Source organism: Sturnus vulgaris, chromosome 25, assembly GCF_052056855.1.
Source record: "Sturnus vulgaris isolate bStuVul1 chromosome 25, bStuVul1.hap1, whole genome shotgun sequence".
Classification (NCBI taxonomy): Eukaryota; Metazoa; Chordata; class Aves; order Passeriformes; family Sturnidae; genus Sturnus; species Sturnus vulgaris.
Genome location: NC_142267.1, coordinates 7,722,881 through 7,863,161, shown reverse-complemented (window position 1 = coordinate 7,863,161; position 140,281 = coordinate 7,722,881). Strand labels below are relative to the sequence as shown.

Sequence of the window (140,281 nt, the reverse complement as noted above, 5' to 3'; positions counted from 1 at the left end):
GCAGCCCTGAAAGGGCGCATAACACACGGCGTCTCTCTGCCCTCCGTTCTACATACTCGCGGCTCCCTTTGGCGACTCGCAAAAGTTGCTACCAGAGCAGAGGCGGCCAGATTGAAGAGGCAGTGCTTAGGTTCACCTTCTCCTTACTGCACGTAAGCCACGTCCAGCTCCTCGCTGCACTCTGGATTTCCCTTCTCCGCGGCACTTAACGTGGTGCTGTGTGTGTGCAACTCGGCGCCTAGAAGTGACCGCCAATGCTTTCAGAGCGGGCTGCAAGGGAACCAAGGAGCAGCACAAGCAGCAGTGCTTCAGCTTGCTCCTTCCGACTGCTAAGGGCACTTGGGAAGGCAAGCGAGAGTCAACCACCTTCCTCTCCTAGTAGCCTCTAACGTGGTGCACACAAGCACGGCGCTTTTGCCGCTTAGTACACCGCCCTCGCCCACGCCCACGCCTTGCTCCGCTTTCACTTGCCGGCGGCCAGAAGCCGCTGCAGGGGCGCCACATACCCAGCAGTGTGCGGGCAGCCAAGAGCTCGAGAACGCTTCTTCTGCCCAAGCCAGCCTAGGGCGTGCACCTTTGTTCTCAGAGCTCCGTGTAACAGTCTGCCTCTCTCGCAGTTCGAATGGAAAACGAAAGCTTTTCGCCTACGCCCTTCACGGAGATCCGTTGTTACGAAGAGAATGTCTTGTAGCCGGAGCTCGCCCCCGCCGCGACGAAGCTGCTCTTAGCACCGCGTTGCAGGGACACGTCTCGCTTCTTGACTTCGTGCTTAGCGCTCTCCGAATTCGCTGCTAGCTCCGCGGTCCTTCTCAGCTGCAAGTAGCAGCGCTCGCAGTACATAGAGCTTCGCAAGGACCGAAGACCCGGAGGGACATATCGCACACGACAATGTGCCAGGACAGAGACGTGTTCTACATTGTCCCTTCTCGTCATCCAGTTTGTGCCTCTGCTGCTTCTGCTGTTAGGAATCGCTCCTTGAAAGACGAGCGAGAGCGTCTTTCTGGGTGCATTGCACTGAGTGAGTGCTCGCTAGGGACTTTGCACTCGGAGCCAAGGCAACAGGGCGTGCTTGTCCGCAGAACTGAGAGCACGCTGTTGGGCAGAGCTGAAACTGACCGCTGCAGTTCAGCTCTCTCCGGACGGCAGACGCCGAAGAACGCAGCCGCTTGCGAGCGGCGCAGTGCAGCGAAGAGCACACGAGCAGCCAAAGAGCTCCTTCACAATCGCTTTCACTTCTCAGTGCTCTTGCTGCTTGGAAAAGCAGCACACAGCCGTTGCACGCCAGGACAAAAGCTTGGGCAGTGCCCGTCTTCACTCCTTCGCTGTGCTGTACTCCATGCAGCTAGAGCGAAGCGAGAAGGACGCGAGGACGAAGAAGGCGTTCTTAAAGTAGCCCCCTGTCAGCAGCCCTGAAAGGGCGCATAACACACGGCGTCTCTCTGCCCTCCGTTCTACATACTCGCGGCTCCCTTTGCCGACTCGCAAAAGTTGCTACCAGAGCAGAGGCGGCCAGATTGAAGAGGCAGTGCCTAGGTTCACCTTCTACTTCATGCACGTAAGCCGCGTCCAGCTCCTCGCTGCACTCTGGATTTCCCTTCTCCGCGGCACTTAACGTGGTGCTGTGTGTGTGCAACTCGGCGCCTAGAAGTGACTGCCAATGCTTTCAGAGCGGGCTGCAAGGGAACCAAGGAGCAGCACAAGCAGCAGTGCTTCAGCTTGCTCCTTCCGACTGTTAAGGGCACTTGGGAAGGCAAGCGAGAGTCAACCACCTTCCTCTCCTAGTAGCCTCTAACGTGGTGCACACAAGCACGGCGCTTTTGTCGCTTCGTTCACCGCCCTCGCCCTCGCCCACGCCTTGCTCCGCTTTTACTTGCCGGCGGCCAGAAGCCGCTGCAGGGGCGCCACATACCCAGCAGTGTGCGGGCAGCCAAGAGCTCGAGAACGCTTCTTCTGCCCAAGCCAGCCTAGGGCGTGCACCTTTGTTCTCAGAGCTCCGTGTAACAGTCTGCCTCTCTCGCAGTTCGAATGGAAAACGAAAGCTTTTCGCCTACGACCTTCATAGAGATCCGTTGCCAGGACGAGAATGTCTTGTGGCCAGAGCTCGCCCCCGCCGCGAGGAAGCTGCTCTTAGCACCGCGTTGCAGGGACACGTCTCGCTTCTTGACTTCGTGCTTAGCGCTCTCCGAATTCGCTGCTAGCTCCGCGGTCCTTCTCAGCTGCAAGTAGCAGCGCTCGCAGTACATAGAGCTTCGCAAGGACCGAAGACCCGGAGGGACATATCGCACACGACAATGTGCCAGGACAGAGACGTGTTCTACATTGTCCCTTCTCGTCATCCAGTTTGTGCCTCTGCTGCTTCTGCTGTTAGGAATCGCTCCTTGAAAGACGAGCGAGAGCGTCTTTCTGGGTGCATTGCACTGAGTGAGTGCTCGCTAGGGACTTTGCACTCGGAGCCAAGGCAACAGGGCGTGCTTGTCCGCAGAACTGAGAGCACGCTGTTGGGCAGAGCTGAAACTGACCGCTGCAGTTCAGCTCTCTCCGGACGGCAGACGCCGAAGAACGCAGCCGCTTGCGAGCGGCGCAGTGCAGCGAAGAGCACACGAGCAGCCAAAGAGCTCCTTCACAATCGCTTTCACTTCTCAGTGCTCTTGCTGCTTGGAAAAGCAGCACACAGCCGTTGCACGCCAGGGCAAAAGCTGGGGCAGTGCCCGTCTTCACTCCTTCGCTGTGCTGTACTCCATGCAGCTAGAGCGAAGCGAGAAGGACGCGAGGACGAAGAAGTCCTTCTTAAAGTAGCCCCCGTCAGCAGCCCTGAAAGGGCGCATAACACACGGCGTCTCGCTGCCCTCCGTTCTACATACTCGCGGCTCCCTTTGGCGACTTGCAAAAGTTGCTACCAGAGCAGAGGCGGCCAGATTGAAGAGGCAGTGCCTAGGTTCACCTTCTACTTCATGCACGTAAGCCGCGTCCAGCTCCTCGCTGCACTCTGGATTTCCCTTCTCCGCGGCACTTAACGTGGTGCTGTGTGTGTGCAACTCGGCGCCTAGAAGTGACCGCCAATGCTTTCAGAGCGGGCTGCAAGGGAACCAAGGAGCAGCACAAGCAGCAGTGCTTCAGCTTGCTCCTTCCGACTGCTAAGGGCACTTGGGAAGGCAAGCGAGAGTCAACCACCTTCCTCTCCTAGTAGCCTCTAACGTGGTGCACACAAGCACGGCGCTTTTGTCGCTTCGTTCACCGCCCTCGCCCTCGCCCACGCCTTGCTCCGCTTTTACTTGCCGGCGGCCAGAAGCCGCTGCAGGGGCGCCACATACCCAGCAGTGTGCGGGCAGCCAAGAGCTCGAGAACGCTTCTTCTGCCCAAGCCAGCCTAGGGCGTGCACCTTTGTTCTCAGAGCTCCGTGTAACAGTCTGCCTCTCTCGCAGTTCGAATGGAAAACGAAAGCTTTTCGCCTACGACCTTCATAGAGATCCGTTGCCAGGACGAGAATGTCTTGTGGCCAGAGCTCGCCCCCGCCGCGAGGAAGCTGCTCTTAGCACCGCGTTGCAGGGACACGTCTCGCTTCTTGACTTCGTGCTTAGCGCTCTCCGAATTCGCTGCTAGCTCCGCGGTCCTTCTCAGCTGCAAGTAGCAGCGCTCGCAGTACATAGAGCTTCGCAAGGACCGAAGACCCGGAGGGACATATCGCACACGACAATGTGCCAGGACAGAGACGTGTTCTACATTGTCCCTTCTCGTCATCCAGTTTGTGCCTCTGCTGCTTCTGCTGTTAGGAATCGCTCCTTGAAAGACGAGCGAGAGCGTCTTTCTGGGTGCATTGCACTGAGTGAGTGCTCGCTAGGGACTTTGCACTCGGAGCCAAGGCAACAGGGCGTGCTTGTCCGCAGAACTGAGAGCACGCTGTTGGGCAGAGCTGAAACTGACCGCTGCAGTTCAGCTCTCTCCGGACGGCAGACGCCGAAGAACGCAGCCGCTTGCGAGCGGCGCAGTGCAGCGAAGAGCACACGAGCAGCCAAAGAGCTCCTTCACAATCGCTTTCACTTCTCAGTGCTCTTGCTGCTTGGAAAAGCAGCACACAGCCGTTGCACGCCAGGGCAAAAGCTGGGGCAGTGCCCGTCTTCACTCCTTCGCTGTGCTGTACTCCATGCAGCTAGAGCGAAGCGAGAAGGACGCGAGGACGAAGAAGTCCTTCTTAAAGTAGCCCCCGTCAGCAGCCCTGAAAGGGCGCATAACACACGGCGTCTCGCTGCCCTCCGTTCTACATACTCGCGGCTCCCTTTGGCGACTTGCAAAAGTTGCTACCAGAGCAGAGGCGGCCAGATTGAAGAGGCAGTGCCTAGGTTCACCTTCTACTTCATGCACGTAAGCCGCGTCCAGCTCCTCGCTGCACTCTGGATTTCCCTTCTCCGCGGCACTTAACGTGGTGCTGTGTGTGTGCAACTCGGCGCCTAGAAGTGACCGCCAATGCTTTCAGAGCGGGCTGCAAGGGAACCAAGGAGCAGCACAAGCAGCAGTGCTTCAGCTTGCTCCTTCCGACTGCTAAGGGCACTTGGGAAGGCAAGCGAGAGTCAACCACCTTCCTCTCCTAGTAGCCTCTAACGTGGTGCACACAAGCACGGCGCTTTTGCCGCTTAGTACACCGCCCTCGCCCACGCCCACGCCTTGCTCCGCTTTCACTTGCCGGCGGCCAGAAGCCGCTGCAGGGGCGCCACATACCCAGCAGTGTGCGGGCAGCCAAGAGCTCGAGAACGCTTCTTCTGCCCAAGCCAGCCTAGGGCGTGCACCTTTGTTCTCAGAGCTCCGTGTAACAGTCTGCCTCTCTCGCAGTTCGAATGGAAAACGAAAGCTTTTCGCCTACGCCCTTCACGGAGATCCGTTGTTACGAAGAGAATGTCTTGTAGCCGGAGCTCGCCCCCGCCGCGACGAAGCTGCTCTTAGCACCGCGTTGCAGGGACACGTCTCGCTTCTTGACTTCGTGCTTAGCGCTCTCCGAATTCGCTGCTAGCTCCGCGGTCCTTCTCAGCTGCAAGTAGCAGCGCTCGCAGTACATAGAGCTTCGCAAGGACCGAAGACCCGGAGGGACATATCGCACACGACAATGTGCCAGGACAGAGACGTGTTCTACATTGTCTCTTCTCGTCATGCAGTTTGTGCCTCTGCTGCTTCTGCTGTTAGGAATCGCTCCTTGAAAGACGAGCGAGAGCGTCTTTCTGGGTGCATTGCACTGAGTGAGTGCTCGCTAGGGACTTTGCACTCGGAGCCAAGGCAACAGGGCGTGCTTGTCCGCAGAACTGAGAGCACGCTGTTGGGCAGAGCTGAAACTGACCGCTGCAGTTCAGCTCTCTCCGGACGGCAGACGCCGAAGAACGCAGCCGCTTGCGAGCGGCGCAGTGCAGCGAAGAGCACACGAGCAGCCAAAGAGCTCCTTCACAATCGCTTTCACTTCTCAGTGCTCTTGCTGCTTGGAAAAGCAGCACACAGCCGTTGCACGCCAGGACAAAAGCTTGGGCAGTGCCCGTCTTCACTCCTTCGCTGTGCTGTACTCCATGCAGCTAGAGCGAAGCGAGAAGGACGCGAGGACGAAGAAGGCGTTCTTAAAGTAGCCCCCTGTCAGCAGCCCTGAAAGGGCGCATAACACACGGCGTCTCTCTGCCCTCCGTTCTACATACTCGCGGCTCCCTTTGCCGACTCGCAAAAGTTGCTACCAGAGCAGAGGCGGCCAGATTGAAGAGGCAGTGCCTAGGTTCACCTTCTACTTCATGCACGTAAGCCGCGTCCAGCTCCTCGCTGCACTCTGGATTTCCCTTCTCCGCGGCACTTAACGTGGTGCTGTGTGTGTGCAACTCGGCGCCTAGAAGTGACTGCCAATGCTTTCAGAGCGGGCTGCAAGGGAACCAAGGAGCAGCACAAGCAGCAGTGCTTCAGCTTGCTCCTTCCGACTGCTAAGGGCACTTGGGAAGGCAAGCGAGAGTCAACCACCTTCCTCTCCTAGTAGCCTCTAACGTGGTGCACACAAGCACGGCGCTTTTGTCGCTTCGTTCACCGCCCTCGCCCTCGCCCACGCCTTGCTCCGCTTTTACTTGCCGGCGGCCAGAAGCCGCTGCAGGGGCGCCACATACCCAGCAGTGTGCGGGCAGCCAAGAGCTCGAGAACGCTTCTTCTGCCCAAGCCAGCCTAGGGCGTGCACCTTTGTTCTCAGAGCTCCGTGTAACAGTCTGCCTCTCTCGCAGTTCGAATGGAAAACGAAAGCTTTTCGCCTACGACCTTCATAGAGATCCGTTGCCAGGACGAGAATGTCTTGTGGCCAGAGCTCGCCCCCGCCGCGACGAAGCTGCTCTTAGCACCGCGTTGCAGGGACACGTCTCGCTTCTTGACTTCGTGCTTAGCGCTCTCCGAATTCGCTGCTAGCTCCGCGGTCCTTCTCAGCTGCAAGTAGCAGCGCTCGCAGTACATAGAGCTTCGCAAGGACCGAAGACCCGGAGGGACATATCGCACACGACAATGTGCCAGGACAGAGACGTGTTCTACATTGTCCCTTCTCGTCATCCAGTTTGTGCCTCTGCTGCTTCTGCTGTTAGGAATCGCTCCTTGAAAGACGAGCGAGAGCGTCTTTCTGGGTGCATTGCACTGAGTGAGTGCTCGCTAGGGACTTTGCACTCGGAGCCAAGGCAACAGGGCGTGCTTGTCCGCAGAACTGAGAGCACGCTGTTGGGCAGAGCTGAAACTGACCGCTGCAGTTCAGCTCTCTCCGGACGGCAGACGCCGAAGAACGCAGCCGCTTGCGAGCGGCGCAGTGCAGCGAAGAGCACACGAGCAGCCAAAGAGCTCCTTCACAATCGCTTTCACTTCTCAGTGCTCTTGCTGCTTGGAAAAGCAGCACACAGCCGTTGCACGCCAGGGCAAAAGCTGGGGCAGTGCCCGTCTTCACTCCTTCGCTGTGCTGTACTCCATGCAGCTAGAGCGAAGCGAGAAGGACGCGAGGACGAAGAAGTCCTTCTTAAAGTAGCCCCCGTCAGCAGCCCTGAAAGGGCGCATAACACACGGCGTCTCGCTGCCCTCCGTTCTACATACTCGCGGCTCCCTTTGGCGACTTGCAAAAGTTGCTACCAGAGCAGAGGCGGCCAGATTGAAGAGGCAGTGCCTAGGTTCACCTTCTACTTCATGCACGTAAGCCGCGTCCAGCTCCTCGCTGCACTCTGGATTTCCCTTCTCCGCGGCACTTAACGTGGTGCTGTGTGTGTGCAACTCGGCGCCTAGAAGTGACCGCCAATGCTTTCAGAGCGGGCTGCAAGGGAACCAAGGAGCAGCACAAGCAGCAGTGCTTCAGCTTGCTCCTTCCGACTGCTAAGGGCACTTGGGAAGGCAAGCGAGAGTCAACCACCTTCCTCTCCTAGTAGCCTCTAACGTGGTGCACACAAGCACGGCGCTTTTGTCGCTTCGTTCACCGCCCTCGCCCTCGCCCACGCCTTGCTCCGCTTTTACTTGCCGGCGGCCAGAAGCCGCTGCAGGGGCGCCACATACCCAGCAGTGTGCGGGCAGCCAAGAGCTCGAGAACGCTTCTTCTGCCCAAGCCAGCCTAGGGCGTGCACCTTTGTTCTCAGAGCTCCGTGTAACAGTCTGCCTCTCTCGCAGTTCGAATGGAAAACGAAAGCTTTTCGCCTACGACCTTCATAGAGATCCGTTGCCAGGACGAGAATGTCTTGTGGCCAGAGCTCGCCCCCGCCGCGACGAAGCTGCTCTTAGCACCGCGTTGCAGGGACACGTCTCGCTTCTTGACTTCGTGCTTAGCGCTCTCCGAATTCGCTGCTAGCTCCGCGGTCCTTCTCAGCTGCAAGTAGCAGCGCTCGCAGTACATAGAGCTTCGCAAGGACCGAAGACCCGGAGGGACATATCGCACACGACAATGTGCCAGGACAGAGACGTGTTCTACATTGTCTCTTCTCGTCATCCAGTTTGTGCCTCTGCTGCTTCTGCTGTTAGGAATCGCTCCTTGAAAGACGAGCGAGAGCGTCTTTCTGGGTGCATTGCACTGAGTGAGTGCTCGCTAGGGACTTTGCACTCGGAGCCAAGGCAACAGGGCGTGCTTGTCCGCAGAACTGAGAGCACGCTGTTGGGCAGAGCTGAAACTGACCGCTGCAGTTCAGCTCTCTCCGGACGGCAGACGCCGAAGAACGCAGCCGCTTGCGAGCGGCGCAGTGCAGCGAAGAGCACACGAGCAGCCAAAGAGCTCCTTCACAATCGCTTTCACTTCTCAGTGCTCTTGCTGCTTGGAAAAGCAGCACACAGCCGTTGCACGCCAGGACAAAAGCTTGGGCAGTGCCCGTCTTCACTCCTTCGCTGTGCTGTACTCCATGCAGCTAGAGCGAAGCGAGAAGGACGCGAGGACGAAGAAGGCGTTCTTAAAGTAGCCCCCTGTCAGCAGCCCTGAAAGGGCGCATAACACACGGCGTCTCTCTGCCCTCCGTTCTACATACTCGCGGCTCCCTTTGGCGACTCGCAAAAGTTGCTACCAGAGCAGAGGCGGCCAGATTGAAGAGGCAGTGCTTAGGTTCACCTTCTCCTTACTGCACGTAAGCCACGTCCAGCTCCTCGCTGCACTCTGGATTTCCCTTCTCCGCGGCACTTAACGTGGTGCTGTGTGTGTGCAACTCGGCGCCTAGAAGTGACCGCCAATGCTTTCAGAGCGGGCTGCAAGGGAACCAAGGAGCAGCACAAGCAGCAGTGCTTCAGCTTGCTCCTTCCGACTGCTAAGGGCACTTGGGAAGGCAAGCGAGAGTCAACCACCTTCCTCTCCTAGTAGCCTCTAACGTGGTGCACACAAGCACGGCGCTTTTGCCGCTTAGTACACCGCCCTCGCCCACGCCCACGCCTTGCTCCGCTTTCACTTGCCGGCGGCCAGAAGCCGCTGCAGGGGCGCCACATACCCAGCAGTGTGCGGGCAGCCAAGAGCTCGAGAACGCTTCTTCTGCCCAAGCCAGCCTAGGGCGTGCACCTTTGTTCTCAGAGCTCCGTGTAACAGTCTGCCTCTCTCGCAGTTCGAATGGAAAACGAAAGCTTTTCGCCTACGCCCTTCACGGAGATCCGTTGTTACGAAGAGAATGTCTTGTAGCCGGAGCTCGCCCCCGCCGCGACGAAGCTGCTCTTAGCACCGCGTTGCAGGGACACGTCTCGCTTCTTGACTTCGTGCTTAGCGCTCTCCGAATTCGCTGCTAGCTCCGCGGTCCTTCTCAGCTGCAAGTAGCAGCGCTCGCAGTACATAGAGCTTCGCAAGGACCGAAGACCCGGAGGGACATATCGCACACGACAATGTGCCAGGACAGAGACGTGTTCTACATTGTCTCTTCTCGTCATCCAGTTTGTGCCTCTGCTGCTTCTGCTGTTAGGAATCGCTCCTTTGAAAGACGAGCGAGAGCGTCTTTCTGGGTGCATTGCACTGAGTGAGTGCTCGCTAGGGACTTTGCACTCGGAGCCAAGGCAACAGGGCGTGCTTGTCCGCAGAACTGAGAGCACGCTGTTGGGCAGAGCTGAAACTGACCGCTGCAGTTCAGCTCTCTCCGGACGGCAGACGCCGAAGAACGCAGCCGCTTGCGAGCGGCGCAGTGCAGCGAAGAGCACACGAGCAGCCAAAGAGCTCCTTCACAATCGCTTTCACTTCTCAGTGCTCTTGCTGCTTGGAAAAGCAGCACACAGCCGTTGCACGCCAGGACAAAAGCTTGGGCAGTGCCCGTCTTCACTCCTTCGCTGTGCTGTACTCCATGCAGCTAGAGCGAAGCGAGAAGGACGCGAGGACGAAGAAGGCGTTCTTAAAGTAGCCCCCTGTCAGCAGCCCTGAAAGGGCGCATAACACACGGCGTCTCTCTGCCCTCCGTTCTACATACTCGCGGCTCCCTTTGGCGACTCGCAAAAGTTGCTACCAGAGCAGAGGCGGCCAGATTGAAGAGGCAGTGCTTAGGTTCACCTTCTCCTTACTGCACGTAAGCCACGTCCAGCTCCTCGCTGCACTCTGGATTTCCCTTCTCCGCGGCACTTAACGTGGTGCTGTGTGTGTGCAACTCGGCGCCTAGAAGTGACCGCCAATGCTTTCAGAGCGGGCTGCAAGGGAACCAAGGAGCAGCACAAGCAGCAGTGCTTCAGCTTGCTCCTTCCGACTGCTAAGGGCACTTGGGAAGGCAAGCGAGAGTCAACCACCTTCCTCTCCTAGTAGCCTCTAACGTGGTGCACACAAGCACGGCGCTTTTGCCGCTTAGTACACCGCCCTCGCCCACGCCCACGCCTTGCTCCGCTTTCACTTGCCGGCGGCCAGAAGCCGCTGCAGGGGCGCCACATACCCAGCAGTGTGCGGGCAGCCAAGAGCTCGAGAACGCTTCTTCTGCCCAAGCCAGCCTAGGGCGTGCACCTTTGTTCTCAGAGCTCCGTGTAACAGTCTGCCTCTCTCGCAGTTCGAATGGAAAACGAAAGCTTTTCGCCTACGCCCTTCACGGAGATCCGTTGTTACGAAGAGAATGTCTTGTAGCCGGAGCTCGCCCCCGCCGCGACGAAGCTGCTCTTAGCACCGCGTTGCAGGGACACGTCTCGCTTCTTGACTTCGTGCTTAGCGCTCTCCGAATTCGCTGCTAGCTCCGCGGTCCTTCTCAGCTGCAAGTAGCAGCGCTCGCAGTACATAGAGCTTCGCAAGGACCGAAGACCCGGAGGGACATATCGCACACGACAATGTGCCAGGACAGAGACGTGTTCTACATTGTCTCTTCTCGTCATCCAGTTTGTGCCTCTGCTGCTTCTGCTGTTAGGAATCGCTCCTTTGAAAGACGAGCGAGAGCGTCTTTCTGGGTGCATTGCACTGAGTGAGTGCTCGCTAGGGACTTTGCACTCGGAGCCAAGGCAACAGGGCGTGCTTGTCCGCAGAACTGAGAGCACGCTGTTGGGCAGAGCTGAAACTGACCGCTGCAGTTCAGCTCTCTCCGGACGGCAGACGCCGAAGAACGCAGCCGCTTGCGAGCGGCGCAGTGCAGCGAAGAGCACACGAGCAGCCAAAGAGCTCCTTCACAATCGCTTTCACTTCTCAGTGCTCTTGCTGCTTGGAAAAGCAGCACACAGCCGTTGCACGCCAGGACAAAAGCTTGGGCAGTGCCCGTCTTCACTCCTTCGCTGTGCTGTACTCCATGCAGCTAGAGCGAAGCGAGAAGGACGCGAGGACGAAGAAGGCGTTCTTAAAGTAGCCCCCTGTCAGCAGCCCTGAAAGGGCGCATAACACACGGCGTCTCTCTGCCCTCCGTTCTACATACTCGCGGCTCCCTTTGCCGACTCGCAAAAGTTGCTACCAGAGCAGAGGCGGCCAGATTGAAGAGGCAGTGCCTAGGTTCACCTTCTACTTCATGCACGTAAGCCGCGTCCAGCTCCTCGCTGCACTCTGGATTTCCCTTCTCCGCGGCACTTAACGTGGTGCTGTGTGTGTGCAACTCGGCGCCTAGAAGTGACTGCCAATGCTTTCAGAGCGGGCTGCAAGGGAACCAAGGAGCAGCACAAGCAGCAGTGCTTCAGCTTGCTCCTTCCGACTGCTAAGGGCACTTGGGAAGGCAAGCGAGAGTCAACCACCTTCCTCTCCTAGTAGCCTCTAACGTGGTGCACACAAGCACGGCACATAGCCGCTTCGTTCACCGCCCTCGCCCTCGCCCACGCCTTGCTCCGCTTTTACTTGCCGGCGGCCAGAAGCCGCTGCAGGGGCGCCACATACCCAGCAGTGTGCGGGCAGCCAAGAGCTCGAGAACGCTTCTTCTGCCCAAGCCAGCCTAGGGCGTGCACCTTTGTTCTCAGAGCTCCGTGTAACAGTCTGCCTCTCTCGCAGTTCGAATGGAAAACGAAAGCTTTTCGCCTACGACCTTCATAGAGATCCGTTGCCAGGACGAGAATGTCTTGTGGCCAGAGCTCGCCCCCGCCGCGAGGAAGCTGCTCTTAGCACCGCGTTGCAGGGACACGTCTCGCTTCTTGACTTCGTGCTTAGCGCTCTCCGAATTCGCTGCTAGCTCCGCGGTCCTTCTCAGCTGCAAGTAGCAGCGCTCGCAGTACATAGAGCTTCGCAAGGACCGAAGACCCGGAGGGACATATCGCACACGACAATGTGCCAGGACAGAGACGTGTTCTACATTGTCCCTTCTCGTCATCCAGTTTGTGCCTCTGCTGCTTCTGCTGTTAGGAATCGCTCCTTGAAAGACGAGCGAGAGCGTCTTTCTGGGTGCATTGCACTGAGTGAGTGCTCGCTAGGGACTTTGCACTCGGAGCCAAGGCAACAGGGCGTGCTTGTCCGCAGAACTGAGAGCACGCTGTTGGGCAGAGCTGAAACTGACCGCTGCAGTTCAGCTCTCTCCGGACGGCAGACGCCGAAGAACGCAGCCGCTTGCGAGCGGCGCAGTGCAGCGAAGAGCACACGAGCAGCCAAAGAGCTCCTTCACAATCGCTTTCACTTCTCAGTGCTCTTGCTGCTTGGAAAAGCAGCACACAGCCGTTGCACGCCAGGGCAAAAGCTGGGGCAGTGCCCGTCTTCACTCCTTCGCTGTGCTGTACTCCATGCAGCTAGAGCGAAGCGAGAAGGACGCGAGGACGAAGAAGTCCTTCTTAAAGTAGCCCCCGTCAGCAGCCCTGAAAGGGCGCATAACACACGGCGTCTCGCTGCCCTCCGTTCTACATACTCGCGGCTCCCTTTGGCGACTTGCAAAAGTTGCTACCAGAGCAGAGGCGGCCAGATTGAAGAGGCAGTGCCTAGGTTCACCTTCTACTTCATGCACGTAAGCCGCGTCCAGCTCCTCGCTGCACTCTGGATTTCCCTTCTCCGCGGCACTTAACGTGGTGCTGTGTGTGTGCAACTCGGCGCCTAGAAGTGACCGCCAATGCTTTCAGAGCGGGCTGCAAGGGAACCAAGGAGCAGCACAAGCAGCAGTGCTTCAGCTTGCTCCTTCCGACTGCTAAGGGCACTTGGGAAGGCAAGCGAGAGTCAACCACCTTCCTCTCCTAGTAGCCTCTAACGTGGTGCACACAAGCACGGCGCTTTTGCCGCTTAGTACACCGCCCTCGCCCACGCCCACGCCTTGCTCCGCTTTCACTTGCCGGCGGCCAGAAGCCGCTGCAGGGGCGCCACATACCCAGCAGTGTGCGGGCAGCCAAGAGCTCGAGAACGCTTCTTCTGCCCAAGCCAGCCTAGGGCGTGCACCTTTGTTCTCAGAGCTCCGTGTAACAGTCTGCCTCTCTCGCAGTTCGAATGGAAAACGAAAGCTTTTCGCCTACGCCCTTCACGGAGATCCGTTGTTACGAAGAGAATGTCTTGTAGCCGGAGCTCGCCCCCGCCGCGACGAAGCTGCTCTTAGCACCGCGTTGCAGGGACACGTCTCGCTTCTTGACTTCGTGCTTAGCGCTCTCCGAATTCGCTGCTAGCTCCGCGGTCCTTCTCAGCTGCAAGTAGCAGCGCTCGCAGTACATAGAGCTTCGCAAGGACCGAAGACCCGGAGGGACATATCGCACACGACAATGTGCCAGGACAGAGACGTGTTCTACATTGTCTCTTCTCGTCATCCAGTTTGTGCCTCTGCTGCTTCTGCTGTTAGGAATCGCTCCTTGAAAGACGAGCGAGAGCGTCTTTCTGGGTGCATTGCACTGAGTGAGTGCTCGCTAGGGACTTTGCACTCGGAGCCAAGGCAACAGGGCGTGCTTGTCCGCAGAACTGAGAGCACGCTGTTGGGCAGAGCTGAAACTGACCGCTGCAGTTCAGCTCTCTCCGGACGGCAGACGCCGAAGAACGCAGCCGCTTGCGAGCGGCGCAGTGCAGCGAAGAGCACACGAGCAGCCAAAGAGCTCCTTCACAATCGCTTTCACTTCTCAGTGCTCTTGCTGCTTGGAAAAGCAGCACACAGCCGTTGCACGCCAGGGCAAAAGCTGGGGCAGTGCCCGTCTTCACTCCTTCGCTGTGCTGTACTCCATGCAGCTAGAGCGAAGCGAGAAGGACGCGAGGACGAAGAAGGCCTTCTTAAAGTAGCCCCCTGTCAGCAGCCCTGAAAGGGCGCATAACACACATGGCGTCTCGCTGCCCTCCGTTCTACATACTCGCGGCTCCCTTTGCCTACTTGCAAAAGTTGCTACCAGAGCAGAGGCGGCCAGATTGAAGAGGCAGTGCTTAGGTTCACCTTTTCCTTACTGCACGTAAGCCACGTCCAGCTCCTCGCTGCACTCTGGATTTCCCTTCTCCGCGGCACTTAACGTGGTGCTGTGTGTGTGCAACTCGGCGCCTAGAAGTGACCGCCAATGCTTTCAGAGCGGGCTGCAAGGGAACCAAGGAGCAGCACAAGCAGCAGTGCTTCAGCTTGCTCCTTCCGACTGCTAAGGGCACTTGGGAAGGCAAGCGAGAGTCAACCACCTTCCTCTCCTAGTAGCCTCTAACGTGGTGCACACAAGCACGGCGCTTTTGTCGCTTCGTTCACCGCCCTCGCCCTCGCCCACGCCTTGCTCCGCTTTCACTTGCCGGCGGCCAGAAGCCGCTGCAGGGGCGCCACATACCCAGCAGTGTGCGGGCAGCCAAGAGCTCGAGAACGCTTCTTCTGCCCAAGCCCTCCTAGGGCGTGCGCCTTTGTTCTCAGAGCTCCGTGTAACAGTCTGCCTCTCTCGCAGTTCGAATGGAAATCGAAAGCTTTTCGCCTACGCCCTTCACGGAGATCCGTTGTTACGAAGAGAATGTCTTGTAGCCGGAGCTCGCCCCCGCCGCGACGAAGCTGCTCTTAGCACCGCGTTGCAGGGACACGTCTCGCTTCTTGACTTCGTGCTTAGCGCTCTCCGAATTCGCTGCTAGCTCCGCGGTCCTTCTCAGCTGCAAGTAGCAGCGCTCGCAGTACATAGAGCTTCGCAAGGACCGAAGACCCGGAGGGACATATCGCACACGACAATGTGCCAGGACAGAGACGTGTTCTACATTGTCTCTTCTCGTCATCCAGTTTGTGCCTCTGCTGCTTCTGCTGTTAGGAATCGCTCCTTGAAAGACGAGCGAGAGCGTCTTTCTGGGTGCATTGCACTGAGTGAGTGCTCGCTAGGGACTTTGCACTCGGAGCCAAGGCAACAGGGCGTGCTTGTCCGCAGAACTGAGAGCACGCTGTTGGGCAGAGCTGAAACTGACCGCTGCAGTTCAGCTCTCTCCGGACGGCAGACGCCGAAGAACGCAGCCGCTTGCGAGCGGCGCAGTGCAGCGAAGAGCACACGAGCAGCCAAAGAGCTCCTTCACAATCGCTTTCACTTCTCAGTGCTCTTGCTGCTTGGAAAAGCAGCACACAGCCGTTGCACGCCAGGACAAAAGCTTGGGCAGTGCCCGTCTTCACTCCTTCGCTGTGCTGTACTCCATGCAGCTAGAGCGAAGCGAGAAGGACGCGAGGACGAAGAAGGCGTTCTTAAAGTAGCCCCCTGTCAGCAGCCCTGAAAGGGCGCATAACACACGGCGTCTCTCTGCCCTCCGTTCTACATACTCGCGGCTCCCTTTGCCGACTCGCAAAAGTTGCTACCAGAGCAGAGGCGGCCAGATTGAAGAGGCAGTGCCTAGGTTCACCTTCTACTTCATGCACGTAAGCCGCGTCCAGCTCCTCGCTGCACTCTGGATTTCCCTTCTCCGCGGCACTTAACGTGGTGCTGTGTGTGTGCAACTCGGCGCCTAGAAGTGACTGCCAATGCTTTCAGAGCGGGCTGCAAGGGAACCAAGGAGCAGCACAAGCAGCAGTGCTTCAGCTTGCTCCTTCCGACTGCTAAGGGCACTTGGGAAGGCAAGCGAGAGTCAACCACCTTCCTCTCCTAGTAGCCTCTAACGTGGTGCACACAAGCACGGCACATAGCCGCTTCGTTCACCGCCCTCGCCCTCGCCCACGCCTTGCTCCGCTTTTACTTGCCGGCGGCCAGAAGCCGCTGCAGGGGCGCCACATACCCAGCAGTGTGCGGGCAGCCAAGAGCTCGAGAACGCTTCTTCTGCCCAAGCCAGCCTAGGGCGTGCACCTTTGTTCTCAGAGCTCCGTGTAACAGTCTGCCTCTCTCGCAGTTCGAATGGAAAACGAAAGCTTTTCGCCTACGACCTTCATAGAGATCCGTTGCCAGGACGAGAATGTCTTGTGGCCAGAGCTCGCCCCCGCCGCGAGGAAGCTGCTCTTAGCACCGCGTTGCAGGGACACGTCTCGCTTCTTGACTTCGTGCTTAGCGCTCTCCGAATTCGCTGCTAGCTCCGCGGTCCTTCTCAGCTGCAAGTAGCAGCGCTCGCAGTACATAGAGCTTCGCAAGGACCGAAGACCCGGAGGGACATATCGCACACGACAATGTGCCAGGACAGAGACGTGTTCTACATTGTCCCTTCTCGTCATCCAGTTTGTGCCTCTGCTGCTTCTGCTGTTAGGAATCGCTCCTTGAAAGACGAGCGAGAGCGTCTTTCTGGGTGCATTGCACTGAGTGAGTGCTCGCTAGGGACTTTGCACTCGGAGCCAAGGCAACAGGGCGTGCTTGTCCGCAGAACTGAGAGCACGCTGTTGGGCAGAGCTGAAACTGACCGCTGCAGTTCAGCTCTCTCCGGACGGCAGACGCCGAAGAACGCAGCCGCTTGCGAGCGGCGCAGTGCAGCGAAGAGCACACGAGCAGCCAAAGAGCTCCTTCACAATCGCTTTCACTTCTCAGTGCTCTTGCTGCTTGGAAAAGCAGCACACAGCCGTTGCACGCCAGGGCAAAAGCTGGGGCAGTGCCCGTCTTCACTCCTTCGCTGTGCTGTACTCCATGCAGCTAGAGCGAAGCGAGAAGGACGCGAGGACGAAGAAGTCCTTCTTAAAGTAGCCCCCGTCAGCAGCCCTGAAAGGGCGCATAACACACGGCGTCTCGCTGCCCTCCGTTCTACATACTCGCGGCTCCCTTTGGCGACTTGCAAAAGTTGCTACCAGAGCAGAGGCGGCCAGATTGAAGAGGCAGTGCCTAGGTTCACCTTCTACTTCATGCACGTAAGCCGCGTCCAGCTCCTCGCTGCACTCTGGATTTCCCTTCTCCGCGGCACTTAACGTGGTGCTGTGTGTGTGCAACTCGGCGCCTAGAAGTGACCGCCAATGCTTTCAGAGCGGGCTGCAAGGGAACCAAGGAGCAGCACAAGCAGCAGTGCTTCAGCTTGCTCCTTCCGACTGCTAAGGGCACTTGGGAAGGCAAGCGAGAGTCAACCACCTTCCTCTCCTAGTAGCCTCTAACGTGGTGCACACAAGCACGGCGCTTTTGTCGCTTCGTTCACCGCCCTCGCCCTCGCCCACGCCTTGCTCCGCTTTTACTTGCCGGCGGCCAGAAGCCGCTGCAGGGGCGCCACATACCCAGCAGTGTGCGGGCAGCCAAGAGCTCGAGAACGCTTCTTCTGCCCAAGCCAGCCTAGGGCGTGCACCTTTGTTCTCAGAGCTCCGTGTAACAGTCTGCCTCTCTCGCAGTTCGAATGGAAAACGAAAGCTTTTCGCCTACGACCTTCATAGAGATCCGTTGCCAGGACGAGAATGTCTTGTGGCCAGAGCTCGCCCCCGCCGCGAGGAAGCTGCTCTTAGCACCGCGTTGCAGGGACACGTCTCGCTTCTTGACTTCGTGCTTAGCGCTCTCCGAATTCGCTGCTAGCTCCGCGGTCCTTCTCAGCTGCAAGTAGCAGCGCTCGCAGTACATAGAGCTTCGCAAGGACCGAAGACCCGGAGGGACATATCGCACACGACAATGTGCCAGGACAGAGACGTGTTCTACATTGTCCCTTCTCGTCATCCAGTTTGTGCCTCTGCTGCTTCTGCTGTTAGGAATCGCTCCTTGAAAGACGAGCGAGAGCGTCTTTCTGGGTGCATTGCACTGAGTGAGTGCTCGCTAGGGACTTTGCACTCGGAGCCAAGGCAACAGGGCGTGCTTGTCCGCAGAACTGAGAGCACGCTGTTGGGCAGAGCTGAAACTGACCGCTGCAGTTCAGCTCTCTCCGGACGGCAGACGCCGAAGAACGCAGCCGCTTGCGAGCGGCGCAGTGCAGCGAAGAGCACACGAGCAGCCAAAGAGCTCCTTCACAATCGCTTTCACTTCTCAGTGCTCTTGCTGCTTGGAAAAGCAGCACACAGCCGTTGCACGCCAGGGCAAAAGCTGGGGCAGTGCCCGTCTTCACTCCTTCGCTGTGCTGTACTCCATGCAGCTAGAGCGAAGCGAGAAGGACGCGAGGACGAAGAAGTCCTTCTTAAAGTAGCCCCCGTCAGCAGCCCTGAAAGGGCGCATAACACACGGCGTCTCGCTGCCCTCCGTTCTACATACTCGCGGCTCCCTTTGGCGACTTGCAAAAGTTGCTACCAGAGCAGAGGCGGCCAGATTGAAGAGGCAGTGCCTAGGTTCACCTTCTACTTCATGCACGTAAGCCGCGTCCAGCTCCTCGCTGCACTCTGGATTTCCCTTCTCCGCGGCACTTAACGTGGTGCTGTGTGTGTGCAACTCGGCGCCTAGAAGTGACCGCCAATGCTTTCAGAGCGGGCTGCAAGGGAACCAAGGAGCAGCACAAGCAGCAGTGCTTCAGCTTGCTCCTTCCGACTGCTAAGGGCACTTGGGAAGGCAAGCGAGAGTCAACCACCTTCCTCTCCTAGTAGCCTCTAACGTGGTGCACACAAGCACGGCGCTTTTGCCGCTTAGTACACCGCCCTCGCCCACGCCCACGCCTTGCTCCGCTTTCACTTGCCGGCGGCCAGAAGCCGCTGCAGGGGCGCCACATACCCAGCAGTGTGCGGGCAGCCAAGAGCTCGAGAACGCTTCTTCTGCCCAAGCCAGCCTAGGGCGTGCACCTTTGTTCTCAGAGCTCCGTGTAACAGTCTGCCTCTCTCGCAGTTCGAATGGAAAACGAAAGCTTTTCGCCTACGCCCTTCACGGAGATCCGTTGTTACGAAGAGAATGTCTTGTAGCCGGAGCTCGCCCCCGCCGCGACGAAGCTGCTCTTAGCACCGCGTTGCAGGGACACGTCTCGCTTCTTGACTTCGTGCTTAGCGCTCTCCGAATTCGCTGCTAGCTCCGCGGTCCTTCTCAGCTGCAAGTAGCAGCGCTCGCAGTACATAGAGCTTCGCAAGGACCGAAGACCCGGAGGGACATATCGCACACGACAATGTGCCAGGACAGAGACGTGTTCTACATTGTCTCTTCTCGTCATGCAGTTTGTGCCTCTGCTGCTTCTGCTGTTAGGAATCGCTCCTTGAAAGACGAGCGAGAGCGTCTTTCTGGGTGCATTGCACTGAGTGAGTGCTCGCTAGGGACTTTGCACTCGGAGCCAAGGCAACAGGGCGTGCTTGTCCGCAGAACTGAGAGCACGCTGTTGGGCAGAGCTGAAACTGACCGCTGCAGTTCAGCTCTCTCCGGACGGCAGACGCCGAAGAACGCAGCCGCTTGCGAGCGGCGCAGTGCAGCGAAGAGCACACGAGCAGCCAAAGAGCTCCTTCACAATCGCTTTCACTTCTCAGTGCTCTTGCTGCTTGGAAAAGCAGCACACAGCCGTTGCACGCCAGGACAAAAGCTTGGGCAGTGCCCGTCTTCACTCCTTCGCTGTGCTGTACTCCATGCAGCTAGAGCGAAGCGAGAAGGACGCGAGGACGAAGAAGGCGTTCTTAAAGTAGCCCCCTGTCAGCAGCCCTGAAAGGGCGCATAACACACGGCGTCTCTCTGCCCTCCGTTCTACATACTCGCGGCTCCCTTTGCCGACTCGCAAAAGTTGCTACCAGAGCAGAGGCGGCCAGATTGAAGAGGCAGTGCCTAGGTTCACCTTCTACTTCATGCACGTAAGCCGCGTCCAGCTCCTCGCTGCACTCTGGATTTCCCTTCTCCGCGGCACTTAACGTGGTGCTGTGTGTGTGCAACTCGGCGCCTAGAAGTGACTGCCAATGCTTTCAGAGCGGGCTGCAAGGGAACCAAGGAGCAGCACAAGCAGCAGTGCTTCAGCTTGCTCCTTCCGACTGCTAAGGGCACTTGGGAAGGCAAGCGAGAGTCAACCACCTTCCTCTCCTAGTAGCCTCTAACGTGGTGCACACAAGCACGGCGCTTTTGTCGCTTCGTTCACCGCCCTCGCCCTCGCCCACGCCTTGCTCCGCTTTTACTTGCCGGCGGCCAGAAGCCGCTGCAGGGGCGCCACATACCCAGCAGTGTGCGGGCAGCCAAGAGCTCGAGAACGCTTCTTCTGCCCAAGCCAGCCTAGGGCGTGCACCTTTGTTCTCAGAGCTCCGTGTAACAGTCTGCCTCTCTCGCAGTTCGAATGGAAAACGAAAGCTTTTCGCCTACGACCTTCATAGAGATCCGTTGCCAGGACGAGAATGTCTTGTGGCCAGAGCTCGCCCCCGCCGCGAGGAAGCTGCTCTTAGCACCGCGTTGCAGGGACACGTCTCGCTTCTTGACTTCGTGCTTAGCGCTCTCCGAATTCGCTGCTAGCTCCGCGGTCCTTCTCAGCTGCAAGTAGCAGCGCTCGCAGTACATAGAGCTTCGCAAGGACCGAAGACCCGGAGGGACATATCGCACACGACAATGTGCCAGGACAGAGACGTGTTCTACATTGTCCCTTCTCGTCATCCAGTTTGTGCCTCTGCTGCTTCTGCTGTTAGGAATCGCTCCTTGAAAGACGAGCGAGAGCGTCTTTCTGGGTGCATTGCACTGAGTGAGTGCTCGCTAGGGACTTTGCACTCGGAGCCAAGGCAACAGGGCGTGCTTGTCCGCAGAACTGAGAGCACGCTGTTGGGCAGAGCTGAAACTGACCGCTGCAGTTCAGCTCTCTCCGGACGGCAGACGCCGAAGAACGCAGCCGCTTGCGAGCGGCGCAGTGCAGCGAAGAGCACACGAGCAGCCAAAGAGCTCCTTCACAATCGCTTTCACTTCTCAGTGCTCTTGCTGCTTGGAAAAGCAGCACACAGCCGTTGCACGCCAGGGCAAAAGCTGGGGCAGTGCCCGTCTTCACTCCTTCGCTGTGCTGTACTCCATGCAGCTAGAGCGAAGCGAGAAGGACGCGAGGACGAAGAAGTCCTTCTTAAAGTAGCCCCCGTCAGCAGCCCTGAAAGGGCGCATAACACACGGCGTCTCGCTGCCCTCCGTTCTACATACTCGCGGCTCCCTTTGGCGACTTGCAAAAGTTGCTACCAGAGCAGAGGCGGCCAGATTGAAGAGGCAGTGCCTAGGTTCACCTTCTACTTCATGCACGTAAGCCGCGTCCAGCTCCTCGCTGCACTCTGGATTTCCCTTCTCCGCGGCACTTAACGTGGTGCTGTGTGTGTGCAACTCGGCGCCTAGAAGTGACCGCCAATGCTTTCAGAGCGGGCTGCAAGGGAACCAAGGAGCAGCACAAGCAGCAGTGCTTCAGCTTGCTCCTTCCGACTGCTAAGGGCACTTGGGAAGGCAAGCGAGAGTCAACCACCTTCCTCTCCTAGTAGCCTCTAACGTGGTGCACACAAGCACGGCGCTTTTGTCGCTTCGTTCACCGCCCTCGCCCTCGCCCACGCCTTGCTCCGCTTTTACTTGCCGGCGGCCAGAAGCCGCTGCAGGGGCGCCACATACCCAGCAGTGTGCGGGCAGCCAAGAGCTCGAGAACGCTTCTTCTGCCCAAGCCAGCCTAGGGCGTGCACCTTTGTTCTCAGAGCTCCGTGTAACAGTCTGCCTCTCTCGCAGTTCGAATGGAAAACGAAAGCTTTTCGCCTACGACCTTCATAGAGATCCGTTGCCAGGACGAGAATGTCTTGTGGCCAGAGCTCGCCCCCGCCGCGACGAAGCTGCTCTTAGCACCGCGTTGCAGGGACACGTCTCGCTTCTTGACTTCGTGCTTAGCGCTCTCCGAATTCGCTGCTAGCTCCGCGGTCCTTCTCAGCTGCAAGTAGCAGCGCTCGCAGTACATAGAGCTTCGCAAGGACCGAAGACCCGGAGGGACATATCGCACACGACAATGTGCCAGGACAGAGACGTGTTCTACATTGTCCCTTCTCGTCATCCAGTTTGTGCCTCTGCTGCTTCTGCTGTTAGGAATCGCTCCTTGAAAGACGAGCGAGAGCGTCTTTCTGGGTGCATTGCACTGAGTGAGTGCTCGCTAGGGACTTTGCACTCGGAGCCAAGGCAACAGGGCGTGCTTGTCCGCAGAACTGAGAGCACGCTGTTGGGCAGAGCTGAAACTGACCGCTGCAGTTCAGCTCTCTCCGGACGGCAGACGCCGAAGAACGCAGCCGCTTGCGAGCGGCGCAGTGCAGCGAAGAGCACACGAGCAGCCAAAGAGCTCCTTCACAATCGCTTTCACTTCTCAGTGCTCTTGCTGCTTGGAAAAGCAGCACACAGCCGTTGCACGCCAGGGCAAAAGCTGGGGCAGTGCCCGTCTTCACTCCTTCGCTGTGCTGTACTCCATGCAGCTAGAGCGAAGCGAGAAGGACGCGAGGACGAAGAAGTCCTTCTTAAAGTAGCCCCCGTCAGCAGCCCTGAAAGGGCGCATAACACACGGCGTCTCGCTGCCCTCCGTTCTACATACTCGCGGCTCCCTTTGGCGACTTGCAAAAGTTGCTACCAGAGCAGAGGCGGCCAGATTGAAGAGGCAGTGCCTAGGTTCACCTTCTACTTCATGCACGTAAGCCGCGTCCAGCTCCTCGCTGCACTCTGGATTTCCCTTCTCCGCGGCACTTAACGTGGTGCTGTGTGTGTGCAACTCGGCGCCTAGAAGTGACCGCCAATGCTTTCAGAGCGGGCTGCAAGGGAACCAAGGAGCAGCACAAGCAGCAGTGCTTCAGCTTGCTCCTTCCGACTGCTAAGGGCACTTGGGAAGGCAAGCGAGAGTCAACCACCTTCCTCTCCTAGTAGCCTCTAACGTGGTGCACACAAGCACGGCGCTTTTGTCGCTTCGTTCACCGCCCTCGCCCTCGCCCACGCCTTGCTCCGCTTTTACTTGCCGGCGGCCAGAAGCCGCTGCAGGGGCGCCACATACCCAGCAGTGTGCGGGCAGCCAAGAGCTCGAGAACGCTTCTTCTGCCCAAGCCAGCCTAGGGCGTGCACCTTTGTTCTCAGAGCTCCGTGTAACAGTCTGCCTCTCTCGCAGTTCGAATGGAAAACGAAAGCTTTTCGCCTACGACCTTCATAGAGATCCGTTGCCAGGACGAGAATGTCTTGTGGCCAGAGCTCGCCCCCGCCGCGACGAAGCTGCTCTTAGCACCGCGTTGCAGGGACACGTCTCGCTTCTTGACTTCGTGCTTAGCGCTCTCCGAATTCGCTGCTAGCTCCGCGGTCCTTCTCAGCTGCAAGTAGCAGCGCTCGCAGTACATAGAGCTTCGCAAGGACCGAAGACCCGGAGGGACATATCGCACACGACAATGTGCCAGGACAGAGACGTGTTCTACATTGTCTCTTCTCGTCATCCAGTTTGTGCCTCTGCTGCTTCTGCTGTTAGGAATCGCTCCTTGAAAGACGAGCGAGAGCGTCTTTCTGGGTGCATTGCACTGAGTGAGTGCTCGCTAGGGACTTTGCACTCGGAGCCAAGGCAACAGGGCGTGCTTGTCCGCAGAACTGAGAGCACGCTGTTGGGCAGAGCTGAAACTGACCGCTGCAGTTCAGCTCTCTCCGGACGGCAGACGCCGAAGAACGCAGCCGCTTGCGAGCGGCGCAGTGCAGCGAAGAGCACACGAGCAGCCAAAGAGCTCCTTCACAATCGCTTTCACTTCTCAGTGCTCTTGCTGCTTGGAAAAGCAGCACACAGCCGTTGCACGCCAGGACAAAAGCTTGGGCAGTGCCCGTCTTCACTCCTTCGCTGTGCTGTACTCCATGCAGCTAGAGCGAAGCGAGAAGGACGCGAGGACGAAGAAGGCGTTCTTAAAGTAGCCCCCTGTCAGCAGCCCTGAAAGGGCGCATAACACACGGCGTCTCTCTGCCCTCCGTTCTACATACTCGCGGCTCCCTTTGGCGACTCGCAAAAGTTGCTACCAGAGCAGAGGCGGCCAGATTGAAGAGGCAGTGCTTAGGTTCACCTTCTCCTTACTGCACGTAAGCCACGTCCAGCTCCTCGCTGCACTCTGGATTTCCCTTCTCCGCGGCACTTAACGTGGTGCTGTGTGTGTGCAACTCGGCGCCTAGAAGTGACCGCCAATGCTTTCAGAGCGGGCTGCAAGGGAACCAAGGAGCAGCACAAGCAGCAGTGCTTCAGCTTGCTCCTTCCGACTGCTAAGGGCACTTGGGAAGGCAAGCGAGAGTCAACCACCTTCCTCTCCTAGTAGCCTCTAACGTGGTGCACACAAGCACGGCGCTTTTGCCGCTTAGTACACCGCCCTCGCCCACGCCCACGCCTTGCTCCGCTTTCACTTGCCGGCGGCCAGAAGCCGCTGCAGGGGCGCCACATACCCAGCAGTGTGCGGGCAGCCAAGAGCTCGAGAACGCTTCTTCTGCCCAAGCCAGCCTAGGGCGTGCACCTTTGTTCTCAGAGCTCCGTGTAACAGTCTGCCTCTCTCGCAGTTCGAATGGAAAACGAAAGCTTTTCGCCTACGCCCTTCACGGAGATCCGTTGTTACGAAGAGAATGTCTTGTAGCCGGAGCTCGCCCCCGCCGCGACGAAGCTGCTCTTAGCACCGCGTTGCAGGGACACGTCTCGCTTCTTGACTTCGTGCTTAGCGCTCTCCGAATTCGCTGCTAGCTCCGCGGTCCTTCTCAGCTGCAAGTAGCAGCGCTCGCAGTACATAGAGCTTCGCAAGGACCGAAGACCCGGAGGGACATATCGCACACGACAATGTGCCAGGACAGAGACGTGTTCTACATTGTCTCTTCTCGTCATCCAGTTTGTGCCTCTGCTGCTTCTGCTGTTAGGAATCGCTCCTTTGAAAGACGAGCGAGAGCGTCTTTCTGGGTGCATTGCACTGAGTGAGTGCTCGCTAGGGACTTTGCACTCGGAGCCAAGGCAACAGGGCGTGCTTGTCCGCAGAACTGAGAGCACGCTGTTGGGCAGAGCTGAAACTGACCGCTGCAGTTCAGCTCTCTCCGGACGGCAGACGCCGAAGAACGCAGCCGCTTGCGAGCGGCGCAGTGCAGCGAAGAGCACACGAGCAGCCAAAGAGCTCCTTCACAATCGCTTTCACTTCTCAGTGCTCTTGCTGCTTGGAAAAGCAGCACACAGCCGTTGCACGCCAGGACAAAAGCTTGGGCAGTGCCCGTCTTCACTCCTTCGCTGTGCTGTACTCCATGCAGCTAGAGCGAAGCGAGAAGGACGCGAGGACGAAGAAGGCGTTCTTAAAGTAGCCCCCTGTCAGCAGCCCTGAAAGGGCGCATAACACACGGCGTCTCTCTGCCCTCCGTTCTACATACTCGCGGCTCCCTTTGCCGACTCGCAAAAGTTGCTACCAGAGCAGAGGCGGCCAGATTGAAGAGGCAGTGCCTAGGTTCACCTTCTACTTCATGCACGTAAGCCGCGTCCAGCTCCTCGCTGCACTCTGGATTTCCCTTCTCCGCGGCACTTAACGTGGTGCTGTGTGTGTGCAACTCGGCGCCTAGAAGTGACTGCCAATGCTTTCAGAGCGGGCTGCAAGGGAACCAAGGAGCAGCACAAGCAGCAGTGCTTCAGCTTGCTCCTTCCGACTGCTAAGGGCACTTGGGAAGGCAAGCGAGAGTCAACCACCTTCCTCTCCTAGTAGCCTCTAACGTGGTGCACACAAGCACGGCACATAGCCGCTTCGTTCACCGCCCTCGCCCTCGCCCACGCCTTGCTCCGCTTTTACTTGCCGGCGGCCAGAAGCCGCTGCAGGGGCGCCACATACCCAGCAGTGTGCGGGCAGCCAAGAGCTCGAGAACGCTTCTTCTGCCCAAGCCAGCCTAGGGCGTGCACCTTTGTTCTCAGAGCTCCGTGTAACAGTCTGCCTCTCTCGCAGTTCGAATGGAAAACGAAAGCTTTTCGCCTACGACCTTCATAGAGATCCGTTGCCAGGACGAGAATGTCTTGTGGCCAGAGCTCGCCCCCGCCGCGAGGAAGCTGCTCTTAGCACCGCGTTGCAGGGACACGTCTCGCTTCTTGACTTCGTGCTTAGCGCTCTCCGAATTCGCTGCTAGCTCCGCGGTCCTTCTCAGCTGCAAGTAGCAGCGCTCGCAGTACATAGAGCTTCGCAAGGACCGAAGACCCGGAGGGACATATCGCACACGACAATGTGCCAGGACAGAGACGTGTTCTACATTGTCCCTTCTCGTCATCCAGTTTGTGCCTCTGCTGCTTCTGCTGTTAGGAATCGCTCCTTGAAAGACGAGCGAGAGCGTCTTTCTGGGTGCATTGCACTGAGTGAGTGCTCGCTAGGGACTTTGCACTCGGAGCCAAGGCAACAGGGCGTGCTTGTCCGCAGAACTGAGAGCACGCTGTTGGGCAGAGCTGAAACTGACCGCTGCAGTTCAGCTCTCTCCGGACGGCAGACGCCGAAGAACGCAGCCGCTTGCGAGCGGCGCAGTGCAGCGAAGAGCACACGAGCAGCCAAAGAGCTCCTTCACAATCGCTTTCACTTCTCAGTGCTCTTGCTGCTTGGAAAAGCAGCACACAGCCGTTGCACGCCAGGGCAAAAGCTGGGGCAGTGCCCGTCTTCACTCCTTCGCTGTGCTGTACTCCATGCAGCTAGAGCGAAGCGAGAAGGACGCGAGGACGAAGAAGGCCTTCTTAAAGTAGCCCCTTGTCAGCAGCCCTGAAAGGGCGCATAACACACGGCGTCTCGCTGCCCTCCGTTCTACATACTCGCGGCTCCCTTTGGCGACTTGCAAAAGTTGCTACCAGAGCAGAGGCGGCCAGATTGAAGAGGCAGTGCCTAGGTTCACCTTCTACTTCATGCACGTAAGCCGCGTCCAGCTCCTCGCTGCACTCTGGATTTCCCTTCTCCGCGGCACTTAACGTGGTGCTGTGTGTGTGCAACTCGGCGCCTAGAAGTGACCGCCAATGCTTTCAGAGCGGGCTGCAAGGGAACCAAGGAGCAGCACAAGCAGCAGTGCTTCAGCTTGCTCCTTCCGACTGCTAAGGGCACTTGGGAAGGCAAGCGAGAGTCAACCACCTTCCTCTCCTAGTAGCCTCTAACGTGGTGCACACAAGCACGGCGCTTTTGCCGCTTAGTACACCGCCCTCGCCCACGCCCACGCCTTGCTCCGCTTTCACTTGCCGGCGGCCAGAAGCCGCTGCAGGGGCGCCACATACCCAGCAGTGTGCGGGCAGCCAAGAGCTCGAGAACGCTTCTTCTGCCCAAGCCAGCCTAGGGCGTGCACCTTTGTTCTCAGAGCTCCGTGTAACAGTCTGCCTCTCTCGCAGTTCGAATGGAAAACGAAAGCTTTTCGCCTACGCCCTTCACGGAGATCCGTTGTTACGAAGAGAATGTCTTGTAGCCGGAGCTCGCCCCCGCCGCGACGAAGCTGCTCTTAGCACCGCGTTGCAGGGACACTTCTCGCTTCTTGACTTCGTGCTTAGCGCTCTCCGAATTCGCTGCTAGCTCCGCGGTCCTTCTCAGCTGCAAGTAGCAGCGCTCGCAGTACATAGAGCTTCGCAAGGACCGAAGACCCGGAGGGACATATCGCACACGACAATGTGCCAGGACAGAGACGTGTTCTACATTGTCTCTTCTCGTCATGCAGTTTGTGCCTCTGCTGCTTCTGCTGTTAGGAATCGCTCCTTTGAAAGACGAGCGAGAGCGTCTTTCTGGGTGCATTGCACTGAGTGAGTGCTCGCTAGGGACTTTGCACTCGGAGCCAAGGCAACAGGGCGTGCTTGTCCGCAGAACTGAGAGCACGCTGTTGGGCAGAGCTGAAACTGACCGCTGCAGTTCAGCTCTCTCCGGACGGCAGACGCCGAAGAACGCAGCCGCTTGCGAGCGGCGCAGTGCAGCGAAGAGCACACGAGCAGCCAAAGAGCTCCTTCACAATCGCTTTCACTTCTCAGTGCTCTTGCTGCTTGGAAAAGCAGCACACAGCCGTTGCACGCCAGGACAAAAGCTTGGGCAGTGCCCGTCTTCACTCCTTCGCTGTGCTGTACTCCATGCAGCTAGAGCGAAGCGAGAAGGACGCGAGGACGAAGAAGGCGTTCTTAAAGTAGCCCCCTGTCAGCAGCCCTGAAAGGGCGCATAACACACGGCGTCTCTCTGCCCTCCGTTCTACATACTCGCGGCTCCCTTTGCCGACTCGCAAAAGTTGCTACCAGAGCAGAGGCGGCCAGATTGAAGAGGCAGTGCCTAGGTTCACCTTCTACTTCATGCACGTAAGCCGCGTCCAGCTCCTCGCTGCACTCTGGATTTCCCTTCTCCGCGGCACTTAACGTGGTGCTGTGTGTGTGCAACTCGGCGCCTAGAAGTGACTGCCAATGCTTTCAGAGCGGGCTGCAAGGGAACCAAGGAGCAGCACAAGCAGCAGTGCTTCAGCTTGCTCCTTCCGACTGCTAAGGGCACTTGGGAAGGCAAGCGAGAGTCAACCACCTTCCTCTCCTAGTAGCCTCTAACGTGGTGCACACAAGCACGGCGCTTTTGTCGCTTCGTTCACCGCCCTCGCCCTCGCCCACGCCTTGCTCCGCTTTTACTTGCCGGCGGCCAGAAGCCGCTGCAGGGGCGCCACATACCCAGCAGTGTGCGGGCAGCCAAGAGCTCGAGAACGCTTCTTCTGCCCAAGCCAGCCTAGGGCGTGCACCTTTGTTCTCAGAGCTCCGTGTAACAGTCTGCCTCTCTCGCAGTTCGAATGGAAAACGAAAGCTTTTCGCCTACGACCTTCATAGAGATCCGTTGCCAGGACGAGAATGTCTTGTGGCCAGAGCTCGCCCCCGCCGCGAGGAAGCTGCTCTTAGCACCGCGTTGCAGGGACACGTCTCGCTTCTTGACTTCGTGCTTAGCGCTCTCCGAATTCGCTGCTAGCTCCGCGGTCCTTCTCAGCTGCAAGTAGCAGCGCTCGCAGTACATAGAGCTTCGCAAGGACCGAAGACCCGGAGGGACATATCGCACACGACAATGTGCCAGGACAGAGACGTGTTCTACATTGTCCCTTCTCGTCATCCAGTTTGTGCCTCTGCTGCTTCTGCTGTTAGGAATCGCTCCTTGAAAGACGAGCGAGAGCGTCTTTCTGGGTGCATTGCACTGAGTGAGTGCTCGCTAGGGACTTTGCACTCGGAGCCAAGGCAACAGGGCGTGCTTGTCCGCAGAACTGAGAGCACGCTGTTGGGCAGAGCTGAAACTGACCGCTGCAGTTCAGCTCTCTCCGGACGGCAGACGCCGAAGAACGCAGCCGCTTGCGAGCGGCGCAGTGCAGCGAAGAGCACACGAGCAGCCAAAGAGCTCCTTCACAATCGCTTTCACTTCTCAGTGCTCTTGCTGCTTGGAAAAGCAGCACACAGCCGTTGCACGCCAGGGCAAAAGCTGGGGCAGTGCCCGTCTTCACTCCTTCGCTGTGCTGTACTCCATGCAGCTAGAGCGAAGCGAGAAGGACGCGAGGACGAAGAAGTCCTTCTTAAAGTAGCCCCCGTCAGCAGCCCTGAAAGGGCGCATAACACACGGCGTCTCGCTGCCCTCCGTTCTACATACTCGCGGCTCCCTTTGGCGACTTGCAAAAGTTGCTACCAGAGCAGAGGCGGCCAGATTGAAGAGGCAGTGCCTAGGTTCACCTTCTACTTCATGCACGTAAGCCGCGTCCAGCTCCTCGCTGCACTCTGGATTTCCCTTCTCCGCGGCACTTAACGTGGTGCTGTGTGTGTGCAACTCGGCGCCTAGAAGTGACCGCCAATGCTTTCAGAGCGGGCTGCAAGGGAACCAAGGAGCAGCACAAGCAGCAGTGCTTCAGCTTGCTCCTTCCGACTGCTAAGGGCACTTGGGAAGGCAAGCGAGAGTCAACCACCTTCCTCTCCTAGTAGCCTCTAACGTGGTGCACACAAGCACGGCGCTTTTGTCGCTTCGTTCACCGCCCTCGCCCTCGCCCACGCCTTGCTCCGCTTTTACTTGCCGGCGGCCAGAAGCCGCTGCAGGGGCGCCACATACCCAGCAGTGTGCGGGCAGCCAAGAGCTCGAGAACGCTTCTTCTGCCCAAGCCAGCCTAGGGCGTGCACCTTTGTTCTCAGAGCTCCGTGTAACAGTCTGCCTCTCTCGCAGTTCGAATGGAAAACGAAAGCTTTTCGCCTACGACCTTCATAGAGATCCGTTGCCAGGACGAGAATGTCTTGTGGCCAGAGCTCGCCCCCGCCGCGAGGAAGCTGCTCTTAGCACCGCGTTGCAGGGACACGTCTCGCTTCTTGACTTCGTGCTTAGCGCTCTCCGAATTCGCTGCTAGCTCCGCGGTCCTTCTCAGCTGCAAGTAGCAGCGCTCGCAGTACATAGAGCTTCGCAAGGACCGAAGACCCGGAGGGACATATCGCACACGACAATGTGCCAGGACAGAGACGTGTTCTACATTGTCCCTTCTCGTCATCCAGTTTGTGCCTCTGCTGCTTCTGCTGTTAGGAATCGCTCCTTGAAAGACGAGCGAGAGCGTCTTTCTGGGTGCATTGCACTGAGTGAGTGCTCGCTAGGGACTTTGCACTCGGAGCCAAGGCAACAGGGCGTGCTTGTCCGCAGAACTGAGAGCACGCTGTTGGGCAGAGCTGAAACTGACCGCTGCAGTTCAGCTCTCTCCGGACGGCAGACGCCGAAGAACGCAGCCGCTTGCGAGCGGCGCAGTGCAGCGAAGAGCACACGAGCAGCCAAAGAGCTCCTTCACAATCGCTTTCACTTCTCAGTGCTCTTGCTGCTTGGAAAAGCAGCACACAGCCGTTGCACGCCAGGGCAAAAGCTGGGGCAGTGCCCGTCTTCACTCCTTCGCTGTGCTGTACTCCATGCAGCTAGAGCGAAGCGAGAAGGACGCGAGGACGAAGAAGTCCTTCTTAAAGTAGCCCCCGTCAGCAGCCCTGAAAGGGCGCATAACACACGGCGTCTCGCTGCCCTCCGTTCTACATACTCGCGGCTCCCTTTGGCGACTTGCAAAAGTTGCTACCAGAGCAGAGGCGGCCAGATTGAAGAGGCAGTGCCTAGGTTCACCTTCTACTTCATGCACGTAAGCCGCGTCCAGCTCCTCGCTGCACTCTGGATTTCCCTTCTCCGCGGCACTTAACGTGGTGCTGTGTGTGTGCAACTCGGCGCCTAGAAGTGACCGCCAATGCTTTCAGAGCGGGCTGCAAGGGAACCAAGGAGCAGCACAAGCAGCAGTGCTTCAGCTTGCTCCTTCCGACTGCTAAGGGCACTTGGGAAGGCAAGCGAGAGTCAACCACCTTCCTCTCCTAGTAGCCTCTAACGTGGTGCACACAAGCACGGCGCTTTTGCCGCTTAGTACACCGCCCTCGCCCACGCCCAAGCCTTGCTCCGCTTTCACTTGCCGGCGGCCAGAAGCCGCTGCAGGGGCGCCACATACCCAGCAGTGTGCCGGCAGCCAAGAGCTCGAGAACGCTTCTTCTGCCCAAGCCAGCCTAGGGCGTGCACCTTTGTTCTCAGAGCTCCGTGTAACAGTCTGCCTCTCTCGCAGTTCGAATGGAAATCGAAAGCTTTTCGCCTACGCCCTTCACGGAGATCCGTTGTTACGAAGAGAATGTCTTGTAGCCGGAGCTCGCCCCCGCCGCGACGAAGCTGCTCTTAGCACCGCGTTGCAGGGACACGTCTCGCTTCTTGACTTCGTGCTTAGCGCTCTCCGAATTCGCTGCTAGCTCCGCGGTCCTTCTCAGCTGCAAGTAGCAGCGCTCGCAGTACATAGAGCTTCGCAAGGACCGAAGACCCGGAGGGACATATCGCACACGACAATGTGCCAGGACAGAGACGTGTTCTACATTGTCTCTTCTCGTCATCCAGTTTGTGCCTCTGCTGCTTCTGCTGTTAGGAATCGCTCCTTGAAAGACGAGCGAGAGCGTCTTTCTGGGTGCATTGCACTGAGTGAGTGCTCGCTAGGGACTTTGCACTCGGAGCCAAGGCAACAGGGCGTGCTTGTCCGCAGAACTGAGAGCACGCTGTTGGGCAGAGCTGAAACTGACCGCTGCAGTTCAGCTCTCTCCGGACGGCAGACGCCGAAGAACGCAGCCGCTTGCGAGCGGCGCAGTGCAGCGAAGAGCACACGAGCAGCCAAAGAGCTCCTTCACAATCGCTTTCACTTCTCAGTGCTCTTGCTGCTTGGAAAAGCAGCACACAGCCGTTGCACGCCAGGACAAAAGCTTGGGCAGTGCCCGTCTTCACTCCTTCGCTGTGCTGTACTCCATGCAGCTAGAGCGAAGCGAGAAGGACGCGAGGACGAAGAAGGCGTTCTTAAAGTAGCCCCCTGTCAGCAGCCCTGAAAGGGCGCATAACACACGGCGTCTCTCTGCCCTCCGTTCTACATACTCGCGGCTCCCTTTGGCGACTCGCAAAAGTTGCTACCAGAGCAGAGGCGGCCAGATTGAAGAGGCAGTGCTTAGGTTCACCTTCTCCTTACTGCACGTAAGCCACGTCCAGCTCCTCGCTGCACTCTGGATTTCCCTTCTCCGCGGCACTTAACGTGGTGCTGTGTGTGTGCAACTCGGCGCCTAGAAGTGACCGCCAATGCTTTCAGAGCGGGCTGCAAGGGAACCAAGGAGCAGCACAAGCAGCAGTGCTTCAGCTTGCTCCTTCCGACTGCTAAGGGCACTTGGGAAGGCAAGCGAGAGTCAACCACCTTCCTCTCCTAGTAGCCTCTAACGTGGTGCACACAAGCACGGCGCTTTTGCCGCTTAGTACACCGCCCTCGCCCACGCCCACGCCTTGCTCCGCTTTCACTTGCCGGCGGCCAGAAGCCGCTGCAGGGGCGCCACATACCCAGCAGTGTGCCGGCAGCCAAGAGCTCGAGAACGCTTCTTCTGCCCAAGCCAGCCTAGGGCGTGCACCTTTGTTCTCAGAGCTCCGTGTAACAGTCTGCCTCTCTCGCAGTTCGAATGGAAAACGAAAGCTTTTCGCCTACGCCCTTCAGGGAGATGCGTTGCTACGACGAGAATGTCTTGTAGCCGGAGCTCGCCCCCGCCGCGAGGAAGCTGCTCTTAGCACCGCGTTGCAGGGACACGTCTCGCTTCTTGACTTCGTGCTTAGCGCTCTCCGAATTCGCTGCTAGCTCCGCGGTCCTTCTCAGCTGCAAGTAGCAGCGCTCGCAGTACATAGAGCTTCGCAAGGACCGAAGACCCGGAGGGACATATCGCACACGACAATGTGCCAGGACAGAGACGTGTTCTACATTGTCTCTTCTCGTCATCCAGTTTGTGCCTCTGCTGCTTCTGCTGTTAGGAATCGCTCCTTGAAAGACGAGCGAGAGCGTCTTTCTGGGTGCATTGCACTGAGTGAGTGCTCGCTAGGGACTTTGCACTCGGAGCCAAGGCAACAGGGCGTGCTTGTCCGCAGAACTGAGAGCACGCTGTTGGGCAGAGCTGAAACTGACCGCTGCAGTTCAGCTCTCTCCGGACGGCAGACGCCGAAGAACGCAGCCGCTTGCGAGCGGCGCAGTGCAGCGAAGAGCACACGAGCAGCCAAAGAGCTCCTTCACAATCGCTTTCACTTCTCAGTGCTCTTGCTGCTTGGAAAAGCAGCACACAGCCGTTGCACGCCAGGACAAAAGCTTGGGCAGTGCCCGTCTTCACTCCTTCGCTGTGCTGTACTCCATGCAGCTAGAGCGAAGCGAGAAGGACGCGAGGATGAAGAAGGCGTTCTTAAAGTAGCCCCCTGTCAGCAGCCCTGAAAGGGCGCATAACACACGGCGTCTCTCTGCCCTCCGTTCTACATACTCGCGGCTCCCTTTGCCGACTCGCAAAAGTTGCTACCAGAGCAGAGGCGGCCAGATTGAAGAGGCAGTGCCTAGGTTCACCTTCTACTTCATGCACGTAAGCCGCGTCCAGCTCCTCGCTGCACTCTGGATTTCCCTTCTCCGCGGCACTTAACGTGGTGCTGTGTGTGTGCAACTCGGCGCCTAGAAGTGACTGCCAATGCTTTCAGAGCGGGCTGCAAGGGAACCAAGGAGCAGCACAAGCAGCAGTGCTTCAGCTTGCTCCTTCCGACTGCTAAGGGCACTTGGGAAGGCAAGCGAGAGTCAACCACCTTCCTCTCCTAGTAGCCTCTAACGTGGTGCACACAAGCACGGCGCTTTTGCCGCTTAGTACACCGCCCTCGCCCACGCCCACGCCTTGCTCCGCTTTCACTTGCCGGCGGCCAGAAGCCGCTGCAGGGGCGCCACATACCCAGCAGTGTGCGGGCAGCCAAGAGCTCGAGAACGCTTCTTCTGCCCAAGCCAGCCTAGGGCGTGCACCTTTGTTCTCAGAGCTCCGTGTAACAGTCTGCCTCTCTCGCAGTTCGAATGGAAAACGAAAGCTTTTCGCCTACGCCCTTCACGGAGATCCGTTGTTACGAAGAGAATGTCTTGTAGCCGGAGCTCGCCCCCGCCGCGAGGAAGCTGCTCTTAGCACCGCGTTGCAGGGACACGTCTCGCTTCTTGACTTCGTGCTTAGCGCTCTCCGAATTCGCTGCTAGCTCCGCGGTCCTTCTCAGCTGCAAGTAGCAGCGCTCGCAGTACATAGAGCTTCGCAAGGACCGAAGACCCGGAGGGACATATCGCACACGACAATGTGCCAGGACAGAGACGTGTTCTACATTGTCTCTTCTCGTCATCCAGTTTGTGCCTCTGCTGCTTCTGCTGTTAGGAATCGCTCCTTGAAAGACGAGCGAGAGCGTCTTTCTGGGTGCATTGCACTGAGTGAGTGCTCGCTAGGGACTTTGCACTCGGAGCCAAGGCAACAGGGCGTGCTTGTCCGCAGAACTGAGAGCACGCTGTTGGGCAGAGCTGAAACTGACCGCTGCAGTTCAGCTCTCTCCGGACGGCAGACGCCGAAGAACGCAGCCGCTTGCGAGCGGCGCAGTGCAGCGAAGAGCACACGAGCAGCCAAAGAGCTCCTTCACAATCGCTTTCACTTCTCAGTGCTCTTGCTGCTTGGAAAAGCAGCACACAGCCGTTGCACGCCAGGACAAAAGCTTGGGCAGTGCCCGTCTTCACTCCTTCGCTGTGCTGTACTCCATGCAGCTAGAGCGAAGCGAGAAGGACGCGAGGACGAAGAAGGCCTTCTTAAAGTAGCCCCTTGTCAGCAGCCCTGAAAGAGCGCATAACACACGGCGTCTCGCTGCCCTCCGTTCTACATACTCGCGGCTCCCTTTGCCGACTTGCAAAAGTTGCTACCAGAGCAGAGGCGGCCAGATTGAAGAGGCTGTGCTTAGGTTCACCTTCTCCTTACTGCACGTAAGCCACGTCCAGCTCCTCGCTGCACTCTGGATTTCCCTTCTCCGCGGCACTTAACGTGGTGCTGTGTGTGTGCAACTCGGCGCCTAGAAGTGACCGCCAATGCTTTCAGAGCGGGCTGCAAGGGAACCAAGGAGCAGCACAAGCAGCAGTGCTTCAGCTTGCTCCTTCCGACTGCTAAGGGCACTTGGGAAGGCAAGCGAGAGTCAACCACCTTCCTCTCCTAGTAGCCTCTAACGTGGTGCACACAAGCACGGCGCTTTTGCCGCTTCGTACACCGCCCTCGCCCAAGCCTTGCTCCGCTTTCACTTGCCGGCGGCCAGAAGCCGCTGCAGGGGCGCCACATACCCAGCAGTGTGCCGGCAGCCAAGAGCTCGAGAACGCTTCTTCTGCCCAAGCCAGCCTAGGGCGTGCACCTTTGTTCTCAGAGCTCCGTGTAACAGTCTGCCTCTCTCGCAGTTCGAATGGAAAACGAAAGCTTTTCGCCTACGCCCTTCACGGAGATCCGTTGCTACGATGAGAATGTCTTGTGGCCGGAGCTCGCCCCCGCCGCGAGGAAGCTGCTCTTAGCACCGCGTTGCAGGGACACGTCTCGCTTCTTGACTTCGTGCTTAGCGCTCTCCGAATTCGCTGCTAGCTCCGCGGTCCTTCTCAGCTGCAAGTAGCAGCACTCGCAGTACATAGAGCTTCGCAAGGACCGAAGACCCGGAGGGACATATCGCACACGACAATCTGCCGGGACAGAGACGTGTTCTACATTGTCTCTTCTCGTCATCCAGTTTGTGCCTCTGCTGCTTCTGCTGTTAGGAATCGCTCCTTGAAAGACGAGCGAGAGCGTCTTTCTGGGTGCATTGCACTGAGTGAGTGCTCGCTAGGGACTTTGCACTCGGAGCCAAGGCAACAGGGCGTGCTTGCCAGCTGAACTGAGAACACGCTGTTGGGCAGGGCCGAAACTGACCGCTGGAGTTCAGCTCCTTCGTACTGCTAAGGGCACTTGCGAAGGAAAGCGAGAGTCAACCACCTTCCTCTCCTAGTAGCCTGTAACGTGGTGTACACAAGCACGGCTCTTGTGCCGCTTCCTTCACCGCCCTCGCCCTCTCATGGCGCCGCTGTCAGATGCCGGCGGCCGGAAGCCGCTACAGGGGCACCTCCCAGCCCGCAGTGCGCCGGCAGCCAAGAGCTCGAGAACGCTGCTTCTGCCCAAGCCCACCTAGGGCGTGCACCTTTGTTCTCAGAGCTCCGTGTAACAGTCTGCCTCTCTCGCACTTCGAATGGAAAACGAAAGCTTTTCGCCTACGCCCTTCACAGAGATCCGTTGCCAGGACGAGAATGTCTTGTGGCCGGAGCTCGCCCCCGCCGCGAGGAAGCTGCTGATAGCACCCCATTGCAGGGGCACTTCTCGCTCCTTGACTACAGGGAGAATTTGGGACATTTGGGGATCCCGGATTAATTTTGGCTTGAATTTGTGGATTTTTCTGAGTTCTAGTTGAATTTTGGGGTGAATTTGTGGAATTTTGTGGGTCTCTGGTGGATTTTGGGGTGTATTCAGGTGAGTCTTTGTGAGTCCTGGGTGAATTTTTGGGGTGAATGAATATTTTTGTGTGAATTTTGTTGATTTTGGGAATATCAGATGGTTCTTGCAGTGAATTTTGTGGATTTTGGGGTGTCTGGGTGGGTTTTGAGGCAGATTTGAGGTGTTTTTTTGTGAATTTGGGAGGTTTTGGAGGGGACTGGGTTTTGTGGGAGATTTAAGGAATTTTGGGGGTTCCAGGTAGGACTTTGGGGATTTTGAGGTACCAGGTGAGGCTTTTGGGGTTCTTAGGCCACGTTTTGGCAGTCCCGGATGAGGTTCTTTTGGGGATCCCAGCTGAAGTTTGGAATGAATTTGGGAGATTTTTTCGGGGGTCAACTGTATGGACTAATATGGACTGGTATAGAACACTATAGGGTATTATGGACCATTATGGAACATTAAGGACCACTATGGAACAGTATTGACCAGTAAGAACCAGTATAAACCAGGTTGGACCAGTCTGGACCGATAGAAATCTGTCTGGATCAGTATGGAGCCATGTGAACCAGTATGGACCATTATAAACTGGTATGGACCAGCATGGAACCTTATGTAGCAGTAGAAACCAGTATGGACCAGTATGTACCATTATGGAGCAGTATAAAACAGTATGGAGCAGTTAAAGGCAGAGGGGACAAGGATGGAGCAGTATGGACCAGTATAAACAACAGTGGACCAGGATGGACGAGTATGAACCAGTATAGATCAGTAGGGATCCCTATGGACCAGAGTGGAGTGGTATGAACTATTTTGGACCAATATAAACCAATATGGGCCACTGTGGTGTATTATGGACTAGAAGAAACCACTATGGTTTATATGGACTCTTATGGACCAGTTTAAACAAGAATAGAGCAGTAAGGAACCAGTAAGTTCCAGAATAAACCACTATGCACCAGTATGGCCAAGTACGGACCAGCATAAAACAGTATGGGCCACTATAAACCACTATGCACCAGTATAAACCAGTATAAACCACTATGGACTAGCATGGACCAGTATAAAACAGCCATTCTCCACAATCCTTTCTTAATCACGTACTGAAACTTCCATCTATTATCCTCCCAACAGATAGTTGAACCTGACTCATTCACTCCCTTCTTAAATCACTTCTTCCGAGCATCAGCTCCCTTCTCAAAGACTTTTCTCGTGAGTTCTCGGGCTGGGACTTTCCCTCCCAGTCCCTCCCGGGGTATTCACTTGCTCTCCCCTTTCAGACATTCCTCACTCACACACAAGCACACAGCCGCCCTCTTTACCCAACCCCATGGTACTCACACAGCCCATTTTCGCACAGGGTTCTTGTGCACAAGACGTTTCCCTTTCTGCCGGCGTTCTCACGGGAGCCTTCTTCTTCTGGCGCGCCTCCTTATAGGTAGCTTCTTTTGCTTATGCTTTATTTTAATTTGGAACTCCTTTTCCAAGACAGCCTGGTCTAGCCTTGGGACCACCTTAACAATTGGTGGGGAGCTCCTTCCCAAAACTAGCCACTCTTCACTTGGACTGGAGTTCCCGGGTTTCGGCACCAAATTGTTATGAATGATGTTCTATTTTTTCCAATTTATCAAGCAACAAGATTAAATTTAATAGTAAGTTCTTAATAGTAACAAAATGAATACAATCAAAGTATTGGAGATGACAATTAAAGTATTGGAGATGAAACAATCAAAGTGCATATATTTAAGAATATACAAAAATTGGCAGTAAGTAATTTAGTATAATTGAGGTTCGTATAAAGCATAAGCAAAACCGACCGGGGAGGGGCCCCCCTCCGACCGGGGATACGGGGAGTGGCTCGCCATTCCTCACGTAGCAAAGCATCCAGGCTAACAATCCCACTTATATACTGTAAGTTACAGAAGTTTCTAGAAAGCTCCTCCTAGTTTCTATTCCTAAAATCTACGTAACTATACTGCACGGTGCATGCTCTACTAATGGGTTAGGGGGTCTCTCATCCTTTTGAGGGTCTTATTTCCGATGAAGGCTCATCATCTTCATCAGTGACCGAGGTGTGACCTGCAGGTAGCGCAGGCGCCCTGTGTGACTGAGCAGATGTTTTCCATAACATGACTCTAATTAAGTCCCATGCTTGGAATCATTCTATTTTTGCCCATTTCAAGGTTGAAGCTGTATTTCTAGATGCTGCTTATCAGACCTACGTCCTTCTTCTATTCTTATCTGACTTTCTTCCAACCTTCTTCTTCGACTCCCAACATCTGGAAGATGTCTTTTGTCCTGTCTCACCCATCTCCCCCCCCTCACTCTGTAACAATTGTCTTCTATTGATCTAAATACAATTTTGTTAATATAGTTACAACTTAATTAGCACGAATCACATTTATCACAACCAGTATAAACTAGTATGGAACAATATGAACCATTGTAAAGCAATATGGACCAGTACGGACCAATATGGACAAGTATGGACCAGTATAAACTGGTATAGACCACTATGGACCACTGTAAATTAGTATGGACCAGTATGAACTATTGTAAAGCAATATGGACCAGTACAGACCAGCATGGACCAATATGAACCGGTATAAACCAGTCTGGATCAGTATGGACCAGCATGGAAGTGTATAAACCAGTACGGAACAGCATGAACCAGTATAAACTAGTATGGAGCAGTATGAAACATTGTAAAGCAGCATGGACCAGTATAGACCACTGTGGACCAGTATGGACGAGCATGGAGCAGTATGAACTGCTTTGCACCAGTATGGACCAGTATAAACCACTATGGGCCAGTATGGACTGAAATAAATCAGTATGGATCTGTATGGACCAATATGGACCAGTACAGATCAGTACGGACCTGTATAATCCAGTAATGAACAGTATAGACCTGTATAAATCATTATGGAGCAGTATAAACCAGTACAGACCAGCATAAACCAGTATGGGCCAGTATGGACAAGTATGTACCAATATGGACCGGTTTAAACCAGTATGGATCAGTATGGAACATTATGGACCAGTAAGGGTCCGTGTGGACCAGTTTGGACCAGTATGGCGCTGTGTAAAGTAGTATGGACCAGTATAAATCAGTATGGGCCAGTAGGGAAGGGACGGAGTCAGCCCAGGCCACGCCCCCGGCTCCATGCAGCATCACTATTTGGCAGGGAGTTCCCTATGGGCAGAGTTCTTGGCTCACAATGTGGCGTGGCTTTTGGCTCACTATGTGGCAGGGATGCCTCTATAGCCTGAGGGTTGGCTCACTATATGGCAAGTGTTCACGAGTCACCTTGTGGCAGGGGGGTCCCTACCGGCAGAATTGATGGTTCGCTTTGTGGCAAGGAGATCCCTATGGGCTGAAGCAATGACTCAATATGTGGCACCCCCAGGAACCTTTCCCAGTATAACCCAGTATAAACCAGTAAGCACAGAATCACCCAAAATCCTTCTCGGTGGGTTTCACAGTGTCCTGAGCACCTCCTGGTAGAAACCAGTACTCCCCAACTCATTCCCAGTGGGTCCCAGAGCTTCATTAACATTCCCACAGTAGAAACCAGTAAGCCTAGCAGCCCCAGAAGTCAATCCCAATGGGTCCCAGAGCATCCTGAACACCCTCCCCGTATAAACCAGTATAGTCCATTATGTGGCAAGGAGGGTCGCTATGGGCTGAAGCAATGGCTCATTATGTGGCGGGGAGGAGTCTATAGGGGCCTCTTCTCAGAATTTGGCAGGGAGTGGTCTGTGGGGGTTCTGGATGGTTCACCATGTGGCAGGGGGTCTATGGGGTTTCAGATCAGTTTTTGACAGGGGTTTGGGTATTTGGGTTGATAGAATGGCTCACTATGTGACAGAGTGTCTATAACTCAATATGGGGAGGGACTTTGGCTCAGAATTTGGCATGGGGGTCCCTATAACGTGATTAAATATCTCACTATGTGGCAAGGCTACCCTGTTCACTTTGTGGCAGGGGGGCCCAAAGGGACAGAATACATGGCTCACTCTGTGGCATGGGTTGGTGGCTCACTATGTGGCAGGGGGGTCCCTATGGGCTGAGTAATGGCTCTCTCTGTGGCACCCCCCCTGGAACCTTTCCCAGTATAAACCAGTAAGCACAGTACCTCCCAAAATCGTTCTTAGTGAGTCCCAGAGTGTCCTGGGCACCTCCCAGTAGAAACCAGTAGAAACCTGTAGCAATGTATCTGAGCAGTTTGGGCCATAGTTTATACCAGGGGCATCAGCTAAACCATTTTTAGCTGTTTTTCTACTTTTTTTTAGTTCATTGTTTGTAACAGGTGCACTGGATGAACCATTTCTAGGTGTTTTTCTGCAGTTTATCAAACTTTCTGGGATTCTTCTAGGCTACTGAAACATAAATTGTTCTAAACTGGGAGAGAAGAAGCTGAGAAACAGAATACCAAGATCAGAAGAGCCAAGAGAAAGGTGGGCGGTGATGCTCTGGACTGCAACCAATCATTTGACCTGCAAGACCCACACACAAAGTGCATGGACAAGATAGAGGCACCAATCAAAAAAAGCGTGATTGCGTGAACAGTGGTTTTAGAATGTGTAAGCAGGGTTAAAAGCAAGCAATAAATAGGCTTCTGCACAATCACATTGATTTGCTGTCCAGAAGTCTATCCTTCCCGCAGAAACCAGTAGAAACCAGTACTCCCCAGCTCATTCCCAGTGGGTCCCAGAGCTTCGTGAGCAGTCCCACAGTAGAAACCAGCAGAAACCTAGTAGTAAGCCTAGCAGCCCCAGAAGTCACTTCCAGTGCGTCCCACATCATCCCAAACACCCACCCAGTACAAACCAGTATAATCCACAGTTCTCTGCAACCTGCTGGAATGCAGGCCACCTTTTCACAATGTGTGCCCCTTCAGGCTCAGCTTATTCCAGTGCAGGCCCCCCACAGGGTCACTGGTAACGTGGGCTCCTCTCTCCACAGGTCCCTGGCAGGAGTCTATTCCAGCATGGCTTTCCCGTGGGTTCACAGCCTTGTCTTGGGCATCTACCTATTCTGGTGTTGGTCTCTTCTATGGCTGCAGGTGGATCTCGGCATCCCCGTGGATGTCCATGAGCTGCAGGAGGACAGCTTGCTTCACCATGATTCTCACCATGGGCTGCAGAGAAATCTCAGACCTGGAGCACCTCCTTCCCCTCCTTTTCCACTGACCTTGGTGTTAACAGAATTGTTCCTCTCCCATATTCTCACTCTGCTCTTCTCTGGCTACAATTTCAGTAGCCAACAACCTTTATTTTTCCCTTCTTAAAGATGTTATCATGGAGACGTTGCCACCATTTCTGATTGGCCCAGCCTTGGCCAGCAGCACATCCATCTCGGAGCTGCCTGGCATCGGGTCTGCTGCACATGGAGGAATCCTCCAGCAGCTTCTCACAGAAGCCACCTGTGTAGTCCCTCTGCTACCAAAACCTAGCCATGTGTCTTGGTTTAATTTCGTTTCCCGGCCAATGCACCAAAGAATGTTATAGTTTGACTTGCCAATTTAAATAAACTCATTTTTCTGTTGTGAGACAGAACCAGGAGCAAAAAAGCAAGGCAGGCCTAAAACTTAAGAGAGTATAAAAAAAAAGAAATGTATTAACTACACAAACAAAGGGGGGAAAAATAAATTCAGAATAAGATTTTTTTTTTAGACCACTCCTTTCTTCCCTCTCCTAACCTTCATAACAACAAAACAAACATACAACAACTACTTCGGTCAGTTCCCAACTTAGTCTTTTTTAGTTTACTTCTGGAGAGAGAAGCCTCCTCTTGTTGAAGCTGTAGGGATTTTTTCCACAAGAAAAAAGAAAACAGTCCTCTTGTGGTTTCATTTTTCACGATTTGCATCCGCCTGGGAACCTGCAACCGTGACGCTCCTCCCAACTTCACAGCCTTCCTAACGCTGTAGATGTACGCCATGTCTGTCTCATGGGGTATTACTTTTAAGAATAAAATGTTCCACAGCAAAAGTTTTTTCATTTCTTTTCTCTCTGTTCAGGCTTCATCCTCAGAAAACTGAGATTCCTTTCTTTCCTCAGGGCAAAAAATTCTTAACACAGGTGCTTTTTGGTCAAATCATCCATCAAATTGTCAGGAAAATTAATCCACAAACACCAGAGGTTTATGTCCAAAAAGGAGACAGAGGAGTCCTTTTTGCTTTATTCTAATAAAGGGAGAGGCCATGGGACATTCCCCTGGGATCTCTCAAATTTTTGGAGGACGCAGCCTCCTTTTTATCCTATTTTCCCAGCCGCATTTCCCTCTCTCTTTCCCCATTGTCTGAGGTACTTGAGAGGCACAGACTTCCCGGAACGCCTGATACCTGAAATTCCCCTCTGATGTATAACCCTCCCTTTTAATTTTTAATTCTTATAGAATTCATAGTTTTCCCCCCGTTGCTTCTTTCATCTTTCGATATCCAATTTCATTTATCAGCAGCCCTACAGTTTGTTTGTAAAGGCAAATATCTCTTTCCATTCATCAATCAGTGGAATCCATCCCATTGTTTCTTTTATCTCTCTGTGCTAGCCTTATCTACAGGCTGATCCACAACTCATTTGTAAAGACAAATTCAACATTCCTCTCAAAATGGAACATCTCCAACCCCCCATGTCTTTCTCCATGGTTTCTAGAAATATTCAGTACATCAGTTCATCCCTACAATCTTACAAAAGGATTTTCAGCCATCTTGACAGCGTCTCCTCATTCTCTTTCCATCTAAAAAACTTAGGTCGTGCTTCACTGACTTCAGAAATCTTCTTATTCCCTTTCATATTCAAAGGAAGGCCAGAGGTTTTGCAAATCTTATCTGAGCACTAAAGAGTTAAAGTTTAACACAACTACAAAAGTTGTGCCAGGCTCAAGCTACGCTGGGGGGGTGGCTGAGGTGTTAATCAGCCTTTCTGGGGCTGGGCTGCAGCCCCACACTGCCCATGGCCACCTCTGCTTCCAGACAGGGTCCAGCTGCCTCCCCCAGGCCGTGTGGGGGCTGGGCAGGCCCGGCCCTTCAGACAGCAGCAGGAACTGGGCTCCCCACCCCAGAGCCGCAGGCCCGTGGAGGAGGAAGACGTGAAGGTCTTATCAAGGAGCCTTTCCTCCTCCCGGCCATCAGGTCCCCTTCTTTGCAAATGGGGCCCAAGCGGCCTCCCGAGCCTCCCCGCTGCGTGGCGGGGGAAACTCGGGTTGATGTTACCTGCTCGGCCGCCGGAAAGACAAAAAGACTCAGTTCCGGATTACCTCCTTCAAAACGTGTGTTCACGGAGCAAACTAACTTTCTCCCATTGGCTGTTGAAAGTGTCCCAAGCCCCACAGAAGAAGCTGCCTTAGAGAGAACTTCTCTCTGAGTTTCTTCTTCTCAAGTCAACCCATCACACCATGCAAACCCAAGACAAGCACACCCAAAAGACAAATGGTATTTAAGGAGTTTTTAGGCTAAGTATTTGTGTTCTCAGCACCCATAATAAAACATATGAGAAGTAGCTTCTGAGGAATCAAACCATCCCGCAGTTGCTGAGAGAGATCTTCATTAATGCTGAATTGTCATTCCTTCATTTCTTGTTTATACCTTTAAAGTTCTATCTTTCAAGTTTGTGGTGTTCCTCTTAAAATACCTAAATGTGTCCAAACTGTACAACTTCTGTTTTCCCTTTCTTGTCTTGTGTGACTAATCTCTGCAGCTTTCCTTATAACTTTGTTACAAGTGATGGCATAACCCTTGGGAGTGGGGAAGAGGATGGTAAGTCACTACCCAGCAGTAGTCAGGCAGACCCCATTATTTGGTGTCCAAGCTGCATTTCAAATGTAATGTAATTTCCATTGCAAATCAAGACCTTCCAGATAATTAGAACTAGTAACTCCAGATGCTATTTTCCAGGAAGAATAGTGAATGCCTTTCAGCTGGGCATACCAGTTGTCATTTATGACTGCTCTAGTGTTCGGTGTTCTCAGAAGAACCACATAACTTCTACCAATACAAAGGCATTCACCATTCTGAATCCTTGTAGGAAAAATGAAATAAAATTACATACATCTTACTTGTTTCAAAATATTTATGCACATTCCATCACCACCTGTCTTTCCTTCTGCTTTGGAGTCTTGCCAGACTGATAAATGCTTCTTTAGAGGTGAAATTAGAGTAACAGACAATGCTACATGCCTTTTCAATCTTTTCCTTGTGCAAAGGGTTCTTGAGACAAAAATGCTTATGAGGCCACTGCCAATTAAAACTCACGGTGGTCTCATGCATGAGGTGCTAGGGAAAACAACATACAGGCCAGAAAACACAAAAGCTCCTTGTTATCATGAAGCTGTTGATAAGAACTTCTGTAATGGAGGGACAGTGCAGTCAATCATCCCATAGACAGACGTGATCTTGTCTACCTCAGGTAAACACTGTGACTGGTAGACCTTTATGAACCAGGGTTCACAAGGGGTCCACTCTTCAGCAGGCAGTAGTAGATAACAGACCTATCATCTGTCTTGCCTAGAAAAATCCTGTTAACAGATAACGTTGTAAAAAAAAAAAAAAAGGCCTGCAAAATTAAGAGTTTCCTCATGCTGAGTGATTGGTCTCTGCTAATCTCCTGATAAAGGACTGAAGATGTCAGTGCACATCTCTTAGATATGACATTGGCTAAGGCATTGATAGTCCTTCATCCAGTGGGAGACACTGACACCTTTGCGTCTTCTGTGCTTCTTCCATTTCTTAAAAAGGAATAAATACCATCAAAAATTCCAACAAGCACCTAAAATGTAAAATCCCAATGAAGATTCAATAGCCCTATATGGTGGAGAGCTTTACAAGCAAAAATGTCTCAATGATACATGATTTCATTGTACCAGGACCTTTTCAGAGCCAAAAATCTGTAGACAGGAAGCATTAAAAATAGTCAAATCCCCTGTTCTGTACTACTGCCAAAAGAGGAAGGTTAACTGGCTCTAAATGACACATTAAGGTTTCCAGTATGAAAGCAAACATGTGCACCCCAAAGAAGAATGGAAAGGTTACACCTATAGTCTCTTCAGACTGTTTGCAGTGCTCAAAATACTTGCATACCAAATAACCTGTACATTAGGAATTAATAGGCAATACCCTTGTTTACAAAATCTCCATTGCTTTACAGCATGAGAAACCAGTCTTCCCTTTTTACTAGAGCATTGCACTGAGGGAGTTGCCCCTGTTAGTGAAAAGGGAATGTCTTCAGCTATTGGCTTTTTCTTTTCTTACTCTTTCAAAAGATTATAAAATATAGGGTTTTTTTTAATTCTACCACAGAAGTTGGAGCACGGATGAGAACTCCCATAAAAGCCAGAGCAGGCAAACTATTGGAAATATTTCAGAACCACAGAGCACAAATTGTTACCCAGCTCATAACTAAAGGCTTGTGTGGGCATGCCATGCTTTAAGTTTGCAAAACCAATGAAGACCATTGCAGAAGCCTCATACAAGTGAGCTGAACAGACACTGCAAAGTTAAAGCCTTAGCAGGCACAGGTTGCAGCAAGGGAGATTTAAATTGGCTATTAGGAAAAATTTCTTCACAGCGGGAGTTGCCAAGCATCGGAACAGGCTGCTCAAGGGAGTGCTTGAATCACCAGCTGTGGAGGCATTTGTAAGTCATGGGGATGTGGCACTCAGGGACATGGCTGAGTGGTGGACTGGGCAGTGTTGGGTTAACAGCTGGACGCAATGAAATTAGAAGCAGATTCAAGAGTGGTCACGTAAAGGAAATACTTATGTAATATTAATACTTATGTAATATTGAGATAGCAAAAGGTTGGTTGGCGAGATAAATGCCAAAAGGACACCACATAAATCACTGTCAAAGCAGCTTGGCCCTATATTCCTAAGAATTTTTTAAAAGTCATCTATTTTTAAAAAGGTTAAAACAATTTTTACTCCTGTAAAGCTTACAATGAAGATGTTTCTGTATTTCATTTTTCCTCTATGTTCAACAGCAAAGACAGCCAGGGAATTAGTATCTGCTGCTAAGATGATTATCTAGTTCCTCGAGGAAAGTCAGATTAATTGGGATTTTACATCACATTTCTACACTTGCAGTAAGAATCAGTCCTTTATAGAAACTGGCATAAGAAATTTTATTGAGTATAAGAACACAAAAATGTGACACATTAAACTGTACAAAAGGTACACTAGCACTAAATGAGGCAACTGTATCCATACAAAAGCCAAAATTTACAAATGATTCACATTATGGAAATGTACAGGTGCTGTGGTACTTTCTCATTACAACTTTATATTCCGATAAAGAAACAAAACCAAAACTAAGAGCAGTAATTATGTTCTAGTGCCTACTGCCTGAATTTAAAAGCCATATTCCAGCATACAAATCAAAAAATACCTGACTTCCACTATCAGAGAAGAGACATGTTCAACAAGGATTCAAAAATTCCCTCCATTTTTAAATTGCAAAGGCAAAGTACCTAGTAAATGTTGGCTGATGTTGATCTGTTAGATTACAGCAAACAGCCCCACAGTATTTTACAGGACCTATACCCAAATTTGAGGTGGTTCTAAAGGCAGTTTAACTTAACTGACATACATACCAATAACAAAAGCACATGGCCAATGTTACTAATATGGATTTTTTTTATTATTTGGACTACTTTAATTTCAGAATATTACATTGGCCAGTGCATTAAGTGAAGGCAGTGTGGTTTTGATTCTTTGACCCATGTTCTTTAGAGTTAATATAAAGCCCTTGGAAATGCCATTTATTTTGCTTTCATTTAATCAACTGACTACTGACATGGCAAGGAACCTACAGATGCTAAGAAACACAAGATCAGAGAAAACAGAGAAAAACAGGTATGGGGGAGTCAAGAGAGAGCACAGCCCCTAAATAAGCACATACTTTTAAAGTAATGTGGCTCTCATATACAGCTCATAGTTTTGCTACACTAGATTGCTACATTGCTTTAGATAACAAAAATGTTAAAGAGATCACAAAAGGAAAAAACTTCTAAAGAGAAGGAATTGGGATATGGTAAAGACTAGTCTGTTACAGAAAACAAAAAAGTAAGATTATGTAGAGATAAAAGAGGACAACAAAAGAAAGCATAAAAACTTGCCACCTGTCAGAAGACTTTTCTAGCTGTCAAATTAAAATTCTGGAGTATAAAAAAGGAACAGAAAATTAGAAGCTTAAATGTCATCATTATCATATCTGAAACAAAATACTCGTACCAGGGCCAGAAGATTCACGTGCTATGTTAAGGACAACTGAGTTTTACACTCATTCTGCAAAAATAGCCTGGAGTTAGACAATTTGGTTTTTATTTGCAGTCTGTGTTTAGATGGTCTAACTCAAGTTTTGTTGTATATCCTAGGGATCTATGTTTCATTCAAATATTGTAGAATTAAGGAGCAGTTTCCTTTGTCAGCTGCTAAAAGCCTTTAAACAACTGCAAAATTGTATCTTTTTATATTTGAATGTCTGACCTCTAAAAACAACACTCAAATAATTCAACACTTTTATTGGGAGATACCATAATAAGCTATCCAAGATATGAATGCTGGGTTTTATTTATTTATTAACACAAAATTATACACAGAATAGATAAAAAGATACTACTTCCACACAGCATCAATCTGCTTTCTTCAATGTATTTGGACCAGAGCTGCCCACGCACTAATTTTACTGTTACTTTCCTGAGGAAGAAAAGTCAAATACAGTCTGTCCAACTAGCTTAACAGAAGAACACAGACATTTTAGATCATTTTTAGGTATTCTAACGTGAACCAAACCTAGAATTGATTAGATATACAGCCAGAATTCATATGATGTCCTACCTGGAGCTTTCTCTGGTTCACATATTCAAGAAGTTCAGTAAAGTTTCATCTGTGAGTATGAACAGCTAAAGACAAAACTTCATTTTCAAACTACTGTGTTTCTTTTTCTAGACTCTTTACAAGACTACTAATCATCTTTTCAAAAGAGGTTTTGATTTTTTACTCATGTAAGAGGTGTCTCTGTGCAGTTTCATAGGTAACTGAACAAACAGCAGACATTTACATTTTATCTTGCTAGTAAAATAAGGCTTGGGGAAGGATGTGAACTGTCTGTCATGCACATGCCCTAAATGCACACATACATGCTATTGAAAGTACAAAGTCTGAGCAAAGCATTTTTTAAGAAAAATGCGAATATATTGTTTAATTCATTAATGCATTTAATGTATTTGTGTCAACAAAACAAAGAACTTTCATAACTACTTCCTTCCACTTAAAAACAGTTTCAGTGCTAAACACAGGTATTACCCATCCCTTTCAGAAAGCTCCATACCAGAGCTTCAGAAATGCAGCATTTTTATCTTCACCTTTCTAGTGATTAGACACTTTCAGCCTTCTTTTTGTAACTGTCTAGGATGCTGGTCAAGTCTGACAATAGATCTTCAGACATGAATTCTTCATAGTCTCTGTAAACTTTCGCATTCTGTTCATCAAGGTATTTCTAGAAAAGAGGTACAGAAAGTTTTATTAGCTCTATCATGGTCTGTATTTACTGATTCTGCTAAAGCATTTTAAGCAGTCATTGCACAGGGTAACTGATTTCAGTTGAAATATTTTCCTGAAAGACATCTACCAGAAGCAGGTTTAACCTGACAGAATGTTACTGCTTAAACTTAACGATCAATTCTGATTATTTATACCAAAGGTTTTCTCAGAAAAATTATCTATGGAATTATTCTATCTAGAATCCACGGACTCAGTGTAGCAACTAAATAATTTTCCTTAGAAAGAGTAAGTTCTTATTTCCAAGTGTTTACGTGCAAATGTCTCTAGAGAGATTTAATTCTGAATATCAAATTTTAGCTTACCACTATAGATGCTATATGAGTAGCAACCGTTTCTATAAGACGACTCAAGTTAGCACCAATTTTTCTCTTTTCTTCCGTTGTTGTTTGCAAAACAACTTGGTATCTAAAAGGTACAAATACTCAGGTCATGTCCATAATTAGAGAATTCCTGAAATGTAAAATAATCACTTCAAGTCTGATTTATCATCATGTTTAGCCATACATTTCTTTCTATTAGTACTGATTTGAACCAAGTTAGAATATATTAATACTCAACTTAAAAAAAAAAAAAAAAGGACTGGATTGTGCTGATAAGAAACAATGTACCTTAGAGTCCCAATACTCTTTCCAGACTTTGAGGTATAAAATGGAGTTCTCATGTAAGTTTGGAAACAAACTAATTTCTTTGCTAAATCATATATATATATAAAATTACATGGAAAACAGGAGTTCTGATACAGCAGACAAATACTCTAGCAAAATACTGTTGAGAAGAAACATCTTTCAGTTGTTAACTTGTGAAATTAATACACTGAGATAGATACATGCTGAAACAGGTTTGTGTTGCATTCAAGAGAATATCTTTATTCTTAAAAAACAAAATAAACAAGGCAAACATAGAGGTTACGAGTCTTACTGTCGTTGGACATCATGCAATTCATTTGTGGCTTCATTGAGACCTTCATAGACACCACTCTCAAGTAACTGTTTATGCTGCTTCAATGATTCTAGTTCCTTTGCACATTTTTGCTCTTCCTCTTCTATCTCCTAGAGTCATAAGGAAAGAGAGGAAAAAAATTGCATTGCTCAGAAATAATTTGAACTTTTTTTCTTCTATTACCTGATTACATCCTAATGCTTGAATTCAAAATTCACACAAGTAACTTCAAGTTCAGAACTGAAAAAAATCCCTAACGACATCTCTCCGAAACCTAAAGTTTCAGCTGTTTTCTGTATCATCTCCATCACAGAATAAGCCTAACCATCTCTTTATTCCTCTAACCATATTTAAAAGGTTTGTGTTGCAGCTTTTCTCCCTTCAGAGTTAAACTCAAAAAGTGTTGTTTAGATAGTCTAAATACATTAGAAACGGCACAACTGTTTCTAGGTTAAAACAATACAACCACATTTGAGTAGGAAAATAGCTTTTCCTTTTTGTCTAAAAGAGCGCACAATTCCAAGTAATTATCTCTTCAAGGAGAATGACACTGTTAGTGCTATACAATCCACAAAACCAAACTAAATTCTACCATCAACGCAACATGCAATTCCGATTGATTGCTGAAACATCTTTCAAAAATAATTTTAATCCTTAAGGCTTACAAATAGCATTTTAAAAATTACAAGAGGAATTACACGACTATATCTTATTATAAACACCCAGTGGCAACTGTGTATTTTATGAGCTTAACTTCAGAGAACAGTTTATGCGAGAGCACAGATCAAAAGCTAAATTTCATGTGGTTTTGAAAAATATAAACTAAATTCGTTGCCTTTAGACAACTCTGCAGGTATTAGCAGTGAAATAACCCATGGCTATAGAACAGGAATTTGGATTTACACGAGCATATATAGTAAACACCGGCTTAGTTCAAAGAACCTTTTTCTGCAGAGCACCACAGCCCCACCAAAGCAGTATTGTCAGAGAAGTTGGGAAGTACCGAAAGAGCCACTCAGTTGTTAACAGAGAGGGCTACGTTTTGTTGCTGAACTGCGAGTGGGGAAAAGGACTGCTCCTGTGCTGGGAAAAGGAAGCTAAAGCAAGTAACAGTTTGAGATCATTAAAGCAATTTAACATGCTTTTGGTCAATGTTTTCCTTAGTTTTTACAGAAGCTGATTAAACACATTTACTAAAAATTGTAAATGTATTTATTATATACAAACTGATTAGACGAGGCAGATTCTGTTAATCCTAAAATCTCCTTCAAGCATGTGCTTGGAGACATCCTGAGGTCAGATGACTGTTGCTGCTTTTATTACTGGATGCAGTAATTTATGATTTACAGGATCTGCTACAGTATCATGCCAGATTATCTTACAAGAAAGTGAAAACTGATTCAGTTAAGGTAGCAGTCAAACCACTTTTCTGAAAAGACTGAAAAAATCCTGTAAGAGCAAGTGAAGAAGGCAAAGGCAGAAGCCCAAACAAAAATGCAATCCAAAAACTTATCTATAAATACAAAGACTAAGGATAACAGTATCATTAAGGATAATTTGTCATCAACCTGTAAGAAGTTCTACCTTAAGTTTCTGCTGGTAAAGATCTTCCAGCTCTTCAGCTTCTTCTGTCAGCATTTTCACACTGCGTTTCTTGTCCTCTAGCATTACATTCACCTAGGATGAAAACATCCCCAAGGAAATACAGTTAAAAAAATTCCAGCATATAAATCCGTGCCATCACAAACTACACCTGGTAGCTCCAAAACCACAATTAAACTAGGCTAGGCTGGGATGGCATTACCTTTCTTCATAGCAGCCTGTATTATGCTTTGTTGTGGATAAAGGCTAATACAGTGCTGGTAACACACCAATGTTTTGGCTGCTGTTGAACAGTGCTAGCACAGCATTCCAAGGCTTTCTATCCCTCACAGAGCCCCTCATTGAGTAAGATGGGGATGGGCAAGGGACTGGGAAGGTGCATAGCCAGGCCAGCTGGCCAAGAGGACCATACCACATGACATCATGCTTAGCAATAAAAACTGAGGTAAAGGTAGAAGAACGAGCAAATAAAATTCTCCTTCTTTCAATCCATCTCAAATCCAATATTGCCACAAATCTTCTTGATGAAAGTCTGCCAGTGATGGTAAGCCACACAATCAACTGGAATGAGCAATTTATTAAAAACAAGTATTTCCAATGTTTATGGTCCAATATATGTAAGCTACATAAATTTTAATTCAGGGAATATACAATATTTCAACTAACAAAGACTCCAAGTTTTAGAAAAACTTTTAGGTTCCATCACAATTAAAGCTGTTTTCTCACAGCTTCTCCCCCTCTGCTTGTCCTCAGAAAACCCCCAACCAATCCAAAAAACCAACCCAACACACTACACTTCTCCCATGCAAAAGGTTGAATGAAAGCAGCAGATAAGGTTTTAGGATTGATATCTTAGTCCTAACCTTCATTAACTAACACACCTGTTCCAAAGTATCTTCTAAAGTCATTTTCCGCTGAGTAGCTTTAAGAATTTCTTCCTCAGTCTCGTTGATGATCTCCATGAGGGGAACCTGTAATATGCATACAAGAAGATCTGACATTATTTGAACCAAGATGCACCCCAGTACATCCTTTCCTTTTATTTTTTTAGGCTACTGTATTCTCCAATACCAAATCTCTTTCATATACTACAGTGTCATTATGGTGACTCATCACACAAGCTTTTCAATGACATTTCATTGTGAGATTGAGAGACCTTTCCAGCATTTCCAAAGAAACACACCTTTTTTTCTGAGTGGTAGCTAAAGCCTTCAGTGTTGACTCGACTTACCTTGATCTGAGTTCTGTATTTGACTAGGCAATTTGGTCCTGCTTCAGGATTAAACTGAATCTCAAAGTCGTGGCCTTTGGAATTCTCAGCACTTACTGGAATTAATTTCAGCTTTCGAGCCAGTTTATGATACTCTGCCAGCTGCATTTCAATCTGCTCAGAGGAGAAAAAGGGCAGAAATTATAGAAGAGATACAAGTGAAAAGCTTTGCAAGACGTACTCATAGAGTACTTTAAACAAGTTCCTGAGTTGCTCTCTATAGACATGATTCCTTGTTACACCACAGTATTTAAGAGCTGTATGTAATGCCAGTCCAGCAGTTTGCTGCATTAGGTATTGTTTTATGATTCTTTAAGAGTTTGCTCAGCTAGGTTTCTCAGTGTATATGGCTGACACTGAACTGTTTCACACGTGGTTTTCCATTTTCATCTGCCGTAATTTTTCCTGCCCCAAGTTTTTGACAATTAGCTGATAGGTAACCAAAAGCATGCTGGAAAATAATACTAAACCAATGATCAGTCATCATGTCAATATGGCTTCTCTCATTAGTTATGACAGGAAATGCCACACAGCCACATTGTTATTACAAACTAATTTGAGCATGCCTCTAAACAAAGTTTATTAAATGCTCTAATTTTTAATTAACGAGTGCTATTTATATGCAAACATTAAAGAACCCAGTTTTTTTTTTTCCAGTTTTATGTGCTTCATACTTGCACATGATGATTTAAGTTAATACAAGTGCTTGCTAAAGAGTAACCCTATCACATATTTGAGATTTTTTCTTTAGTTCCCCAATTGGCAAAGCAGAAGCTTTTAAATCCCATCACTTATAGGACTATATTTTTCATACTTTTTGAAGGGATTGAACATGGCCCTGGAAAGATATTACAACTTCTACACAAAGAACTAATCAGGTCCTAAATGTATGCAAAGCTATTGATTCAAATTCACTAGTTTTGCCTTTCTTGCTCTGAAATATTAACATAAGCCTGGAATTTCTTTTGTTATCAAAGCAATGGCATGCTAATGTTATCAAAGCTCTTAATGCTATAGCCGTGAGAGTTGACAGTACTTCATATTCTAGCGACATCTCTTATGATGCAGAAGAAAAAATACATTTCCATTAATCACAAAACAGAAAAAAGTGTGGGGAAAAGGAAAATTTTTCAGGGATATTGTAAACAGAGGCCATTCTTGTCAGTTTTGCCTGGTTAGATACCTACATGGTGTTGTTAGATTATTTAGGAAAGAAATTATCAAGACTCCAATTTTAAGCTTGCATGATGAAAACTGACAGCCATCTCTGAGTATAGTGGGGTTCTCACATACCGCCTCTTTATGTCTAGCATATTTTAGCTCTTCATTCCACAGCTGATGTTCTTCTGCTTCCAGTTCCTTAGTCAGCTTGTTAATAGTTTGCTGCAGTTCATTTCTCTCGTGCTTTATTCTCTCAATGTCCACAGCTGAGTACTTTTGGTTATCTAAGATATGACGGAGCCGGGCATTCTCCTGCTTCATTGCTTCTACTTCCATTTCTAAGTTCAGAAAACATTCGTGAAACAGACATAAAATACCAGTCTAAATACATAAACCTCACCTCTGTATTTTATGAGTAAGTAAAGTAATTATTATATATCATTATCATTTCATTACTCTAGTGTATAAAGAGTATTGGACAAAAAAAATAATCTTTATTAGCAATCCATTCTAGAAAGTTTATTTGCAACATCATCCTACTCCAGGTATCTCACTCTCTCCTCAGGCTAAGAACTACAGTTATTTAATGGCTATTTCTAGCTTCACTGTCCTGACTGTGATCAAGGCCTCCTTACCTGCAGTCTCAACTTCATCATTAAGACTTCCCAGTTTTTGATCAAGGATGGCTACATGAGACTCCAGACTGGCCAAATAAGCCTGGTATTTCTGGACGTCTGCTTGAAGAGACGATTTCACATTTCGTACCGTTACTCTACGATCCTAGGAAATGGGTGAACAGAACAACTACTCTCAGATGAATATAAAACAATGACTTTGCTTTCCACACAAGACAGTAGAGTAATTGGTCAGTATCAATAGCACAAATAAAAAATTGTTAAAGTTCTTAAGTTTTATATCTCTGCAACAGCTGAGTCATGTCAAACACCTTTAAATTAACAGCAAGGAAGTCTGAAAAGATTCTTACATTTCAGCCTTAAGTCTCTCATTTGCATCTGACACTGCATTTAGACGATTCTTACTACAGGCAGTTCACAACTCAATTCTAATAATATGTGGAGGGCAGATAAAACTGGAGGGCATGGAAAGCCAGGAATAAACTCAGCACATTTTGCACAGTTGGAAGGAGTCTCAATCTGCCACCTGTGCAGCCAATAACCCATTTTTAAATTCATGATGCATTAAAAGCAGAATCTGGCTTTTCAAGTAAAATACTTTCTATAAAATATATTGTTACCACTGAATCCCACATGTCATACCAACACACTTGGAAAACAATGTTGAAATTTATATTAAAAAAAAAAGTGGTACAAGTATTTTAATAATATTTCAGTCAATATAAGACCTTATTACCTGGAAATTATGCAAATTATCAAACAAATAGTGACTGAAGACTCCACAGAAAAAACCTTGTTCTATAATGGTATACAGTCTAAAAACCCAGCCTAATTAAAATCTCAAAGCACTGAAAATTTCCATTTATTATGTATCATAAGTATCTTCATTCAGAAATGGTCAATAATATAAAATTCAACTCCACTATAAAAACAGAGACCTAATTTACTAACCGGCTCACTTTCCTTTTCTTTTTCTAGTCTTGCAATCTCTTCTTGAAGTCTTTTGTTTTCAGCTGCTAAACTTTCCATCTGGAATTGATCTATATTAAATAAATCCTCTGTGGGAGAGCAGAAGAGAGAGTGGGCTTACAAATTAATCTCACTTAATATCACCACCTATCCTGAGTATCTGAACTTGAGCTTCAGCATAGTAAATATGCATTATCTGGACAAATATTTTACCCTAAAGAAATAACTAAAAACAACCAAGAAACTTACCAGAAAAACCTTTCATTAAAATGCAACCAGGCAAAAACCCCAAAACAAACAAGAAGAGAAATGGGTTTCTCAGTCCTCAAAGTCACTCCCAAGAGGTAAGGGTTTCCAAACTCTCATACAGCCCACACCATAGGAAAGTATGTAAGTCAGGACTACCTTGTGAAGCTAGAACAGATCAAACCTATTTAACAACCTCTTTCTTATTATATACTTCCTTGCTACTTGAGACATCTTTTCCCTAACTTCACTTGGCCTTTGCCAAGCAATGGGATGATTATTTTTTCCTAATATCCAGCAACAGTATGGTGGCTTATTTCCTCTCTAATGGATGGCTCCAGTTTGCAAACAAAGGGCCCTTAGTCTGGATTTTCATAGGAGAACAAAGAAAGTAAGAAATGTTTTTCTTCCTTGTTCTCACATTGTATTTCTGTAGGTGGTGAGATGAAGTCAAAAAATCCTCATCATTTTCCACCTCCCTGAAGACAAACACAGGTGCATGCTGAATCATATACAGGAACCCTCATAATAGAGTTTGGAACTCTTGCAGACTGTTTTCAGAGCTTTCAAAATCTGAACTTTCTTACTTATCAGGTGTGCATCCTCTGAAAATATTTTCTTTTTTTTTTTTTTTTTACAGACAGAAACAAGAGTCATCTGCATAGATGGAGTTCGCATCTGAAGAACTGTATACTGGTTTTCTGTGACAAAGCCATTAAAAAACCAGGTGACACAGCTACAGCTGATAGCAGATCATGACCTATCCATCTGGACTACTAATATATATATATATATAAAGAAGAGAGCATTAAGTTGAAGTAACTGAAAGGTACTTAGGAATTTCAGATTCCCTTAGATCACTCTCATTTGTAAACTGAACAAACTGAAGAAAACAGTAACACAATTGAAGACTTAATTAAAACTTGAAAACTTACTTAATTTTGACTGCACTTCAGCATCCAACTCCTCAAAGGTATCTCTCCCTTGCATGAAAAGATCATAGCACTTCACACAATAGTCCATGAAAAGCTGAAAAAAATGTAAAAATATTTCATTTCAACAATTCCAAGGCCTGTAAAATATCTGGATAGTCTAAATCTACTCAATCAGCAGAATTAAACAGATATGTCATGGGGTGGCTTTATGATGCTTGTATCCCCAGCTTGTTCTGTTGGTGTTGAATATTGAGTTCTGCAGCTTTAAGCCTGGTTCCAGCAGTGAAGGGGGAGAGCAGAGGTGCAGAGTTTGTTATCATGGACTGCACTTGCTCCCCCGCATCCCTCACACTGACTGTGCTGTCTGCAGTAGACAGTGGGGAAAAAAACTCTCCTTTGCTTTTAGTTAGTTTTTCTGGCTAGCTGAGGCAAAGAAGTTCCCTAGACTGTTTTTTTTCCCCTTTTCCTTAAAATTGTTTGAACTTGCTCTAAACTGAAAATCCAGAGGAGCAGCAGGAGCTCACAGCTGTGTCCCACCAGGCCTGGGCTGTGACATTTCCAGCTCTGGAGGGACTGAGAACAGCCTGAGTGAGCTGGGCTGCACCCACAGAAGGGACGTTCTGAATCTGTCATCTCTTCAGAGCAGCGAGAGGTTTTGCTGTTTAGTATTGTTCATTTTTATGCTGGGAACTGCTTTGCCTGTTAAATAAAGTTTTTTTTCTCCACTTCTCTCCAAAAAAATATTTTTCCCAAACCAGTTGGGGGAAACACTGCTTGAATCTGTTTCCTAGAAAAACCCCATTCAGAAGTTTCCTCACAAATTTGCCCTAAACCAAGACAAGACATCAAAAATATCTTTCAAAGCTTTGATTGTACTTCTGTAAAATTAAACTGTTTGCCTCCCTTTGAACATAGAATGTCAACAGATTATATTCAGGCAGAAGGGGGATCCTATAATTCACATTATGAAAGGTCTGGAAATGCTATATTTTTCTGGGATATCTAACAAAGATTGTAGGTACAATATTTAAGAATTTTTCATCTTTATGTATGATTCTCTCAGGCTAATTTATGGAAACTGGAGATCTGTTTAACAGACCTCTTCAGTAAATATGACCATTAAAATTCATATCTGCAGATGTCAAAGAACTAATCTAGAATTAAAGAAAGGTTACCCAGAAAGAATTTGCTAGACACTAAGTTACAGGTGTTTCAGAAGCAATTACACCAGTATTGTGTATCAACATATATGCATAAGTATTGGTGTAGAAGAACATACTTAGTTTAAAAGCATTTTTACTTGCCAACCATCAGGTTGTAACCTTAGTCCAAAACAATGATTTTATTTGATTTTTGCAATTTTCTAATTAAATGTTTTAGCTATAATGCAACATCTTCCAAACACGTGTTGTGAGTTAACACTGAGTTAAATCTGAGTAGTACCAATAATCTATGATAAATTAAAAAGAAAGCAAGCCGTTGGATTTCTAAGAGCCTGAATTACATTGCCACCCTATTTTAAGGCTCAGAAATAAAGCATTACAACCAATTTTTACTTAGTAAACTGAGTAGATATTGCCAGAAGCCACTAGATTTAGAATTAAGTCACTGTCTTTACACTGCACTGCTGTTAACCTCAGAAGTCTTGAGTGCTAAAGCAAATATACCAGAAACTCTACTAAAATAATAAGTAGCATAATGATTCTCTTTCTCCACAAAAGAGAACTGAAACAGAAGATACTTGGAGAATAAGGTACTTCTGTTTAATACCCAGTCTTCATCAATAGTCATGACGCCTGCTTAGGAAACAGTTGATCAGGCTTTTTATATAATGCTACTCTACTTCCTAGAAAGTGTTGTGAATATAAAAGGGAACATAATCTATGCATACATGACACAACAATCTAAACTGTATTTAAATTGTGTCATTAAAGCACGGGAGTAATTCTGATTCTAATTGTACCTCATAATGTACAATTCCATCATCAGTCTCTCCTCCCCAGCTCTGTCTGGCATCGAAGGGTGCTGCATTTTCCCTGATGGCATTGTACAGCTGGAAGGCAGAGGTGCACACACAAAGAGCAAATGTGAAGACATACATTCGTTTTCATATTGGTCTCACAACACAAAACAGAGTAACACTGGATAAGGATTTCAGCAAGCAGGTTGGAATGAACCTGTGTTAAGCTGACTAAACACACAGGTAAAGATGTGTGAACTGGACAGTCAACACTGCCAAATTGTCTTATGTCTTTTCAGCAAAAAATAACAGGATTTTCATGGGTGCTCAGTTCAGCAGTGGTGAACTTCTGCCACAGATTCCAAGCTTTGCTCAGACTTGAGCTGGCAGCAACAAGAGTTACCACGACTAAAAAATCCAAACAAAACCAAAATTAAATAAAAACACCCCATCTGAACACAGAACTTGTCACCCTGTACCAGAATCACAGGACAATTTAATAATTTCAATTGAAAATTCCATCCTTAGATTTCAAATTTAGGAGATAATGGCAGATGTCACAACATTTGACTGAAGATAAACGTTCTACTCAGTGATTACACCCACTAACTTCTCACATTTAATGTATGGATAAGCCAGCATTTCCTCACCTTTTTTTTATACATGAATTTATCCAGTGCATACATTGAAAGAAAAAAATTATCACACTATAACACGAAAAAATCACTTTAAAAGTTACTGAAACATAAGGCTAAGGGTCAGCTCCCAGATGACAGCTAAGACCATCAACCTTTTTCTTTACATATATGTTAGACAAGGAGATTTGTAGAAAATATTTACTAGATCTGTATCGAAACTAACATTCCAGCCGGGAAAGAGGAAATATTTATCTTAAGACAAATGTTACCTTGACACAATCAATTAACCAGACCAAAGCTGCCACAATCTGAGGCCAGGTGTGTGGTGCACCCACAGTGCACATGGAGCTTTTTGACAGAGGAAATGGGTATCTATAAGGCCAACGAAGATACATTTTTAATAGTTGTGATGAAAACAAACCAGCAGATTTTGAAAATAAAGCAGCACATTTTTGTATATAGATGAAGGCACAGAAGGAAGAGCAAACTCAATTGTACTTTATAGTGTATTTCAAAGAAAATAAGTTGAGTTCCTACAGCACTTTTATTCAGTTATCATGGGTTTCTCATTTAAGTGATACATAGAATACCTTGGTTTGAAAGGGACCCCCCTAAGGATCAACAAATCCAACTCCCTGCTCTTCACAGGACTGCCTACAACTAAACCATATGATCAAGAGTGTCATCCAGATGCTCCTTGAACTCTCAAAACTTCAAGTGAGTTGTTAGAATTAGTCATTTTATCCAGAATTACACTCCTGGTGTAGCAGAGTGTAATCCTTTTCAACATTTCAGGCTCGGTCAGCAGTTTCAAATGTTACAGATTAAAACAAAATTTTATTAAAATACTGAGAAGTGAACAAAACAGATTTACACCTACATTTAAGGAGCTCTGGCACTTCCACACCATAAGGGTTCCAAAGCTACAGGAGTAAAATACACTTTTTTTTTTAAATGAGACTGAAAATTCCCAATTATCAATAGGCAGCGGATTTTCTTTCTTAGAAAGCATTGGGGTGTTAATGATTTCAAACACTGAACAAATTCAGCAATAAACCACTTAGATACTTAGTGCTTTTCTCATCTCAACAGTCATTTTTGTTATTTCCACGTTCTGCTTTAAAAGCAGAATGAGAAAAATTGCAGGAAAACATATTTTAAACTAAATTGATCTAAACTTCTGGAAATTTTAGTTCTTAGATTCTAACAGAATGAACAGAAAGGTCTGTAAAAGAAAATTGTGTCTTGTCTTTCAACGTTTTATACAAATAATTTTACATTACAAAGCAAGATTCCAAGAGCTTATAGCTGTGCAAGTTCAAATTTAAAATGTACAATAGACACTGAAAATCAGAGAGCAAACCTAGAGCTAAACAAAAATGAAACAAAACAATCACAACATTATACTTTCAGAGTCTTATCTGAATAGAGAAACCTATCCATTCTCCCCAACTATCAACGCAGAATTCTTAGCTTTTAATTCTCTAGCCATAGCATATCTATTCAGCCCAGGAGGCTAACAATAATCATCTTACCCAAGATCTTTAAAAGCTTTAGGAATTTCCTCTTCAAATTTTGAGTCAGGCAGTTCATAAGAAGGGCAGAGGAATCTATAGATAAAGGTGAAGATCTTTAAAAAGTCCTTAACTGATGGAGATTGTAGCGATTTCATGGAAACATTGTGACCATAACCATTCTCAACAAGGAACTGTGCAAAAGAAACACGGAATACAACTCACTAAATACAACTTAGAGTTGAAACCAAGAGGAAAAACCATTTTGATTAGAACATTTTACATCTCATAACATACACGCAGAATAAGTTAATATGTTACCTCATGAAGCTTCTTGATACATTGTTGGATGAATGCCTTGTCCTGAAGGGGCCGGGGATCCTTTATCTTTTCTGTCCCGAACACACCGCACTGGCTGCTGCGTGACCCTCCAGCCCCACTCACTCTAAGGCAGACAGTGAATACAGCTCTTGTGACAAGTACATAGAATGAAGAACTCTTTTCGTGTTTAAGTCACAACAATTGCTACGTTTATGTTTTCTTTGCATTTATTATACAAATGATACTTGAACTTTTCTCTTAATTTAAGGTGATTGGAAAAACATCATCAACCTGGAAGCCACAATGCCACATGTACAACAAAGGGATTACTGCATCCTAGGCTAATATTTTCTTCATTTTATTGAAAGAAATAAACTTTCAGAGAGCAGAAAAATACCCCAAAGATGAAGGAAAAAAATGTTGGTGACTGTAAATAAACACTAAAATATTTAAGGAATATTTAAAAGGAAAAGACCTTGGTAACATTGAGGTCCTATGAAAGAAGATACCCACAACACAGTCATGAGCTAAGCAGAAAGATTATAGATTTTTGGAAGGTTTGTATCTTACAGAGAAGAAACTAATGCAGAGTATACTTCAGATGTCATTCTTCCTTAAACAGGAAAATGTATTGAAATACTCTTAAGGTCTGCAGTGCACATCATTCCCAAAAGAAAAAGAAAAAAAAATGGTTCCCAAAGCAATTCCTGCTCTGCAGCACTATTGTTTAATGATCAAGGATCAGAGGAAGGCAGACCTGAAAGTCTGCTTGCCACAGATCCATTATTCCCTATAATGAAAATCTGTCAAGAAAGAAAAATCTCAAAATTATGCAGGACCATTTTTGTTTTAATTTACATTGCAGAGAATGAAAGCTAACCATACTTGTTCCCAACACAGCTGATTTTTCTTTCTGAAGCTGCAGATGTAGGTTTGCTCATGCTCAGCTTCCCAAAGGTGGTCCTGTCCTTCCTGAGGAATACAGAGAAGGATGCAAGTGACTATTTCTACCAATTCATCTTTTGCTCGTAAAGAGCTAGACATGCACTCATATATTCCTAAGCACCTTCATCACAGTAGCATCTTAGAAGGGTCAACTGATGCACTCAGCCACCTCCCAAGAAACATGGTACAAAGTGTTACCATTTGAAATGTGACACAGGTACACAAAAAGGTTAAAGCAAGTACTTTTACAAAACTAGAGCACTTGTGCAAACATCCTTGGCTGTAAGGAGCCCTGTTCTCACTGTTTCTATTTTTTTCCCTCGGTTGCTACTCACACACTCAAACACACTATGATAAATCTCTTCACATTGATAAAAATAAGCATATAAAACTAATTCTGACCAGCAAGACTTACATCTGAGGTGTTTGAAGACCCATCTTGTTGTTACCCTGCACTCTCAGTGCCATCATAGATTGTCGACTGCTGCTTCCAGCAATACTTGAGCTTCGCCTCATTGTGACTCTATTGTAAATCACAAATCCTCAGTATTTCAGCAGTATAAGAAAATGCAGGATCTAAGGATATTAGGGTATTTTCTTTTCTAAATGCCACAACGATTTCGCAAAGGCTCAGAATAAACAAGTAGACCTGTACATTGGACCAAAAAAAAAAAAATAGAAAGAGAAAAGATTATGTTAGACTCCAGAAATACATAAGAGCAGCCACAGTCTTTTAAATTAACTGTTTTATAGTTGAAAGGGTCAGTGGTTATTCCAAATCTACTGTTTTGTCTTTCTTTATATTTGGTCACTTGCAAACCCCCAGGTTCCAAAAGAGCTTTTCAGTTCAGTCCACTGGAAAAAAGGCCACACTACCACGAGTACACAAGCACTGTTTAAAGCACGTCAGCCATACATCAGCTCCTGAGCTGCTCATTCTGAGCCTACCCATTCATCTGCAACCGATCTCCTCGGATCATAGCACAGTAACTGGAAAACCTATTCTGAGATAATATTACGGCTCTCTTCAGATGATACATGCAGAATAGAAATCAAACTGGAATATTACTATCATTGCCCCAACGGGGATATTAAGAAGGAATTTCAAGTAAACAGAATTAACTCAGAAATAAAATGCCAGCTTCTGCCCTCTACAGAGGTTTTATCTCATTTGTGGGATGGGCTTAAATGACTGAATTATAACTAATAAAAGTCCCCTCCACTACAAACATTACCAAAACACATTATTAATATAACCTGTTGCTTCATTTTGCTTCCAGTTCCACTGCTCACAAACCACAACAGAAGTTTAGCTCAAGTCATAGGGCACCATATTCATGACTTCACTATGTCTGGGGAAGAAGCTGCATTATTCCATGACTTTAACTGGGATCAACCACAGAGAATTTTCACAAACATAGCAAGCATTTAATTTCTAGAATAACAGAATCAATTACGCTGGAAAAGACCTCAAGATCATCGAGTCCAACTTATGACTAAATGTTGGGAAGGATGAATTAGGGAAACCTTATAAATACGAGTGCCTAGCAAAAGACTTTGAGAATATGGAAAACATAAGTGAAATAGAAATTATAGCGATTTTCGACTGTGTGGCTGAAAGCAACTGAATGCCTGAAGGCCCCTTTGTTTAGATAATGTTAGATGCTGCAAATACCAAAAAGCAAGCAGACATCCTCCCTAGGCATGGCAGGAAGGGTCCCAGATTAAATTTAGATATAAGAAAAGCAGTAAAACATGGTAATATAGTGATTCCTATAGGTTGCATGCAAATGTTAGAGAATTTGTATCTTGTATTACATTGGTTAGTGGAAATTAGAATATTCAACATAAAAGAAGATTTATTGAATTGTAAACGGGAAAATCGCTCTCTTCTCTCTTCATTCTTACTTAGGCTCTCTTACGCTCTCTCCTTTTACTCTCGCTCTATCCCTCTCTCTGTCCTGCTCTGAGCTGCGGCTGCAGTTCCTAGCAGGGCCTTATATATACCCACGCCCTACGAAATAAACTGCAAACTTCAAGGCCAGAATACAGAGGGTGCCTGAGTTTGTCCCGACCGTCCACACGCAGCAATTCCTACAACCAAACATCACGTCTTAAGCTAGATCATAGCACTAAGTGCTACATCCAGCCTTTCCTTAAACACCTCCAGGGACACTGACTCCACCACCACGCTGGTGTTTAAGCAAGCTTAACACATTCATGACAGCAGTCCATTCCAGTGTATAATCGCCTTTTCTGTTGAGAAATTCCTAAAACTGTCCCACCAAAGCCTGGCGCAGTTTGAGGCCGTATCCTCTCACTTGTTGCCTGGGAGAAGAGGCCGATCCCCAGCTGACCACAGCCTCCTTTCAGGTGGTTCCAGAGCGATAAGGTCACCCTTGAGCCTCCTTTTCTCCCGGCTAAACAAACCTAGCTCCCACAGCCACTCCCCATAGGACTTGTACTCCAGATCCTTCCCCAGCTCTGTTGCCCTACTCGGGACACCCTCCAGCCCCTCCACGTCCTTCCTGAACTCAGGGGCCCAGAACTGGACGCAGCACTGGAGATGCGGCCTTACAGGGGGACTGTCACTGCCCTGCTGCCACACTGCTGCTGACATCAGCCAGGACGCTGCAAGAACGGAGTTTGAGCAGAGATTTAAGAGCAATTTGCCAGAGCAAACACGCCAGCAGGTAAAAAAAAAAGAAAAAAAAAAAGAAAAAAAAAGAAAAAGCGTAGGAGCGCGGCAGAGCTGGGCGCAGCTCCGCCCGCTCGCCCTGAGAGCGCATCTAAACCGCACCGAAGGGGACTCAGCAGCGAAGCCCGGGACTCACCACCACCACCACCGCCGCCGCCGCACAGACACTTGTCCCGCTGATTGAGGGGTGATGGCAGCTACCGCTGCCCTACCGTTACCGCCACTGCCTCGCAATTTCAAATCCTCCCGGCCGGACGTGCCCCAGATCATCACCCGGAACTGCGTCACGGCAGGGCCGCGAGAGGAACAGAGCGGCCGGGAGGGGAGGAGGGAATGCAGGGGAGGAGGGAATAGGAGGGAGTAGAGGGGAGGAGGGAGAGAGGAGGAGGAGGAGGGAGAGAGGAGGAGGAGGGAGTAGAGGGGAGGAGGATCCCCAGCCCCGGAAGGGCTCGGGGAAGAGCCGCGATCGTATCGCGGCTTGGCGGCGCTCGTGGTGTGTGCCCGGCACTGCCGGGCCACGGCGAGCCCCGGGCTTTCTGCAGCCGCCGAGAGTTTTCCTGGGGAAAAGCCCGAGCTCTCGGTCCCTGTGTACCCGCGGGGATGGCAGTCGGCGCCTGGCCTCAGCAGCGCTGCAGCCGCGGCTGCGCCTGCCCTTCTGCCTGTATTACTGCTCCCGGGTGCCGTCATAGTGATCCATGTGTCTGTCTATATCGATGGTGTATATATATATGTGTGTGTATATAGATACAGTGTATGCATATGTATTAATATATATGTTTGTTTATGTGTGAATACGTATAGCGTATGTGTGTATATATAGTGTGCGCATATATGTAGTATATACGTAGTCTGTATAGCATGTATGTAACGTGTAGTAAGCGTATATAGTGTAAATGCATATATATGTGGTGTATATACAGTGTATATACACACGCACAATATAGTCTTTGACATAATCAGTGTGTCATAGGATTGCTTTCTGACTTGTTAAAAAGAGTTGGAGTAAGTACATACTGTATAAAAGTATAAAAAGTCATATAAAATTTGGTTACTACAAAAAAAGTGGTGGTACAGGGGTGAACATAAAGGGGAAATTAGCTGAAGTCAGAAGTTTCAGCAGTGTGCCCTGTTTGTGTATGGAAATGTCTGTTAGAAGGTAGGTGCTAATTTATTAAACAGTGATAATTCTGTGAAGTGAATTCTTATAAAAATTCCCACAGGAGGAGGTTGCTCCAGGAAGTGCAAATGGTTTGTGAAGGTAAGTTGGAAAAAACGTATATTTTGCAAGTACATGCTACTTGACTTTGGGCGTGTGCAGAGCGGAGGGCATAGTTGCATAGTTCTGGTTTTGTAGCTTGTTCCACCGATGCAAAGAAGGAAAGGGAAAGGAAGGTCAATCTCTCCAATCCTTATTTGAATTCTTGCTTACGGAGGAGATCTTCTGTGTAGATACATGTGAAATTGCTGCAAGCTGCATTCATGAAGTAACTTGCACTGCTATAGACAACTGAACGTTATGTTGTGATGAGTTGAATATTAGGAAGGGACTGATTTGAAATTGGCGGCATAACTTGTTCTGAAGATCAGCTCCTCAGTTTCAGGACACTGTGCTGGAGTTACTCAAAGCTTTTGTGACCAGATGTGCTTCAAAATCTCTTATTCTGCAATTGGAAAAAAAACACCCTATTCTTTCCCTAGCATTTTATATTGTCCTGCTAAAGCATTATGAGTGAATTGGAATTCGAGTCTGTATGTTTATGTCACTGATCTACTGGTGAAGATACAACTGAATTACACTGAAGCATAATAGTGAATCGTAGAAATGCAATCTGTAGGTCATACCTATTTGCTTTCCCAAATAGAGCTGTGATCCTGAACTAGGAGCTACACTTGATTTCTTTCCTTTGACAAAGATATTAGTCTTATTGAGGTTTTTGCTTAAATCTCTTCTGCTTGAACTACATTTAGATGGCTATGCTTTTTTTATTTCACATGGAAACAATCTTGTAATAAATGTGTGCAGCTTGCTGATACAGTGTAGAGATCCTGTGATTATTATTGTGAATAAGCTGTGCATGTGCACAATCACCTTAAAGGAGAAAACTTCGAAGTGCAGCATCAACTTGAGTATGAAAGCCTTAAGGCTAAAATAAAACCATTCTGCAGTAAAAATGAGGAAAGAAATGAAGAAGTTTGATGTTTTGGAGGCTTGTGTAACTTCTAATGATATTTGGTGAATATGTGGAAAAGACAGAGTTGGGAAAAATCTGTGACCCCCATTTAGCCTCTTATATCATTCACAGATTAGAAACCATTGGGTTTTTACTGTATTTGTGTTGTTAAAAGTTATAGCTCTGCAAGTCAACCCAGATTATTTTGGCACTTAGATCTGTAGACTCATCAAAAATGAACCCAAACAACCCCAATTTTTTTTCTGCAAGTGAATCTGTGAATTTCAGCTGTTGAATCCATTTATGAATTTCAGTCAGTGTCAACATAGGGAACAGTACAAAATATGCTAAATTCCCTCAGGGGTCATTTGTTAAAACTCCTTTGATTGCTCCATAGTCGAGACTTTGTCCACTTTGTCCACCTGTGAGTTAACACATGCTTGTAAGAAGGTATAATTTCTAAAGATATGCTTATTAATTCTGTTGAAGCAGTATAAACTTCTCTTATCACAAACCTAGGTAATAAAAAATCACTCTGTACTCTCTGCCATCTAGAGGTGGCACTATTAATTTATAAAAAAATCCTTTTGTTCCCCTGCCACTAATCTGGGAGTTGTAATAAAGTGTATTTTGTAAAATCCTCTTGTAATCTTGAGGATTCCATAATCAGAAGCTTTTGAAACCACAGTATGTATTTGTAACCTTTAATAAAGACACTGTAACTGACAATGGATGAATGGATTGTGTTGGTTTGAAAGACAAGTATTTGCTAAGAAAAGGCAAGAGCCCCTTCGCTGAGATGGAGAGTGCAACCCCCTCCCTTCCAATTACAGTAATTTTGAAATCAAGGGCTTTCAGGCAAAAGATAGGGGAGGTAGGAATAACAGTTCTGTACTAATATATCTAACAAGGCAAACAGCAGAAACAACAACAGCTATAAAAATTGACAACAGAACAGTCTAGCTCCGCTCCAGTCCCTTCTGGCCGCAGGCCGTCTCCCTGTGCTGTTACCGGTGCTGGGGGCAGGGCAGGTCCCGCGCAGTTGAAGAGGGCTGGGTGATGGCGGCCGCGGCCCAGGGGTGAGAGGGATGGGGAGGCGACTCCCCCTCACGGTGTCGGTCGTGGTGCTCGGCAGAGTGTCCGGAGGTAGGAGGATGAGGTGGGAGAGCAGCAGAGAAATGTCTGACAGCAGGAACGCGGCTCCCGGCGCTGGGATGGCGGGAGGGTGGAAGGCAGCAGCACCGGCCGCCTGCCTCCGACTGCACGACCTGGTACTCTAACTAACGGAGCTAGGGTGTAGCCACAAATCCTTAGCATAACAGTGGCAAAAATTCCACAGAAAGAAAAGGGGAAAATTCAACCCCCAACAACCCACCTCACTGACAATCAAAATTCATAAAGGCTCCATGATTTGGAAATAAAACAGGTCTCTAAATTTTGTGAAGGGAAGGTGCTCAAGTGAATGACAGTGTATAGAGATCCAAGAATCGTATCATCCTGGACTGACTAACAAACTGTTCGAGAGTTTTGCCACTTAGAAAAGTTGCAAAAATCAAATTCTGATACTTTAATTTGATTTACTGACTGTACTTCTGTATTACTGTAAAATGCATAAACTATTGTTTTATGAAGATAATTGAAATGTGGAAAATGACTGGTTTTTAGATTCCAGTATACATTTCCATTAAAAATATGTTCATGGGCACAGTAACTTGAAATTAAATTATAATTTTAAATTAAACTTCAGATAGTTGCTTTGAAATTTGTGTTTGGTTGAAACAATGACATTCAATGTCTGTGGTCTGAAATATTTTATTCAGTAGTTTCTCTTTCTTTCTTTCTTCAGCCTTCTAATTATTGTAACTTTACCAAAAAAATGAAAACTAACAACAGAAGTTAGCATGGTGTCCTGGTTTTGGCTGGGACAGAGTTAGTTTTCTGCCTGGTAGCTGGACAGCTAATGGAGAGTTGATGGAGTTTTTTTAAAGTTTTTTTAAAAGCCCCTGAGTCAACATATTGGAAGCTAAAGGTAGATATGTTGCCCAAATGTCTGCACCCAGATGCAGCTGCTGGTCAAGATAGATCAGAAAACAAAGATTCTCATTTTGGGTTTAGCATGAGGATAATGTTGACATTAACAATTCAAACATCAGTGTGTTAAGCTGTGCTTACCCTAAGTCAAGGAGTTTTCAGTTTCCCATGCTCTGCCAGCAAGCAGGTGCACAAAGGGAGGTGAGAGGGAGCATGGCCAGGAGAGGTGACCCGAAATGGCCAAAGGGCTATTCCGTGCATAGGATGTCATGCTCACTGTATAAACCATGGGAGGTGGCAGGAGCCATGGATTTGTTGCTAAGGGCTGGACATCAGTCAGTAGGTGCTGAGCAATCATACTCTGCATCAGTTGTTTCTCTTGGGTCATACTTCTCTCTCTCCCACTTTTTAATAATAAAAATAATGTTTATAATATCATATCTTTGTAGCTTTTGAGCCTATGATCTCAGTAATTGGCTCAATTTCCCGCCTGCAAATTGAAAATACTTTGATTTCAGTTGCATTCCCTGGTCAAGTAGGCACTTGAAAGATATTTTCTTTTTTCCTTTGGTTTTTTTTTTTGCGACTATACAGGTCAGAAAGCTCATTTGGGAAGGCACTTTGCATTTAGTCCAAGAGAGACTCATAAGTGATTTTCATCACCATACTACTGCAAAACTCAGTTGCAGGAAGAATAATGTTCCTCACCGCATTGTCTGTGGTTGGCTGAATTGTGTGAAATGGCAAAGCAGTTCCCAGTTGTGGATGAAAGTGACCATCACGCTGTACGTGTGCTAGAGGAGGAAACCTCCACTGCAGAGCAGGACCTGCTTTCATGTGCTATGGAAAACAGCTCAAACTATGCAAAGATAATTGTGTTAATGGGGCAGAAATACTTGGTACCACCAAAAAGCAGTTTCCTCTTATCTGATATTTCATGTTTACAGCCCCTGCTCAACTATAAGTATCTTTAGGTGTTAGAATTTACCCCTTTTCTCCCGCCCAAGAAGGGTAGTTGACATCTTGCATCTTAACATTTCATGATGACTCAATTAACAGATTTTAACATACAACATCACACTGATAGCAAATGCTGCTGCATTTATCAACATAAAGGTGATATTTCTAACTTTGTGCAAATAGGTAAGGACTTTCACATGAATTGTGAGTGGTTAGGAAATCTTGTCATGAGGGGATTATTTGTCTCCAAGAGGCTCCTTTAAAAATCTCAGCCAAAATACAACGGTTTGTGAGTATGTTCTGAGCTGCTGTCAGCATAGAAGTCACATAAACACGTTGAATTGGGACCAGCTGTGCTGCTGGGTCCCTGTCCCACAGGATAAGCCCTTAGCATAGGTAGGTCCTTGCTGCTGTTGAAGTGGTAGTCCTGCTGTCTTGACTTTTAGCTAGATTAGACCATGGGGGAGGGGTGAGATAATGCACCTTAGAGCAAATGTTCACTTACAGATTCATCCTGTTCAGTGGCAGAGTCTTTTTACATTGGAATAAGCTGGTTGTGGAAGAAAGCGTAATATCCCCCAGGTAAGGTAACAGTTTGAGGGGCTGTTGCGCCCAGCTGGAGGGCAACGCCACTTCAGCAAGATCACCAGTAACAAGCATGAATTGACTTTTCAGCTGCTGTGTCTCACAGGTGAGAGTACTGGCTTACGCAAAAATCAGTGACAGGGAAATAGGGGGATTTTAGAATAAACAAGTCCTCTGTAAAAGTAGATCAAAAGCTATCCAAGCCACTATCCCCAGCCCTAACCTGACAGCATGCATCAGTCTTCAGTGCCATTCCACTAGCTTTCAAATTGACCTTCATTATTACTATTACTATTATTCTTATTACAATCAGTCACAGCTAAGCTTTATCAGACAGTCTTGCAGGAAAGATGTTGCCTTTGAGCACGAGCTGGGCATTACTGCTCTACCCTCTAATCAGTAATTTTAGATTTTTTAATTGCACATGAGAAGAGAGGAAGCATATGTGTATTGGTTTGAAAGACAGGGGCCTCTTTTTTGAAAAGGAGAGTATAAACCCCCCCCTCCCTTCACTCCACTATGATTTTGAAATTAAAGGGTTCTCAGGCAAAGATATGGGGGTAGGAATAACAGTTCTTTACTGATATATATATATATATATATGTAACAAGGGAAACAAACCACAACAACAACTGCGAGATCAACAACAACAGAGCAGAAAACCCAGCAAACAGTTCTCCCGGTTGTGGACACCTTTCCTCTGTGGTGCAGTTTCCATTCTGGCGCTACTTGCCGGCCCCTGGTGAGCAGGGAGGAGAAGCGATGATCCCACGGGGCTGGACGGACCCTGCGGTGAATGGCGTCTGTGTCCCAGATGGGAAAAAGCGGAGGGGAGACGCTGCTCACAGGTCCCAGGGCAGTGTCAGTCCTGATGCTCCAAAAGAATGTGCTGAAGTCAGTAGGAGATGCGGGAGAGCGTCCGAGCAGGGAGGTTGCGGGATCCCACAGCCAAGGAAGGCAGCTCCCCGTGTCGGGATGACAGAGCCGAGTATCTAGCGACCGTCCTTCTCCGAGCCAGACAGCGAGAGAGCGCAGCTGCCCCCCTGATCTCGGGGCGTTCCTCCTCTTTCCCTCCCCTGCCCCCATCACCAGCCAGGGTGTAGCCCGCAAACCTCTCAAAGTTACAATGGGGAAAATTCCACTGAGAGACCCAACCCCCAACAGGGGAAAAAAACAGAACCCCCCAGCTGGGGATTTTTTATTCTGAATTTTAAAATGAGTTGAAAAACCTGAAAGGCGAAAGTCATACACACAAGGTTAGAACGAGTCAGAACACGGACACAGGCAGACACTCTTCGGCTTACACACTCACTGCAACCCTTCCTTGAAACACTGTACTGAAGAAAATCATCTGGTAAGACTTAACATTAACGCAGAAGTTCCGATGCAGGACTGCACAGCTGGGATTTCAGCTGCTATACAAACTGTGAAAAGCAGCGAGCAAAACAGGAACTTACAGATGGAGCACTGACACCTGATCAGCCAGCAGCAGCTGCGCCGCGCGGGGGCCGCGGGCAGGGCCGCGGGGGCGGGGCCCGGGCCGGGGCGGCACCGGGGACCGCGGTTCCGGCCCTGCCCGCAGCCGTGTCCGCCCGAGCGCGGCCCGCAGCGCAGAACGCGCTGTTCGCTGTCCTGCGGCCGCCCTGTTCCTGCTGTGCCAGAGGTAGCTGCGCCAGGAACAGGGAAGATCCGCTTGGCTCGGGCAGCTGTGGAGTCTGCCTCCGAAACTCCGCGCTCTTCACTTAAGACCGCGTTGAGCCACACGAGCGGCTGAGGGTACTGGACTTGTTCAGCTGGAAAAGAGATTGAGTTGAGAACTCTTTAGGGTCTGCATCTTCCTCCCGAGGGGCAGTTCTGATCTCTGCTCTCTGTGACCAGTGATAGGACCCAAGGAAATGGCTGAAGCTGTGCCAGGGGAGGTTTAGGTTGGATATCAGGAAAACGTTCTTCCCACAAAGGATGGTTGGGCACTGCCCAGGCTCCCCAGGAAACGGGCACGGCCTCGAGGCTGCCAGAACTCCAGGAGTGTTTGGACAGCGCTCGCAGGGATGCACGGGGTGGGATTGTTGGCGGGGTCTGTGCAGGGACAGGGGATGGACTGGATGGATGGGCCCTGTGGGTCACTTCCAGCTCGGGATATTGCACGGTTCTATTCTGTGGCTGCTGTGGGGAAGACGCCGGCTTTAGCCGGCTCCCAGTCGACCCGAGGCTCTGTGAGTATCGCAGCCCTTCGCCCAGCGCGGTGACTCAGAGGCGGCTCGGTCCGTACGACTGTTCCCGAGCCTGTCCCTTGGGCTTTGCCCCTCGTTATAATCCCGCAGCGGGGCCTGGGGCTGGCTGTGTTCAACACACGGCTCGGTTCGTTTAAAGCACAGCTCTGTCCCGCCGCGGCCCAAGTGCCCGCCCCCTCCGTGCCTTCCCTTCCGGGGCGGGCGGAGCAGTGCGGAAGGACGCGGGGCCGGGAGGAGGCGGATCGCGGCGGATCCCGGTGGATCTCAGTGGCTGCAGCCGGCTCGGCGGCGGCGGGCGGTGAGCAGGGCAGTCCCGCGGGGCCCGGCCGGGGCCCAGGCGGCTCGGACGGGCTCGGGGCAGGGCGGGCGCTGCCGGGCGAGTCCCGCTGCACTGTGCGGGAATGTGGCGGTGGCAGCCCCGCGGCTCGGCCGTGCCCTGAGCCCGCCCGGGCGCGGAGGGGGCGGGCAGAGTTCGGGGCGGGCAGTGCCGGCTCCGCTCCAGAGCTGGGGGAGCTGCCGGGAAAGGAGCACGGAAAGCCCCGCTCCGGGTGCTCCGGAGCAGTCCTCCTTCGCTGCGTGTTCCTGAGCCTCAGCACGGAAAACTTGGCTGCTCTCGCACTTGCTTATGGTTTGCCGCAGTGTGAGAGTTTTGTGGGTTTTTATTAAGATCTGATTCGTGTGTGGCTGCTGGGCAGCATCACCAGTACGACACTGCGACGTTTCAGCCGCCGCAAGGACGGGGTTTAAATCCAAACCAAACCCTGTTTTCGTTTAAAAAAGGGGAGGAGGGAGGCAAAAATAGGTTGACATTTTTGTACGATCCTTTAAAATGTCTTGACGGTTTCAGTGTTTAAAATATACTGTCCTTTTGTACAAGGTTAGAATCAATAAAATCTAAAAATTGAAGGCTACGCCTCTGTTTTTGACACTAATGTACCATTAAGATGGTTGCTACTCATCCATGTTGCTGGTAGTGTAAAATTTTCTTTTCTTCTTTTTTCTTTCCCTAAGAAGAAATCCTACTAAGTACTGGGAAAGAAATTGCCTTAAACAAAAAGAGAGTAGGATTAGACTTAGATCTGTTCCCCGAAAAGGTGGTGAGGCCCTGGCACAGGCTGCCCAGAGAAGCTGTGTCTGCCCCATCCCTGGAAGTGTCCAAAGTCAGGTTGGATGGAGCATAGAGCAACCTGGGATAGAGGAAGGTGTCCCTACCTGTTGCAGGGGGTGGAACTGGATGAACTTTAAGGTCCCTTTCAACAAAAGCCAGTCTGGGCTTCTGTAAAATTCTAGTTGTCTCCAAGTAGCTTTAAAAAAAAAAGTATTTTGAAAAGTGTTTCTCTGGATAGTTGATAGTTCTGGTTTTGAAACATCGTTATGTCACCTTTAGATAATCCCTGTGTTTCTTTTGGAACACAGATAAGTCTCATGAGGTAGAAAGAGGGAGCAGGGGGTTTTGTTTGTTTTTGTTGAACATATAAAATCTTTAGGAAAGGACATGGGTCAAACCCACTTTGCGGGAGGTGTCTGGAAGCACAGGGAAGTTTCGCTAACACCCTCTTGTGTTGGACAGGGCTGCCTGTGTTTTAGGCAAACTGGCTTTCAGTAAAGGATACCATATCTGTCTCAAGCTGGACCCACTTCGCTTCAACGTGATCATGGAAACCATGAACAGAGAAGAATGTCTCATATCTGAGTCCCGAGCTGTGTCTGTCCTCTGCATCTCGATCTGTTGTGATAACTACGGTGTTAGAAAGGTGGCAGGCTTGACATTGTGTGAGCCACTTATTCTGGAATGTAAAGAAGCAATTAATCTGTTTGCCTGTTTGCTAATGGAGAGGCTTCTGATTTAAATGAGAAAAGAAGAGACATTTTCTTTTCTTCATCTCTTGAGAGAGAATTTTACACATTTAATAACACTTCATTATGCATGTACATTTTCATAAAGCCTAAGCCTAGCCCTAACCCCAGTCTGAACCCTAACCCAATTCCTGGCCAAAGGCACCTGGCTGCAAATGCTGGCCCTTTTCCAGGGGAAACAAAACTCAGCCCCCCAGTGTCTTGTTGTCAGTTCAGAGGTGGCATCTGGCACTCCTACAGCCAGAGTCCTAGTTGCCCTTCTCCTCCAGTCCAACTCCTGGCCTTGCACAGACGCCCCAACTATCCCACCCTGTGCCTCAGAGCATTGTCCAAACACTTCTGGAGCTCTGACAGCCCTGGGGCCACAGCCATTTCCTGGGGAGACTGTTCAGTGCCTGACCACCCTCTGCGGGAAGAATCTTTTTGATATCCAACCTAAACCTCCCTGACACAGCTCCAGGCATTCCCTGGACTGTGCCTCACAGAGCAGAGGTCAGTGTGTGTCCCTCCCCACACTCCACTCTATAACCTCCCTGTACAAATCTCTTCCTTCACTTTCCTCTGCCTCAGGTGCTTCTGTCATCAGCCCAGGGATTTTCTCACTCCCAAGGCTTATATTCTAGCTGGAGACTTTTTGATCTTCTCCTGGCTTGTCCTGGAGAGACACCTGTGACCCAGGTGTGGACATTCCCTTCCAGAGGATGCCCACAGTGAGGGATGTTGTCCATGGGGTGCTGATGCTGTGACCCACCTGAGCACAGTGGGCACAGCTTCTGGAGGTGCCTTTTGGAGCACTCAGAAATGGTGTCACAGTCCCATGCAGAGCTTTATCAGGTAATAAATGTTAACATTCCTCAGCCCTGACTGCCAGCCTGTTGTTGGAATGGATTTGTTATTTTTATGAAGTAGAAGATGAAAGACTGGTGGGAGAAAAGGCCCAAATAACCTGGATACCACCTGACTGAACATCCACATCCTCCCATAAAACTTCACCTCAAACAAGAGTGTTTTATACCCAGCCCTTTGTCAGCTTTTAGTGATCCAGCCTCAGGAACCAGGATCTGCAATTGCCCCTATTTCACACAGAACAAACATTATTCCTGCCATAAACTCTTCGAGGCAAGGCTCATGTTTTATTTGCATTCATCCAGACTCTTTTCCAAGCCCGCTATCTCCTGGCATCATGTACTCACAAACTTCTAAGAGATGACAGTCTCTGACCAATTTAACTGAGGGCTCTTTTTTGATGCTGCTTCTTGTGGGCAGGTGCAGAATCTGGGATCCCAACAGAGCAAGGCTGCCACAGGCCCACCAGGCTCAGCAACACTGAGTGTGTACCTCCAGTAGCTGCTCATCAACCCAATAGCTGCTCCTGGATCTTCCTCCTTCAGACTCCAAGATCTCTCCAGCAATTAGCCAGGGCCCTCTGAGCCTCTGACAGTCAAATCCTCTGGTTTTCACCCCCTCATACACATACACTCCTGCCTCCCAAGGCCCTGACCCAGCTGGTCACCTCTTCTGGCTGGGCACTCCTGGGATCACACAGTTCATTCACACACACAGATTACAGTTCCTGCCCCTGGCACAGGAGCCCTGCACCCATAGTCCCACTCCAGAGGGGCTCTCATACCTCGCTTCAGAGGGAATAAACAGTCCCTGACTCAGGAAAGGATTAAGGAGTGGAGGTTAATGAGAAGCCACATCACAGTGTCCTGATCAGGATCACACTACCCGGTAAACTCTTCACACAGCACTGCCCACTTTTGTCTCCCAAGCCTTATTTTTGTTCTGTGTTTGTTCCTCTCCAAATTCCATCAACCCCTCCATTTCCCCACCTTTGGTTCTTCCCCTAGGCTTCTACAGTAAACGTAATAGGATCCTGTACTTCCCTTCCCCCGCATTCATGTATTTCCTGTATACCTGTTCAGGGAGAAAGGGAGAAGAGAGAGGTTGGCTGGAAGGACCTTAAACCTCACCCAGTCCCACCCTCTGCCATGGGCAGGGACACCTTCCACTATTCCAGGTTGCTCCAAGCCCCATCCAACCTGGCCTTGAACACTGCCAGGGATGGGGCAGCCAGAGCTGCTCTGGGTACCCTGAGCCAGGGCCTCACCATCCTCACATGGAGGAATTCCTTTCCAATATTCCATCTAAGCCTACTCTCTGGCCGTGGGAAGCCATTCCTCCTTGTCCTCGCACCCTTCACCCTTTTCGTCTCCTCATTCCCAGTCTGAGGAAGTTCATCTTCCCCTACCTGATTTGCCACAGACCCCTCACCACCTTGGTCACCCTGCATTGGATTTTGCTGGTTTTTTCACAGGTATGTCCCAGGAGGGAGAGTTGGACATCTACCAGGAGATATCAAAAAGTCAAAGATGCCTGGGACATCAGATGTCTAACATCTAATAGATGTTAAATGATTGCTAACAGGGATATTTGGATTCACTGTCACCTTATCCACTGGAACAGCAAATCAGAGCATTTACTGATCTGGTCAAAAAATGTCTCACCATGACAGGAATGAAAACAGCAATAAAATACTTTTATCAGCAATTATAATTCCAGTGCTAGACTGTGCAAATATCCCAGGCAGAGGAGAACATGAGATTTGTCTTTCAGATTCCTGGGAAGAAAAAAAAAAAAAAAGTTAAGCTCCTGGAAAGATCTAAGAGTGTTTCTATCTTGACCCTGATATTTTTTATCAGAACATGCAAAATATTTAATGCAAATTCTCCTTGGGTGTGCCCTTGCTTTTATGGACTTTTTATTGCTTATAAACCAAATTACGTCATTGCTGGTACTTTCTCTGACCCTTTAGTTAAAAAGTTACCCCAAGGACAATCCCATCTTTGTGTGCTCAGTGTTTGCTGAGCACTCCAGGATCCTTGGATTTGCATGGGGTGGGAGCAGAGCCCCACCCAGGCATGACACCAACCCCATCAACATTGCCTCTAATCCTTCTGCATTTTTTCCATGAAGAGCACTGAAATTTCCTCAAAAAAAGCTTCATTTGAAATTAGCAAAGGCTTCTGTTACTCTATTTACTAGGTGAGGCAAGTCAGAAATTCTTTTATATTGAACAAAAAGACAAAAAGAAGGGTGGGTGTGAACTGAAATGGGCTGCTCAGAGAGGCTGTGGAGTCTCCATCCTTGGAGACATCCAAAATTAATCAGGAAACGGTCCTGGGCACTCAGATCCCAGGGAGGTAAGAATGGACTTACAAGTGTCCCTTCCAACCTCAATCACTCCAGGATTCTGTGAAGAAATGGGTTTTAGCCTTCATATTTTTGTACATTTGAAAGGAAGAAAGTTTTATTGCTGTTAAAACATCTTCTTTTCCTGCTTGCCTCAAATGCTCTCTGGATTTATCCCTTTATGGAAAATTAAAATAAATGAATAAATAGATAAATAAATAAAGGGGGTTGGGGGAAAGGAAAAAAGCAAGCGTTAACAAACATTCTGAAATACAGGAAGAATATGGACAAACCAGGAGGTGATAATTGCTAGATGGGTGGGAAGCCAGTGGTTAGTGGGAATAGAAGCAGATAAACACAACATTTCTGAATAGAAGGGATACAGGGTAGGAACTGGAAAAAAGTGATGGGATTAGTATTTTAATAGGATCTAAAGCTGGTTGTTTGAGAACACTGGTGGCTAGAGCTAGAGAAGAGAGTAAAAATATGAGAAATGTGTAGAAATTATATATTTTAAACTTAGAAAAAATAATCAGTCCAGGAAATTTTGAGCTTCAGCAGAATAGAGGGAGAAATGGGCAGGGAAATCCTGTAAGGACCAAGAGAGTCATGGGGCAGGAATGGAAGGGGAGGAATAATGAAAGCTGGCTAAAGAGCCACACTGTAGAATCAAGGAGGAAAAAAACCAACCTGAACTCCAAAAGTTAGAGATAAGAGACTGGTGATGGTGCCAGTAGGAAGGGGCAGCCAATAAGTAGAATAAATTGTAGCTGTGGAAAGGGGTATTAACCCTTTAGATGCAGCGGAAATAAAACGCACAGCTACGTGGTCGTCTTTCATGGTAGGAAAGAAAGAGACAAGTTTATTCAGAAACACACTTGGTTTTATAACATGACTCGCAACTCCAAGGGCAGAACAAAGATGATTGGTTCAGAGAGAAGACACCCCATTCCCAGGGCCTGGTCATGCACCACAACAGGTGTTCTATCTTTGTTATTGAATTCCTCTCTATTTTGACCAAGTTATCACCCTGGCAGAAATTCTCCCTAGCCTTGAGCTGGACCAGCTTATCAGGCTGGGAACAGAGCTGAGAAGCTCCGGCCTGGAATATTTTTCAGGCCATAATTTTCTAGCTCTCTCAAGTGTATGTCCACAATAAATGATGTATCAGCCAAGGCCTGGATAATGTGGAAATGTGGAAGAGCCAAGCAAAGTGAGGAGAAAGGTAAGAGAAATTTGGGGGGAAATGTGAGGCAAATTTAAGGGAGAGCAAGCACAAAAGTCTGTGCATCCAATAATGGTGAGAAAGGGGAAAATCCCACTCTCCTGATGACTGTGGACATCATAACACAGAATTACAAAGTGACAAAAGGACAAGGGGAATCAGAGGCTGGGTGTGGCAAGAGCTGAAGAGCTGCTGGTCTCTGGATTAACCAGTGCTTCAAGGAGCTCTTGGAATAACAGAACTGATGGAATTTGTCATCTCAGTGCTCAACAGCTGCAAAAAAGCTCCACTGTTGGGAGCTGGCAATAAAGGAGTGTTAGGGTGAGTAAAATCTCATATGAAGGGAGGAGAAAGATATCAGCACTAGGCTGACTTCTGTCCTCTCATTAGTGATTAAACATTAATAGCAAATCAGAGAATCAATCATATCAGAGAATCCCCGAATGGGACTTTGAAGCCCATCCCATCCCATCCCATCCCATCCCATCCCATCCCATCCCATCCCATCCCATCCCACCCCTGCCATGGGCAGGGACACTTTCCACTGCAACAGGTTGCTCCAAGCCCTGTCCAACCTGATCTTGGCTCCCCATCCCCACAAAGCAGTGAGATTCAGGAGTCACTTATAGAACACAAGTGGAGAAAATGAATGAACTTTTTAATAAGTGGAATGGGTAAAATAATGGATTTAGAAATAAGAAGGGTGTGTGAGGTAACACAAGCCTGATGGTTTGGTGAAAAATAAGGGAATCAACATGTTTTTTTTTCTCATAATACAAATTACACAGTTGAATCACCAGTGAGGCAATTCATTGTAGCTCATTTTTTAGGGACTGGGGTGTTGAAGAATCACAGAATCACAGAATAGTTTTGGTTGAGAGGGACCCCAAAGATCATTCCCCAAAGTTCCATCCCCTTGCAGGGACATTTCCTACTGGACCCCTAAGGAAGGGCATTGTGCTGTTACCTGATGCTCAGAATTCAGGTCTGCCAAAATCAGTTCTTTCTGACTCTGGTGTGGGATTTCACTCAACTCAGCATTTGGGTTATAAAAACACACATCATGAGGTGCTGTCAAACCAGTGAGATCCATCTGCTTCCTGCGGGATGGGGGCTGGGAGCTGAGAGCAGTCCTGTCCCATAGCACATGGGTGAGCTGAGCAGGGCAGACAAACACTGTCATCAGGTTTAGCCAAGTGTTCAAGTTTTAAGGATTCATTGGATGAGGCAGATCTGAAGTCAATTTGGGAAGTCAGTGCGCGCGTCAGGTACCAATTGGGGTCCAGAGACAGTGAAGAGGATCAGACAGAGCCCTGTGATCACCAGGCACGTCCATCATGAAGAGACAGGTCCCAGTTCAAGCCAGAGGGATGGTCTGTGGATTGGGGTCCTGATCATCTGGCCTGTGACCAGGCCCACACAGGTGGTGGGGACCAGCACCCCTGCGGTACCTGACTGTGGTGGAGAGCGGCACCCTCCAACACAGCCCAGAGCTGACTGAAAATGTAGGCCAAGGGAAGATGGAGGACTCAGGTGACCTCAGATCCATTAGAGCTCCCTCAGTACCCTCAGAAAAACAAGACCTTAAAAATGCAGTGCAGGGTCTGCTCTGTGGGAAGCACCATCAGAGGCTGCTCTTTGGGGCCAGGAGCAGCCAGTCCCAGCCTCATAGTGCTGCTGGCTTGGTGGTGTGATTCTGTGAATCTACTAATCACAGCTACTCCTGCAGAGCTAAACCTGGCATGTGCTGACCTTCTGCAGATAACAGCTCTGTGTGGAACAATATTTCTCTGATCGACCTCCAAACCCTCAATATCCTGACAGGGAATGCCAGCAGACCTTTCCAACCCCTAACAATTCTGTAGGGAAGGGAAGCCAGGGTTGAGGGGGTAATTCTCAGCTGCTCTGAGTTACTTATTTCAGAGCAAGTATAGAGAAATTTTGTACATTTCAGTAGAGTGAAACACATTTTGGTTTTGGGTTTGGGAGGCGCCCACAGGAAGGTCTCCAGTCCAGCTCTCCTGTCCCACCTGAGCACTGGCACTGTTTCAACAGGATCTCGGTTCTAATCTTGTTTCCAACAATTCTCCCTTTCAAAATCTATAACCTCTTCTCCAGGAGCTGGTCCAAGCTGCTGTGCTGGGACCTGAGGATTTGTCTCATTAGTTTTAAAGGAAAATAGTGAGTTCTTTCTTTATTCAGAGAAATTACTTCAGGTTCAAAAAAAGCCTCTGCAATGTTTGAGTCAGGGAATCCCATTTCCCAGAGATGCCAACTTCAAGGCAGTGGGAAGAGCCTTAGTGAGGGACTTTACCTTTGGAATTTGCTCTGGATGCATTTTGTCCTGGGATAGTCAAGATGTAAGGAATCTTCTTCTACACCCTCACAGTTTTCCTGTCAAATGAAGTAGGAATTTATGCACCTCATGATAATTTTCTAACATCAATACTAGATTTAGGCTCCAAATTCTAGGACTGAGGATGCAGATTTGGAGCACTGAGAGTCTTGGTAGAACTTGGTTGCTGAGTTGAGGGCTCCATATATAAAAATGGAGATAATAGTTCCAAAGTTACAAACAGGAGGGAAAAATTTAAAATCTCTGCTGTGAACTTGCATTACCATGACAGATCTGGGGGTACTCAGCCTGGAGAAAAGGAGGCTCAGGGGGGAACCTTCTGCCTCCCCACAACTCCCTGACAGAAGGGTGTAGCCAGGGGGGTCGGGCTCTGCTCCCAGGGAACAGGGACAGGAGGAGAGAGAAGGGCCTCAGTTTGGGCCAGGGGAGGGTTAGGTTGGACATCAAGAGAAATTTCTTCATGGAAAGGGTGGTCAGAAATAGGAAGGGGCTGCCCAGGGCAGTGGTGGAGTCCTCATTCCTGGAAGTGTCCAAGGAAGGACTGGGCATGGCCCAGCTTTGGGCTGGGTGACAAGATGGGGATCTGGCACAGGTTGGACTCAATGATCCTGGAGGGCTTTTCCAACCCAAATAGTTCTGTGATTCTGTGACTACAAACTGATTTCAGTTCAGGACATCTTTAAAAGATATCTTTTATTTAGGGAAACCACAGACATGAAGTGCTTTATATGGGGAAAAAGCAAGGAGGCAAGAAGAGTATCCTAAAACAAAATCCACCCCAAACCCCAGCAATAACAAACAAACGAAAAAACAAAGCCGAAAAAAAATCCAAATTATTATTCTTTTTATTGCCTGTACAGCATATAGATATGGGCAGAATATTTCTTTACAATCTTACCACCAATAAATAAAACAACAGGCAATGCTTTCATTTCAGTGTGATTCTAGCACTGCACTTTGGAATTCCTTTCTCCCAAAGAGAGTTTAAAGAACCTTGATATCCAGGGAAGAAGTGTTCCTATGCTACTCTACACCCATTCCCTAAATCAATAACAATCAGTACAAGGAACAGTCTGATTTCTGGCTATCAGAGTGTTCGTAAACACCAGGAATTCAGCTCGAGTTACTTGTTGCAGTTCTGCTACAAACTCAAAGGTGTCACCTGCAGACAGATGGAAAGGAAAGGGATCTAACACACTAGGAAGGAGGGACTGGGAAAGGGAATAAGCCAGTGGTGTTGTGTGTAGGGGAGACAAAATCACAGATATTAATGATGAGATACTACTTATTGGACATTAAATATAAGATATTAAAAAGGCTACGGAGGATGCTGAGTTTCACCCAGCTTGTTCAAATCCAGGCAAAATAGTGAGAAATGAAACACAGGGCATTTCCATTCCAGTATCACACAACTTCTGTAGTACCTGCACTTCTCAGAGGAGTCACAGCTTCCTTGCTGGCAGAACTGCTCTGGTAGTGGCACCTGATCCAGGTGCTACAATACTGCAGGGATGTCCCCGCGAGCTGCCAGCTCCAGTTTGGCTGGAGTGGGAGATGAAGTCCAGGAATATTGATTGGTGAAAGTACATGATCTAGCCACAGGAATGCACTAACTTCCCAGCAGGACATGTCTTGCATGAGTTTTTCCACCTTCTCAGAAGCAGCCAGCACAGGCAGCATTGGCACAGATCTCACACAGGTCGTCCTCGGCAGCCAGGCCTGTCCAGGAGAAAGGAGGTATTCAGTCAAATGCCAGGAGGGCACAGCCACCTGTTCAAAGCATTTGGAGACTCCTCTGCATTCCTATTTTATCATTTGAAAGATCCTTGTAGGTAATACTGCTCTAAGATTTTGATCTGGCTGAAGGAATGAAATAAAACCTGAATTCCTTGGGAAGCAGTGGGAATATGTGGAAGCAAAAGGACAAGAGGACATGGCACCATTTAATCCTAAAGTGTCCTTTGTACTGGACAGTAGAGAAATGCAGTATAAAAACTTTAAAAAGCAAACACTCTTGCAGCAGAAGCCCATGGCAGAGGGACAAGGAGAAATGGCTTAAATGGCTTAAGCTAGAGAAGGGTAGATTTAGATGAGATATCAGGAAGAAATTCCTCCCTGTGAGGGTGATGAGGCCCTCGCATAGGGTGCCCAGAGAAGCTGTGGCTGCCTCTGGATCCCTGGAAGTGTCCAAGGCCAGGTTGGACAGGGCTTGGAGCAGCCTGGGACAGTGGAAGGCGTCCTTGCCCAGGGCAGGGGGTGAAATGGGATGGGCTTTAAGGTTCCCCCAACCAAACCATTCAGTAATTCCATTATTCTACTTGGATGAACTTTTCCATGGTCACAGCAGTGGAATGCGCCCAGGGAACAGCTCAGCTCAACAGTGCAGCAGTTTTCCTTAGGGGTTTTGTGGATCCCAACCTTTGCAGGAGAAAGGGCAGCACAAAAGCAGCACAAACCCTCCCAGCTACCCTAGAAGTGACACAGAAGTAATTCCGTGGCTCTGCCTCCTGTTATTGGAATGTTAAAGGTTGAAAACTGTGGTAAATATGAAAACTACAGAATATGAACGACATACTCAGCCTCCTAAAAATCATTGGTGCATCTTCCCTCTTGCACACAGGCAGGAATTCCTCAGGGAGGTGTTGTTCTTGGCATAGGGAATAGCTACCCATGGGAACCATCATGCGAGGGTTGATGTGTCCATTCCTATCCATGAGCTCCTTCAGCTTCTTCACAGACTCCAGGGGGAATTTCAAGTCTCCATCCTGTGCAGAACCAGAAAGAAGAGGTATCAGGAAGTCAGGCCTTTGGCAAATCCATTCAATTTCAACCGAGACCTCTCCCAAAAAATATAACAGAGGGAAAAGATGATGTTGAAAGAAAGCCCAGATAAAACCTATGCTGAGTGAAGGCAGAGGACAGAGGGAGAATTTGAGCCTGGCTCATCCCCATGAGACAGACTCATAAAATCTGGGATAGGAAGATCTAGGCTGGGAATCTTCAACCTAGAAAAGTGATGAACTGGGAAATATCACAGAATCCTGGAATGGGTTAAAGCTCTTCTCATTCCACCCCCTGCCACAGTCAGGGACGCCTTCCACTAGACCAGGTTGCTACAAGCTCCATCAGCACTTCCAGGGATATATGGTAGAGATGTACAAAATCATTACTTGAATGGGGGTAAATGAGAATTTATTTGCTTCACCCTTTCTCCTAACACAGCAGTGGAAGTATCAAGTGTTGGCTATGACCTGGCAGGGTGTGGCCACACAAAAGCAGCTCTTCTTTCACACCACACGTTGTTGAGGGCTTAAACCTTTCACCCCAAGACATTGGAAAATTTCCATTAATTTAGAATCCCAGAATCTCTTGCGTTGGAAGGTGCCCACAGGGATCGTTGACTCCAGCTCCTGGCCCTGCACAGATAGCCAACAATCCCACCCTGTGGCAATTTAAAACTTGCCCACACAGTTTGTGAAAAACAAGCTTTTGGAAACATAAATATGGCACTTCTGACTCAAAGCTCACACCAGAAACTTAAGGAAGCTGGGACAGGACTCTGAGAAATATTACTCTATGTTTTAGTTGCTTCTCCCTGTGCATCAGTTAAGGGTCATTCCCTCAAGAGACTTCCCCTTTTTGAGGTAATAAATTTAAGTTGCAGGTGTTGCAGCTGTTTAACCAGGCACACAAAGTCTGTACCCATCTGCAGATAATCAGAGTTTGGCCTAAAAGACAAATAAACATTTTCAAACTGATTTTTATCTGCTGTTTTAACATGGTTTCGTGGCCAACATATAGTCAATAAGGTGATGAGGGAGGTTCCAACCTGATGGCAAGGTTTGGAACGAAATGAACTTTAATGTCCCTTCCAACTCAAACCATCCTGGGATTCTAGGATCAAGTAACAGCTCCTCATCCAAAGAAATAAAATTCAGTGACTCTGATACAATGATGACCAAATATAAGCATTTGTTTCACATCCCCATGAGTCCAGTGGGGAATGGTGTGAGATAAGTGGGGAGGGAATTTGATTCTGACTGGGGTTTTGGAGGGTTTTTTACAGAATCACATTATTGTGGCATTAAAGGTTTAGAAAACCCAATCAGATAGACTTTGGATATGCATTTATTAACCAAGTCAAATTCTTTTCTCTTGCAATCGGTTTATGATCTTCATCAGGTTAATTTATCAGTTGAACTCAATGATCTTATAGATCTTTTCTGACCTTAATGATCTATAAAGGTTAATCAGGCATTGGCAACAGCTGCCCATGGGAGTGGTGGAGTCACCATCCCTGAAAGTGTTCCAAAAACATGTGGATGAGGCACCTGGGGACATGGTGGATCTCTCTGTGCTGGAAGAACAGTTGGATTTAATGATCTTAAAGGGCTTTTCCAACCTAAACAACTTTCTGATTCTGTGATCAGCCTGGCTGCCTATGAAAAATTCACTTTTCCTATAAAGGCAGCTCTGGATTCAGCTGTTGGTCACACAGCTAAGAAGCAAAACCCACAGAACTAAAAAAAGAGTGGATTTCCAAGGGCATAATTTTAGGGAAACCAGGAAGTGGGAACAAACCCTGAGATCTGCAGGTCCTGGGGAAAAAAAGAACAAAGGAACAGCAAAACAGAGACAAAACCCTGCCACCTCAAGTAAGGAAGATGTATTAGAGAGAGCTAAATATGACATACTATGGGACAAGGAAGGGAAGTCTTGGGAGTGAATTCAGGGAAGAAGAGTGGAAGCCAATTTTGTGCAGTGAAGAATCAAAGAATCAGTCAGACCTCAAAGACCTTAGGTGAAAGGAATGCAACGCACTCAGAGTTCACTGCAAGTACAGTGGGGAAAACACAGATTTAATGATTAACGAGAGGAGAATTCCAGCTCAAACTCCAGAGATAACACTTCCTACTCTTTTATGCAACCTAGAAGCAGCCATTCTCATTTATGATATCTTTTTTTATGGCTACAAGTAGAAAACGGAGATCTTTTTCACTGGGTAGGAAGCTGTTTGCTCCTCTGGAGACTGTAAATGTTGAAGAATGGCTTGAGAGAAAGGAATAGCTTTAACCTGCTACCTCTGGATATCCCTGTCATCCAAAGGACAAAAAAGAGGCTAGTCCAGGACCCAAAGATGATATCTTATTCCTGGAAACTGCTGCACACATATAGAAAGTATCAATAATTGTTTAACAAGTGTTAGTTTTCCTGGCCCCCAGACGAAGTTGTTTACATTGCAATCAGATTGAAACCTCCCATACTGTCTCTCAGGATGAGTTCAGAGAGATCCAAAGCTACTGTCTCTCAGGATGAGTTCAGAGAGATCCAAAGCTTTCCCAATGACAGACCAGGGCCCTGAAGTACCTTCTTAACCTCTTACACATTGCATGGAATATCAGACATAGATGCTGTGTACTTGCAAAATTTCACAGAAGCTTCTCTAATCACTTCTCTGCCTATTAATATTTAATTGGATCCAGCTAAGCTCTTCTTTGTCCTTTCTTGACAGGTTCCATCCCATAAATGGACAGATCATTTCCACAAAGAACTTCCTGCCTAGAACTAGGTAACACGACACAATTTCTCCTTTGTCACACCTTGTTTGCATCACTCTCTAAAGTCAGCACCTTCACTGCACGTGGCTTTAGGTCTAGTGGAAAACCCGGGACATGAAGCACCTCAGTCCCTAAGGGATTTCAGAGCAGAGATATGGCTGGAGAAGGTAAATAAACACTAGCAGCATTTAGTGATACCTGAAGTGTTTTACAGAAGGAAGATCCAGAGCACAGAGACATGCAGGTGCAAATCAAGGCAGAGTAAAGCAAAAATTCAGGTCTACTAATTTAGTTCAAGATTCCTGTTTCAGCCAGAAGTTTAAAAAATATCAGCACTTTGTTGAATTTGTAATAACAACAAATGAAAGAAGAAAAGCTCACCTGAACATAGACTGCCTGGGAGATGTGCAACAGGACAAGGGCTGCCAGGACTGTCCAGGAAAGAAAGCTTTTCATAGTGCCAACAAAGCCAAGCCTTTCCTGACCTGGGCAGATTTTATTTCCTCTGCCTTTGGCCTTTCTCTGCCTTTTTTGTGTCTCTCAGACTGCGCCTTCTTCTCCTGAGCTCTCAGACTGCCCAGCAGTCAGAGCTTTATAAAGACTTCACACAGCATTAGGTTGGTAATCCATTAATCCAAACTTTTTATTGACATATCATAAACCCTGAGGGGACTCTCAGTTATCTGCTCAGTAGCACAGCTGGTCAGTCACACCCAGGCAGATCCTGGATTTTATGAGTTGTTCGCACTCAGAGACACTGTTCATGACATGGGTGGGCAAAACATTACAAACTGGAATAAATAAATGGTGGAGATTGAGCTCAGGCAACACCTGAAAGTCCCCATAATGCTGGCCACTTTCTGCAGAGCTGGGAGTAAAAAAAGAAGTTTGGAAGAAGACAAAAAAAACCCTATTTCAGTCAATTGCCTGTTCTGGGAGTGACAGGAACTAAGAGTCATGGAATCATGGAATTATTCAAGTTGGAGAAGCCCTCTAAGATCATTGAGTCCAACCATCAACCCAGGACCTGGTGGTAGGTTGTTCACCATTAACCTTGTCCCCAAATGCCACATCTACACATTTTTCGAACATTTCCAGGGATGGAGACTCCACTGCTGGCCTGGGCAGACACTTTCTGTGCCTGGCCACCCTTTCCACAAAGAGATTTTCCCAACATCCAGCCTAAAGTTCCCCTGGCACAATTTTCCCTGATCCTGTCCCTGTCAGAGCTTTGGAGAGAGCTAAGGACCAAGGCTGAGAGCCCCAGGCTGTGCGTGCACGTGCCCAGCTATGAAATGTCATCTCTGTTCTTTGCAGCCCCTACTTAAAATGCATGTGTTAAAACACGTGGGGGGTGTCATTAAGGGCAAAGGCTGCCAGGAATCAAAACCATTTCTCCATGACGTCCATGCTTATATGGAAACATGGAAAAGTCACATGGGTGGAGAAGAACCAATGTGCCTCAAGTCAGTTCTGACATCAAGCTCAGGTCCTCAGATCTGTAAAAGATTTCTGGAATTTTGTGGGTTTGGATTAACATAGGCACCAGGAGAACTATGTTCCTGATTCCAGCAGAACAGGAGAGGGCAACAGTCACCCACTGAGCACCTTCCTCAAATTTCAGCAGTGTTTTATGCCCAAAAATGCTTCCAGTCTCACTGTAACCCAAATTATTGTTCAAGTTACAGTGAAAAACATCTTTCTGCTTGGAGTAAACTTCCAGAATCCAAAGCAGCCAAGTCCCCAATCAGGGGGCTTTGAGGGACGGAATGGGACTTTTCTGATTCAGTATAACCCAAAAATTACTGTAGAGTTGAAGCTGAGCTAACAATGCAGAGTATGAGCTGACAGACTTGGCTTCTCTCCTCTCCACCAGCCTCAGCCACAAAATTTGAACCCCTGGAAGGATCTTTATTCCAACAAAACAAGCCTATTTCCTCTTCTGTAATGATTTCTCTGCTTTCTGCTGCCCTGGCAGCAGCCAACAGCATTTGCCACCCCACAGCAGCTCAGGCCTCTGCCCTTAATTACTTTAATGTGGGTCAAGGGTGGGACAGCAAAGGGGCAGAGCAAAAATCTCTGAGAACATTTCCCTTGGGAATTTTTACAACCACTTTCTTCTCTAAAACTTTGTTTATCCTCAGCCCATTAAACCCTGAGTACAGTTTGGTGGAAACTTAACAGATTAAAGAGGGATTGAGGGAACAAGAGAATTGTTAAGATTGAAAATAAACAAGAAGGTCAAGTCCAACCTTGGGCAGAACCCAAAGAGATGGACAGGTGGTTTTGGAGAGGTGTCACAAGAACGCTGAACCAACAGACACAGCAGACAGAGTAGGAGTCAATGGTTCCATGTCCAGTGAGGCGTGGTGTGCCTTAGGGCCCTGCCTTGGACCAGTGCTCTTTGATGCCTTATCAAGGACACAGTGAGGAGGAGCACACCCTTAGCCTGCTGGCAGGTGACAGGAAGCTGAGCAGGACCCAAAGTGGTGCACCCAAAGGATAGGGCCATCCTGGAGGACCTGGCCAAGCTTGAGATTTGGGGCCATGGGAATCTCATGAGGTCCTGCACATGAGTTGGGAAAACCCTCAGTCTCAATCCAGGCAGGGAATGAAGGGCTTGATAGCAAAACTTGGGGTAGAAGAAGGACAAGAGAGGGACAAGCTCACTTCTGGACTGATACTGCAGTTGCCATAACCCATGTTCAGGACCTTGTATTTGTCAACCTTGATCCTCCTGAGGTTCCCATGGGCCTATTTCTCAAACTTGGCCAGGTCCCATTGAATTGCATCCTGTCTCCCAGGTGTGTCACCTACACTGGTCAGCTCAGGGTCATCTGCCAACATGCTGAGGGTGCCCTCGACCCCACTGTCAGTGTTGTTGATGGAGACATTTAAAAGCACTGGTCCCAGTATGGACCCCCTTTGTCTCTGAGCTCCATCTGAGCCCTTCACCTTCGTGGAGCTCCAGCTGCTTCACCAAGCTCGGGGGGACCAGGAACTCTTCAGCTGGAGATATAGGGAGGAGGGCAGACACCTTGTGCTCACCAGGTCTGCTCCTGGAGGTTCTGGTCCTGGTGGCCTCTGAGACACTCCTGCCCTGCAGACCCAGCCCCACTAGCCCAAGACTTGGGAGAGGCCAGGGCCAACACCAGAGGAACCCACCTGTGTCCCCACCTCCCCCTCCTGCCTGTGGCCATCCTGGAAGGTGGATCTGGTTGTCCCAGTCCCAAGCTCATTCCCTGGTGTGCGGAACCAGTTCCCACCCTGAGGTGAAAGACCTCTATATCTTAATTTCAGTTTGTGCATAGCAGGACCTGGGTGGTTCCCACAGATGTTGGCTCCCTGTTCAGTGAAGCTTTATGTTATTTATAGCAAAGGCCTCGATATTTATTGGCTGCATGTTACAGAATTCTCTAATTAATACTCTATCTTCTATTCCTTAAATGATTGCCTCCCATCTCACACTAATTATTCCATAGGCTCAGTCTTGTCCATCTTTGGAGTTAGTGGGATTCTGGAATCAGTGGCCATGAGTCGGTTGTCATGATCTCCTCCTGCCAAAATCACCTTTCATAGAGTGCACACTTCAGACCGATGAGCTGGCCCTGTTTGTCCCTCCCTAGACCCTCTGCAGCCCTCAGAGACACCTAAACAGGCTGAGGAGATGGGCAGGGAAGAAGTTCTAAAGTTCAACAAGGGAAATGCAGATACTGCATCTGTCGAGGTACAACCCCAGGCAGCAGCACAGGCTGAGGGTGACCTGCTGGAGAAGGACCTGAGGGTCCAGGAGACAATGAGCTGTCCCTGAGCCTGGGAGGCCAAGGAGATTAATGGGATCCAGGGGGAATCATGAAGAGCATTGCCAGCAGGTCAGGGAGTGCTCCTGCCACTCTGGTCAGCCCTGGGAGGCACATCTGGAGTGCTGTGTCCAATTCTGGACTCCTCAGGACAGGAGAGACATGGAGCTCCTGGAGTGGGACCAGTGGAGGCTGCGGAGATGATGAAGGGCCTGGAACATCTCCCTGCCAAGGAAAGACTGAGGGAGCTGAGGCCTTGAGAGGAGACACAGCTAAGGGCCCTCATCCCTGTCTCTCACTGTCTGCAGGGAGGGCTCATAGCAGGGACCAGGATCTGCTCCAGGAGGCCCAGCAATGGGACAAGGCGAATGGACAGGAATTGATGCCCAGGAAGTTCCAGCTGAACATGAGGTAGAACTTCCTCCTAAAGTGATGGAACTGAGAACAGGTGGTCCAGGGAGGGGGTGAAGTCTCCATCACCGAGGATATTTCAGACCCATCCAGATACAATCTTGTACCATGTGCTCTGGGGTGGCCCTGCTAGAGCAGGAAGGCAGGGCCAGATGAGCCACTGGGGTCCCTTCCAACCTCACCCATCCTGGGATTCTGTGACTGGAGTCGTCCATGTCCACCAGTCCCATCTGGATTACCAAACACTGTTGTCCCAACCAAGGGCTCAATCCCTGATATGGAGCAGCAACTCACACACAAAGGTGATGGATTTCTAGGTCTTTATTCCTTTTTTCATGGTGCCATGTCACTGTCCTCATGTTCGAGTTCTGCTGTTGTCTCTTCGTGGATCTCCAGTGGCTTCACCAAACTTGAGGTGGATCCAGGAACTGTTCAGGATTCAGGAAGTACAGGGAGGAGGGCAGAGAACTTCTGCTCACCAAGTCTGCTCGTGGAGGTTCTGTAGTCTCCCAGACACCCCAGCCCTACAGAGCCATCCCCACAAGACCTGGGAGAGGCCAGGCCAGACAGCAGAGGAACCCACCCATGTTCTTACCCACCCCATCCTGCCTGAGGCTGTCACCTGCAGCCAGAAGGCATGTCTGGTTCAGGGACAGCTCCAGGACTCCCCACACCCACCCAGCAGCACAGATAGTGCTTTCCAGGAGCTGCTGCCAGGCAGGGGAGGAATGTGCCACCACAGGAAAATGCATCCAGCGCTTGGAAATACTTACTGAGGGAATTGTCATCGGACCATTTCTGTAACTTGTTGATCTGCAAGGCCTTCATGCACTGCTCCCGGGCAACTTTGTATGGCTGCAAATTTAGCAGGACTTGTTTTGCTCGTGGGGTCCTGCAAGGCAGGGATAGATTCCCCTGTCACTCCCTGGCTGGAACCCTTCCTGGCCCAGCTCCTGCTGCTCCACGTGTCTCCACGTTCTCTTTAGCCCCACCACCAAAAGGGGCACATGGGACACCAGGATCAGGGGCTACCCCAGGGCATACCCATGTTAGGGGATGTCCAAGGGACCGTATCCAGCCCAGGGCTCAGGGCTCCACTTCCTTAATCACAAAGGGGTCCCTCCCACCTTAAAACCCTCCTGGCACTGACAGGTGCTGCCACACTCTTACCTTGGCTGTGGTCTTCCTCCAGGAGGGGACAGTGTCTTCTCCTTTCTCTCTGGGGACAAAGCAGCAGCCACTCCTGCCACAGCAGCCACCCTCTCCTTCCTTAGCTTTTCAAATCCTCCAGGACAGAAGGCAGCAGCCTTCCCCAGATTCCTCTGCCCTTCCAGGGGTGGAAGCTGTTGCATGAAGCAAAGGGAAAGCAGCTCAGACATTTTGGCAACAAGGGTCCCATCCTGCAGCCCATGACCCAGAGACAGTCTGGATGCCTCCACTCTCCCCAAGATATCTTGGCAGTGACCCTCTGCTTAATGAAGAAGTTTGGACACCATAGAGGTTTAGCTCAGAGAAAGATTCCTAGCAACACAGCACAGAATGATGAAGCCATTGCCAGGACTGAATGGAGGACCCAAAAGACATCCCAGAATGGACACATCCAAAGGTACCCTTTCAACAGCCTCCCTGCAGTGATGCAGGACATGATCCTACATACATGTCACATACCTGGACACGTTTTCCCTGCCTGGTGGGAGCTGCCAGGCCAGCTTGGGGTGCTTCCATGCCCTTGGTGGCTCTACCCTTCTTTACAGAGTTCTCAATTGGAGGCAGCAAACTGCAAAGACACAACACAAGCGTTTTGTCTGAGAACAGTGAGAGCATCTTCTCCAGTGAGAGCATCTTCTCCAGTGTGTTTTCCAGGCCTCTCCAAAACACTGCTGCCCACTTCCCATGCTGTGGGAAGGGCCAAGACCATAGGCATGTGCCCATATCTGCTCTCCGTAAGTACAGGCAGCATGGCCAAAGGTGACAGCTCCTCACACCTGTCCAGGAGCATGGAATTACTGAAAGGCAGCTCTCCCAGACTCTCACCTCCCTCTCTGCACTCCACCATCAGCCTTTTTCTTTTCTCTTCCCATCACTTTCACATCACATATCCGACTTGGAGAAAGACGTGGACGAAGAAAGAGGTGTTGGCTGGGAAGGTTCCCTGAAGAAAAAGAGGAAGCTCCTCTCAACTGCATCTCCAGAACACTTTGGGCGCGAGGGATCTCCCAGCCATCCTGTCCCAGCCCAGTCCCCTTCCCTGAGGGCTGTGCCGCTCCATAATCCTGTCCCACTGCTTCCTTGGGTCCCCGTTCAGAAAAAGAGTGACCTGCTGGGACACTTGTCTGGCAGGAGACAGAATTCTTTTTGGCATGGAGGACGTCATTTCCTAGAAGGGAACTTACCCAGCGTTTTTTGGTGCTTGGTGTTGGTCTTGCTTCTGGTTCCAGTGCCTTGTAGGGAAGCACTTACAGGATGTGGCTGGGACTTCCCATCTGCCTTCACAAAGCTACAAAGGAGGTGGTGACACCAGTTTGAATAAGGACAGCAGAGTCCATGGCAGCGTCTGGGAAGAAGCTGTTCCCAGGCATCCAGTTTTCCAAAGGAAACTTAACACTGGAGCATGGGCAGAAGAGTCTCCCTCCACAGGGCTCCTCTCAGCCAGGTCTGGGATCCCGCTTGTCAGAGATGCTTTCCAGGGAAAACAAACCCGCAGTGACTGAGAACATCCCAGGCTCTGGGGCCCGTTGGTTCTCAGTCTTTCTCGAATGAAAAGAAAGTAGCTGGTGAAGCTGTCGGCTCCATGGCCCCCATCTGTGCCTCTGGGGTAATTCCCACAGAGGTGGGAAGGTAAAGCAGGCCCTCTTCCCAAGGAATCCACCTGAAGACACTCCCCAAAGAAACCAGAATGGCCATGGACCTTGCACAATTTCAATTCCACCTCCAAAATTACATACATCCAAGGATTCCTCCCACATGGAAGAAGAAGCCAGGACGAAAAGCTCTTGCTGGTTGTCACCCCACCATGTACAGAAACAATTGCACTCACTGTGGCAGCACTAAGACACCTCCAGGTGGAATCTGGGAAATGTCCTTTTCCATGTGGGCTATGAATAATGGCTTCAGATTTGGTGACTGCAAGAGGGACAGAGACATGGCAGGATCTACAGGGAATTTACCTGCTGCTCACAAGGCACAAAACCCCTCTTCCACTCCCAGCCCCTGCTGCCTCCCCTCAACTGCCAGCCCCAGCTCTCTCTCCACCACCCTGTGCCCCACATTGTCCCAAATCCATGAGCCATCCTCAGGATCTTGGCATTTTGGGACAACAAGGCCACGCCAGCAGCCTGGACACACAGGAGCCAAAGCCCAGGGCTAATTCCCTGGGAGCAGGAGGGCAAGCTCAGCTGCCAGAACCATGGAAAGCTGCCCAAGGCCATGGCTGTGTCCCCAGGAGTTTGAGGGCACATAAAATACATGCCAGACTCACCTGGAGCAAACCCTCTGCCAGGTGCTGTGACTGAGCCACCTTTTGGACCAAGTCTTCAAAGAACCTCATGACTACATGGTTTCCCCGGCAGACGAGGATGCCAATGTCCTTGAACACAAAGTCGAAGTTCTGGCCACTGGACAAGGCCCACTCACAGATCTTTAGTGTGGCCTCGATGCACATCATGATGGTGGCCTTGGGTTTGTGCAGGCGCAAGGCCACCTCAGCACAGACCAACTCGTCTGCTTTGGAGAGTCCTGTGGAGAAACCAACCAACACAAGGTCACTCACTCTGTCCTTCTGTGGTCCCTTGAGAGTCCACTAATCTCCTCCCACCACAGTGACTCTTCACCCAGCAGTAAATGCCCTGCTTTTGTGCCATGAGCCCCTGTCCCTGAACTGTCAGCTCAACCACCATGCTCCAGCAAGAATGCTGGTTCCTGCCTTCCCAAGGTGGTGGGGATCATCAGCCTCTTCAGTGCCAGGAGATTGTCAAAAACACTTCCAGGAGCTCTCAAGCAGCAGCCAGTATATCGTGGGTACCCAGGGAGCCCTGGAGGGACTGCTGGAGGGACCCATCCCTGTCCAGCAGGAGCACAAGGCTGAAGGGCTCATCTTACCAGGCACGGGGCTTTTCCCATGGACACGCTTCTTCCCCACCATAAATGGCTTGTTCAGATCAAACTCCAGACTGTCTGCCATGAAACCTTCCCCTTCTCCATGCCAGATAGGTCTTTTCATAATGTGGATGGTACCCAGGCCCATCAGCCCAACTCTCTGGAAGCAAAAGCAGGCAATCAGAGGGTAAACAGGAGGGAAGGCTAAGAGTGATCTGTGGCCTTTCCACCCCTACAGCTCCAAAGCCTGACGTGGACCCCCCAGGAAAACTTTGGAGAAGAGCCTTTCACTCCAGATGGTTCCTCACTCCCTCCTCTTCAGGATCTGCAGGGTGCAAGACATGTGGGAGAAAGTCCTGGAGCCTGGGAAAGCCCAAGGAGTGCAGGAGTACTGCTTGGGTGTCCCTCCTTTCCAGCCGTCCTGTGGAAGACTCCAAAGAGGAAATCCAACATTCTTCTACTCAAGGGCTGCTTGACTTCTTGCCTGCATTCACAATGCGTCTCTGGCTAAAATGCAGGGTCTGCCTGGGACACCTCTTCTGCCCTCTAGGCTGGATGAGAGCCAGGCAGGAAGGGGAAGGATCAGGAAACCCCCATGATCTGAGGGAGGACCATGAGGAAACCAGCCCCACCTTCTTCAGCAGCAGGTCTTGGTGATAGCACTCAGATACACTGTCCCAAACTTTAGTGATTTCTGTCAGAAGAAGAGAAAGGGCCATGCTGAAGTTACGAAGTTTATCATCCCCCCCCTTCACCTTCCTAATTGCAGATCCCCTTCTCCAAAGGGACCCTCTCCCTGGGCAAAACCACCAACACATTCCTACCCCCAGGACCTCGGGGGATCTCAGACTTTACCATCCTTGTGGAAGTACACAAGATCTGGAGACAGCGCAAGGAGGAAGCCAGGGAAAAGCTCTGTCATGGCTGCAGCTCCTTCTGCCCGACTACTTCCTCTCCTCCTGTCCATCCCACCATGGCCCTAGGACGGGAGGCCTGGTGGAACAGTGGGGCACCGCAGCTGGGCTGGTCTCTGGCTCTCAGGGAAATGGGTGTTATGGTTCCATGGAGGCAGAACGTCTCACTGTGACCTCACATGTCTCACCAAGGGGCTGCAGAGCCCCACACAGATACCGCCCTGCCCCCAGGCTTCACCCTACAGGAGAAGTAGGCTGCACTCATCATTTTGAGGGACTGCTCCCACCCAGGCACTGCCCTTTCCGACGAGTCTCCCAGAGCCGCTGCTGAAGCACACAGGAAAACAGAATGGAAATCGATTTAGAATTATTTACATGAAACCGTGGATATTGGGAACTGCTGTGTTATGGGCTAGAAATTTGGCAGAAAACAAACCTAATGTCCCAGCTGGTCCTGAGGGATCAAAGGGGCTGGGGCAGCAGGGCTGAATTCCTGATAGGAGCCAGTTCCACCTGGCAAGTCTGGTCATATCCAGTGGAAACTTTCACAGACACAAATTCACCAACAGTGCAGTTTATTGGAGCAGCAGGTTACAGACTCTTGTTAGACTGAGAGTGATAAACGCACTGGACCTATAAAAACTGCACAGGACTAATGTTCCCAGGAATTCTCTGATGCATCTGGAGGCAGAAATCTTTGCTAAGGGGTGTCCATGCTTTGGGGAGGAGGGAGGAGCATCCAATTTATCTGGAAATGAGGGATATCAAGAGAGTCATAATGAGAGAGATTACAAAGGCTTTTGGCCTTGGCAAAGGCAGAACAGAATGTGACACCTGAGCAGCAAGCCCTCTTCCACCCAGCAGATTCCAAGGATAGGGATTATGTGGCCTCTGCCTGATAACCCATCACCCCCTCAGCAGGTGATCACACCCAGGTACTCCCATCACCAAATATCCCATGGAAATCCCTTATCTCAGACTGTGGGCCTCATTCCTACACAGGCACAGAGCTGCAGCACAGGAGACTTCCAAGGCACTGGTGTTTGCAAGGTCAGGAGATGACTGGCTTGAGTCATCAGTAAATTTCCATCCTGGCCAGAATCCAATTTATCCAAAACATTTGGAAATTGTTTTCAAAACTCCAGCAACAATGGCACTGTTCCACTCATGCTCTGACTCAGGCAGGGACTGTTCCAAGGCTGTCAGGGAATGAATGATTATCCTTTGTTCCTCATCTTGGACAGGCAGCTGCTGTTCCTGTTATACTCAGGAGTTCCTGGTACACTTCACTTAATCAGGGACTTATCAGGAGCTTCCATAGAGCAGGAGGAGGAGGAGGATGTACCACAATAGGTTATTGCAAAAACAGCTATAGGGCTGATACTGGATGCATGAATAGTCCATGAAGTGTAGTTCTGGCGGGGTTCACCCAGAGCAGGGTCCATTGAGTATGACATACAGGGTAACTGATCCCAGTTAACTGAATCCACGATTACCAATTACAGGGATCCTATTTACTTCATACCAGATCCATTCCTGTGCTGGGCATAAGGAAAACAAACCTGCAGTACAGCCCCAGGGAGCTCCAACAATGCCACTACAATCACAGATTCATTTCTTGTGTCAAAACACTCAACATGGCCTTATCCAGGGATTTACCCTGGGGCATCCCTTCTGGGCAGAATGAAGGGAACAACATCACCAATCTGTACCTCCAAATTCCAGGTTGAGCTCTCATCCCCTACGTAGGTGTAAAATTGGGGTACGTATCTTCCCTTATTAACCACAACTGTGCAAAGTGCTGTGGGTAGGGTCGTGGTCAAACCTCCTGCTCTCTGAGACCCCAGTGTGTGGAGGCTGATAAGCCTGCCCCAGCTCTGCCCTAGAGGGATTTCCCTTGAACTGACTGTGGAAGCCCATAAGTTTACCTCGACCCCCCTGGAGAGATACCCCTCAGATGGGCACATCCTCCTGGCCATGGTGAGCTATCCCAAGGGGCTTCAGCTATCTCACCATGCTTTGGTGCCCATGTCGATTCTTTGTATGCTACTGGTCCTTCCCCCTTTGGTACCACCCTTGCTTTCCCCATAAAACCCCTGTTTTTTCCCCGGTTCAGCGAGGCAGGTGTCATCACTGGCCCCCTTCTCAGAGCTGCTGGACAACAAAGGAACCTCTGTGGAACAGCCATACAACACTTCTGTCTCTCTGTCCCTGAGTTGGCCTGGGGTGTCTTAGCAAGGCAGAGCTGGAATCACAGAGCTGAAATTCACTGCTAAGAGCTGACTGCTTGCAGCCACAGGCTGTCCACCTTGCTGAGCCCCTGGAAGGTTGTCCCTTGTGAGACCCTCTCTGGGAAGTTCACACCAATGGAGCCCTGGCTGCCATAGCAGTGTACAGAATATTCCTTGGTAGGAGTTGTTGGGCATCAAGCAGAAAAACGAGGCCATGCCCTGCTCCATATTCCTCTCAATGCCACAACAACACAAACCACAGACTTCCCTCTGGTTCCATAGTTGCACCATGGCCCTGTCACATTTGGAGCTTTTCATTTTCTTCCCTGTTTTATGCTTCCAGCACTGGGAAGGTCCCAGGCCACATACTATGGTTGTTTTGGGCCCCTCACTGCAAGACAGGGCGCAAGACTCAAGGCATTAGAGGGTTGTGGAAAATTGCCCATCCTGTTGTGTGGGCACAGAGCTGCTGTGAGGTGAGGAAGAACTGATGGAGCTGTTCCAAGCCATCTCTGAGGTGGGATAACCCAGGCTCTTGGGTTAATAGATGCTTGGAATGGATGAAAGGACACTGAATGATTGGTGTTTACACACATACATACATATATATTTATATATATGTCAGATTTATTTTACTACTGGTTGCAATGGAAATCACCTATTGTAGCCATTTTGGTTATTTCCTTTAGAAATATACCAATATAAAAGTATAGAAATAACACTTTAGAAAATACATGAGGAAAAGAAAGAAAAAAAAGAAAGGATCAGAGTAGAGAGTGGAGAGGAAAGGTCTCACCAGCCATGGGTGCAATTACAAGAGTTGGTTGTTGCAATTTCAATGTCCACGGTCAAAGTGATGGTCACAGTCTGGATCCATCAGGTGCGGGGGAAGCTCCAAAAACACAAAGTTCCGTGGGTTAATAGAGGCTCAGGCTCAATGTGAACACCCAGGTACCTTCCCAGGGGTCAGGAGTTTTACACTGTCTGATGTAATACTGGGGTCATGCCCAGTTCTCTGGTGGAAAGCCCAGAAATGAGTCTGTGGGCCCTTCAGGGTCTCTGATGGTTTGTGCCCCTTCTAAGACCTGACTCTGCCTCTCCCTGAGTGTGGCTGAGCCAGTTCTGCCCCATCAGAAGGGATGAAACCCCTCAGCCCTCCATGTGAGTGTTTCTGAAACCTTCACTGGGGTCTGTGGTAGCCAAAGGCTCAGTGGGGGGCTCTGAGGTAGCCCAGGGCACAGCCAGAGGGCTGAGGATGCACTAAACTCCCCCAAGCAATGCTCACACACACTGGGGTGTGCAGAGGAGGCCAAAGGCACACCCAGGCCTCTGTGACACAGAAAAGCCCATGGAGAGGTTCTGTGCACCCCGAAAGGCTCCTTGAGCACTATGGGGAGCCCAAACAGGCACAGCCAGGGTCCAGGGGCACCCAGAGGAAGCGCTGGGTCCTGGGCATGGCACAAAACAAACCAAGGGGTGGGGGCAGCCCCCAAAATGGACACCAGGGCTAGGGATACCCTCTAAAGGACAGCCAGGGTGCAGAGGGGGCACACAGAGGAGTCCAGAGCTCCCCAAAACACACAGGGAGAGCCCACAAAGCACAGAAAGGCCCATGGAGATGTGCAGCCATACTCTGTTCCCACCTGATCTGCAGTTCTGATCCCGCTGCTTCCCTCTTGGCATCCTCAGACCCCCTCCACTCCCTGTTTTGCATGGCCTGATCCCTCCCACTCCCACCCAAGCATCCTCAGAGACCGTCTATTCCAGATGTATCTTATTGCCTTTCCCGGATGCTCATATCCCTCCTCTCTTCTGCCCCTATTCCATTTTCCTTTGCCCTTTCATCTACCTTTATCTCATTTCTGACCCCTCTGCCCATAGCATCCTGTGCCCAGAGCTTCTCTTTCCTCCCATCTTCCTTCCCTGCACATTCCCACCCTCTCCCCAGTGCTCAGATATCTCATTCACATCTGCACAAAGCAAAGGGAATTCTGAGAGCATGGAAAAAGGGGAATGACAGTGTGTGGGCACGGATTGTGGGCACAGGGTAAAAGGGAACTTCTCCAAGTTTTATTTCAAAATTTATAGATTTGGACTGGACAGGGAACTAGACTTGAGGGAAAACACCCTTCACCCCACCCCTCTACCACTGTACTGAGTTCATCTACAAATTCCAGCCTCCAGTGGATCTGGGATCACACACACATTTACAGGTGGGCAAGTAAAAGAAAGCTGTGGAACTATTTAGTTGGAATATATCCCACAAATCACGGGGTCAGTCCATTTGGCAATTTTCTTTGCAGGTTCTGTCATCCCATGGCCCTAGGAGCCCAAGTCCTGCAGTTCAGGTAAGGCTGCACCAACATTCCCAGCTCAGAAGTTCTCAGAGCCAAGGCTCTCGTCCTGCAGAGGTGAGGCCGTGGGGGCTGTGCTGTCACCAGGAGAGGCCACATTCAGGTACCCGATCTCCGAAGGCTGCGAGGGAGACAGGCAGAAGGAAGAATCCTGGCTCTCAGCCTCTCCCTCAGGTTTCATGTTCTGTGGGGCCTTCAGGGCGCCAAGGGACTCTGGGACATCTTGGGCTGGGAAGCTGGAAAATTTCCATTTTATGTCATTCTGTGGAGTCTGGGTGACCCTTACCCAACACGTCTGAGCAGCACAGGACAATGTTGATGCTCCTCTCTTGGATCAAGGCTCCCTCTCCAACCAAGGAAGGGAAACACCCTCAGCCAGCCCAGAGGGTTGCTGGTCTAGGTCCAACCTGCTTGGACCATCCTTCACCCCAACAGCACCTGGGGCTGTGACTAAATCCCCTGAGCTGCATCTCCAGAGCTGCAGGGTCCCTCTACCTTCCCCTCATCTGGTTTGGCATGGATTGGAATGGAGGAACACATCCCAGAATGATGTGGGACACAGCTCTGGCCATACTAGGACTTCAAATCTTACCACCTCTTGTATAAAGACTCCTCCAAAGCTCCTGAGCATCAAGATTCCTAAATCCCCGTGTTCCCTATAGTATTCTGAAAATCTGACTTCCCCATCCCATCAGCTGACTGGTTTTAATACCATTTTAATGTCATTTTAATAGCATTTCCCCTAAAATTTGACGAAAAATTAACAAAAAAGGCCTCTGGGAGGTGAAAGCACAGAGTGGAGCAGCCAAAATGCTCAAGTGGCTCCTCCTCCCCCCCACAATACCTGGCACGAGGAGGTGGCAACACCTTACTCTGTGGTTGGCGTTCAGAGCCAGGAGCAATCTTCGAGTCCTGGAAGGAGGAACAGAGACTTTGAAAGGAGGTGGTACAGGTCAAACCCTGAATTCCAACAATTCCTGGTCTTCCAAACTCTCCCTCAGCTTCACTGAGAGTCCTCTCCACCAACTGCAGCCCCACAGAGGTGCCACTCAGAGATGTGGCTGTCCTTTGGGTGTAAATTTATACTAAAAATCCAAACCAGGCGCTACCAAGGCCAGGTGAGGCCCAAACAGCTCTTTCTTCCTCAACAGGTAATTTTCAACCTACCTGGATTCTCTCCAAATTAAAAGTCCCAATAAACTCCTAAATCCACCTGGATGATTTGAAAACTCTTTGATTTCCTGGATTTTCTCCATTTCTCCAGCCAAAGTTCTTCATTAACATGGCCAATACTTTCACTCAGCTCAGGAATTATCGCTCAGCTTGGCCTGAAGGAGGAACATTCCTCCTGGCAGGACGAACATTCCCAGTCTCACACACAGGGTTGGTTCTCCTTTCCTAAAGCCAACTTTACAACTAAGGCCTTTGAACAGCTCTAAATGTGCCAAGTGAGATTCCTGTCCCTGTGGAAGGTGATCCCATGGGCAGCCGCTCAGGGATGAGCAGGGGCTGAGTGTATGGAGCCTTCAGCTCCTCACAAAGCCTCTCCTCACCACAGTTGTCACCACCTACCATATGGGAACCCTTTCCATCTCAAGGGATGGATCCAGCTCTTTCTCAGCCCCCCAGACATCAGATTCCTGCTGATCCCAGCCCTCCTGGGGTCTCACCTCTGTGTTGGGAGCAGGGCTGCTCCTGGCAAGGCGCTGGGAGGTGGCCACATGGCTGCAGAGCTGGAGCTTGTCCTGCAGCCGGGCGTTCTCCTCCTCCGGGATCCTCCCTCTAGGCATGGCACAAAGCACAAGTTATTTTCCTTCCAGCCATGTTTTCAAACAGAAATTTTCTTTTCCAACCTCAGAGCTGTTGCTCTCCACAGCCTCCAGCTCAATGGCAAGGTCTTGGAGGGGAAAATGGGGTAATTGCATCCCTAATTACAGCCATGAAAGCCACTGCACCAATGGCTGGGGCACAATCCAGACTTTCCTCTGGAATTCTTAAGAGAAAGAGGCACAAAACCAGGAAAAGGGAGAATCCTGGGGATGAACATCAGCAGGGGCCTACCTGCTCTGCAGGGAGGGAATCCCAGACCGGAGGCTCCAAGGGGACTCCTCCTGCTCTGATATTTTTTGGAGGAGCTGTCGCCTCTCCTGGAGTAATTTCTCATTCTCAGCAGTGATCTGGGCAATCAGCACCTTCCCCTTAGGGTGATGGAGAAGGAAAGAACAACCACCAGTTACTTTTGACACTCCTCTGTCGTCTGCAAACCTCGGGGCTTTCCCAAGGGACCACCATCAAGGGTGCCAGCTCCTAAAAGCTTGGAGTCACCACCCCCCCATGTGGATGTGGCACTTGGCAACATGGTTTAGTGGTGGTGGATGGATAGTTGGACTTGATGAAGATCCTCATCTTTAAGATCTTCTCCAACCTCAATGACTCTGCAATTCCATACCCTGTTCGATGTAAAATACCACAAAAAGAGGCTCTGGGGTCACTTCTCAGCAGGAATTGCTGAGACAAAGGAACAGGGAGCTCAGCCAGTGTCAGACTGGGATTTGAGGATGTGGCTTCCCCCAAGGGCAATCCTGAGCCAGGAATTTCCTTTTGGCTTTTTGTTACTACAGGTTGGTAGTCACACAGGTCCTTTCCCGAAAGGAGGGACTTTGGACAAGGGCCTGGAGTGCCAGGACACAGGGAATGGTTTCACACTGCCAGGGGGCAGCATTAGATGCGATATTGGGAAGGAATTGTTCCCTGTGAGGGTGGGGAAGCCCTGGCTCAGGTTGCCCAGAGCAGCTGTGTCTGCCCCATCCCTGTCAGTGTTCAAGGCCAGGTTGGACAGGGCTTGGAGCAGCCTGGGATAGTGGAAGGTGTCCCTGCCCATGACAGGGGTTGGAATGAAATGAGCTTTAATGTCCCTTCCAATTCATACCATTCCCCAAAACCATGATTATTTTCACGGAATCACAGAATTTTGGGTTGGAAGAGACCTTCAAGATCATTGAGTCCACCCCTGCCCTAACACTCAACTAGCCCATGGCACCGAGTACCACATCCAGTCTTTTCTTAAACACATCCAGGGACGGTGACTCCACCACCTCCCCAGGGAGACCATTCTAGTATTTTATCATTCTTTCAGTAAAAAAAATTTTCCTAATATCCAACCTAAATTTCCTTTGGTGCAGCTTGAGGCTGTGTCCTCTCATTCTGTCAGTGCTGCCTGGAGCAGGAGACCAACCCCAGCTGACACAGCCACCTTTCAGGAGCTGTAGAGAGTGATAAGGTCACCCCTGAGTCTCCTTTTCTCCAGGCTGAACAAACCCAGCTCCCTCAGTTGTTCCTCACAGGGTTTGTGTTCAAAGCCCCTCCCCAGCCTCGTTGCCTCCTATGGACACCCTCAAGTGTCTCAATGTCCTTCCTAAACTGAGGGGACAGGACTGGACACAGCACTCAAAGTACAGCCTCCCCAGCCAAGTAAAGGGGAAGAATGAGCTCCCTGCTCCTGCTGGCCACACCATTCCTGATCCAGGCCAGAAGCCATTGGCCTTCTTGGCCCCAGAGCACACTTTTGGAAGCAGCGATGCCCCTGCAGTCTCCCCTTGCAGGAGAAGCCCTGGATGTGTCTTCTCACCTTTTCCACTTGGAGCTTTGACTCACTGAGCTCATTTTCCAGCTGTTTGATCCTACTGTCCCTCTGTTTCACCTCGTGGATGAAGGTCTCCTTGGCCCTGCGGATCTTGTCCTTGTGCCGGAGCTGCATCTCATTGTATTTCCTGGGAAAGCAGGAACAACCATCAGGCTGTGAAAGGCACTTTTGCTCGGGGTCACCATCCAGGCAAGAATGTCCCAGGTTTATTCAGGCTCCTCAAAGTCCAAACTCAGAGTCTCAGCCATCCCCCAGCTCCTCCTTCCAGCCCAGAATGAGCACATGGACTATCCAGATGTTTTCACTGATCAGTTTGGGGGCGTTTTTGTTGAAAATTTTAAGTGTCAACCAAATGCAAGTTGATAAAGGAATAGGACCCAAAGCATTTCCAAAAGTGACTCCCAGCTTTACAAATCTTTGTGCTCATCCCTCCCAGCTCTTTATAACAAACAGTATTATAAGGGCAACAAAACTGCAAGTTCCAAGGCAAGGATAAATTGGTTTTGTTGGTGGGGATGTGGATGATTAAGGGAATGACATTTGTATGGGAAGAAAATTTAGAAAAACCCTCTAGGATCATCAAATCCAACCATTCCTCCAGCACTGTCAGGGCCACCCACTGACCATGTCCCCAAGTGCCACACTGACACGTTGGCTGGAAAATTAGGAATTCTAAACAATATTGGACGGGCCAAGAGGAGTAAGAAGAGCCACTTCAGCAGGAGCTTCTTTGAGTTAGGACACTGGGGACAAATATTTTTCCCCCCTGACACTTCTGATTTTTGCTCTTCCTCTCTTGTCAGTTTGGGCAAAGGTCTTGTTTAGTTTTATCCAGTTGGGATAGAAGGGAAAATAATACCAAAAAAGAAGACAAATTTCTACCATATAAGGGGTATTTGCTCAATATTCATGATAAAAAAGCTACTCTACTTCAAATTAACCAAGAGGGCTCTGGGGAGAAAGGAGCAGCTCCAGGGAGAGTCTTTGCTGACACCAGACCCCAAGCAATACCCAGACCATCCTCCTGTGCTGCCTTTACCTGCCAAGGAGAGCAGAAAGGCTCGGAAATCTGGGGGTGCTCACCTGGAGAAGAGAAGGCTTCCAGGGAGAACTCAGAGCCCTCTCCAGGACCTAAAGGGGTTCCAGAGGAGAGCTGGAGAGGGACTGGGGACAAGGGCCTGGAGGGACAGGACACAGGGAATGGCTTCCCATTGCCAGAGGGCAGGGAGAGATGGGACATTGGGAAAGAATTGTTCCCTGTGGGGGTGGGGAGGCCCTGGCACAGGGTATCCAGAGAAGCTGTGGCTGCCTCACTCCTGGAAGTGTCCAAGGCCAGGTTGTACAGGGCTTGGAGCAGCCTGGGACAGTAGAAGGTGTCCCTGCCCACGGCAGGCGGGACACTGGATGGGCTTTAAGGTCCCTTCCTTCTCAAATCTGTTTGAATTCCCTGACAGCAGACATGGAGGATGAGCTCACTATACACAGGGCTAGTGGATTTAGTGCTAAAAGCCTGAACATTGGACAGGAAAGTCCACGCCACAGCCAAATCCAATAGCAGGCCCAGGCAGGTTTTCGGGCATTACCTGACATAGAGATCCTTCTGGTTCAGGAGTCGGACACCTTCTTCATACAGAGCTTTGTTCTCCTCCTTCAGCAGTGCCAGCTGCTCCGAGAGCTTCTGGTTTTCCTTCTGGCACTGCACATGCTGGAAAAGGGCTATTTTAAACTTGTGTATGTGTGGCCTGAGCTGCAGGGGCCCCTCTGCCTCCCATCTTCCTGGTCTCCAAATCTTCTCTCTCATCAATCCCAGTGGTTCCCACTACAGCCAATATCCAGCCAGCCAGCCAGCCCCCCAGACCACTCCCTCCTCTCCTTAACAAGCAGTGAGATTTTGTTGCCGAGAGAGGCAATGAACCCTCCCAGACAATGGACTCTGTCAAAGTTTCCAAGCAAAAACTCCAAGCTCTGCAAGATGAAGGGAAGGAAGAAACCACCAAGCTTTCCTGGGCCCCCAGAGCTGCATCCCAGGGTTGGGGGTTGGTTTTTCCTTTCCTCCTTGCCTGTGGAAGTTTTTCCCATTGACATGCTAAGAAGCACTGATGGCTGGGTCCTTGGGGGTAGGGGAGGGAAAGGGGGAACACCATGAGATAAGAAGCAGGTAAAGGAGGGTGGGGGGCAGTCGCTGTCTCTCGCTCGCTTTTGGCTCTCGGAGGAGGAAGGCTAACGCCCCCCCAGTATCCCAACGCCGGGAGCTGCCTCTCTGTTGTTGGACCCCGCACCCCAGCTAGGACACTGCTGCTTCAGTTTGCTGTTTCCAAGCATCCTATCGGAGCACCGGGACCGACATTGCCCCAAGGATTTGTGAGAAAAGCCTCTCCTCCATCCTTCCCATCTGGGACACAGCTGCCATCATCCCCAGCGCCCCTGCAGCTGCACAGGGATTGTCACATCTGCCCTGCCCACCGGGAGTCTGCCAGAGCTCACTGCCAGCTGTGACAGTAACTGCACCAAAGGGAAAAGTGCCCACAGCCGAGAGAACTGTCACTGGGCTCCTGTTCTGTTTGTTGTTAATTCCATAGTTGTTGTTCTGTTTGCCTTGTTATATATACTAGTGAAGAACTGTTATTCCTATCCCCGTATCTTTGCCTGACAGCCCCTTAATTTCAAAATTATACTAATTCAGAGGGAGAGAATTTACTTTCTCCATTTCAAGGGAAGGCCCTGCTTTCCCTAGCACACACCTGTCTTTCAAACTGGGACACCCAGGAAACCAACTGGCAATGGATGCTGCTTTTCCTCCAGCTCCTATTGAAATCAGTGAGATCTGCAAGAGCTCAACCTCTGATTAGATGTTCCCAATTCCAGCAGCTCCCAGGAGCAGATTCCAGCTCATGACGTATGATGAGGAACCCCCTCACTGTCACCCACCTCACCAGCATCCAGCTTCTTGTCATCCTCCAGGACGTGCAGGGTCTTGGCCTGGAGCTCCACATGCATCTTGGCCAGTGACGCCTCTGTCTCCTGGGAATGCCGGAGCTGCTGCCGCAGCTCCTCCACCTGCTGCTCCAGGAGCCTCCTGGAAACACGATGAGGTGACAGTGAGAGCTGGAGGGGGATGTGTCACCTGCCCCCAAAGTGTCTGTCTGTCATCCAAAACACCCCATTCTCCTCTTGCCCTGGCTGGCATGGAGGGGACAAAGGAATCAGCACATCCCAGTTGTCCCTATATCCCAGTGACACACAAAGGGAGGATGATATACTGGGATCACTCCCAGCTGCACAAGAAAGGGGGATGTTGGCATCACTGCACTGACAGGAGAGGCCACAGCCCTTCCAAGGCAGATGAAGCCTCCAATAATCTTTTAAATCTCAGGAAGGGAGAGTCCCTGGAGAGCTCCAGGGATAAGGCAAGTACAAAGGGAAGGCGGGAGGTCAAAGAAGTCGTTTGGGTCTCTCTGAACCCTCCAAGGGCAGCCAGGAGCTGCCAGAGGGTTGGCACGGCCCCTGCACGGCTCAGAGACCTTTTCAGCTGCTCCTCGTGAAGTTCCTGCTGCACTCGAGCTTCATTTTCCCGAGCTTCCTTCAGCTCCTCTTCCAGAAGCTTCTTATCAGAAACACGGGCCTCTGCCAACAGCAGCTGGTGCTGGGAATCCTTCAGCTTTTGCTGGAGTTTTGAGACCTTGGATTAAAATGGACATAGATTAAACTTTCTGAATATACAGGTCAGTGTCTGAATTAGATCCCTCTGATTCCCCAGTGTCTGAGGCATGGGAAGGAAAGATTTCCTTGTTTTGACTCTAACTCCATTAAAAGCAAAACCTCTGGAATGGCTACCAGATTTTGGACCAAACACTATGTCATGAATTCTAAACAACCTTTTTCAACCCAATTTGATCCTGCAAACTTCAGAAGAGGATCCAGTGATTTGTGCAGGAGCATGACAGAATCGGTGCCATGGAAAACACATGGTTTTGGAATTTTCCAGACAGTAAACACATGGTTTTGGAATTTTCCAGACAGTAAACAGTAGGAAATCTCAGCAAGAACAAGATCGGGGTTCCCTGTGCCTGCCAGCCCCACTATCAGTATTTCAGAGATACTGGATTACCAGATATGGCTTCTATTGCCTTGATTATGGTCCTGCTAATTACAGGCTTTTTTTCCTACAATATTAAGCCGAGGGAACACAAAAAAGGATTTGAGGAAGCAAACCTGCTTGTTTTCTGCACTAGAGCTGCATAGAACTGTTACACTCACCTTCTTCTGTGCTTCTCCTGCTCTGGATTTCTCCTGGGCCAGCCTCTCTTGGAGGTTGCTCTGGAGCTTATCAGCCTGAGAGCACTTGGAGAGCTCCAGTTCCAGCTCCTTGACCTTCTGCTGGCTCCTCTCCCACTGTGCTGAGAGGGAGGAACATGTTTCCGTGGTATCTGAGAGTTTGGCCCGGGCCTGCTTCAGCTCAGCTTTGACCTGAGATCCCAGAGAAGAAATCAGATTTGTACTTCAACAGAAATCAGCTGGAATGGCTTGGCTAGGGAAGGGGAACAGGATTCCAGAATGATAAAAAGAGGAATCACAGAGGAAGTAAAGTATGTTTTATTTCGATGCAGTGAAAATTTTAACGGAATCCCAGAATGGTTTGGGTAGGAAGGAGCCTTAAGGATCACCTGTTTCCAACCCCCTGTCATGGGCGAGGTCACCTTCCACTATCCCACGTTTCTCCAAGCCCCATCCAACCTGGCCTGGAACATTTCTGAGGATGAGGCAGCCACAGCTGCTCTGGACACCCTGTGCCAGGGCCTCCCCACCCCAACATGGAAGGATTTCCTTCCAATATCCCATCTGACCCTGCCCTCTGGCAGTGGGAAGCCATTCCCCCTTGTCCTGGCACTCCAAACCCTTGTCCCAGGTCCCTCTCCAGCTCTCCTGGAGCCCCTTTGGCCCGGGAAGGGGCTCTGAGCTCTCCCTGGAGCCTTCACTTCTCCAGGTGAACACCCCCAGCTCTCCCAGCCTGGCTCCAGATGGGCTCCAGTCCTCGTGCCTGTAATTCCCATGGAACTGAGGCAGAGCACACTGGGGAGCCTGGCTCTGTCCCTACCTTGGTGCATTCCTGCTGGAGCAGCAGATTTTGCCTCTGGAGGTCGGTGTTCTTCTCCCTCTCATACCTGAGCTCCCTCTCGGCAGAGCTGCACAAGTTCTGCACCCGCCGCAGGTCTTGGCGCAGCTGCTGCAGCTTCTCCTCCTGCTGCTGGAACCTCTCCTCAGACAGACCCTGCAGGAATAACAGAAGTGACACAGAAATTGACTTTAAGGCAGGATAAAGGTGATTAAGGAAGGCAGAAGCCAGTAGAATTTAAGGACATTTGGGCAGAAAGATGCATGAACCCTGGCATTTATATGTCCCTACACCATGTCCTATTCCCTTCCCTGTCCCTGCAGGGCTTTAAGAGCCATGTGGATGTGGCACTAGGGGACATGGTTTGTTCTGGACGTGCACTGCTGGGTTAATGGTCGGACTTGATGATCTCAGAGGCCTCAATGATTCAATGATTCTCTCCATCACTTCAGAGAACACAATACAGCTCCTGAGGCTGAAGGGGAAGAGGTGATAACCTGAATGAGGGAACAAATCCCTGTTAAAAAAAAACCTGTCCAATCAAAGCAAAGCCACTAGGTCACTTTGGATTCTTGCACCAGAGTCTCACTCAGGAGTGACACAGCCAGGCCAGCTCCCAAAGAGATCAGGAACAGGAGAAAGGCGAGTCCTGGCAGTGGGACAGGAACACAACAGGACAGAGCCTGGGCACTCGGAGGTGTCACCGACGAGCTGCAATGGCTCTTGGGAGATAATCGATCTCCTTGGCTCCCTCACCTTCCTGGCACACACACCAAAACCTGGGTTGTACCAAAGCCTTTCTTTCCAGAATCACTTTCAGCCATCTCTGGATATGCATTCCTACTTTGCATCTTCACCTTCTGCTCTTGGGACCAGATGGAATTCACTGAAGACCAAATCTGCCTTCTCAGATAATCCCCAGATAACCTCCCAAGCTGGGAAAAGTCTTGATCCAGCACTGTGGGATCTGGCAGTGTCAGTCATCCTGGAGGCCCATGGACTCCACTGGTTTTGTGGGGTTTTCCCCACCTGTTTCTATCAGGATCCCTTCCAACATCCACTGCACTCCTTGTGTCTTGTCCTGCTCCATCTGGATGATTTGCTGCTTCTTGGATATAACTGGACTCCCATCCTCTACTTCTCACTCCCACCCTGGCCATACAGACCACCCTGTCCTCTCTTCTCTCCCAAATCTTTGCACAGAAGCTGAGTTCATCCTCAGTCTCCCCATCCTGAGTTCTTCCATAATTTCCTCCCTGTTTGGCAGGGACACCTGCACCTCCCTTTCTGTTTCAGCTCGCAAGGTGAGAAAGGTGAACAAATTCCACTTAAATCACTTATTTCTGCCATGTGTAATCAGTTCAGTTTATCCAAGTCCCCACCACATCCAAAAGCACAACACAAGGAAATGAACACATCCTTAATTTCCAACCATTGCTCACACCACAGGACTGGCTTTCAGCCTACTTTAATTATGTTTTGCCACTCTATTAATGACAAAAAGCAGGGTGCAGATAGCAAAGCTGCCCATACCTGTTTAAGGCTCCCCTCTAAACTGCCTGCCAAGCTCTGCCATGGGAGAAACCTGTTCTCCCTCTGCTCCAAGCCTGGGGTCATCCTCCTCATGTCTCCGCTGGGGCCCTGCTCCCAGACACTCCGGACGTCACGTTTGAGCAGAGCAATTTCTTCAAGCAGCATCTGTTTCTCTTCATTGCTCTCTTTGAGCTGCTTTTCCAGCTCCTCCTTCTTCTTGTTGCTCTCTAGTAATTCAGAGCTTGAAGGAGAAATAGTAAAGGAAAGAGATAACTACAGAAATCCTGGGAAAACACCCTTAAAGGGGAAAAACTTGGGAGATGAGAGTCCAGTGAAACATTCAAGCGCTTCAGGAGGCTCCAAATGGGATTCAGTCCTGGGTGCAGTCATTCTGGGCAAGGGTCACTCTCCTTGGGACACTTCCCACAAAACCACGTGTGTCCAAAGGCTCAGCTCTCTCCGAGAGGAGGTTACCGGCTGGCTACGGAATCCGCACAAAGGCACAGCAGCTGCCCTGGACTCAGAGTCCCAGGGAAGCACTGGAGGAGGGGCTCAGGTGTCCCAGTCCAGCTGTCTGACCTATCTTCACCCAAACTCCATCTCCATTTTCTCCATCCAAGATCAAAGCTGTGGCTGCCCCATCCCTAGAACTGTCCAAGGCCAGGTTGGACAGGGCTTGGAGCAACCTGGGAAAGTGGAAGGTGTCCCTGCCCATAGCAGGGGGTGGAATGGGATGAGCTTTAAGATCCCTTCTTCCCCAGAACAGTCTGAAATTCTATGATTCTATGTCCTGGATGTCCTGGCACTGGCATAGGTTGTCCAGGCTGGAATTACTATCCCTGGAAGTGTTCAAAAAACATGTGGATGCGGCACCTGGCGACATGGGTTAAGGGTGGACATGGCAGTCTTAGGAAACAGTTGGACTCAATGATCTTGGAGGGCTTTTCCAGCCTGAATGATTCCACGATTCCTTAGCAGCTCCCTATTGCCTTCTCCTGGTTGCCCTTTGTACCAGTACCAGTAACCCAGGTCTCTGTAACTATACTATACCCAAGCTTTTATTTACTAAGCCTGAGCCCGGATGCTCCAGCTCCAAATTTGTCCTGATCTACTCAAAAGAGGAGGCAGACCAACACCTACTGATACCTCCCCTCCAAAGACACCCAAATTCCAAGGACTACCCAAATCTCAAGCGGGAGTAGGACCGCCAGCTGCTGCCAGCAGTGAGCCCTGAGGAGCCCAAACCCGTAACAGGAGATTTCTGAGACTCCCTTAGACCAACTTCAAGGGAAGAATCTTTCTCCCTAAGCTCCCATTTAGGCTGCTCAGAATCTGGAAGAGCTGCAGAAAAAAAATCTTTAATCCTGGCTGATCCTGATGGCACTAAGTCAATAAAATCAGAGATGCTGACCCAAGGACAACATGAAGATGCCAGGCCCATTTTTGCTAGGAGCAGCCCTATGGGGAGTTGGAAAAGACTCAAAACTTAAGTCAGCAAAGACAAGGAGCAGCAAATATCACAGGCTTTGTTAAGGTTTACCAGAGCAGATCTTGTTCTTCCCTCAGGTTTTTGATCTGTTCTTCCAAAAACACTACTTTAGCCATCTGTTCCTCATAGGTCTTTGCATCTGCACAGGGATCTTCCTGTTTCTGCTCCGCTTTGGGACTCTGTTCTCTGTCTTGCAGGACTTCAGAGGCCTGTAAGGTCAGAAAACACCACGACTTGGATCTCCTTTGCTCTGATGGAAACCTTTGGAGCCATACAGGGCAGTCTGGGGACTCCAGCAAGACATGGCTTGTAATTCTGTGGCTAAATTATTGCAGTTCTTCCCCCTCGAAGACACATGTGAGTCCTTTTTCCTGCATGGAAAGTAGCTCTGTCTAAACTACCACCAAGCCATCGTTCTTTATTTGATTTTATCCTACTGTGGCACATCTGCAGCTCCCAGGGATTTACAGCATGTGACAAAGCTCTTTGCAAAAGCAGCAGCTCTTGGCAAACAAGGAGGAGCACAAGGTGTGGGTTCAGGTAGCTCTCGCAGAGGTGCTCCAACTCTACCCCAAACAACTCCCTAGGGATGGCTTCTCTTCTCCTAATGTCACCTAATCCTTTAGCACCAGGTAACAGCACACCCTGAACCTGAGACTTGAGGAGAAAATGCCAAGAAAATAAGAGGCAGGAAAGGAGGAATGCATCAGAAGAGAGGAACTCCCAGCTGAATCACAACTGGAGGCTGCCCAGTGTCAGATCTGCTGCTCAGCTGTTTTGGAACCAAATCCTTCAGACACAAACACCATGATCCTCACTAAACACCAATTATTGATTGCTGAAGCTTTTTAATCAATAGCTCCTCCTGAGCTTTCGATCCCAGGTATTTCCTGGCTATTTTCCAAGGCATCTTATCTACACCAGCACAAATTTGCTCATATTTGAGCAACACACCCCAGCAGCTCCTGCCTGCATCAGGTACTACAAGAACTGGGAATTCCTTCTACACCTCACCTCTTGTCCTGGGGTACAATGCAAAAATGTGTATTCTATCACCATCTGTTAAAATGTGGGAGGGGTGGTGATCCTTATCTCTGGGAGATATCCTCTGCTGATGTGCCATCTGATAAGATCGGGGGATGATCATCGTTATCTTTTCACAACCCATCCTTCCTCCAGAAGATATATTCCGTTAATGGGCCATTAAGTCCTACTGTGTGACTGATAAGATTACATCATCCCATTGGGAGATGCCCCAGCCAGGGGCAGGAGCCAAGCCTTTCCTACCTAGATAAAAAACTGGGGTTTGGGACACGAAGGCAGCCCTTTCTACTGGATCCCAGAGGAAAGTCGGACCTTTTCCACATCATCGCTGGATCTTCGGAGGAAAACTGCACCCTTCTACAGGAGCACTGCTTCAACTGAACCACATCTGTCATCCAGGAGGACTGCAGCCACCATTTATACGGACTGCTACCAACACCCTGACTGACAGGGTGTCAGGTTGTATTTCTGACTTTGTCGGTGGTTGTTTCTTTTATATTATTGCATGTATTTTATTTTTTCCTCTTTTCTCCTATTAAATTGTATTACTGACTTGGAGTCTCGTACTGGTTTTACTTTCAAACCAACACACCTCTGGATCTAGCAAAGTACTGTCTTTGTGTAGCTTCTCATGGGATACATCCACAAGATCCCTGCTGGCTGATGTTCTCTGGAGACTCGGGAAGGTGCTTATGTGGCTTGTGAGCTCTGAGTGGGAGTCAGGCAAACCCTGGAGAGGAAACAACAGTCAGTGGATGAAACACACCCTGAAGGACAAGCTCGGAAAAAGATTTCCTCTCGCAAATCTCCAAAAATCTCTTAAAAACAGTAAGATATTTCCAGGTGACAGAACCCAATGATTTCATGCAAAGCTTGTTTCCAGCACTGTTGGGAAATGATTCCTTGAAGTACAGCTGCTCCATCCAAAGGGAATGAGCCCATGTGGGAAGCCAGGAATCCACCAAATACATGCAAATGTCACTATGCTAAAGGCTGTTCCAGTCTAACACAGGGCTCTGGATTCCATCTCCTCCTGATCTTTTTGATGGGAAAACACTCCCTCCTTTAAGGAGACCACAGGCTAATGGGTGGCTGAATTCCAACCAGACTTTCAGGGATGGATGATTTAGATTCAAAGCTCCCTGGATCAAAAGTAGGCTGAACTACTTCGAGACAAGGGTTAAAAAAGGACTCTTCCCATTTTCCCCAACATCCCCCAGATTAGACAATCCCATTCCATGCGTGTATTGATAGACGGACCTAGCCTCTTCCTCCCAGCCAGGCTGTTTTCATCCCAAGCTTTGATCCTGGGTTTCAGTGTGGATTTGTTGTAGCACGACAAAGCCCTGGCCTCTAGATGCCACTGTTCCTCCAGCAGCACCTGAGTCTGTGGAGTTGTGTCAACAGCCCAGGATTTCCATGCATTTTTACTTGGATTAAAGGGCGTGACAGGACTCACAAATTGATCTAAGGCTTCTCAGAGTGATAAAAAATGAGATTTGCCATGGCTGTGCCCCCTCATTGTCAGTCTCCAATTGCCAGGTCCCTTTGTCCAGGCCACAGATCTGCCAATCTCCTAAATTTTTACCCTAATTTTCAGCACTTGTCCAGGCAGCCCTTGGACAATTTTGTTGGCACCTCTCACTGTCTTTCCTCTGTGGCCCAGCTAGAATACAAGAGTTCCAGCAACATTCCCAGCAGGGAAACCCTCAGAAGCTGATTTAGCACCTAAATTGGTTCAAGCCAAGTGTGCCGAGGCCCTTGGGGAAATCCCAGCAGTGCTGGGATCCCAGCAGGATGTTCATTTGGGTCTGGGGTGTTCTATTCCTGCAATCAATACCTGAGTCTAAAAACTCCCATTCTGCCCTCTGGAGAATCAGGGTTTGGCTACAAAGTTGGAACTACTGATCTGGTATTAGATTCACTGAAAGGAAAATAAATTCTGGAGTTAGAGATGATGCCATGAGAGCAGATGGATTGAAAACCCTCCACCAAAGGTTTGAAAGTGGCTGGGCTGGAGAAACGCATCAAGAGATGCCAGGCAATGAGTTTGGGGGACAGCTGGGGATGTTTCATGGAGCATCCAAAGGCAGCTGGCTCCTGCAGGGAGTCCCACCAGAGAAGCTGGACATACCTGGCTGCCCAGAACCACCTTCTCAGCCTTCAAGTCTTCCCACAGCAACTCCAGCTCAGATGCCAGTTGTTTTCTCCTTTCTCTCCTCTCTCCCAGCTGACTCCCCAACTTGTCTATCGTTTCCTGACAGCTTTCCAGCATCTGGAACAAGAAATGTTCAGAGTCACTTCCACAACATTGTTTTTTCTATGCAGAGAGAAGCAGATTGTAGGAAATGTGTCTTCTAGGAAAGAAGGAGAGGAGAAAAATGGTTCTCAAATGTTTCCAGTGGTATTTCTATACCTCTTATCCAGGGCTCACAGAACCTCCACTGACCCAAAACACCATGGGAAGCTCTTCTCCCATCTCTGTCTGGCTGACACACCAGGCAGATCAAATTGTTGGGCTGGCAAGGAACAAACGGACAGGAAAGAACCCAGAACCTGATGGGAATCAGCTTTAAATGTACCTACACATCCCTTGGTTTCATTAAACCCTAAAGAAGAATTAAGCACCTTCACATAGGTAGAAACTTCACACTCATGGGGAGACAACAAGCTCCTCAGCTGACACAGCTGAAGGCAAGACAACTTCCTAAGGGGAGAGTTTTCATGGAGATCACATTGGCTGCTTTCCTCCAAAATCCATTCACCTGCATGAGCTGAGGGGCTATGAATCCTCAGGAGAGGGTGACAAAGAGCATCCACAGGAGAGAGTCACTTCAGATGCTCATTTAAGATGCTTATTTTAAACATTTCTAAACAGAACAGTTCATTTCCCGAGGAAAAGCTCTCACCTCCTGCATCTCCTGAGTTCCAGATGTCACCTGCTCGTTCCCAATCATCTCACTTTTGTTCTTCTGCACCTCAAACAACTCTGTTTCCAAAGAGGTGATCTGAACATGGACAAATCCCAAGTTAAATCCAACCAAGACTCACAACTAAATGCACAACTACTCCTAGAGTGCTCCCTGTGCTGCTGTTATAGGATATGGCCCATGTTGGAAGCAAGGAACAGGAGGGGATGTGCATGGCCAGCTCCATCTCATCCCTCATTCTTGCTGCTTCCAAGGAAGAAGGAGCCATCTGGACTCAAGCCAGAAAAATATGGAATTCTGCTCCACAAAAGGAGTGGAACAACCCAGGCACATGATAAAAACTCAAAGCTTCCACACATTGTGATGCTCCTCCAACATGGAGGACCCCAAGACACCCCAGTTTAGGTGCTGGGTCATCCTTGTTCCCTGTGCTCAGAGTGCTGATTTTATCCAAGCAGATGTTCAGCCTGGTCCATCAGTACTCATCCTGGCCCCTTCACTGCTCATACGAAGTTTTCAGTCCCTCCAGAAGGGCTCCAAGGACTCAGGATTTGGAACAGCAAAGCACTGACCTCTGTGACCACTGACTTCTGTTCCTCCTGGCACTTCCTGGCAGGTGGGAGTTTGGAAAAGGTCTTACTCTGCATTCGAATCACTCCACAAGGGCATCTGCCCTTCAGGGAAAAGTTATTGGTTCTGAATTTATAAAAGGCTCAAAGGAGTTCAGAGCAGCCCAGATAAGGATTATCCCAGAGGAACAGCTCAGCTTCTTTTCCCCATAAGGGATCCCACAGACCCTTTTCCAAAATCCAAGTCTTGGCACTGGCAGCTCCCCTGCTCCACTGCTGGCAGAAGCCTGGACAGCTTCCCTTTCATTCCTTAGGCTTGAAATCCAGTTTGAGCCCCAGGCTAGACTGTCTAACTGCCTGAGCTTGGCTCTCCTGAAATGAACTGGGACACTGGAGGGAGATGAAGTCCAGCTCCACAGAACCCCAGACTGGTTTGGATTGGAAGGGACCTTAAAGCCCATCCAGTTCCACCCCTGTCATGGGCAGGGAGGGACAGTTTTCTCTATCCCAGGTTGCTCCAAGCCCCGTTCAACCTGGCCCTGGACACTTCCTGCGATCCAGGGGCAGCCACAGTTTCTCTGGACAACCTTTCCAGGGCCTCCCCTCCTTCATAGCCAAGAAATTCTTCCTCATATGTAATCCCAAAGCCAAAGAAGTGCCAAGTCCCTGCCAATCACAGTCCATTTCCAAAGCAGCACCTCAAAGCCCCTGAGCTTTGCTCTCCCTGTGAGCTCCTGGCACCAACTGGGTCTGCTGGAGCTTCTAGCAGGGGATGGTCTCCAACACACAGGAAAGCTGCTGCAACACTGCTTTTTGAATTAAAGATATGAGCTTACCAATGTGTTAAAAGGTATTAAAAGTGGGGTGAAACACCCAGACCTCTCACAGAAGAGCTAAAGGACAACAAACCCCTCTCCTTTTGCATGACTTGATGATTATTTTGGGTTCAGCAAGACTTTGAAACTCCAAAAGGGATCTCAAATGCAAAATACACCTCCCCTCCTCACCCCCAGCCAGTCTTTGGTGAGAAGTTGATAACCAGCAATGTATTTCTTTATTCTCCCTCCAAGCCGTTAGCTTTTAAGCACTTAATTTGTGCTCCCAAATCGCATGCCAGCAGCAGAACAATCCTCACTCTGTATCCCATTGCCCTGGTCCTGAGTCACAGCCTGACCAGCCAAGGCTTCTGCAGCTGTGCCAGGACCAAAAACCCTCCCAAGTCCTTCCCAGCTGGGGCAGGACTGGCAAACACCCAGCAGCACTGCCTCGCTCAGGGTCCAGCCCCTTCCCTCCTCATCTCCAGGGCCCTTAAAGCCCCCTGGGAATGCAAGACACAGCTCAGCAACCTCCAATTAAGCAGATGGATCCACCCAAGGGTTAAAACCCCCATCCTCATCCATCCTGCCTCTGCTCCATGGCCCTGCATCCCTCAAAATGCTTCTTTTCCAGCTGCAGCAGCTGCCAAACTTTTGCAGACAAAATGCCTCACATCTCCTTGGCTCCCGAGCATGGCATTCCCAGGGATCTGTGCAACAGCCCACAGAGCAAAGAGGCGATTTGTCCAAACTGAAAACACATCGTGTTTGATTTGTGGAGGGCTGTGTTTACTCCGGTCCAAGGGGGAAGAGTTTGGTGTGAGTTGAACAAGCCCCAAGTTAAATCAAAACACTGCCACAGTGGACAGACCCTTTTCCATCCCATCCCAGAGCAGGCCCGTGGCTCCTCCAAGACAGGAGACAAACATGGTGCCACTGGCACCGTCATTAAGGTATTTGAACTTGCCTTCAGCCTGTTTTTAGAGGCTTTTCCCAGAAGCTACTGGGAATTCCTCATCTCTTCCTTTAAACAATCCAACTTAAGAGTTGTGTGTCTACATGGGATAGGCCAGCACCATCTCTGACACCATGCTTTAACCCAACACCAGGTGTTAGGACATGTCATTCCTCACTGAAAACGGGGGGGTGGGGGAGGAGGGGCTAAAACCTCACTTCAGAAATCCCCTAGGGACACTCTGGACTGGTGCAGCTACCAGTCAGGAAAGATCAATCCAGGCTCACTGCAGAGAGAATTTCCAGCACAGAGGGCTGAGGACAAGAGCTCCAGCAAGGAAGAGCTCCTGGCCAGGCAGCAGAACCTCAGCCCATGGGAAGGACCTCCTCAGCCAGCCTATGTGGGGAGAATCCCACCTACCTGGCCAGACCAAAGTCTGTTTTCCTCTGTTCTCTCTGGCTGTAAATTCCCCAGCTGCTCCTTCTGTGAGAGATCAGGGGCCCTGGTAGTGATGCTCCACACAGAATTTTCCTTGGGGAAGTAGTGCCAACCCAGCCTGTAGTGCCACTGCTCTTCACAGAGCTACCCCAGAGGGATGGATAGTCCTTCCAGAAAACTGAGGCTAAAAACCACCCTGACAAAAGCAGCATCAGACTGAGAGGCTTCAGCCACAACTTACTCCTTGCTCAGAGGATGGAGGTGGCCCTGCAGGTGCTCAAGGAGATCCCCAGTGTTGCTATGGCTCTGGAAAAACAGATGTTCAATAACTGCTTCACATCCGTGATTTCCCAAAAATTCCTAATTGTCACATGCAAATAATAAAGAATTTCTATCCACATCCTGAAGTCAAAGCATTATTTGAGTGTACTTGTCCTATTAACAGGAATATATCCAGGTTACCCTGGGATGAGGGTACCCAAAACCAAGTAGGACCTAGGTTAGGAAGATGCTGCTGAGGTCACATTTTGATCGAGATTAAGTAGAGCTTCTCAAGATGGATCTCAGAACTGTCCCCAGAGAGGTGACCAGCCCCACTCACAGCAGCTTTTCCACAAGAGAGGAAAAATTCCCTGTCCCTCCATTTGTGTGTTCAGAGGGATGTTCCCAGGTACTGCAGATCCTGAGCCTTCACACTCAACACTGTCTGACACATCCCCAAGATCCTGTCTCTGGGGAAAAGCCAAAGTGCAATCTTCTGCCACCAGGACACTTAACTGGTGATATTTCCTGGGATGAAGGAGTATCAGTGTCCCAGACAGTAGGGTCAGATGTGATATTGGGAAAGATTTCTTCTCTGTGAGGGTGCTGAAGCCCTGGCTCAGGTTGCCCAGAGAAGCTGTGGCTGCCCCATTCCTGGAAGTGTCCAAGGCCAGGTTGGACAGGGCTTGGAGCAACCTGGGATAGAGGAAGGTGTCCCTGCCCATGGCAGGGAGTGGAATGAGATGGGATTTAAGGTCCCTACCCAATCAAACCAGTCTGTGAGGGGGAACAGGAGATGGAAAAGACAACACTTCCATAACACTTGGGAATCAGCACTTCCAACCAAGAGTCATTTACTCCCTGCTAGGATTTTTCCTTCCCCGTCTCTCCCAAACTAGCAGGTTTTTCTGCCTGTTTTTCTTGTCAAACTAAACACAGCAGAGTGCAGGACCAGGTCAAACATCATTCTATTTTTCCAATTAGAGAGAAAAGCAGATGAAATGAAGGAAACCCAAACCTTGTCTCTCCTATTTCTTACTCACTTTCTGGTGCAGTCCCTCCACCTCGCTCTCCAGCTGTTGCTTCTCTTGCTTGGTTTGGATCTGGGTCTCTCCCAGAATTGATTCCAGCTCCTCATTGCCCTCACGTTCCTGCTCCAGTTTTTGCAGCTTGTGAAGGAGCTGGGAATTCCTGCCCTCAATGTTCTCCATGGCTTCACAGCACCTGCACACCAAAACCCAGCATCACCGAGGCTGGAACTGCATCCCAATTGTTTCCCACCAGCGAGGAAAAGCCGAGGTTTTCCTCACACTCTCCTGCTGATTTCCAGTCTTACACACAGCATGTCCTGTGCCAGTCCTCGTTTCGATGGGAATTAGGGGTGACAGGATCTACACAACGAATTATGAAGTTCGGGGCAGGAAACAGGTAAGGCACGAGGCTGCCAACAGCAGAGAGACAACAGCAAATTCAGCTGCTTGAGGTGGAGAACAGGCTTGGGAATCTGAAGGGAAAAGAGCCAGACGGATGGGATCAGCCCCCCTTTCCTCCCTGAACGTGCCAGAAGAGATGCAGCAGCTCCTGAGCAGATATTGGGAGAACAAAGCTTTGAATTCCCTTCCTTAGAAATCCCTGTTTACATATTTATGTAAATTTAAACATTTATATTTATGGTTGAAAGCTAGGTGTTTTGGTGCACTCCTAGAGAGCAACCAAATCCAAAGAAAACTTCTCAGCACCAAAACAAGTTTAGAAACAGTATTTTTGACTGCAGAGAGCCCCAAAAGCCCAACTCTCTTCTTTTAGGAAAGCAACAAACTGGAGGAAGTGTCAGCATTTAACTGGAAAACGTGATTCCTCAGGACTGCATCTCCTCCAAATTTTCCCATTTGGGAGCAGAAGTCCAAAAGAGTATTTAATCAAAATCAATTGGTGCAAGAGAGAGCACCAGAGGCACAGCACCAGGAACCAGTACAGAGGGTGAAGGATTGCTACACCTCTCACCTTTTGTGGAGAGTTTCAACACCCTGATCTCCATGTTCTTCATATGGGGCAATTCTGCTGGCCCCAGTGTCTCCACCAGCTCCTGCTTCTTCCCGTGTGCCCTGTGCCTGAGAGAAAATCAACATTAGCACAGAACTAGGATTGAGATCTCAGAAGCCGAGGATAGATTGGGCTGGAGAGACCTTAAAGCTCATCCTGTTCCATGGGCAGGGAGGGACACATTGCTCTATCCCAGGTTGCTCCAAGCCCCATCCAACCTGGCCTTGGACACTTCCAGGGATCTAGAGGCAGCCACAGCTTCTTTGAGCAACCTGTGCCAGGGCCTCACCACCTCCAAAGCCAGGAATTCCTTCCCCATATCCCATCTGACCCTGCCCTCTGGCAGTGGGAAGCCATTCCCCCTTGTCCTGGCACTCCAAGCCCTTGTCCCAAGTCCCTCTCCAGCTCTCCTGGAGCCCCTTTGGTTCCGGAAGGGGCTCTGATCTCTCCCTGGAGCCTTCACTTCTCCAGGTGAACACCCTCAGTTTTCCCAGCTTGGCTCCAGAGCAGAGGGGCTCCAGTCCCTGGAGCATCTCCCTCGTCTCCTCACTCAGCTCCAACAGCTCCACATCTTTCGCCTGCAAGCACAGAAGGATTCAAGGCTACCCGCGTGTCTCAGAAATAAAACACATGAGCCATGTCAGCTTCATCTCTTGGCCCTTAGGAGCAAAATCCTCCAAGCCCGGAACACCCAGGTTCTCATGGACAGCTAAGTTCTGGGATGCAGAGGGGACCTTGTTTTTCTGGAAAGAGCCAAAGAAAGAGCCCTTGAAAACACCTGCAGTGAGGCCATTCCGACTCCCTCGGCCCGCGGAGGCTCTGGCCTCTCGCTCCGCTGGTACTCACAGATCTCCTCCTTGAGCTGCTCCACCTGCAACACAAAACACCTGATTTGAGTTTTGGTGAACATTCCATTTTCACATTTATTATTGATTTATTACTGTTCCTTATCCTGAGGGATTGGTTGAGATTCCATGGCTGCTCCAGCTACTAAGTGGCCTCAGACAAGGAGCAGCAAAAGTGGGGAGGCTGCTCCAAACCATTAAAGGGTGATTTTCCTGAACTTACTTCACTTCCTGACCACACCCACATTGTGTCAGATTCCAGCTGCTATTTCTGAGGACACCTTTCAGTGTCTTCCATCCATGGGATCAATGGAATTCAATTATCAGCAGCAGCTCTTCAACCCACAGTCACAGCTCATCCCAGGCCAACTGCCCAGCCTGTTCGTCCCCTACTCTTTGTAACCCACAGGCAAGAAAACACCTTTCAGGACACAGAGCAGCTGTAGTTGGTAATAAGGCACATTTTCTACTACTATAAATGAAAAATTGGAAGGTTCCCAACTTCTGTGCCACAGTTCAACCCCATTCCTAAGGAATAAAGGGAATTTGCTCTTAGCTTAATATCTGTCTGGAACTGATCTCAGTCTGGCTACATTTTTTCCTGTTCAGTGACCACCACATATTACATATATCTGTATGCTTTTTGTCTATATAGACATATATATATAAATAAATTTTAATATTATATTTCTACGTTTTTATAAGCTATACATACATTTGTGTATCCATAATGACTGAAAGGAACAATGTCCTACAGCAAGGAAAACATTATTTGGAATAAAAAATAAGTAAACAGAGGAATTTGAACTAAGTCATGGTTTTTTGCAGCTCCAGAAAGAGACTGTGCTGTAAATACAAGGTTTGAGGTGACAGACATGGAAAAACCAGCAACTTTTCTAAATGCAAGGAACAAAACTATAAAAAATTCTGTACTTATAAAAAATACTGTAAAATACTGAACACCTCAAGTGGGAATCAATCCCATCCAAGATAGTACCTGAAAAATATTATTTGAAAAGTATCTCCTTAGAGATACTTCTTTGAATTTAGCAATACTCATTTGATGTGAGAGAACTGCAAGACAGCCAAGAGCTCTCAGGGCTGGGATGGTAGAGGCAATTCCAGGCTCTCAAAGGCTGATTGAAGGAAATCAGAAGGTAAGAACAGCAGCAGATTTTGTGCCCAATAATACACTTCAATAGGAAGCAGACCCTTCTACCCCTTCCCTGCTGGCAACTTCAGTAAGGAATTACCTGGTCGATAGCTCCTTAATTGTTCCTTAATTCTAGGTGGCATTTAGAGAATCCTGGCTGTATAACAGCAAACATAATAGTAATGTGATAGTAATGTAAGTAATTCTATTAAGAGAATCCACAGAAAATAAGCAAATCAACCAATGGGGCTGAGTTAAAAACCAAAGGGGCTGAGAGGGATCAAAAATGAGCATAAATTTCAAATTGATTTCAAACCAGCTGACGGAGGTTTTAGGCTAAACTTAGGTAAACTCAACTCTTTAATCCAGTCCAGGGAAAGGCACATGTGTTCCTTACACTTGAGTTGGGGTAAACAATGACCAGGAGCAGGGATCCGATCCCTCTCCATGGGCTCAGGAAAATGTGTCCTAAAGTCTTCAAGCCACCACTCAGTTGGAGTCACTCAAATTCTTCCTGCATGGAAGGAAGTTCCCAGAGCTGCATTCTCCCTGTTTCCTGAATTTTACTGCTCCATGAACCATGACACAGCCAAACTGCAGCTCTAGAAAAACTGGGCACAGAACAGGAAGGGGAAGGGGAAGGCAGGGCAGGTTTGGGAGCAGGGATGACAGCCAGCCCAGGATTGTTGGCTTGGCTTGGTGGATCCTCACCAGCTCCAGGAACGCTTTCCTTTCCAAGTCGAGCATCTGGACCCGTGCCCGCAGTGCCAGGATCTCCTTGTCCAGTCGGCTGTTGTGCTCCATGGCCCTCTGCAGCTCAGTCCTGTCTGGAGACAGCAGCACTGGCAAAGTGGCCACTGGCTTGGCCCTGCCAGGCCCTGCCTGGCCCACACTCCAAGCACGGATTCCAGGCTGATCCCACACATGGGAAAGGTGGGAGGCAGCATGAACATGTCCCACATTCACTGGAAACACATCTCACATCCACTGGGAATACATCCTGCATCCACATGGGAACACACCCCACATGCACTGGGAGCACATCTCACATCCATTGGAAATACATCCCACATCCACATGGTAACACATCTTCATAAAACACATCCACATGGGACACATCCATGTGGGAACACATCCCACATCCATGCCCTCTCCCTCCCACAGCAAAGGCTGATGTCCCTGGAGATCCAGGTTCAACAGCAGTCTCTCCATCATTATTCCAGGAATTCAGTTTACCTCTGGATCATGGAGGTAGACCTCATTTAAATCACTCACCTCATCTAATATAGGTTTCACTTTGTTTTTGGAAAACCCCAACAGCCACATTTTGAATTTTCACCATAAAATCCATCCCTGCCAAAAGCAGGAACACAATCCCAGACAATGTATCCATGCTGTCCACACATTAAAATTTAATGGAATGGCCACCACTGGAAAAATTGCACACCAATTTTTCAATGGATCAATGAATAAATAAATCTAAACACCAATAAATGCAGATTCCCAATATTTCCAGGGCAGAAATAGGAAAAGTTGTTTGTATTAGGAGCACATGTTGAGGACATGCTGGTATCCCCCTGTCTCGGGAGACAATTTTCCTTAGAGAAAAGATGAGAAATATTTTTCCCTTTTCAGCTTAACAGTGGGCACAGGAAATTTTAGTTTAAATTTGACCTCTGTTCAGGCAAAAATAAAAATCTACTTTTTGGTTCCAATTTGGAAAAAGCAACAAATTCCTTTTGCAAACAAGCATTCTGATATTGGATCTTCAGTTGTGTCATTTAAAATAAAAAACAAAGAGCATCTTCACAGAACCACAGAATGGGTTGGGTTGGAAGGGAACCCCGAAGATCATCTCATTTCAACCCCCATCTTCCACCAAAATGGAAATTTTACTGAAAAGCCTGTTGACCACTACACAAATTGACTATAAAATTATCATACAATGATGATTAAAAGGTTGACGAAAGGATAATAAAATTCCAGCTCTTTTCCTCTTGTAAAAATCCTGATCACCTCCAATTTTCCCAATTATTTCTCCTGTTTTTCCCCCTCAGCTGCCTTCAGGATTGACCACAGGAGTGATTCCACAAGGACAACAGTGTTTGGATGTGGCAGCCCAGTTCTGCTTTGGAAAAACCCCACAACATTCCTTAAGCACTTGGTTAAATACCTTTAAAGCCTTTCCTCACCAAAATCCCACTAACTGGGCTCAAACTGGTCAGGAATTCTTCCCTTCAATGCACACAAGTTATCACTGAACCAAAATATGTCGTTTAAGGGGGTTTTACTAAGGATGAGTGACCCTAGTTTAGGTTTTTAGTAGCAAATCAATTGATTCCCAGAGCAGTTGGCTCAGAGCTCGCTGGGAGGAGAAGCCTTGCAGAGATACAGAACAGGGAAGTCACTGGGATGCCATCACCCTCATTTTGCACACACAGCACAACAAACCCCAGAGACAAAACAAGCATTAAACTCTTACTCACATTTCATAAAGCCTTGTATTCATCTAACACCTCAGAAAGCACAGATTTCCCTGCAGAAGCTGCAATCCACTGGAGTCCCAGGCTGGAGCCTGTCCATGCTCCAGAGAATCAGCACTGGAGCTGCCACATCACTCACCCCACCCCTGGGGACTATGGATCGATCCCCACCCAGTACAGGGATGAAAAGGCTGGGAATGATGGCGCTGGAGGCTGGAGAGGAGCTGCAGGGGCTGGAAAGAAGCTCTCAGGTCCTGGCGCTGTGTGTGACCTCCAAGGGGAGCCTCAAGACCTGCAATGCTGCCCTAAACCTGCCCCAGGTAGAGGCAGTCTCCTGCAGGGAGTTGGTCCCTGCAAAGGCACATGGGACTGTTCTCCAATGACATTCTGCATCACACATTTCGGGACAATGCAAGGAATCCCCCAAAAGAGCATCCAGACACCTGTGTGTCGCTAAGGACATTTTCCATGGACATTTCACTCCAAGAGCACCTTTATCATGTCTCCCTCCAGAAAACTGTTTATTTCTACAGTCAGAATTCATTAAAAAATCCTAATAAATAGCACTTCAGGGCTGGTCAACAGTTATTTCAAGAAGGAAGTGAAGGGAATATTCTCAGCAAGGACAATGTACCCAGTCACTTCCTCAGTGCTGCACTTTCTAAGGATCCTATGGAGGCAACATCCCAAACTGCACCTGGAGAACCCTGGGATAAGAGGCCCAGCTCTGCTAACTAACCCAGTGCACATGGCAATTCAGCTACCCTGCTTCCAGACCAAGTCATCATTCCCTCTCTATCGACTCCCAGGGCAGAAGGCTCTCCCTGGAGAGGAGATAGGAAACTCCCAGGGATAGCAAGGAAATTCATCCAGACTGTGCAGCTGTATCACAGATGAGAGAAGCCCAGTCTCAGAATTAATGGATTTGTGACTGTTAACAACTGCATTCCCACTCCTAGGGAGCAGGCTGACTCCTGGCACTGATTTTTCCACATTCCAAGCAGAGAGGACAGAGGACAGACTGCCTCCCCCACCCAGGGCTAAGAGCAGGCCAGGAGTGGCCACCAGAGCAACACTTACCTGCTCCACTCTGCTCTTTGCTTGGTGTATCCAGCCCCTCTGCCACCCTCTGGATATCTGCTTGGGACTCCACCAGCCTCTGTGGGGCCTCTTCCAGATCTCCCACAACTCCTGCAGGTGTTGCTGGCTCCCCCTCCAGCTCTTCCCTGTGGAACTGAAGCATAAGGGTTAATGTGGCAATGGAAATGAGGAACCCTGTGGTGATGTGACCAAGGCAGAGCTGTTTGCCACCCCCTCTACACTGGTCCCATTGGGAAAATGTGTATTTCCTCATCTCCAATACCAGTTCTGGGACAAACCAAAGGCAGGAGATGCCCACCAGGCAGCCCTGGCCCGAAATGTGAGGTGTTCCCCAGCTCTCAATAGAAGGGATTATTTCCTGCCCAGGCTGGGCACAGACTGAGGATGACACTGTTTGAACTCTGGGTCTTTTACTCTAAACCCAGCAGAAACCCTTCTAACCTGGTTAAGGACAAACCTGAAATGAGGGAGACCAGAAGTGTGATGAGGAGCAGCTAAGGGAGATGGAGGAGGCTCAGCCTGGAGAAAAGGAGGGTCAGGGAGGACCTTCTGGCTCTGCACAACTCCCTGACAGGAGGGTGCAGCCAGCTGGGGGTCAGGCTCTGCTCCCAGGAAACAAGGACAGGAGAAGAGGGAATGGTGTCAAGTTGTGCCAGGGGAGGTTTAGATTGGACATTAGGGAAAATGTCTTCATGGAAAAGGTGGTCAGACATTGGAATGGGCTACCCCTAAAAGTGTTCAAAAAACCCTGTGGATGGGGCACTTGGGGACATGGGTTAGTGGTGGCCCTAGCAGTGCTGGAGGAATGGTGGAACTCAATGACCGTGGAGGGCATTTCCAACCTTGGTGATTCTATAAATTCTCAAATATGAGCCAGCAGGAAAATGAGCATTTCCTTATTTCTGTCTCCCCAGGAAGCTGTGTACATTCTTGCTGATGTAGGAATTCAGCTCCCAATGCCTGACAGGTGTAAGCAGAGCCAGCCTTGCACACAGAGATGTTCCTGAATAACAGCACCACCAGCACAGGGGCCATGTGTCCCTCAGGATCATGAGGGGGATTTTCAGTTCCAACATATCTTGACTAGAAGAGGTTTTGTTACCATGCCTTACGCTTGACAGGAATGTTTCAACCACAGTTATCCCAACCCCTTGTGAAAATCCCTCCGTTTTCCCAGCTCCTCCTGGGAGCTCTGTGGGTTCACTATGTTTTTTTAAGACCTCTGATTTCCTGGGCCTGCCCATAAGAGCTGGAGAGCTCAGTTTCACCCAAAGTTTTGGCACTGTGATTGGCTCACTCTGTCAGAGCAACACTGGGAGACTCGGAATCATGCGATCATAGAAAGGCTTGGAATGGAAGAGACTTTAAAGCCCATCCCATTCCACCCCTGACATGGGCAGGGACACCTTCCACTGTCCCAGGTTGCTCCAAGCTCCATCCAACTTGGCCTTGGACACTGCCAGGGATGGGGCAGCCAGAGCTGCTCTGGGCAGTCTGTGCCCCACCCTCACAGCCAAGAATTCCTCCCCCATTCCCCCCTGTCTAGGCACTCCAGACCCTTTTCCAAAGTCCCTCTCCAGCTCTCCTGAAGCCCCTTCAGGCAATGGAAGGAGCTTTAGGGTCTCTCTAGAGCCTTCTCCAGGTGGACACCTCCAGCTCTCCCAGCCTGGCTCTCAAGGGGCTCCAGCCCTCAGAGCATCTCTGTGGCTTCACTCCAACAGGTCCTTCCTGTGCTGGGGATCCCAGAGCTGGAGCAGCACTGCTGGGGGGGCTTCTTCAGAGAGGAGCAGAGTCATGATGCTGTTTGCCTTTGGGGTGCAAACACACACTCCTGCTCATGTCTAGCTTTTGATCCACAAGAACTCCCAAATCCATCCTGCAGGGCTGCTCTCCAGTAATTCCTCCCCCAGCCTGTGCTCATTCTCAGATTGCCCCGACACAGGCACAGGAACTTGAACTCCAGGAGCTTCCCTGGACCATTGCTCCACATCCCTCTTTTTTATGGAGTTACACATTCCTGCTCCACTGCAGGGGAGTCTTAAGGCTCAGCACATTGGTTGCCATTGACATTTGGCACTTGAGAGGGTGAATGAGGTAGCACATGCCATGAATCCAGAAGGCTTTTCCCTATGGCTTTCTCATAAGTGACCACACAGAGAGGCAGGTTTGTATCTCGCCTTTCTGCTTTCCTGGGGATGCAATAAAACAATCAATTCTGCTTGAGCTGTCTGGCTAAAAGCTGAATTCATCCCTGTACCAGACAGGAACGTCTCCAGCCCTTCATTCCAAGAGTGGAACAGGTCAGCTGGGAACAAGCAAGGCCACACATTCCAGTAAACAGAGTAAGATGAGCAATTAACACCTTAACCTTTAACACTAACGGTTCTGCAAAACAAGTGGGATGCTCCTGGGAACAATGGAGTGTTTAATCAACAGTTTCTGCTCCACAGGCACAGAGAGCAATGACATCACTGGGGAGACTAATCAGTCCAGTCAGGGAGATTTTTCCGGGAAAACACATCTCCAATGTGTCCTTCAGCTGATTAAAAACACAGAAAGAGTGCCCAATGTAAGAAATGCGGAGAAGCCGTGGTTGATTGGAAACAAAGAGCATTAGATTAGTAACAATTCCATGGAAGCGTTCAAGGCCAGGTTGGAGCAATCTGGTCTAGTGGAAGGTGTCCCTGGTCACTTCCAATCCAAACTGCTGTGTGATTCCGTTCCTGTCAGCAGGAAGAAACAGAAAGGAACAAGAGAAAGAGCCCTGACCCCTATTTGAGGTCTTGCTCCCTCCTCACTGCCTGAGACCTCAGGGACAAACAGCAGCTCCCGGAATCCCAGGGCATTCCTGGACTCTAGTTCCACGGAGATAAGATCACGAGTCAGGTGGAAACTGGTGGCCTTGGAACCACAGAATCAGAATATCCTAAGCTGGAAGGCACCCACAAGGATCATCCAGACCAACTCCTGGCCCTACACAGACACCCCAGGAATCCCACCCTGTGCCTCGGAGCATTGCCCAAATGCTCCTGGAGTTCTGGCAGCCTTGGGGCCACGACCATTCTCTGGGGAGCCTGGGCAGTGCCCCACCACATTCTGTAGGAAGAACCTTTTCCTGATATCCAACCTAAACCTCCTTGGCACAGCTCCAGCTGCTCCCTCAGATCCTGGCCCTGCTTACAAAGAGCAGAGATTGGAGCTGCCTCTCAGGAGAAGCTGCAGCCCCCAGTGAGCTCTGCCCTCAGCCTCCTCTGCTCCAGCTGAATCCAGAGAAAGTCATTCTTACCCAGTGAAGATCCTTACACCAACCACATCACAAACTCCTCAACACAAGACTACAATTAATCCATTTCACTGTGCAGATGTGGGATCAAATAAAGTGCTAAGTGTGAGAAATAAGAAAGGCACTGACTTAGAATCCTGGAATCCCAGACTGGTTTGGTGCTGGAAAGGATCTTAAAGCTCATCTCATTCTATACCCAACCATAGGCAGGGACACCTTCTACTATCCCAGGTTGCTCCAAGCCCTGTCCAACCTGGCCTTGGACACTTCCAGGGATGGGACAGTCACAGGTTCTCTGGGCACCCCAGGGCTTCACCACCCTCAAAGCCAAGAATTCCTTCCCAATGTCCAGTCTAGACATATTCTGTCAGTTTGAAACCATTCCCCCTTGTCCTGGCATTCCAGACTCTTGTAAATACTCTCACTCCATCTTTCTTGTAGCTCCTTCAAGTATTTTGGCCCCGAGACTCCACAGTGGCCCCAGAGACAGGAGAAACAATTTTCATTACAGAAATATCCTGAAGATATTCCTTTCCTGCAGCTCTCAGGCAGCCAGAGCCATGGAGTAGGAGGTACCTGGAGCCCATCAATTATGCTGTGGGATTCCAGCTGCCGGGCTGCCACTTGCAGCTTTTCCAGCAGCACCGTCCGCTCCACCAGGAAATATGCGACCTGTTCACTGGCAGCACTGCAGGAGATCTGGGATAAACCTTCCTGCTCCAGCATCTCCTCCACCTCCTTCAGCTGGGTTTCTGCAAAGCAAGGTAAGGCTTGGTGTAAGCAGAGGAGAAACAAAGGGCAGGGTTTCCTGGAGATCTGTCACAGCTCCTCTAAACATTCCTCACTGCAACAGCCCCATTTCTCCTGGAGCCCAACATCTCCTCAAGTTCCTCCTGCTTCCCACCTCCCTCATTGCCTCCCATTCCCTGCTATCTACTATTTCAGCCCTATTCCATCTCTCCCAAGGTTTCTCTACACATACTCTTCCCTGCCTGCCAAGCTGGTGATAGGAGCTGCTCCCCCCAGGCAGAGTTCTCCCAACCTGGTTCATCCTCAGCCCCTTCAACCCCAAGTACAGCTTGGTGGAAACAAAACACCAGATTAAACAGACACTGAGAGAAACAGAGAATCATTAAGATTGAAAAGACCTCCAAGATCATGAGTTCCGACCCTCAGAACATCAAGTCCAACCTTGGGGAGAAAGCAAACAGATGGACACAGAGTCACAGATGTTTTCTTTGGCAGGAGACGCACAAAATACCAGATCACTCCTAGAGAGCATCACTATTTTCCCAAGGAATGTCTTGGAAGGAGGCAGATCTGAACACCTTTAAGAATTAAACTGCCAGTGCTTATGTGTATCCAAAAATTATAGCCAGGAAGACTCTGTACTGGGAAAAACTTTCAGACTCAAGGGTCTCTAAGGCAGAAAGGTGAGAACAAGACTTGCAGGAGTCAGTTTATGGCTGGGCACCATTGTATTTCTACAACCAACAGTTGTTAGAAAGACCCCCTGGTTGGTGTGGTTGGAATTTACCTGCCAGGAGAAAATGAGGAATCTTTGCTGTCTGGCATGATGAGGGCAGCAACTGCTGCATTGGATTCAGCAGCTTGTGGAGACAGGGGAGGACTTTTCAAACCCTTCTTATGTAAGACATATTAAAACCAAAACCAACAGACCAAATTTTCACATTATAAAGGCTTCCAAGTGTTGTAAGATGGGAAGTGCAGGGAGTTATATAGAGGTAGGAGGGATATTCACATTCTTTCCCTGCTCAGGGATCTAGAGTTGGACAGCAGAGGTTCAGCAGAGCAAATATTCCTCAGACACAGGACATACAGAGTCCTGGACAAGGCTGTCCCTCACTCTCATGCACTGATTTAAAACAGGAGCCAGCACAATCACATCCCGAGGCCCCGATCGATCCCATGTTTCCACTCCACGCTTCTCAGCCAGCTCCATCCAGTACTGTGGATGGAAAACACCCTGCGGTTTCCCAGGCATCTTCCTCAGGGAGATAAAGCACAGCCTGGTCAATACAGGGTCAAACAGGGCTCCCCAGGAGCTTCCTGCTGCACCAGAGCAAACAAGGCAGTTTGCAGGATCAAAACTGATCCGTGTGCCTCGGGAAGAACCCACGGATCACACTAAACTGAACTCCAACCTGCCTGGCAGCTTCCTCTCCCAGTTTTGCCAAATCCCAGCTAAAATGAACAGAAACTGCTCTGGTTTATGGCCAGGATGGGACCTCTGTGCCCTGAACCACCTTCACTTGCCAGTGCTCCCCTTGTCCCCAGCCTGCAATGCAGGACAAAGCAGTATCATTTTAGACCCCAGACATATTCCAGAGGCCGAAGAGGAAAAAGGAGGGTCTGCTCACATAGCACAGGTTGCCTATGGGTAAACTCTCCTGATTCCTTACAAACCCCTTCCGTCCCCCATCCAGTGTCTGGGATGGGCCAACCCCTGCCCCAGGCACTGTCACACAACAGCTTCACTGGCATCTCCCACTCTGTCCACGTTTGTTTGGAAGCAAATTTTATATTAATATTTGTATTTTCCTACCCCAGGAATACTCTGAGAAACAGTAGACACCTCACCCCACCACAGCCCTACATCCTCCAGCCCTGCTGGGTGTGTTTAACCAGCCCAGCTGTTACAACAAACAAGCTCAGACCATGACTGTTTTTTTCTTTTTATTCCACTTTCTAAACACATCCAGGCAACTCCCTGAGCGCTGTGTATCACTGCTATTCCAGCTGTTTTTCAGGAAGGCTTTTGGGAACACCATTGATCTGCCCTCCAACAACACCCGGTGCATTCAGCAAGAGCATCAGAAACGGATCAGGAACTGCCTGGAGGGAAGGAAAAACGTCACTCTGGGCAGAGGTATCAGATTAAGTGACACTCAGTTCAATGGCCCAGCATCAACCAGCCTTGGCTGCTCCCTGTAGGAATATGTGAGCCCAGGATGGCAGGAAGCAAATGTGTGAGCAGAGATTCACTTTTTATCTTCAGAAACTGCTCAGTGTCAGTCACCAGCACTAACTATCCTCAGGGTCTAAAGGAAGGCTGGAGAGAGACTTTGGTCAAGGGCCTGGAGTGACAGGACAAGGGGGAATGGCTTCACACTGACAAAAGACAGAGTTAGATGGGACACTGGGAAGAATTTCTTGGCTGTGAGAATGGGGAGGCCCTGGCTCAGGTTGCCCAGAGCAGCTCTGGCTGCCCCATCCCTGGAAGTGTTCAAGACCAGGTTGGACAGGGCTTAGAGCAATCTGGGATAGTGAAAGGTGTCCCTGCCCATGGTAGGGGGTGGAATGGGATGAGCTTTAAGATCCCTTCCAACCCAACCCATTCCATAATTCCATGATTTTAGCTTTTAGCGATCAAGCCTCTCCTGCTTCCCAGTGATCCCACTTCCTAAGTGACCCCAGACCAAGCAGAGTTTCTGATCCATTTGCCTGCTGTTGGAAGAGGGAGTGTGCTCAGACCTGAGAGCCCACACGGGTCTCCAGGCTCCCTTCCCCACCTCTCAACTCAGGTGTATCAGCACAGATCCTGTCCTTCACCCTGCATTATTCACAGCTCAGGCTCTTCCTTTGTATCACCAGCTTGAATCAGCCACTGTCCCCATTCTCCTTTCAGTGCTTCCAAAAGCTACCAACGACCACCCTGTCCTGTTGCCTTGCCCACATTTTTAACAATCCCAGCAGACCATGGTCTGTTTTTCCACAAGCCCCTTCTCCAGCCTAATCCACTGGATCATCCTATGCCTGCTGAGACACCCGGGTATCCTGCAAAACTAACAGGGGGAGCAAGACGTGGAGCACAAATCCTATGCGGAGCAGCTGAGGGGGCTCAGCCTGGAGAAAAGGAGGCTCAGGAGGAACCTTCTGGCTCTGCACAACTCCCTGACAGGAGGGGACAGCCAGTGGGGTTGGGCTCTGCGCCCAAGGAACAGGGACAGGATGAGAGGAAACGGCCCTCAAGATGTGCCAGGGGAGGTTCAGGTTGGATATTCAAGGAAAGGCAAGTCAGGCACTGGCACAGCTGCTCAGAGAAGCAGTAGAGTTCCTGGCGTTGTTCAAGAAATGTGTGGATGTGGTGCATGGGGTGGACCTGACAGTGCTGGGAGAATGGTTGGATTTGATGACCCTAGAGGGCTTTTCCAACCTAAACATTCCCATGATCCCAAAAACTCTGATGAAAAGCAGAGGCCTGGGGAATAGACACAGGGATGCAGCATAGAACCCTGCAGCAGGGACACGTTAGACACCTGGAACAGCCCAACAGAGGCCTTTTGGATTTTGCAGCATCTCCAGCACAAGCACATCCAGCCACTCCATACTGGAGATGGCCAGGGGGATTATTTTATAGAGAGGCTGACCTAGAACTATGGAATCACAGCATATCCTGAGCTGAAAGGGACCCAGAACGATCATCCAGTCCAACCCCTGACCTCGCCCAGGACACCCCAACAATCCCACCTTGGGCATCCCTGGGAGCAGTGTCCAAATGCTCCTGGAGCTCGGGCAGCCTTAGGGCCAGGACCATTCCCTGGGAAGCCTGGGCAGTGCCCCATCACCCTCTGGGGGACAGCTTTTTCCTGACATCCAACCTGACCCTCCCTGGCACATCTCCAGCTGTTCCCTCATGTCCTTTCCCTTGTCCCAGAGAGCAGAGATAAAATCCTCCTCCAGAAGAGCTGCAGCCTGGGACGAGCTCTCCCCTCAGCTTCCTCTGTCCCAGCTGAACAAACCTGGATAAAAGGACCAGTCACTCAATAAAGTGCTCTACAAAGACCCAAAACATCTTGGTGCTGGCACCTCTCCCTGCAGGTTACAGGCCAGAGGGAGCAGGGGTTCCAGATTCTTAAATTATCCATGCACATCCCAGGATAGTAGCCAATGCCAGCAGTGAGTCAACAAGTCCTGAACCTCAAAATCTGAGTGATATCCCAAAAAAATATCCCTCCAGACACACTTTATAGTACCAAAGCCACACAACTCCCTCAGGGACAACACACTGGGAACAATTGGATGGCAACCAGCAAGTCCTCCTGGATACACTGAGATCCACGGACAACGATCTCAGCTTCTATTCCAGGGGTACTCATTGCTCAACAGCCTCAGGAATCCCTAAGAAATGGAGAAAAATCCAGAGGAGCAGAGCCACCAGGAAGAAATTACTGCATTCCAGCTTTGGACAGTCTGTCTTTCTCCTGCCACCTTGTGGAAAGGGAGAGAACTAGGAACAGAATCTTCTGACACAGCGAGATTCACAAGAGCTCATTATTAATTTTAACCTTTGTAAGCAGCCTTTCCACCACAAACCACAGCTTTAAGTGCCCAGAGACATCAAATTTTTGGGTAAATCCATCTTTGGAAAGTCACACCACCAGATGTGCTCCTGAAAACCCAACTGATGCTCAAAATTTCCCCCAAACTCCTGTATTTGCTGTCCCAAAGCCTAAATCACAAAGAAACTCTTTGTGCCATCACCTTCAATTTTACCTTCGGACCAGGACAATACAGCTCACAAAAGGAGTTAATGGTGATGTGGGCTATGAGCACCACTGAAAGTGCAACAAAAAACTGAAGAAAATCAAGAATTAAACCTAGCAAAAGTGACCCTAGAGTTTGAAAATAAATTATTTCAAGTTAAATAAGTGAAATAATTTGTTTAAACAAAATTAATGAAGCTCTGAGGGACCCTGAGCAACTTAGTCTACTGGAAGGTGTCCCTGCCCATGGTTGGGGGTGGAATTGGATGAGCTTTAAGGTCTCCTCCAACCAAAACCATCCTGGAATTCCATGACAATGAGCACACCCAAGCTTTGAATCCCAGAACAAGCAATTCCTGTCTGTCACACTGTTTTAAAAAATGTGGAGTTTGTATAAACCAAAGCTAAGAGCAAATTCACTGACTTGGTGGGAGTGACAGATAATTTAGAGCTTGAAACCAAAGAGCACCATCAATTCTGGTCTTCAAGCAGCCTCTGGAAGATGCTTCGTGCAACAACAGAGCTACATGGAGAACCCACCAAATTCCCTGAATAAAGACAGTAAAAGCAGCCAAGGACCACTAAATCAAGTACAAATCTGTTCGAACAGCTCACTAACATTTTTAGCAACTTCTCAAACAACAAACCACTGAGAACTCCTCAAAAACGCTGCTCAGCTCTCCAAGAAGCTTTCCAGACCCAAACACCTGCCAATGCATTCCCAGGGCCCACACTCTGGAGGGAAGGGATTACCCTGCTGCAGGTGTAGCTGTTCCAGCTCCAACCTGAGCTGCTCATTTTCCTTCTCATATTCAGAGGCAATGGCATCCCGCTCTTCCATCAGGGTACGGACATGGCCCATGTAGCTTTCCACCTGGAATAAAGAAAATCCAGCTATTCCCATGTCTGCTGGCGCCTCCAGTGAGGCAGCAGCACAAAAAGTTCTCCACCCCATCATGTTTACAGGATAACTTCAAATGTTTGCAGGACAATATGTCTCATGCCTTTGGAACACCTGGGAATGGTAAAACCTTGACTGGGAGGTCAGGAGGTCATGCAGCTATGGGGGTGCAGGGATGTGGGGAGCTGCTGGGCTCAACAGGTGCTTCTTGATGCCCAGTATGAGGAATGGGGACATAAACCCCAAGTTCCTGAGGGCAGCAGTGTGGCAATGACACACCTGAACCTGTTGCTTCACACAGGGGGAATCAAAGGAAACAGGCTTGGGAGGGTTAACTCTGGTTATATCCCAGAACCACTGAGGTTGGAAAAGGGTCCCAAGTTCCCAATCTGTGACAAAACTCTGTCTTGTCACCAGACCAGAGCACTGAGTGCCACATCCAACAGTTCTTTGAAAACCTCCAGGGATGGGGACCTCCTCACTGCCCTGGGCAGCCCCTACCAATGCGTGACCACTTTTTCAGAGAAGAAATGTCTCTTCATGTCCAACCTGAGCCTCCCCTGGCCCAGCCTGAGGCCATTCCCTCTCCTCCTGTCCCTGTTCCCTGGGAGCAGAGCCCAACTCCCCAGCTGTCCCCTCCTGTCAGGGACTTGTGCAGAGCCACAAGGACCCACCTGAGCCTCCTTTTCTCCAGGCTGAGCCCCCTTTCTCAGCTCCATCAGCTGCTCCTGGTGCTCAAGCCCTTCCTTCCCCAGCTCCGTTTCCTTCCCAGGAGAAGCCCCAGCCAGGCCCGCTCCCCGGCCTTACGTCTCTCATGTCCTGGGCCCGCCGCCGCTCCAGCTCGCCCAGCCGAGTCTCCGCTCGCAACAGAAGCCGCCAGGCCAGACCCAGCTGCTCCTCGGCCGGGGCGTTGGGGTCGGCGCCCTCCGCCCGCAGCCAGCGCTGGATGGTGTCCGCCGGCACCGGGGACTCTGCCTGCGGGGCAGCGACAGGAGCCGTGAGAGACGGGGGGGTCGCGGGTACCCCGAGCCCCCCGGGCCGATCCTGGGGGTACAACCGACCCCCCGAAATACCCCCGGGCCGGCCAGCGCCGGGGATACAACCAATACCCCGAAGCCCCCTGGGCTGGTCCTGGGGGTACAACCGGCCCCCCGGGCGGGTCCCGGACACCCACCGGGGCGCCAGCGACAGCGTCCATACGGCGGGATAGACCCTGGCGCCATGGCAACAGGCCACGCCTCCATCAGCACTATGAGGCCACGCCCCATTCACCTCACGTGTGCTAGGGAGGCCGCGCCTCCGTCACGCCCCCTCCTTCCTCCGTGACGCCCCCTGGCGGCCGACTGCGGGCAGAGCTGTGACTATTCCTAATCCCTGTTCCTATTACTATTCCAACCCCTGGGTCACCAAAAGGGGCCAGAAGTTTTCCCGATTTTCTTCTAAACCCCACGTGAATATGCTGGAGCTAAAGGGGAAGAGGGCAAGTACATGGAGCCAAGCCTAGAGAAGAGAACGCTTTAGGGAGACCTTAGAGACCATGCCAGTTCCTACAAGGGTCCCCAAGAGAGCTGGAGATGGACATTGGACAAGAACATGGAGTGAAAGGACAAGGGGGAATGGCTTCCCACTGCCAGAGGGCAGGGCTAGATGGGATATTGGGAAAAAATTCTTCCCTATGAGGGGGGAGGCCCTTGCACGAGTTGCCCAGAGAAGCTGTGGCTACCCCACCCCTGAAGTGTTCCAGGATAGGCTGGACAGGGCTTGCAGCAACTGCGGCTAGTGGAAGGTGGAATGAGACGAGCTTTAAAGCCCCTTGAAACCCTAAGATGACTCCATGAGATTGAGGAACTGAAGTGCTAAGTAGGTCCATACTGCAGAACCAATTCACTGGCTGAAGACACTGCGCAAGGGGATGATAGAAAAAAGGGAAGACCAGGACATGGAGAAGAGGGACATGGCAGAGTCCAGTGAGGACCTTCCACTGAGCTCTCTGGGATCCTCAGAAAGCAATAGACAGATCCTGGACTTGTAGGAGCCACTTCCAACTTGGGCAACAACCACCATTCCCGGAGTGCTGGTGCCCAAACACTGCTAGGGTGGGAGCACTCATGGGCTTGGTTTAACCTTCTACATGGCACAGGTGCATCCCTGACACGGGATCCAGATGGCTGTGGCCCAGTCTGAGCTTAGTTTAAGCTTTGAGCTTACGGCACTTCACAAACAGGGGAAGACACAATGCTGGAAGCCCACAGTGTGATCCCAAACCCGATGAAACCCCCAGATTCCCTGGGCCCACTGCCCCAGTCTGCTCCTCAAAAAAGCTCAGATTATTCCTCTCCTTCCCAACCACCTCTGAGAAATTCCAGGACACTCTGAAGTCAGCATTGGTGGCATTTCTCCCGCTCCGTGTCCCAACACTCCTGCAAGGGCATGTTCAACTTCCACAAGTTTTTCTATTCTCATCCCTGCTGGCCTATCCACACTGTCTACAGAGGTTTCAAACTAACACAAGGGAAATCCCAGACTCAATTACATACTGGGAGATGAAGACAGGCAATTCTTGGAGCTTATTCACCTTCTTTATCAGTTCTGGCCACAGAGAAGTTGTGAGTTCCATCTCCTGACTCAGTTACCAGCTGGAACACTCCCCACCTGACCAACCTGGACTTCTCCCATCACTGATGGGATCCACGGATCCCATCCTCGTGCTCTTTTCTTGCTCTTCTAGCTTTATTTTCCTTGTTTGCTGAGCACCCCTCACTTTCGGAGGATTGGTGTTATTACATAATCAGTGCTGCCTCCTGAGCACTCCGTGGTTTTACCCAGAGCAGAGTCCTGCCTCTGGAAATGTTTCCAGCATTCCCATGTGCTGTTGTCCTTCTTTTCAGGATCCCAGTGAATTTATTTTGAGGACAGCCCATGAACAGACACCGTGGACAGCAGGAGAGCCGCTGTTAAGTTTCTTGCAGACATGAAGAACACACATTTTGAAGTTGGTAACCGTTGGAAGAGGGTTTAGATAAAACCAGGAACATTGCAATTCTAAATCCACACAGCCAAGGGGAAGCTTACC

The 140,281-nt window shown here is 49.4% G+C and overlaps 4 protein-coding genes and 1 long non-coding RNA gene across 16 annotated transcripts; 1 reads left to right on the top strand and 4 right to left on the bottom strand.

Moving 5' to 3' along the window:
• Window positions 1-46,836: 46,836 nt before the first annotated feature.
• LOC106860561 (kinetochore protein NDC80 homolog) lies at window positions 46,837-65,411 on the bottom strand. Its single transcript, XM_014888454.2, has 17 exons — window positions 65,265-65,411; window positions 62,846-63,079; window positions 62,371-62,457; window positions 61,486-61,609; window positions 61,186-61,358; window positions 59,920-60,022; window positions 59,016-59,105; window positions 57,053-57,146; window positions 55,854-55,960; window positions 54,903-55,047; window positions 54,400-54,605; window positions 53,068-53,220; window positions 52,718-52,807; window positions 51,819-51,911; window positions 50,214-50,344; window positions 49,598-49,700; window positions 46,837-49,230 (listed from the first exon to the last, which is right to left on the bottom strand). Exons 2-17 carry the CDS (start codon window positions 62,944-62,946, stop codon window positions 49,108-49,110), a joined length of 1,923 nt encoding a protein of 640 aa, XP_014743940.2. The 5' UTR covers window positions 62,947-63,079; window positions 65,265-65,411; the 3' UTR covers window positions 46,837-49,107.
• A 7,901-nt stretch (window positions 65,412-73,312) lies between these two features.
• Window positions 73,313-75,820, top strand: LOC148221266 (uncharacterized). The gene is made up of 2 exons (XR_015808413.1): window positions 73,313-73,404; window positions 74,677-75,820. It is a non-coding gene; the product is annotated as an uncharacterized LOC148221266 (long non-coding RNA).
• A 6,741-nt stretch (window positions 75,821-82,561) lies between these two features.
• On the bottom strand, window positions 82,562-91,758 carry LOC106860556 (guanylin-like). Its single transcript, XM_014888447.2, has 3 exons — window positions 87,679-91,758; window positions 84,315-84,504; window positions 82,562-83,458 (listed from the first exon to the last, which is right to left on the bottom strand). The coding sequence occupies exons 1-3, from the start codon at window positions 87,751-87,753 to the stop codon at window positions 83,394-83,396; spliced, it is 330 nt and encodes a 109-aa protein (XP_014743933.1). The 5' UTR covers window positions 87,754-91,758; the 3' UTR covers window positions 82,562-83,393.
• A 53-nt stretch (window positions 91,759-91,811) lies between these two features.
• On the bottom strand, window positions 91,812-99,682 carry LOC106860504 (coiled-coil domain-containing protein 81). 4 transcript variants are annotated; one of them, XM_014888371.2, is made up of 10 exons: window positions 99,545-99,681; window positions 95,607-95,763; window positions 94,987-95,243; window positions 94,546-94,631; window positions 93,902-94,005; window positions 93,543-93,660; window positions 93,177-93,285; window positions 92,679-92,851; window positions 92,282-92,400; window positions 91,812-91,936 (listed from the first exon to the last, which is right to left on the bottom strand). In XM_014888371.2, exons 2-10 carry the CDS (start codon window positions 95,749-95,751, stop codon window positions 91,842-91,844), a joined length of 1,206 nt encoding a protein of 401 aa, XP_014743857.2. In that variant the 5' UTR covers window positions 95,752-95,763; window positions 99,545-99,681; the 3' UTR covers window positions 91,812-91,841. The 4 variants fall into 4 exon arrangements, with proteins under 4 accessions (XP_014743857.2, XP_088034712.1, XP_088034713.1 ...); XM_088178586.1 differs by having other exon boundaries at window positions 95,607-96,297; window positions 99,545-99,679; XM_088178587.1 differs by lacking the exon at window positions 95,607-95,763 and having other exon boundaries at window positions 99,545-99,682.
• CCDC30 (coiled-coil domain containing 30) lies at window positions 97,076-138,156 on the bottom strand. 9 transcript variants are annotated; one of them, XM_088178580.1, is made up of 23 exons: window positions 138,016-138,156; window positions 137,061-137,181; window positions 131,377-131,552; window positions 127,497-127,650; window positions 124,645-124,760; window positions 122,714-122,806; window positions 121,897-122,003; window positions 120,936-121,116; window positions 116,834-116,932; window positions 116,059-116,199; window positions 114,517-114,654; window positions 112,932-113,089; window positions 111,392-111,632; window positions 109,841-110,014; window positions 109,003-109,212; window positions 108,267-108,424; window positions 107,674-107,821; window positions 106,329-106,450; window positions 104,731-104,872; window positions 103,164-103,300; window positions 102,773-102,884; window positions 101,947-102,014; window positions 100,797-101,338 (listed from the first exon to the last, which is right to left on the bottom strand). In XM_088178580.1, exons 1-23 carry the CDS (start codon window positions 138,022-138,024, stop codon window positions 101,122-101,124), a joined length of 3,222 nt encoding a protein of 1,073 aa, XP_088034706.1. In that variant the 5' UTR covers window positions 138,025-138,156; the 3' UTR covers window positions 100,797-101,121. The 9 variants fall into 9 exon arrangements, with proteins under 9 accessions (XP_088034710.1, XP_088034711.1, XP_088034706.1 ...); XM_088178577.1 differs by having other exon boundaries at window positions 137,883-138,020; XM_088178582.1 differs by lacking the exon at window positions 131,377-131,552 and having other exon boundaries at window positions 138,016-138,144.
• Between the last annotated feature and the right edge of the window lie 2,125 nt (window positions 138,157-140,281).

What these genes read in the sequence shown, in the direction of transcription:
- CCDC30 (XM_088178577.1), bottom strand. Translation starts at nt 137,927, where the DNA reads ATGGAGCTGAGAAAGGGGGCTCAGCCTGGAGAAAAGGAGGCTCAG. An exon ending in CTGGAGAAAAGGAGGCTCAG is followed by an intron (nt 137,182 to 137,882) that starts GTGGGTCCTTGT and finishes TCTTTATTCCAG; the next exon opens with GTGGAAAGCTACATGGGCCA. An exon ending in TAGAGGGGAGCCTTAAACAG is followed by an intron (nt 110,015 to 111,391) that starts GTATGGGCAGCT and finishes TTATTCCTGCAG; the next exon opens with GGTCTGTCTGAGGAGAGGTT.
- LOC106860556 (XM_014888447.2), bottom strand. Translation starts at nt 87,753, where the DNA reads ATGAAAAGCTTTCTTTCCTGGACAGTCCTGGCAGCCCTTGTCCTGTTG. An exon ending in CCCAGGCAGTCTATGTTCAG is followed by an intron (nt 84,505 to 87,678) that starts GTGAGCTTTTCT and finishes GGTTCTGCACAG; the next exon opens with GATGGAGACTTGAAATTCCC. An exon ending in AATGATTTTTAGGAGGCTGA is followed by an intron (nt 83,459 to 84,314) that starts GTATGTCGTTCA and finishes TCTCCTGGACAG; the next exon opens with GCCTGGCTGCCGAGGACGAC.
- LOC106860561 (XM_014888454.2), bottom strand. Translation starts at nt 62,946, where the DNA reads ATGAGGCGAAGCTCAAGTATTGCTGGAAGCAGCAGTCGACAATCTATG. An exon ending in ATGCTAGACATAAAGAGGCG is followed by an intron (nt 53,221 to 54,399) that starts GTATGTGAGAAC and finishes TCCTCTGAGCAG; the next exon opens with ATTGAAATGCAGCTGGCAGA. An exon ending in TAGAAGATACTTTGGAACAG is followed by an intron (nt 51,912 to 52,717) that starts GTGTGTTAGTTA and finishes TTTTCATCCTAG; the next exon opens with GTGAATGTAATGCTAGAGGA.
- LOC106860504 (XM_014888371.2), bottom strand. Translation starts at nt 95,751, where the DNA reads ATGGGCCTGGGTACCATCCACATTATGAAAAGACCTATCTGGCATGGA. An exon ending in TGGGAAAAGCCCCGTGCCTG is followed by an intron (nt 95,244 to 95,606) that starts GTAAGATGAGCC and finishes GTTTCTCCACAG; the next exon opens with GACTCTCCAAAGCAGACGAG. An exon ending in GGTGTCTTAGTGCTGCCACA is followed by an intron (nt 94,006 to 94,545) that starts GTGAGTGCAATT and finishes CCTCCTTTGTAG; the next exon opens with CTTTGTGAAGGCAGATGGGA.